Below are 144179 nucleotides of genomic sequence, written 5' to 3' on the forward strand. Positions count from 1 at the left end.
ATTTTTATAAATAAATTGTTAGCTGAAACAATTTACTTGGTATTTAAATTTATTGCTTACTGGCACCGCTGTAACTCGAAACAAAACTATTTTATCGCGAATGTGGATTTTTCACTAAAACACGTAATTCAATTCTATCGAATTATGCCTTTTTTTGCGGTTTCGAGGAAATTAATTCTGTGGGATGAAAGAAAGACCCTGTATTATTTAAAACTTTGTCTCATATTGTACACCAGGTATTAACCCGAGCTGGATTTATGTAATTTTCCAGGTAAAAGTATTAAAAAATCATTCTTTTATGAAAATTCAACGTTGTGTAAGAATTTCTAGTAAATCTACTTTTCGAGTGTTTGGTCTCTCGCAAATAAGTAGGTACCAGCTGTTTAGTTCACACTTTCGTATAGTACATTCCACGAGTATGAGAGAGTACATACATGTGTACTCATTAAGCAATATGTATAAACAAGAGTGCATGTGTTTTAGCTTCAGTACGAAATCAGGTTTTGTCCGATTTGTGTTGTGTTTTCGTTTTGAATGAAATGGAAGTATAATAAATTCTAATTTCGAGAGTTCAACATTCCCGAATTTTCCAGACTTTCTGGCGGATGAAATCCAGTTGTTGTTCACTTACGCAACATACCTTTTTAGTGAACAGAGTTATGTTTTTGGAATTGAGCATTAATCGAAGAATAGTACTTGAACATCTATCAAAGTTGATTGCTATGATTTGGTCATGGCTGATGGAAGGTCTGAAGCACGATCAATGAGTATCGGCTAAACATTTGGGTCAAGCATTAGCCTAGCAAGGCAAAGACAACCGGTCAAAAACTTACCAACATTAATCACCATCATTGTGCCATGATTGATTGATGATGGGATGATAACACTATAATGACTACTTTGTACACCTTGTAAAAAATTAATCAATTATATCTTTATCGAATACCCTATGAATGACAAAAAAACAAAGTAAGTAAACATTTAATATAAATTCGATTTACGATTTCATAATATTTAGTAATCAATATATTAATTTTATATAGCCGTCCATAACCATTATTACCCATACCCAAAGGGATAAATCAAAATGATTACATCATCTTTTGACATTCATTATTTACTTAAAGAAATTGTAATCAATTCAAAAGATGACTCTTTTTTGGTTATTATAATATGTAATATTACAACGACGCAATACCATGGTTGTGTTAAATATATAATTCGCAGAAGCTGCGTTAGCTAAGTAAATTCCCTCATAGATTGAAAAAAATTACCCTTTTTTCTTAAAATCGAATGCTGCATTTTTAATTTTTCAAAAATTTTTATTTCGAAAAATAAGCACATAAAGAAAGGCGATAAAGCACATAAAAAATCACAAGGGTCCTTTTTAGCTTACAACTGACCAAAACGTGAGTGTTTTCTTTCGATTAAATGCGATATTTACATATTTTTAAGTCGAATTTCCTCCGAAAGCTGATGATATTCGAAAAAATAGTTTGGATAAAAAATGTTAGTTTTTTTATGAGAATAAACTTTCTAATTTAAAGTACTTTTCTTTCTCTTGCCGTTTAGGATCTAAACTGTCTATTTAAGAAACCAGGAGAACTAGGTCCAATCTGAAGTCAGAACATAATGTGTCCCATCAAACTCAGCAACTTTTGTTAAGTCATTTTTTTTAATATTAACTGGAAAGTAAGGTATTTGTTTTATAGATTAAAATCACCCACCCTGCATGTACATATAAATACATATATACATATATATATATCTTAATATATATATTTCTTGTGTGCGTGTGTATGTAATTGAACTCCTCCTAGACGGCTGGACCGATTTTGATGAAATTTTTTCTGTGTGTTCGTGGAGATTCGAGAATGGTTTAGATTTACAATTTGGTCCAGTACAACTGTTTTTGAGGGCTCCGTACCAAAAAAATGAAATTTCATTAAATGGTGGGAGCGCATATAAATCATATCACATTATGTATACTATGTGTACTATGTATTTTTAATAGTATTCAGGTATTGTCAATAGGCATTTATTAGAGCCATATGCGAGCGCAGCGAGCTCTACTATCAAAGGTCAGGCCAAAGGTCGAAGGTCAGGCCACTCCAATAAATAGGAGTTAAATTGGGGTTTAGCGGGATGGGTTTAGCGGACAGGCTAAACGTAGTATAGGTATTCATGAATTGGAGTTACGTTTTTACGGGACAACGCCCGTCGGGGCCGCTAGTATATATATAAATTTTTATTTTAACGATGGTTATTTTTGACATATATTAGGTTATTTTTTCAAAATTCCGCCGTCAGTTCAAATTCAATAGCTCCATTCTATCGGAAATTCGCTAACAAGTGAGAATATTTTTTGTGTAATCATAAAATTTTAATAAATGAAAAGGTCGAGGCAATGAAACATCCACAATTACGTACAACATTAAAGCGGCTTTGTTTTGTAGAATAAATATATTTGCATATTACTTTTACTTGAAAGTTTTAAAATGAGCTTATATTAAGATGTATTTGTATGAACGATATATTGTTTTATTTTTTTATTAAGAGATGTTCAAGGTAATGATGTTCGATTTACTGAATGTAAGAGGTGCAGTTACCAATTATTAACGTGGTATCAGTTTACTTTTCGACAGATGATACTGTGTGATCAGACAAGTTTGGTAAACTTTGAATGCAATGCTAACCACTCAATTATAAAACAAGTGATTTATGTAAAACCGAAAGAATTAGTAATAAAATGATAAAGCCAAACTAAAAAAAATAATTGATCGTATTGTTTTGCTTTAAAATTATTGTTCATAGTTGATTTATTTGGTAACAGCTTCAAAATGTTTTATTAAACATGATCCCAACTGTTGCCATAATTCTTTGCAGTGGTTTCCGGTATTGATAAAAAACGTATACCTGTTACAAATGGTCATTTATTGTTGTTACACAATCACTTAGATATAATAAAAGAGGCTTATATAAGATAACAGAGGATATATTATATAACAAAGATAAGGCGTTGATAATTATTCTGTATATACCATAGTTATTCCAGGGAAAGGAAAACTACTTCAGTATATGTCTTACCGTCAAATAGGGATTTCATCAAATGATGGTGAAAATAAAGTACAGATGTAAATTTATAGTCGTTATAAATTACCTGTATAAAGAAGAACCTTTTTCTACTTTGTCCGATTCCAAATGGCTGTAACTTGGAATATACAGGTTGAACCATTTAATCTATACATCTAAATATCTAGCTTTGTAGCTGAGCGATCAAAAAATAACTTGCAGAGTGCGGTGAGGGCTACCATAATAAATAAAAATTGCAGAGTGCGGTGGGGGCTACCATGTTCTAACATCAAATTGGTTCTAGTTTTCGGGTTTTTTTAATAGCAAATTTTGATCCTAATCGGTAATAGATGAATAACACTTCACTAAGAACTATATTAGTTATCTAAAACATAAAAAATGTTCAAAATCTGTTAATTTGCAATTTAGTTAAATTCATTGTATTGGAAAACATTTTACTTTTATTTTTTTTTATTTTACTGCTAGAGTACGGTGAAAGATAATCCGTATTGTCGGAGTTCATTAAAATATTTACGATTGATTCTTCTTGGCACTGCCTAACTGTCTTCGGTTCTAGCGACATATTTTTCGCTATTTTCGAGAGTTATTATTAAATTACAGAACTACTGAACGGATTTTGATGAAATTTGAAATAGAGAAAGCTTATAACCTGGAGTAACACATAGCTTTTTATCCCGATAGTATATTCCCGTGGGACAATTATTACGGCAATGCGACTATCTGAAGTATATTATAATAGAAAGTCTTTTTATACTCTTATTCTCATAAAAAGCTAGATTCACCCCGAGGTCTTCACTGCGTGTCAAGTAAGTGGTTGTATACAGTGAATGGTCGTCATGTAAAAATATAATTTGTGTGAATATAAAATTTGGTTTCATTGGATTCAAAGACAATACTAAACATAACAATTTTTCATCATTTATTACAAAATGAAATACGATTTATATTACATTAAAATATATACAGCGTTTCAGCTTTTTTTTGGAGAGAGGGAGTATAATTTATCATTTTATTTCAGTGCATATCTAACACATGCTTTTCAAGAATACGTCAATGAAATTTTTAAAAGCCAATCATAAGAATATGTATAATTAAGGTTCGAAGATGAAAGTAATCAACGAAAAGATGAAATTATCATGTCATTTCACAAACAATTGCCTGTTATTTTAAATCTGATGAATACCACTGAACTTATTTTGGTTTCGCAAAGAACGGCTTTGGTGCAGAGCCTTCTGCTTTTTGTGGTTGACTTGCAATATAATCTAATGCACGTTGAATTGCATCGGGAATTGGTGGGGGCTGTGGTAGGTGAGCTCCAGATGGCTGGAATCCACCTTCATTTGCTATATACGTAAGTTCAATGGGTGTACCATCACTTAATTTATAACTAAATTTTCCAGTTACTTCTAGTGTTTCTGCATCTGTTCCTGGATTCTTGAGTATCCCTGAAAAAATTAAGATATTAGGAATTTCCTTCCTTTTATAATGTTAAAAATAAAACGGGCACTAAATACCTGATTCTTCAACAGCTATATCGTTAGCAGTTTCGTATGCAAAACGATAAGACCCATCAGCATTGACACCTTCAGTTTCTGATTTCAGAATTGCAATTGGCTCATCAGCTGGTCGACAAAGAATAGTCGTTATAGTACAAACGAAGAAAATGGACAAAATTATCTGAAACGAAATAAGTAAATGAATTTTAACATGTATTCTTATCGGACTGTATTTCTAAGGTATTTTGGTTATAACATGAAGTCTAAGATCTGAATTAGGATCGACCTTCACCTATCTGCTCACCGAATGAAAGTTACTTTTTTTTGAAATATAAAAGGTTAACCAATATACCTGCAATGAGTTGCCTAGAAAAATGTGTGAGAAAAAGACTACCCTAGTAAAAGTACCATGAGAAAATTTTTTTTTAAATTTTCGCCATGAGTCAAAGGCTTAAAGAATATGAGCAGCTGAATTGTCTGTCTCTTTTCGTTAACTTTTATTGCATATATACAAGTTGATAATCAAAATTACGATCATCTGTTAATATACGGTGGTGATGATTATTTGTGAAATATCAATAAAAATGACGTTCGCAGGTTTTCGAAGTTTTGGTATTCTAATTAAAAGTAGCCTTGACCGTATTTTTTTGGCTTACAGGGATATTTGTTAACATTTTACATTTTACAAAAAAAAAAAAAGAAAAAAATTTTCATCAGCAAACAAATGGTAACACAAATTAAATAGAAATTAAATGTTGACCTCCACTAGATATTTCTAGCTCATTTCAAGATCACCAAAAGAAGCACATTGAATGCTTGATAATTTTTTTGACACTTTAAAAAAAGCTTTTCTGGAGACTTATCTAGTGGTCCAGTTACTTTTTAACATTCAATATAAAGATTTCTTAAGGTTATAAAAATTTATCATAATCACAAACCAATAAATTTCGATATTGTGTAAAATAAATATTGCGTTCGTTAGTCAAAAGCATGAAAATTCATTTGCTTTATTACGGCTAGTAATCTTCCTAAGTAAAAGAAAATATTAGATAAAATTAGCCAAATGAACTAGATAGGTATATTGCCGGGTTAAAATTTCGAATTTACTCAAATAAAATAATTAAAAAATCGAATGACATACAGGGTAAAAATATTTTAGGTTGGTCAAGTCGTGGGAATAATTTTTTTTATTACATATTTCGGCGTGTTAAAACAGATTAATATCTAATATAACAATCTATTCACGTTACCCGTTCTACAGTCAGCCAATACAAAGTTTTTGAATGTAATTTCGTAAACTAGAAAATCACAAATATCATTTTATACTCTATTGCAAATTTCGAAAATGTATGTATGCATCCACAAAAATTGTGTATTTAGTAAAGATATGTTATACTTGCATAATAGTACATGCTTAAAATATATTGATATAATTATATAAATAAACAAATATTAATAGAATAAAACACCTTCGACCCTGCGATGTTTGGTCGTTCTAAGAACATACCAAACTTTTTTTTAAATAATTCATTAAAAATATTTGCAAGAAAATACTTATAAAAGAAACTGAAAACCCGTTGAAATCAATATCTTCATATAAAAGATCATTTTCTACATCAATTCGTCGAGGAGATGCTATCACAAATTTGTTTCAAATCAGTAATTCAAAAAAGTCCTACAATATTTTTTGGGCGGTTCCTAATAGCTATGCAGGCTAAATTTGGCAGCGATACAGCGGTTGCTGTTTTGAATAGTCAAAAATATGATTTGCTGACTTTCGTTACTGACTGTTCGAAAATACTTAAGATCAAATTTTCCTGAAACAAGTTGGATAAATTTTCTTACGATTAAGCAGCGGCAAGCTGTATAACTACCACTTTCATTTCAGTAATTATAAAATTCAGCCGGCTAACACCCACCATTCTTGTACAAAAGACACAGAATTTGAGTCATTGTCTATAAGTCTGAAAGTTTTTATTTTTGTCTTTAATACAGTCTAACAGTATTGAGATAAATCGTCAATTTATTCCCCATAAATTAAAAGCAAAACAATATATAGTAACAAATTAGAAAAACATTCTTTATTACCAACATTCATATAAAAAAAAAACAATTATTTCAATTATTATTGTAAGAAATGTATGAAAAACTTAAATTCGTAAATTATTTTTCTTTATAATATAGAACTGATATCAGATCTAATTAAGAATCGTGATTAAAAATTGTTTTGACTAAAATCAAGTCTTATTTGTGTCAGGTATTCCAAACTCATGGTAACTTCAATCAATGCCAAACTTCTCAGCACTTCACAGACATTGGGTATCTGACATCGCCCAAACAACAATATCATTTATTTGTATACCTTATTAATAATATGTTATAAAAACTAAATATCACGTTTTATTGTTTTTATTAAAGTTATATCTATAATAATAATTATTATTATTATGGTTAGTCATATTTCTTCTTTCAAAAATATTGTGGACTTGCGGTACTATTCTTGAAGCAAAAAAAATACATAGATATTGTTATTCATATTTTTAACATATTTATGATGATCATGTAAATAATATTAATGTTAAATATGTCGTACTTCTATGGATAAATACAGAATGGCTAACGAAAAGTGTGAATAAAACAAGATTTGATGACACTTCACACATAAAAAATTTTCTCAGATACTGAAAAATGACACATTTTTCTTAAAATCGAATATAGCATTTTTAGTTTGTCAAGAGTTTTTATTTCTAAAACTAAGCGTCTAAAGAAAAAATACTCTTTTGCTTAAAACTGATCAAAAATTTTAAAAACATTGATTTTGAAAAAAATTCAAAATTTTGTCCTCGAGGTGAGGGTGACCTCTATTTTATTTGGCGATTTTCTTGTTTACGAACTTGAACTTTCAAATAACAAAACCCTTCTTGATACCAAATTTTATTCAAATCGCTAGACAGGGATATCTATATATGAATTTTAACGATGATCATTTTTGATCTATTAGGAAAGATTTTTGAACATTTGAAGAAACTTTTACAAAATTTCATCATCAGTACAAAAGCAGTAGCGCAATTTCCTTCGTTAATTCGCTAATATGCGAATGAACGTACAAAATTCTAAACACTTATTCTGTTAATAATTTGATCCAACTTTATCAACAGAAGATTCTCGAGTAATGCTCTCAACTTTCTGTGAGGGTGGACAAAAATTTTAACGATTTATTAATTTTAGGTATCAAAAAACTATTTAGAAGAAATTAAACAACAATGTCAATAAACATGCATGCATTAGAAAAATAGTAATTTTTATTTTCTAAATATGTCCTGCCTTTTATAAAGTCAGATAGGTCTGATGTTTTGTTTAATTGATTGTCAAGATGTGAAAATTTATAGAATAATGATTTTCTACCAAACCATGCAATAATGAAACCTTTTTAGAGACCACTCTTTAATTGATTAATTTTGATATATTATTCGCAAATATATTGAAACAGTTGAGTTACATAAAATATTATGTTTGAATAATTATTGTGACTAATTTGATTGGTTATAAATTGAATAGTCTTATAATTTAGTTCCGTGAGAGAAATACATTTTGACAATATACAATATAATTTATAAAACAAATCTACATGCATTACATAATATTATAATATCAGTATATGTACTTTGACTTTAAGGGCATATTTATAGCTGTGATTAAAATCAATAAATATTATTAATGGTAACATAGAATTAATTAACGTCCACTTGTTTGCAATAATTACCAATTGTTATTTTATCAAATAGTTTATTCTTTAAAAACTGCATCAATTTCCAACAATTCGTTTAGGTTCGCTTTTTTGTATCCAAAAGAGAAAAGAAGTGCATTGGAATAAAATTCGGTAAATAATTATTTGTAATACATCTTCTCATTTTAACCGTTGAGCATTCTTTGTTCCTACTTTTTAGACAAAGTAAAGCCGTTTGCTTAGCTTCGAGAAAGATCCTTAATATTTACAGCAAATATTTACAGCTTTGAATTAAAGCAAGAAATTTCTTTAAATTAGTGCAAATATCTTTTGCAGGTTGATACTCATTAAAACTACAGTGGGCATGTTTCAAACTTGCAATTACTCACTGTTAATTAATGGTATCTAAGCTAATTTTAATGTTCAAGTTTCTGGTACTGGTGTCTCATTACTAGAAAGAAAAAAAAATGGAATACTACTGTACGAATTTAATAAAACTAATATGTTCAAATAATGAGTTTAGCATTTATCATTATTAATATTTTGGTTCATTAAATTGACCTTAGCTGTCATCACATAATAACTATCTTTTTAAATATTATCTTCCTAAAATTACCATGATAATTTTTTTTTTTTTGAGAATACTATTTTGTTTGTTTTTCGATGCTGACTTAGAGGAGAATGGGGATACTTAATATTTACAGAAGAATTAGTACACCTGATTTACAGTGAATTAAAATGTCAATATCAATAGTTTCTGTAGTTGGAATACTGACCAGATTTTACTGGCTAAACATACATTTTATTTTTGAAAAAAGGCTTCAAAAATTGATGGAAATGTGGATATAGGTTGAACCCTTCACGAAGTTAATTCAATCTGTTATTATCAACAAATTTACACAATCTGAGGAAGTTAAATTTAGAGAGTTAGGAATGTAAAACAAAAAGGGAGATGAAGTCTCCCATATCTCCCATATCTCCCATATTCAAGAGATTAATATAGACTTCCTTGTTTTTATCAAAATTCTAAATGTCATAATTAATTTGTACAAGCTTCGTTAATTATAACAAGATAAATAATTATAACGTTAAACCGCGGTAAATGCTAGAAACCTTACAAATTGTGACTAATAATAAATCTATCTAAATTCATATTTTATGCTAATTTCAAGTAGTTAAGCTACGAAATTAAAAAAAAAATTGCGTACTTAATATGTTTATTGCCCTTGAAATAACGTCAGGTGCCTTAAAACATGACAATCATATTTCACTTTAATTATACGCTGTACGATATGACAAGTTAAATATCATAACTTTGATTTAAATTAAAAAAAAAAAAATAGAAGGCATTGAATAAGTTGAAATAAAAGATCAATGGCCACGCATTTTGAAAAACGAAAACTAACTGAAGGTCAATTTCAAATCAACCAGTTATCTAAGCAACTTAGAACCATCAGAGTTATTTATCTCGCAAAGGATCTAGCAGAATTCTTATAGGAAATTGCTTTCGGGCTAATTGGTATAAGATAATTTTTTGTTTGCTGATGAAAAGTGTCGATGAACAGTTTACGCGACATTTGAGATAAAAGATCCCATCGTATAAACTATGGGTAATCATTATTTTCACGTATGAATAATATTTGTGCATGTAAAATAAAAATAATGATAAACACAGCTAGCATATATACTTATGTTAAAGTTCGATTCGGGTACCTAATTCATGCAATTAAAAACGGTTGACTAAATTAAAATAAAATAAAAATTATTCAAAATTAATGAAAATCAGTTATTTCTGGAGCCGATATTAATAGCATTAGTCCACCGTTTTTTGATATCTAGTTTTTATTACTAGTTTGAAAATCATAATTCGATTACAATTTTTAATAATAATGAATTAAACATGAATGAACCTAATGAGTTTTGATAATACTTAATTCGGAAACTTAACCGCGAACAAAGAGGGCCTTCTGTACTAGGAAATGATGAGGTAGGCGCTGTCAACAGTTAAGACCTTAAGTGGCTTCTACCAACACTACTAAAAGAATGCTTCTCCAAACTAGTGTGCTTCTTAATCCATTAATACCAGTCCTTAACTAGCTATACGTTTTCTAGGCACAAGGTATAGTTTTTTTTTTTAATCAACTCTACTAATTTTATCTTTGTTTTGTTTGTCAACATTAACTTATTTATTTATTATGTATGTTTGTTTTCTTTGTTTATTAATGTAAATAATAGACTGCTTTTTCGAAACCAAAATGGTTCGAGATTTAATATGTATGTCTACAGGTATATTGGAGTAGTTGCTGTCTTTATTTAAAGCGGATTGCAACGCTAAAACATATTGACAAATAAAGGGAATCCAATTGAATTGAAACTTACATTTTAAAAAAAGTCTTTCCATTTTTTAAGAAAATTTTCATTAGATGTATGTCCTAAATAATACATACATTTGTGGCGAAAAGATAGAAAAACTTAAAAGTTTCTGAGGACACGCCTTTTCATTATTTATTCTACAGTCTTTATATAGAAATGTTATCAAATTAATATAATTAATGATATACTTTCGTTTAAAAACAACCTTTATAAAGTAAAGCAGAATAAATTTCACTAAATATTTATTATATAACGATTCCTAATTATAATTGGAAAAAAATATAAAATCGTGCAATCTTCAACAATCATATCGTACCTAACAGTAAAGAACTATAAAATTTATTACGAATAATTTAATTAGATAAATATTGATTGTCAGTTCAAAAATATAATCTACAAGAGAAAAAATACGCAAAGATTTATTCTGGACTAAAATGGATAACTTTCTTTCCGGGATGAAATTTTGATCAATTATATTGATTGTATTTTTGTATATTTGTTTAATTTATTTCAATTTTATTTTCTTAAATTTAAATTGGTAATAATTTTATGTTTGAATACAAATATGGTAAGTATATTCATACAAATATGGTCGCAATTATTCATTTAAAGTTAACAGTTCTATGTTTTGTGTATTTATAATAATTTATGTTTAAACTTTTAAGTATTTTAAAAGAATAAAAATCTAGTTATTCTTACATCAATCGCTCATATCGATGTGATTGTGATGTTTAAGATCACCATTGCTCATCACACGCTTGCATTTAATTGTTTTATCCACGTTGATATAGCTCGGATTGAAAAATAGGTATTTATACGTGGACAAGTTATTTTACCCACTACGATGCTATAATAAAATTTTTCTTCTGCTTAACATACAAGAATATACAGGGTTGTTCCGCAAGGTTACCACTTACATATAACTACTATTCACTGGCATCAGTGTGTTAATCCAATATATTCAAATACATATGAGTGGACAATCTTACTGAACAACACTGTAGAATGTTTTAAAAGTGCAGTATTTATAGTGAAAAATAGAGAGTTCTCCAAAAAGAGTTCCTCCACTTCTTGGATGAAGGACAGTAGATTTTTTTGCTTTTGGAGTGCTTTTGGGGCGTGCAGCTAGTTAAAAAGTCGTGTTTTTTAAATCATTATTTATTTTAAGATTGAAAGGGCAGAAGTCTAATGTAGCGACATTTATGTGTAAATTATTTTTTATTTAATATGTTACCGTGTACATAGCTGAAGAAGAATATACACTTATTTTTAAAGCAATCATTCAAAGCGTTGCGAATGATATTTTAAACAAGCAGGTAGAAACTGACATCGTATTGTGTTATACTGATTTTAATAAAGTGATAATTTTTCTTCGATGTATTATGCAAATATGAATTTGATTTCCGTATATTCAAGTAATGATAATTCATTGTTCAAATCTACCGATAAGATTCTTCGCAAAGTTGAGTAAGATAAGCTAAACTATACAAGTCAACTTTTAAAATTGACCGACAAGACAAATCTTTAATACAAGATGGTCCATAATTATAAATATAAGCAGTAATTTTCAAAACTTAGAAGTACCTGAAGTACAATTTATAGATTTTCAATAAATTTCAGTTGCCAAAAAATTAAGATATAACGAATGGCTTGTTACTATTTTCTCGGAAAGTCAATCATGGATTACGGAATGAACCTCGAAGGAACCTTTGAACCTTTTCTCAGATTTCCAAGAACAATTATGTAAGGCGACAACGAAGAAGATACAACTGTGAAATGTTTTTTGTTTAAAGTTGCGATCTTGTTTCCATTTTCTAAGGCATTTTGTTGTCCATGACTTCGTCGTTTAACATATAATGCAGACATAGTAAAACGCGTCGAAAAATACGAAAATCGAAAAGATAGATTAGCATAAATTTGAAACTAGAACTACGGTTAAAAACTGAATTTCCCGATGTTTTTACAGGTAAGAAAAACTTATTTTTAGTTTTTTTAAAGACTCGCAATATATTTGGATTAAAAATAATCACATCTTTAATTTTGACTCAAAAAAAACAAACTTTTTCATTTGGACCATCCTGTCCAACAGCCTGCGAGGAAATCATCTTATTATAATTATGCAAAATCAAATTTACAAGCGTTTCTTCTTTTCATTTCTTTAAAACTGCATCGAGATAAGCAATTATATGTTAATTGTTTGTGGTGAAGATATTTTTAGCTCTTTGATCAATTATAGTAACTTTTCAAGCACTACAAGAATTAATAAATACGAATTAAAACTACTTTTAAAATCGAATATTCAATCATTTGTTTCAAGCTATACACAATTGCGCTTGCAAGAAATGAGTATAAATGTAACTGACAAGCTTTTAGAAATGACCCTTAGATTAAATTATAGAAAGCCTGTATTAATTACACTACTTATATTTAGGAACAATTACACAAATATATCAAAAATTTGAACGCACCAATTTCATTTTTAATAACAAATAATCGCACCCACAACAATAATCAATCTAATCACCACATTAACTTAAACTTTTTTTGTCTTCAATTTTATCGTTATTGTAATTGTTATTTAATTACAATCGTGAATTAACTTTAATATAATTACTGAATTTATTTATATGAAAATATAAATATTTAAAGTGAAACCCTCTCCTTAAACTTTTTGACGTTGCCTTACGTATGCTTACATTTTTTATTTTTCTATTTTGTAAATAATGTCCCTATTAGTTATTAGAAAATAAATAAATATTTAACATACTGTCTTTTGTTATTTAAGTGCTTAATGTTTTATGTTATAACTAAAGTAAATAATGAACATCAATATATTGATAAAATAATTACTTCCATATTGTAATTTAATGCTAATGCATTGTAAGATTTAAATCAGTGTTGGATTAATGTTAATCTGTTTGATGATTAAAAATTAAGGATTAAGTAGTAAATCATGATTAACGATTAAAACTGGTTAATTGCAATTATAAATTTTATGATTACTGCAATTAATTACCGTTAATCATTAATCGCCATTAATCAAATACGAGATACATTTAGGTATGCGTTAAAGTGAAATATGAATAAGCCATCTATACTACTATAACATAAGATCCAACTGTACTAACTACTGAAATATGCAATCAACTCTATGCCAATGCCTTTCCATGAGTAATAGTTCGCCAAATACAGTGAGGCATGAAGATACCTGAAAATTTGAAGATCTTACTTATAAAGTATTCCACTTACCCAGTCTCTCAGATATCCAAGTATAAATGAATATCTGTCTCACTTACAGAGGATTACATCATCAGGGTTATTTTCTTCATAAATTGCTTTAAAAATTGTAGGTACTGTTTCCTTTCTTACACCATTCCAACCAACCGAGCCTTTGCTCGGTATAGTCGAAATCTTGTAGCTTTTCTTTAATCATTGGTCCACTTACCGGAACGTTTCTGTTACGAAGTTGCTTGATCAATGTTAGCAAACATTGTTCAAATTCAGGATATTCTGATAAACGTACACGTTTTATTATTTCCTTGTCTTTCAGAACAATATGATTGAATTTTATCTTTATTTTGAATTATTCTACAAAGAGTAGATTTTGGCACATTAAATTCGACACAAACTTCATCCCGTGTCTTTCCACTTTTATAAACGGATATTAACTTCAGTTTTTCACATACTGATAACGATTTGAGCCTTCGTTTCCGAATTTTTTACATAAACATCCATATGATAGTAAAGCAAAACTAAAACTGAAGGTCATTGAAGTTCAAAATTAATTAATGTATATAAAAGTCATTCGCTGTCTCAGTTATAGAGGTAAACTATGGCAATAAAATCGAAAGAACGAATTCCAGATGTAGAGGTTTGCTTCGTCCCACTAACAGAGGTAATTCAGTACCAAAGTGTTGGGATCTCAGCATGAGGTAAATTTATGGACGTTTCTCACTTATCCATGTTCCATTTAACCAAGTTTCACTGGATATTGTGATTATCTTGACCTCAAAAAATGCTTCAGATTCGAGTTTTACCTTAGTTTTTATCACTGTGCATGGGCTAACCTAATTATTTAATTTTTTTTTAAATTTCAAAGTTTTTCGGTTCTAAGTTAGATTAAATAATACATTGCCTAGAAGTGGTTGATTTTATGTTTCACCTCTTTCAAGTAGTTCGGTTAAGATTTTTACTCATATTTCTGCTATAAATTGCGACCCACCTTGATTTCGTAATTATAACAATTTGACCACTGGCCACCAAAGTAGTTAAGTGGCTGCATTTTAAAAATCAACTGTTAATTTCAGTAATCGCGAAAGTTGATAATTAGTATAGCATCATAATCCGTATCTACGATTTGTCTATAAGCTACTACAGACAATTTAACAAAATAGTGTTCGATAAGTTGTCATATTTGCAACAATCCACTAGACACATACATACGCTCCGATTATTGGAAACAACTTGCAATTTTTTGGTAAATGTCCCCGCTACTTCTTTAAACGTTTTCTCAAAACATTCTCGAAAAATTTTATCTTGCTTGAATAGACACAAGTTGATGACAACGGAACGTGCGTTGATCACAAAACATATTTTTTCATTCAATTACTTATGTTGGATTGTTGATAGTTTAGTTGGCAGAATAAGTAGTCTGGGTATACTAAATCCTAAATTTTTCTATTCACGGAAGTTATTTGGTATTTGTTTTGTAAATATATTTTTCGATTGCAATTAAACAAATACTAAATCATATAGTATATTAATAGTCATCCATAGGTAGTTCAAGTAAGTTCAGTAAGCGTGCATACGATATGCTAAATTTATGTTGAAATCTCACCGTAGGAAAGATTTTATTTGCAATATTTATTATTTGTCAAATTACATAAATATATGAATGTAAAATCTTTAACAGAGATGGCTTTAATTATAATTTAATTAAAATAGAAATCAGTTCTACAATAAAATCACATTTTTTTAATTAAAAAAGACAATATCAAAATATAAAATGTAAAATCAAATTTTTTTATTTCTAGGTGTTCCTCTATTAAATTCTAGTAATTACTAATTATGAATTATTGCTTGTAGATTAAGTTGTTGGGCGTGCCCAACATTATATTGCCGTACGAACATACTTATCGTGCAAAATTTACGGTAAGCCTATGTTCGGGAGAGGTGGTGGGGTTTCTATTTTCAATTCCTATTTGAGCACTCTGTATACATAAAGTACATAAAGACAATTCCTGTTGTCATGGGGTCATATACGGAATAATTTGCCCTGTGCGATTAAATGTGGATATACAAGCGGAGCTTGGTGGCTTGCAGAGACATACAGAGATTCGTATACCCTTTATATTAAGGTATATTAAACTTAGTCTCAAGTTTTTAACTCTTAGAAATATTGATACTAAAACAAAAGTTTGGTATAGGTGTTCATAAAATCTGATATTTTTATAAGGTGTACAGGAGGTAAAAAATGACTTCGTTACTGAGCAGCATCTTTAAAATGGGTCTTTGGCCCCTAGAACTTTTTTATTCTACATGAATCTTTTTGATTTTTTTAAACTTCTTTTATAAAAAAAATAAAAAAACTAGCCTTGAGATTAAATACTATATATACAGAGTTATTCAACAGTTAACTTAGTCAATTGTTTATTTTCTCGTGTTTTTATTTATTATAAGACAAATTTAAAATTTTATTGTCTATCACGTTCTTAGCAGGCTTTTAAGAAATATATTAGAAAATGCTCTAACTGGTATAAATTTCTGGATAGATGTTTTTAAAATTTTTTTATTTGATCAAATTAAATTCGTCCCTACAGAATCAACAAACTTCTCAACTTGGAATGATAAGTGTCAACCTAAAATACTTTTGGTTTTCAAAAGCATAATTATGTTACTTGGAAGCCGTCCGAAGACTGACAAGTAGACAAAGTGAGTATGACAGAAAAATGGCAATTGAATTTTTAAAATAATACTTCTTTTCCATCATTAAATGTCAATTGAAATACTAATATAATCAGTTAAAAAAGTTAGCCAACTTAATCAAAAGACGTTGCACAGACAACATGAAAAGATTCTTCACCACAGGTTCTTAATGAAATGAAATTTCCCATGCAAACACTACAATAATAATTATATGATCAAACAAATCAAAAATTCTAAGAATAAAATATGTTATAATATCATTCATAACTATTATTATGTTATTTAAAATAATTAATAATTAATTAATCATAGAGTAAAGTTAAATAAAAAAGTAAAAAGTGTTGTAGTACATACAGTGCGTCACAATAAATTGTATTTTAATTGAATAAAATAAGTGATTTTTATAATCTATCTTTGTAGTCACATTATCCATATATGTATATTAGATTTACATAATAATTGATTATTGCATTGCAATATTTTGAAATGATGCAATTAATTGTATAGATTTTTCTATATTTATAAAAGCGCTTCATTTTATGCCATGTATTACAAAATTTAAGTAACGCACCTTTGCGAGTAGAATAAATGTTAGGTTGACGCTTCATTAGGGTTTTCATATAAGATCCTCATATTATTTGAATCAGAAGTTGTAAAAGGATAACTATGTAGTGACCTCTCTTTTATAAAATCGAAAAAAATCGATCCAAAAATTGCGATATCTCAGAAACGCTGCATCCAATCATTAAATTAACCTGATTTTTATACTTTTTGGATCAAAATTCCCCCATCCACCGAGTTTCACCAAATTCAAAAACAAATTTTTGTTTTCGATTTTCTCGATTTTATCAAAAAAATCGAGAAATTTTCTTTATCTCCAATTTCGATAAAACTCAGTATATAAGGTAATTTTGACCCAAAAAGTACAAATTCAGGTGTATTTGAAATCATTTTTAAAATCAGTTAAGTAGTTGATTCAAAAATGACGAATTTTCATACAAACTATCATCTCGTTTTCACCAAAGACTATAGGATAGACAAGAAGCAGAAGTATAATTATAAGTGACATCTGGAGTCTGAGGCGATCAACTATTAAGTTTGTAGGCCTTTGCGGGTATGACTATTAAGTTTGACTACTTTGCGGGGGTGACTATTAACTATTAAGTTTGAAAGCCTGACTCGGTAGAGGCGCTGAAACTCGTATACTACGATTTTACATTAGCTCATATGGGCTGCTTCTCCTCTACCCTATGCTCTTTGGTTTTCACCACCAAACTTACCTACAGAGTTTCATAGAAACTTTCATTTCCAATTTGACCATCTTAAAAAATGAATTTTTATCAAGAAAGTAAAATAAACTTTTGTCTCAAACCATGAGCTCATATATCAAGTTTTATATTTCTTACTTCAATAATGACATAGTTTCATATAAAATTTCACCCCCTTGAAGAATGATTTTTTTGAAAATAGTAACATAGAAAACTTTCGTAGTAAATCATGCTCAATGCTCATATATCATTTTTATATTTTTAACTTCAAAATTGATCAAATTTCATTCCAACACTTCTTTAGTGATTAATTTCCGTAAATCCTTTCTTAGTGCTCACTTGCTGTGCGTTGATCGATCAGTTTGCTTGAATTCTTGTATAGATAGTATATAATTAAATGTAATTTACATTGCATAATTTCAAAATTGAAATTATTATCAAATTAGATGAAACCAACCTATCGCTGTGACTTGATCTGATATTTATTATTAGGGGCATAAATATACTAAATAATAATTTGATATTCATATGATTTGCATCTCTTCTTTCAGTTTTTTTTTTTTTTTAAATATTTGTTCCCGTATAAACACTCTAGGTTATATATGCTTTGACCTGTCAAAATTTCAAGTTCATCGACTACTTTTCGAATTCACCATGCTCGCACGTGGCATACATGTTGCTGCGGAGGCCACAATTCAAAGTTAGATATAACCAAATTTGTATTTTTGACTAAGAGAAAGATAATAAAGTGTAAATAAAATTAAGACGCAATATTGTAGAATACTTTCAATATAACATAATTGCAATAAATTTGAATTTTGCAAATCATGCAGATTACACAATATTAAACACATATACATAACTTTTGGAATACCGTGTAAACTATAATTAATGATGATATGACATTATTACATGATGATAGTAGCTTGCTTTTGCTTGCTCAGTACAAAGTGAAACAAAGATAGATAGATCCACAAGATTCTAAAGCATTAAAAACAATGTTTTTGTTTTAAAGAAAAAAAAAATTACTATCCAAGTTTCTTATCTCATCTGATTAATCATATTCAATTCATTTAAATAAATAATATCTCATCGTATTTATTGTTGTCTGCATCTCACTTGAGGGGTGTTCACGGAAAGTTGTGTATTTGCACAGGCAAACTTAATTAAATTGAATCAACCGTTGCTTCTTATGCTAACCAGGTACGAAAGCAAAAACTGAACAATATCGAAAATACGCAAAAATTAGGCAAGTATCAAATGAGTGTATTAATCCCAAATTTAAGGATTTTATTCACTTGACGATGATCCTAGATTTGGAGGATTGGCTTCAATCCTTCAATCTTAATATTTAAGTAACTAGCTGCTAGTTGCCACATGGTCTTACTCCATTTTCATGTTTAAGAAATATTATTTAGTAGTAAATCTAACTCAAAAAGTTTTTCGTATTAGAGATGCAAATCGATAAATATGCGAACAAACGAATTTACTGTATAAAAAAACGCTCTCTTTCGAAGATGTGACAATTTTACCAAAACGTTATATGGATTTTATATACTCTCTCCGATTTTTTTATATTTGCTACCGTTACTCAATACATTTCAGATAAATCGAATATTTAGCAAATTGCCGAAAGAAATGGAGCTATTGCTTTTGTACTGATGGTGGAATTTTCTACAAATTGTGTCTATATGTCTGTAAACTCTCTAGCGGTCGCAATTTAAGTCCGATTTGAATCAAATTTAATATCAAGAAGGGTTTTGGTATTTGAAAGGTCAAGTTCGTTAATGCGAAAAATCGACTGATAAACAAGGGATGTGAGGATGAAAATTGTTAAATGAGGATAAAATGTTATTTTTTGAATCTCTGAGGGAATTTTCTTAGCTAACGCAGATTTTGTGCTACGAATTTTTTCCTGTTTTAAATATATATACATTATCTTCTTATTATAATCGTATTATGCTTTTTTATTTACTTTAAGTTGGTTCGAGGAGTGACGCAACAATTTAAAAGCCATTTAATATATATTACTTTAGATTTATGTTCTAGTATTCTAAGCTTTACATGCATGGTAGTATATTGATGAAACTTAAGCCATTTTTCTCACTTCCAATTTAATTTAGACGGGTGCTGCTTTATTGACCTAGAGTGTACCTTCTTACATTTGATAAATGCAATCTTTCACACTGAATATATAAAATAAAATGATGTTATTTAACGTATGTAAAACAATACATATACCTGTACCGCATAAATACGATACAAGTCGAATGTTCAATATAATCTCCATATATAGGCAATAATTTAATCAAGGAGGGAGCATAGCCAGTTATAATATATCATAAGTATCAATAAAAGAAAAATATGCGTTGATAAAGCCTTGACTTCAAAGTCCAAATGGAATATCCATGCTTCATTTGTGAAAAATAGTCAATAGTTCTAAGGTTGTAGTCTCGCCATGGGAATAATGTCAGAAAATTCGATTATAAACAGTACTTGGTACGCGATACTGTATTACAAATAGTTGCGAGATATTGAAAAGTTAAAAATAAGACATTATTTGATGAGAAGAATGACATACTCTTACCGTGCATGTAAACCACAACATTTTTACAATACTGTAAGGAGGCAATCACCTTAAACATTTGAAAAAAATAGAACTTATTTTGGCTGCTAAGAGAAATGACTATCACCCGATGAGTTCGTTGATTAGGTTGTGGATTCAATCTCACTTAGGTATCTATAATTTTATCATCTAATCCGACTGAGCATAAATCACCATTAATAATGCATTCCCTTACTTGAGAATTTTTAATTCCAAAACACCTGATTGATACCTTTTGTGGCAAATCAAATAGGTAAGCAGTTATTTAAGTAACAGTATGAATAAATTAAATCCATTTATAATTGAATACGTACCTGTTTGATGAGTATTTGAGTTATATGTTTTTGAATTTAATATTGATGGAATAGCTATTTAACAATTTAGCTTTGGACAAAAGTGTAAGAGATATTTTTGCATTAAAACTATTTGGGGAAACCGCTGTTGAAGATATCGTATTTATTCGCTAGCACCCTATAAAATCACAAACCTTAAAAATAAGATTTTGAATGTTACAATGAGTGTAAATAGATTTCTCAGAGCAATTGTTTACAATTTTCTTAAATCAAGTGTCAGTGTACTGTGTGATAACCAAGCATTCTATTTAGAGGTTGTGTGGCGTTCACTACACCAAACTGACAAAGAATTATTTTACATTATATTTTGGTTATATAATGTAATAGTTAATAATATTATGATTATTATATTAAATATTTTATTGATACGTTTTGCATAGAAAGTTTAAAATGAAAATGCTTTTTTCAAAATAATAAATATCATTTGTCAATAAATATTAATAACAATTTTACAGAGTAGGACTTTTTTATTAGATACAAAATGCATAACTAAACTGTTTAAGACACCCACCAATTTGTTGAAATGAGAATATAAAAGTGATTTTAAATGAAATGAAACTTCATTGAATCGTTAAAATCCAAATCCTTTCCTTTTGTAAAATCTAAGCTAAGACTCAAGAGTCATGTAGCCACCGCAAAAACAAGGAATCTCAAAAAACTACCTTTTCGGGGTTTAAAAACTACCAAATGAATTAAATTTTCCAGAGTATCAATTTACAGACATCCATATATACAGACATCAATCTAAAAGTTGTATTAATACATTGTCCTGGCTATGAAACGTAAAGATATGCCGAAAATTTCCATTTGGATTTTTGCACCGATTATAACTACTCTATACTGGGAACTTAAAATGTTGGAGATATAAATGTTTCAGATCCTAACATTTTTTTGGTCCTTAACATTTTTTAAATTTAATATCAAAATAAAAGTATGGTATTTTACCATTTTGGAATATTTTTAGAGAGGCTTTTCTATGCAACCATATTTTTAGAGTACCGACCACTGTTTCCACAATTTTTTAACCTTAGTCTAAGATGAAATGAGTGTGAAAATCGTCGAAAAGTGGCATTTTCAAACATATGTGTATTTTAGTTTCTTTTCATTTTAGAATGTGCTTGCTCATTCCTCCATTGTTGCAGATGTTTCGATATTAGACACACAAAACACCTTTTTTATACAAAAAGAGTTTTATAACATTGTCGTCACTACAAAACGGAAATATGCCATATATTTTGTAATAATTATTTTCAGGGAAATAACAATAGCTTAATAATTTGATAAAATTAAAATAAATTTAGCAATAAACTGAAAATCAATTAACATAAATTAATAATAATAATTTTAACTATTTTAACTTGCATAATATTTTTATGGATAAATATTTTTCTTAATATTTATTTAAAAGAAAGTAATTTTTTTCACTTGAAATTTACATTTGTGTCTATGATAATTAAAAAATATTTAGAAAAATTCATAAATCGATTTCAAAACAAATAGGCTGTACGATTTTCACGTATGTTTGTGGTTGTAGCGGCCATTCAATTGGCAGCTCTACTTTACAAAAGGACTCTGTTTGAAACATTTTGTCAAAAACTCAATAGAGTGCACAGAAGAAACACAATACAAACTTGCACGACAGCGCGCTTTTAAAAAACAAATCGCAGTAGATATTAATGAAAAATATTAAAACATCGCCCACCTGCGTTCAATGCAGGGGAGAGGGCTTGTTTACGAACTCTGTTCGCGTTTCAAGTCACAATAACATAAATAACAGGCTTTGTGTGACACAGAATGTTTTGTTTTTAAAAAACACTTCACCTTAAAATCATCCTGATCATACGCGATGAAACCGTATGTGTCCTACAACTGAAAAAGCATATCGATCGCGCTTTTAAGATATAACTTATATACTTATAAGATAGCGAATTATTAATTTTTCTTATTCTGATGTGTTTTACAGACCAAAAACGCGCTGCTTGTGCTATTTATTACAGTCTTATGTTGCATTAGTCATTTTGCATTTGCTTAATTTTTTCTTACTTATTTCCTACTAAAAATGTACCTTTGTATTAGCCATTACCTTCTCTGAGATCCTTTTAAAAATTTATAAACTTCTCAACTGATATACATATTAGACACTAATGTAATTTATAAAAATAATGCAAGCACTGATAATTAGCAAGGTTTGTATAAGGTATTTGAACAACTAACTCAGTCAACAGTTTATTTCTCTTGTTTTTATTACAAACCCGAATTTACAAATTTGGTGGAAATATTGTGGAATAAGAAAAATAATAGCAATTTTAATGGAAATTTTCAATACTCTTAAAAGAAAAAAAATACTACAGTGATTTGAAAATAAGGACTTAAAGGTAGAATGTTTGTTGAAATTTAATAAACCAAATAATAAATAAAAAACTGTCCAATATAACAGGCTTATCGAAAGCTAAGTTTGTGTATAGAAAATTATTCACAGCATCAAATTTTAATTTTTGTATCTTACTTTTGTAATTTATTTATTTATTTTTATTAAAATATTATTATAATTACTTTTGATCAACGTGTAGTTTTTATATCGCATGCGTATATGTTAAAATAATTTAATTAAATTTTTTTGGACAAAAAATGAGTTAGGTATTTATTAATTGATTGTGTATGAAATAATTAAATGTCAAAAATTTAACTTCTCTGCATGTTTGGCCTACAAAAATTATATTTAATAATTATGTAATTTCAAATACTAGTTAAAATAAGAAATATTTTTATAAATAATTTTGCCCAGAAGTGTTAAGGGCGTTTCCAATTAACCTCGGTCATTAGGTTATACATTTTTGGACGCGTGGTAAGTAATTACACTTCAATGGTATTACACATTTAATATGTAATGAACAATTAAGTCCAATATTCTCTTGAACTCCATATTTAGATTCAAAAATATTACTTTTGAGAATATCTAACACAAAGTAGTTTCGCGCTCTAAGCGCTATTTTTAATTGAAATAAACTACAAGACTAAGTCCATCGAATAATTGAAAAAGTATGCGGGGTAAACGTAATAAAGTTATTGGGTGGGTAGCTCTGAGGTCCAAGGGAACGAGTAGACTGACAAATTTTTCAAAATAGGTTCATATAATCAACTAAACGGCCTGGAACTATTTTTGAAATACTAAATAGCACAATTTATCTCCACTCATGTAAAATAAATGTCGCCCGGAAATATCCTATTGTTTATTAAAATTGTACGGCTGCTGGAACTCCTTTGGAACAAATGGAGATTTAATAAACCTTTAAACCTAAACCTAAACCCTTCTAAGAATTACTCCTAGCTCAAATCTTACCCAAACTTATATAGTTTGGCATCCGGAAAAATAATGAACAACTAACATTTTCCCTTGATTTAAGCTTAGAGCAGGCCGATACGATAGACCTATTGGACGTTGCAGTTTTTATTTCGATTCTTGATTATTATAATATCTACTTTAGACTCCTTTTGCATGGTGGCATCAAATGATATATAGCCGTACTAAGCCTAACTGCTATTAAAGATCCAAATTATGGAACGCTAGGATAACTTTACAATACCTATCCAGTCTCATCGTTATACTTTTAATTTTAAATGAAACACAATACTGAATACTTTAATGAAAGTTATGATAGGGATTTTCGAGATTGGTGAATGCAAATATGCCGAAAGTCAGAAAATGAAAATATCTCGCATTTAAATAATATGCTTTTGTTTGTGTACGGAGGTGTAAGAATGTACAAAAATTTTTTAAATTTAGTTAAAATCATATAAATACGCAATTAGAGCCTTAAACTATTTGCGTATGGGCGTATAATTACTAAAAATGTAATTTCACACCTAATATTAATAGGTTATCCTTGTAATACATTTATATTTCATCTTTGGAAAAAAATAATTATTTTTATGTTTAGTGTCATCATCAAATTTAAAAAAATTAATATACCAAATTTATGATTATATCTTATTTATTCCATTCGTATATTTTATTCTATGTTATAGCCATAGCCAAATAACTACACTTGATTGTCTATGGTTATACAAATCAATCATTAATCTTTATAATAAAGGTTAAAATATTTGGGCTGTACCTCGTTCTATGCTACAGACATCTCTTGAAAATTTCTTAAATCCGTGTGGTATTTATATTACAGGTGATGGCATGGTATTAAATTTGAATTTTAATACCATTTATTAATATTAAGTATAGTTGAAATAAAGTATGGTTTGAATCTTAGCTAAGGAAAATTTAATTATTTCAGGCAACTTGTTGTACTAAGGTACAAACTACACACTTATGTCTAAGACGATTCTTCTTTGCAATTCTTTTACTATTTGATAGTTTTATACACGCAAATTTTTAATCATTCTAGTGATGCAAGTTGCTTACTTTTATAAATATTTACAATCGTCATGGTAAAGAATAGTTGAAGATGAGATACGCTGCAGAAAAGAATTGGCATTATTGTATCTTTTTTTTGAACGAAATAATTCATATATATAACTCGAAGAGACTATTTTTCATTAATCTGTTCAGCACTGGATGCTTATTACACTTCCATACACTCCTATTAAATTCCATTTATTGTCGAATAAAAAGAAAAAAAATCATTTGCCTGATCTCTAATTAAACGGAGTATTCTTTACAGACACCTTGAAGAGAATAAATGGGTAAACAGGCTCACTTCTTTCTTATATGCCGAGCAAAATGGTTTTTCCATTTATTATCGATTATTTTCTGGTTAGGAAAAGACAAAAAAATGATCCGATACCGAGCATTTTTGAACGTAAGAAATTGTTGAACAGGACTGGAAAAACACATTTAGAAAGTCTCAACAAAGATTTAATCAGTAAGTTTTTAAGGCATCGATCTGCAGACCAATTTGATACCATTGGAAGAAATAAAAAGGACCATTTTTGTATTGCCATATTTATTGTGTAAACTTCCTTCAATATGTTCATTCATTTGAAACCTGTATTTTCCTCCGATTTTGTATTTGTTTTATTAGTCTGTGATTTTCCGTGCGGAAGATATAAGTGTTTTTGTAAGCGGTGATTAAATATCTCCTAAAAATTCGAAATATGTACGTAAAAGTTATTCAAAATTGATTTATTTGAAGATTGTAACATTCTATACTAAAAAAGATTTTCACAAAGACTTAAATTTTCTTTATCAGTTTCCTGCTGAAAATTATTATTATTCATCACCCACTAAAATATTGATTGATATCTAGATCTCGAGAAGGAAAAATCATTCCGTTATATAAGATATTCTATACGGAACGAAAAACATATCTTATCAATGTTTATAGAGGCATCCATAGGGGACCAAATTTCTGCATTGTGTAGTTGTAATGCCAAAAGATGAAAGTCTAATACAACAGTCGTTCTGTATTTACCACTTCAGCACACTTTATCTTCTAAGAAATTAATCTACCTATTTAATTTTACATACGATTTTGTTCTCGTTCATCTAATTATAGAGACAAACGACGAAATTGGAATATATGACAAAGTTATATCAGTTTTACTGCTTTACAGCGAGTGAACAAATTTTACGTGTTCTGCTGTTCCTTGTTTTTAAAACGCTTTTTTTAGCTTCATACGTATGTTAGTATGTAACGGAAACTTTGAACATGATTTTGATCCCTTTCAAAACGTGTAACTCGAAGATTAATTCGAAAGTTATACATAAATATATATATTTATTTTGTGTTTTTAGTTCTTTAGACAATTATTTATTTATCCAAAATTCAGTATAAATATGGTGGGAGCGCAAGTAAATGTATATATTTTCAGGTATGGTATATATATATATATATATATATATATATATATATATATATATATATATATATATATATTTATGTATATCTTTCGAATTAATCTTCTAGTTAAACGTTTTGAAGGGGATCAAAATCATGTTCAAAGTTTTCGTTACATACTAACATACCAACATACGCATGAAGGTAATAAAAGCGTGTTAAAAACAAGGAACAGCAGAAAACGTAAAATTCGTTCACTCGCTGTCATATATTCCAATTTCGTCGTTTGTCTCTATAATTAATAAATAAAAGTCTAAAGAACTAAAAAACACAAAATAAATAATAGTTTTAAAAAACAACATGTATGTGAGAGACTATGTTTATGTCGAATTGTGTGTGTTTAATAGCAAAAACAAGGACTATATGGACCGTTAGTTCTATATTATTTATTGACGTAGTGCTTTCACAGCAGTCCAGTCGAAAATTATTAACTGATAAAACAATTCAAAAATATTTGCATTTTAATAAAATTCAAATTTCACCGTTCTCTTCGAAAGTTCGCTAAAAATGTGATTTGTAATTTCAATTATCTCATGGTAGGCATATTAAATAATTATTTTTAACAGCTTGTGCAATAATACTTGTTATAACTTATACTGAAAGTTTTAGATATTTCTAAAGATTTTTTTTTTTTTTTTGCATGACCCAACTACCTTAACTTTAAGATCCTTGTAGCACACATGCGTATGTGCTTTTTATGCACATAACGTAACAAAAAAAAACTATTTTTAAACCATCATATGTCTCAGGAAAAAATTCGTAGTGAATTTTTTTTAAATCCGAGGAGGTTGTGTGAGTGGTTGTTGAGTTTGTATATCCGTATTATAGCCCTTTATCTTGAACTCTTTGAAGGAAATTTAATGGTTACGGAATGGTATCCCGCCACTGTATAAAAAACATAATAACCGCATGTGGGGATATTGACTTTAGTCTTTTATTATACTAAAATTTGTGAAAAGAAGGGAGCAATAGGGTTCATTTAAAAAATATTTTATATTTGTTTTAGTCATACTTTGTTTTATAAAAAAATTTTATTCCAAATTAAATAGTATAAAACAATATTTTACAAAAAAAAAAAAATGTCATCTTAAATATGTCTCAATGAAAAAAGAAGAAAAAAAATAAACAAAAACAGAAAACTTGAGAAAGAAATAAAAGAAACAGGTAATAAAAAAAAGTAAAAAAAAAAAAATTAATAGAGAGAAAAATTAAATTGTAAACAGTATTTATATTGTATGACACACAATCACAGAAAAATAAGTAAAATAGTAATTAATTTAATTAATTAATAATAGATGTATTTAATAAACAATTATTATTAATTGTTAATAACACACTAGCTCCTATCAAATTGTCACGCTTGTCTATTTTTTGTTTAGACATCAGTTCATTTTTCTATTATTTTTTAATAATTTTTTTTAGGATTTTTTTTATTTAATTTTTTATATATCCTTTATTTTATTTAAATTAATTAAATTTATTCACCACGATAAAATCCTGGATTGTTTAAGAAATCTTTTGCATTTTCTGGATTACGGGCTGCAGCTTCTTGTTGTGCTTTAATACCAGCATAAATTAAATCTAAACCTTTTTGTACTTCAGGACTGACTGGTGGTGGTGTTGGTAAATGTTGTCCAATTGGTCGGAAACCATTTTCATCGGCTGTGTATTCAACAACAATTTCTTCACCATTTGGTGCTGTATATGAATAGGAACCATGTTGTACTTGGGCATGACCAGGTTCTTTCTCATCACCACGTGCTGGAACTTCTTTCAAGAAACCTGTTTCTTCGGCAATTATGTTGTTTCCAGTTTCATATCTAAAATAAAAATTTGTATTTTTTTGTTACAAAAGCATTATATTTGCAGCAATTGTTATCTTCATAGCCAAAGAATCGTGCGGGATAGTGTGTGGCATTTTTGTCTAAGATCAGCAAAGATAGTAACGTCATAAAATGTTCATTGAGGCCACAATTTTTGCCGATTAGAGAACACTCTTTTTTTGTCTTCTTTTCACACAAAAATTTGAGTTAATTTGTAATTAAAATATAAGTTTGGCTCTCAATATTTCATGACTTGTGGAGGCGGAGGAGAGATATCTAGGTACTAACTGCTTGAATCTACTTCTGTTTACCGAGAAAAGTATTGATAAAACATTTTGTACTTACGAAGTTTTATAACTGCCATCATTTTCTTGCTCCTTGTTAAATCTAATGATTGGAATGTAGGTAGTTGTTTCTCTGTATTTTGTGTCAACATAGTTTTGTTGAGCTGATTTTTGTTGACTAGGTTGTGCTAATGGCTGATAATTATCATTATCATCATAGTTTTGTTGTTGTTGTTGTTGCTGTTGTGGTTGTTGAGGCCTTAATGGTCGTTGTGCGAATACGGTTGCGCATAGACATAATAAAATCTATAAAGTAAAGAAAATAAGAAAAATTTAAAAAAAAAATAAACCAAACACAACTTCATAGTAAATATTAGTAAATGATCAATACAGGCGAAAGCGTTATGTACTGTTGTTCCAAGTTGTATATTACACAAGCTAGTGATTAGAGTTGCTCGAATTGCTAAGATAGCTACTACCTACTTCCTAGGAGTTGTAAAGAGAAGTAAAATAAAGCAGGCTAGGCGTTTTATAAGATTACTTTGATAATTAATCTTCTAATAATAGTTTAGCTTATCTAGAAAAATAAGTTTTCCGTAATAGAAACGTGGTTAATTATATTTAAAAATATAATTGCATAAATTGACATAATCAGGCGCTTTACTTTTAGGGACCATGACAGACTTTCTATTTATTAATTTCATTCGCATCAATTTTAATATTATAGTATTTACGTAGTTGTGGTGGAAGCGTCAGGAAGTGTAGTTATGGTGGAAGCACCAATACACAAACTTAAACTTCCTCGCATATAAAAATTACTTCAACAAGTGGGAAAAAGCTTTTAAGCACCTACATAGATTTCAATAAAATGAAGCTTAGAAATTTCCGATTACACTACAATATTTTACAATATTTAAAAAACCGCTTAAATTGTTTGCTGTATCTTTAATTTTTACATATATTCAAAACAGTTTGATACGAAATAATATAGAAAAATCCAGCCTGATCTTTAATCTTCGTAACAAAAAACTATTATTGTGAAAATTATCACACTAAAGCTTTTATAAATTAAGTCTAGCCATAGTCATAGTGAACTATAACAAAGTAGTTAAAGAATTGCTATGCAAATAATAAAAGTTGTCAAACATTTTAAATCAAACTATTTCTAAACATAATTTACTGGAATCGCGTGATTTTTATTATTGAAATTTGTTAACAAAATTCTTTCATACCCACTTAATTAAAAATTGCGTGTTTCGTGATATTTCTTAACAAGCAACCGCTGGCAACATTTCTTAATAATGTATACAATTAATTGCTATTATTATTAATTAATAAAATTAAAAGTTATCAATAATATTTTAAAGTAATAACATGTTCATAATAATAAAAAATATATATAAATATTTTGTATTAAAAGTAAATGTTTACGAGGTAAATTATTTTATTCTAATAATAAAAAAAAATTACACTAGTAACCAGTAAATGTCAATAGGTCAAAAGATCAATAGACTGGTAATACAATTTGTGTAGGTGGAATAAAGATGGATGGATGATCAAGTTTGGTCAATCAAGTTTATAACCGCAATGAACTAATACAGTATTTAATCCAATCGTTGCCGCATCGTGGGTCCGCTCTGACTACATGCTGAGTTTGTATGTATATAACATTTAGTTAAAATATTAATAGTGAAAGTTTATTTTTTCATGTGGATTATTTAAATTATGAATAATGTAAAAATATAATGTCTGTTTGTTCATGTATTACGAAATTTCATTTTAAGATTAAGTAAAATTTTAAAATTTGTTTCCGTTCTTCATCATTTTTATTTTTTTATTCAAATTTTTGATTCATTTGATTGTTCTATATCGATAATTTTGAATATCTTTGTCGATATACTTGAATATTTTCATCGATACATTCTGCTTAAGCCAACAATAATTTTTTTTGTAGGTACTATAGCAAGTACTATGTGCAGTTTAAAGAAAATGAAATCTAAAATTGTATGCTTTGCATGGTTTTAAATCGTACGAGAAACAAAATCTGTATTTGGCTTAGGTAAATAATATCTATCTGTCGAGTTACTCTAAAATTAGCGAAAGAAATTTGAGGTTGAAATACTCTTTTTAATTTAGATAAAATACAGAATTTATCATTTGATGTTTACTTTAAGTGATGCTTTTTTGAACTGATCTCATAGACTTCACACTCAAATAAGAGAAATGACAAGCTAGTCCCTTGAGTGTGATCCTTTTGATACACATCGTCAAATTTCCAAGAGAGGAAAATAATTTCCCTCAATTACCACAATGTAATATTTAGTAATTTATTATACCATGATGTGTAACGCTTTTCTTGCAAGAAGTTTCAAGCTATAATTTTATACTTCTCCTCAACGCCCTCTACGGTCCACTTTGTCCGCCTATTCAGCACAAATTGATATAATATAACCTTTAATTCACGTAAAAAAGTGAAAGAAAAAATGTCTACGAATAAAATAAAGGCGTACACTTTGACATCAATCCTAGTTGTGTTACAACACGTCCTACCTATTAAACGTAAAGAGGTGTTGAAAAAACCGATTCGGATTTTCGGATCCATTTAAATTAATTCCCTATTGATAGGAAATTGATGGGACTATCTAATACCATTGAATAAAAAAATGAAGCTCATTTTCAAGTAGGAACCACGTTTGCATATTTCAACTCAATGTTTGGAATAATTATGTAGTAGCGATTAAATATTTCCAGTAAGTTCTAAATTAACTGCAAAAATTGCTTTCACATTTAAGTCATGTCTTCGAGGATAAAACCTGGCTCTATCGCCGTCTATTTACCGTAATGTACCGTGAGTACATTAACAACAATAATTGCATTTTATACATAATTATTTACTTACTCATGTATTAAAACGATTCACGTGATAAGAACATTTAATTATTGAATAATTGATTATGCAAAAGATTTACATATTTTTTCTGATTAAATAACCAGAGAATATTTTTAAACAAATTATAACATATGTTTTTAATAATGAATACCTAGGTATGTGAAGCCAACCTTGCTTCAATGCACTTGACATTGAAGTTTTGTAAACAATTTTTAATTAAATAAAAAAATACTAATTATAAAATCAAAATAACTAATCATCGCTTATTTATTTGTTTACATTCAAAATTTACTGGAAAAATACTAGTGATTTATTATATTGAATGAGACAAGAAAAACATTTCTTCTTGGGCAATTTGGCAATTTTTTGGGCGATTGGGCGATTTGATTAATCTAAAAATGTCTATTTATATGATTACAATAATTTCTTTGAAAAAAATAATCAAAGTTTAGATCAATAATTTTTGTATCACAAATACGTATTTCGACTATAAAGTACAGTTATCACCGATATCAATTAGGAAATCGGATATACTCTTCTTTTTAGTTTTTTAATATTATTTCCTGAAAATATGTTCCTCGCTTATTTGGTGTCACAAAAATAACGTATAGTAGCAAGGTATATGTCAAGAGACTATATTCATTTATAATAAACTAACGGAATAATTACGACTACATTCCTACTGATTATGATTTACAAAAACTGATCTTAGTATTGGCGTAGATTAGACATTTCCATTCCTATGTTTGAATATAAATTTTGTAGTTTAATTGGGTAAGGTTACAGACACTTTTCTCAAAATTAAGTAATAAATCATTAAAATTAGAATTTTTATAACAAACCTAGAAAAAAAGTATATTTCTCAAAGAAATGTATCCAGAAAAATTTATTTATGTTATTAGAAAGTTTTCCAACGTTATGCATTACGAATTAAAGTGTGTTCTTAAAGTTTCTCAAATATTTACTTTCAGAAAAACACTTTTATTTTTATTTGAAAAAAAATACGCCATGGTACCTTAAAATAAAACAGTGAATTGTTTTCAATAGTATATAAATCGGCAAACATAGTTTCCGTTTCAATTATTTTTCAACAGTTTCTTACAAATTAAGATAATTGCATAATTTTTGATATTATACATGAAGATAATTTTAAATCCTAGGAAGCAATACACCAAAACAAAACAAAATTACTCTACAATATGTTATAATTAATTTTAAAATTTCTTTAAATTACTTTAATAAGACTTGATTCTTATTCAATGCGCTATTATAATTAGTGCCAGCATCATTATCTGAACACTGGTAAATTATTATATAATTATGAATTGAGCACAAATAAATATAATTTTTTTTTTATATATATTTTTGATTAGATAATATGTACATTATAAGAAAGTATTTTGTAATGTGAAAGGTGGTTATGGTAGTTATCAAAATCAAATAATGTTTTTATTTCATATGCAGTTTTTTAAATTTCTTGTCGTGGTTTTAGACTGAATTTTTTGAACAAGAATTTTTATTATTTCGGGAATGGATTTTCTTTACTTTACATCATATTTTGTTTACCCGTGCTGTATTGTTTGCCCAATAGCTGCCACCAATGATTAAATTTTAAAATTTCGTTGAATACATGACAGGAATTGATTGCTTTATTATTATATCAACTAATTTGATATTGATTATTTCCCCCAAAAAACAGAACCCACATATCAAATATTAATAGCCTAGTAAATATATTATAAATCAAAAATTTGGTATATTTTATCAAAGAAATCATGTAATAGTCTGAGTGCTCCCCAGCTTATTACGTTTTGAATATTTTCAACTTTTTACTATTTATTAAACATTAAGTGTAGAGCATTCTCTTTCATAGACCCCGAAAACTTTGCAATAAAAGCTTAAAATTTAAGAATATCTGTTTTTTTTTTAGTTTAATCAGATATGTATAATAGGTGGTTAAGATAACAAACTCAAAAAATTTATTGAGTGACAGGCACCCCATTTTTCAAAATGATTCGTGCCATTTTCTTATACGAACAAAAGTCTGAATCAATAATTATTTATCATTTTTAAGCAGGCGCTGCAGAAATACAAATTTCGGACCGCAAAAAGGAAAACGACAAGATGGAATTAGATCAAAGCAAAGAATTAGATGTGTATTTAACAATGATGTCATAATCTTATATCTTCAAAACAGGTTCAAATAAAATGCAAGCAGCTATCAATTTAGAAGCACTAAAATTCATCATTCCAGAATATACCTTTAACAAGAAATTATGCAATTTAAAACAGTGGTTAAACTTATAATAATGTAAGTCCACCCATCATAAAATATATTGCATGTAATATATTGCAAGGCACTATTGAGTACCTATATATAGTTAAAATAGAAATTTCTGGTTTTTGAAAGAGAAATTTTCACACTTAAAGACACATATGGTACTTTTTAATTGATAATTATATTGTTAATAATTACAAGAGATTTATAGATATAAAGTCAATGATCTCTTTATATTCATTAATTTGATTTGACAAGTAATAAGTATTCAATTTTATTTTTAAATCTAGTTTCATTTAAATAGTACGAAATTTGATTTTCAAGTACAATGAATCTAAAAAGCAATCGCTTTCGTTTTATTATTTTTACATACTCGGGTTTATTGATCCTAACAGTGTATAACCCTTAGAAATGTTGATATATGATCGCGATAGCTGATAAACCATAAAATAAAATTCTAAACTTAAAGCATATTTTTTTTAAAAAAAAGCAAATCATTTGCTATTAACATTTTGTCTAATTTCTATTGATTTGACAAAAATCTCAGCTCAAAGTAGAATGGAAGATAAATCTTTTATGTACACTATTTAAAATTTCTGTTTGTAACCTCCGAACCAAAAAGGCTGGTTCAGCTGATTCACTAAAGCTCTCTGGCTGTGGAACTAAAGCTTCTACGTGGATGAACCGATTTTAATTTTTTTTTTTGTTAGATAAATTGGTGGAGAGTGTTTTTGGGTATGTTTCATGAAAATCAGTTCAGCTTGGAGAAAGTTACCAAAAGAGCCGCATTTTTTTAATTTTGTAAATTTTACTTGTGTGTGATTAAACAATATCAACTGGTGATCAAAATTTATACTGAAGTATAAACGGGGTATTGAAGCAATTATCTGTTCTAGTGGTTCTTAATTGTTTGCCTGTGTTCTAAAGGGGACTCATAACTGTGCATTAAAAAAATTGCTATACCTTAAGTCACGTACACGATAAGGAGCAGGATTAATAAGCAAAGGCAATCAATATGACATTTTTTATTATTTATTAATAATGTATGTTAAAGTTTTTATTACTAAAATGCCTGTGTGGAAATAACGTCTTCTCTTAACTCAATGTTTCAGAATACACCCTAATTAAAATAATGGAAAAAAAAGTAAGATTAAAAAAGGGGTTCGACGTTATAAGAAAATTTTAATTTTAAAAAACAAAAAATTAACATATTGAACCGAAATTAAACCAGCAAACTAAATCTTCCTAGATTCTTAAAATGTACACACAATTTTCTAGAATTGCGTTTTTCAAACGTTATATGGTTTCAACAACTCTCAACGTTTCGTAACAATTATTATTAATTAAATACAATTAATATCAACCAATTTTGAGTGAAGTTTTTGTCATCCCAAAAATAATAATTGGTAAGAATTTCATTAGCATCCTTTACCATTTTTAAAAATACTACTTTTCTTAAACTGTAAACGTACAACTGAACTTTTCGAAGGTACCTAAGAAAAATTATGAATATAAAAGATATCTCACAAAGTCAAAATAAACGCTTGATGGAATATACTTAGATAAATTATATTAGAATTTCCAAAAACAAAAGTAAAATCCCAGAAGAAATAAAAGGATATTTCAATAATTAATTTTTTAATATTTAATAATATATTTGAAAAAATATTATTATTCAAAGAGACTTCTAAATATAGATAAAAAGTGATAATATATGATTTCATAATAATATTTTGTAAACTAAACGACCTTCAAATTAGAAAAAAAACACTGTTAGATGATTATATTAGAAATGGTTAGTTGTAAAGATGTTATTAAAAGAAAAAAAAATAAATAAATATACATTTTTGTCCCGAAGAAGAAAACCCGTTCAATTTATTCATATTGCCGATGGGTAACCAAGTTAATTATTATGTTGAAAAGGAAATATACTACACACGAGGACTTAAAAATGGATGTTGTAACAGAAGATGACACTTACCAAATAGTTCATGATGATTTTAAAATTTAAATGAGAGTAAAACTATTTCAAAACTTAAAAAAATATTATATTTGTGTCTGTATTGACTGAACTGTTTTCACTTTGTGATTACTTTTAAAATATACACAGCAGTATTTATACCATTTCTAGAAAGACTCTCTGATCATTGCCCATCCCAATGTGATTATCATATACATGTCTCTGTTGTATAAATTATTTTATAATATATTGATGTCTTTATTTTATTGCCCTGATTTTATTTCATGAAATAAAGATCATCTCTTAAATACAGTTTACTTATTTGAATGTAATTATATTTTTGTTTTATAAAATATATGAATCGTTTATATTGTATCACTTATATTATAAATTCATTGGAGTAATCTTTCTTAATTGCTTTTGATGTGGGTGGATACAAGATCGGACAATGTACCAGAAAATATACAAAGTCAATTTTTTCCTTTCATACTACACTAGTCATCGCAAAAATGGGTTCACTGTCTTTTAAAAAACTCAAATTTAGTCCGAAATTAGAAAAAGCGAAAAACGATCTGCTCGGTATCATTCTAAATATACCATCACGAAATTCCTTTATTATATAAAAAAAATTTCATTTCATCTATTTACAATCGTTTATTATCCATAGAAAATCGAAATTTTCGAAAGTTTGTTTCAAAAACTTCAAAATACAACTTCTGGATAGAACGTTATTGTAAATGGTACAGATACGACCGTTTTCGTCAAGACTGAGATTTCGGCCAAAATTGCATTTTCTAAGTGGCTCAGTTTTTTTGATAACAAGTGTATAATTGTTGTTATTAATTCTAGGCACTGGGTGATCAGCCATAAATCTGTCATCCTAATAAATAAATAAAAAATCAAGGAGCTTCATCACTATAAGGTTACATTTCTACCTAAAAGATGCTTTTTATTGAAATAGGATTTGTGTCTTTTCATGCTTTTGAACTCTTGAAATATTTACATCAAAGTGCGGGAAGGGGGCCGTTAATCCAACAATACAAAAGACACGCCCTGAATATTATTTTAATATTAAGACAAAATTTCAACCTTCCAACTCAATTGGATGTGGCAGCGGAAAGCATTAAAAGAACATCATATTTCAGTATAAAAGGGAGGAAAAAGGTGCTGGAAGCTTGAAATCCCCAAAAAGCACTCACCTCTTTAACACCTATTCATCCTACATACCGATTTACCCTTTAACTTGAATTTGATAGGGGCATAGTGTGCGCAAAATGTTGAACATATCAAGAATCTTAAAAATGTTAAAATCAACTGCCTGAGTAAAATACAGAGAAGCCGGGATTCGAACACGGGCCCTCCGATATCCGGTCTTGGACGTCGCTATCTCCGTCACTTCTATTCTATGTCTCACTGTCATATGTTAAGTTTTATAATGTACTGACACATCAATAGCTATTCAAAGTATTGAAAATTCTAATTCGGAATTGAAGAGCACTTTACAAAAGAAAACGTATTGAATCTGTGTCAAAATCATCACTAATGTAAGCGCCCAAAAAAAGGAGAAAGTACATGATAACTTCTATTTCAAGTATGTTTTGGGCTTATTCCAAAGCCATTGGATTCACTACACTAAGAAAAAATCAGAATAGCCATATTGTAGGTACTCGCAGGTATGCTTGAGAAGGATCATCAACTCGGATTCTTAATTTTTATACCATGTAATATATATATGAAATATACATAGTATTATAAGTTTAGTCCCAAGTTTGTAACGCCTAAAAATATTGATGCTACAAAAAAAAAATTGGTATAGGTGTTCATAAAATCACCTAATTAATCCATTTCCGGTTGTCCGTCCGTCCGTCCGGCTGTCCGGCCGTCCGTCCGTCCGTCCGTCCGTCCGTCTGTGGTCACGATTACTCAAAAACGAAAAGAGATATCAAGCTGAAATTTTTACAGCGTGCTTAGGACGTAAAAAGTGAGGTCAAGTTCGTAAATGAGCAACATGGGTCAATTGGGTCATGGGTCCGTAGTACCCATCTTGTAAACCGTTAGAGATAGAATAAAAGTTTAAATGTAAAAAATGTTCCTTACAAAAAAATAAAGAACTTTTGTTTGAAACATTTTTTTGTAAACATCACTGTTTACCCACGAGGGCGTTAATTAGGTACAAATTTTATAGTATGTATTAATTTAGGAATATCAAAGTGAATATCTTTTGTTATTTACATGACGTCAAAAAAAAAACAAACGATTGCGCATCAACACTTGCGCATTATATGAGAATATCAGTTAAATATGTCAGATATGTATGTATGTGAAATGTGACAGAATTATCAACACTGCCTATACATGGTATTTCAACAATTAACTCAGTCAATTGTTTGTTTTCACTTGTTTCCTTAGTCGTCAGGTATTTTTTCCGAGTCGTCACATTATATATAATCTTGCAGGAAGTGGCAACCTCCTTATAACTTCTGTTAAAACAATATCTTGAGATCCATTTAATTGGACCAAATCATAACGGGGAATTTCGCTTATGATTCTCTTTTTCTCTTTGATTTAGTGTTACAGGGCCTATACAACGATTTCTCTTCTACAATAACATGCGTGAGTGCTACAGTATCTATGCCTGCTACACCAACAATTGTAATGGTTACACTTTTTAAGTTGGCTGCAATAAATAAATACATTGAGGGTAAGGCTACGATTAGAGCTTTCCACCTAAAACTAGCGTTTCAGTTAATTGCAGCAAACTGCGAGAAAAACGTGGGAAAATGTAGATCTGTAATAAGTTTTAGATAAGATCTTTAGAATTGAAATTAATAATCCTTTTATTTTCTGTACCTACTTATATCAAGAGCTGCAACTTTGCATTGTTCTTTTTTTTACTTCTGCAAATCAGTGAATTTCATCCATTATAAGTGGTGTATAATTTTTATAAAAATCATGCAAAAGAAATTTTTTTAAAATAATCATAGTTATTAATAATTATTGTTTTGATAAGTGTACCAATTGATAATTTCATTCTCGATGATTTTCATCCAATTTAATTTTTGTCTAATTTGTACTTTTTTTATTGTATTGGTTTTAATTAGAATTTATAAAGCTGATTTTAAAAGTAATAAAACAAAAGTTTTGTACGAATTATTTTGAAATAAATTGACACAATTTTTTACAAAGAACAAGTTTTATAATTTTATAAATACAAATTTCGTCTTTATTTAAACACTTTTATGATTCTTTTTTTAATGTAATTTTTATTGTACTTGCAATAGAGTTAAATAAATTAGTTTTTATTTAATTAGATACAAAATTTCATTCGATGAAACTGTTATCAATTACATAGTTTTATGTCTGTTTTTCATTAAATGTGGCGTGTGTCAAGGTCAAAATATGCAAATATGTATTGAAAATCATCCTTTCTAGAACTTTTTATCACTTAATTATCGATTTATCTTTAGTATCAAAGAAAAATTCAATTAAAATTATCAAATGTCAAGGTAAATAACGGCTAAAGTACTATTTTTATCATTTTGAATAATAAAAAAAATTATGAAATATACATATTTTACCGGTTTACCGGTTTATGTTTCGTTTGCATACTTACTTCCCAACGCATGACTGAGTTGTTGTTTTCTGTTCTGTCAAGCTTGCTTTTCCCCTTACTTTAATAAATAAACGGTTAGTTTTATTTTTAGTCTCTACTGAAATAGATTAAACAATTTTTTTTATTAATTAGAAGCGCAGTAGCAACGCAGGTCCTAGCAGCCGACCGACCTTAATTTGTTTATTTTTCCTTCATCTATAAGTTTTATCATAAATTAAAACAAATTTTTATTAGAAATAATGATAACATGTAGGTCAAAATGCTAACAATATGAGCTTATCAATGAATCCCATTCAGTCCCTACACGCAAAGTCGAAAGCACCATAAACTAAAGGATAAAGTACTTGACTTTTCGTACTTAGCGTATCCCACAGCGTGATTAAAATCTACCTTCTGCTCGTTATTTTTAACCCTTATTTATATTAAAAAGGGTTTGGAATATAGTCACCCGTTGAAGTCACCATGTATTTATATACCTGTGTGTATTTATATACATATTTCAGGTTTTTTTTTGTAGTAATTTGCTATGCGCTTATGCGATTTAGGTATTCGTATCCTGGAATATTATATTTAGTTTATTGATGTCATGCAAGTATGCAGACAAAGTTTTTCTGCATATCTCATAAGATCACAATTTTACTCTATTTTTGTCTGTCCGTGAACACGATAGGATAATTTTTACGGTTGAAATAGATCTGAAGTGATTAAATTCGTAAATCAACAAATCATTTAATTGAATTAAGGGAACAAAATACCCATCTTTTAAACTGTAAGAGGTAGAAGAAAACTAAGTTCCAGAAATGTTTTATTTGAAAGAATATCTTACTTCTAGTTTTTTGTTGGTCTCTATTTCATGAACTCTATAGATATAATATTTTGTATAATCGATACTTAAGTATATGCTCAGGATTTAAACAATTAGCTCAGTTAGTTTTTAAATTGTTAACTCTTCACTTGTTATGTTCAAAATAAAATATTTACAGTATTTATTCTTTTTGTCTCCGTAATTTACGTTACAACTGATAATGGAGATATTTTGATCACACAAAATTTATGGCTTTATTTCTGTGACATTTAACATCAAGTGCACCTTCTCTTGTGCATTTTCTTGAACGTAGCGAGGTCAAAAATTTTATTATATTTCATCGAAAAACCACAAAACTTACACGTCAAATGTTTTTGAAAGAAAATCATATCACGATTTCAAAACCGATGGCGATAATTATTTATTTGCCGGTCAAGAGAGGTAATATGTGTCTACACCATATTTTGATATAGATAATTCAATTTCATATGAGTACTGATAACTGACTGAGCAGAGAAAGACCCTTTTTAATATAAAATCCGATAACATAAAACAAAAATTAAAATTTACACAATTGAGTACTATTAAAAGCAAATCGATTAAATACGAACATATTGGATAAACCATAAAACCAAGACTGATACACTACGACAGGCATGGTCGAGCTATTTTAAGTCAAAGTCACCATTGTTATAACTTTATTGAGTGCCATAAACTTTATTGAGTGTCCCTTTATGCAAGTCCGCATTGCTCATAGAGGAGGAAGCGAGGCGGGTATACGACTCTTCTACCTATCTCAGTTTCTCTAATATTAATGAGATAGGTAGAAAAAAAATGTTGTCTCTCTGTCTTACTCATATTATTGGTTGACACTAGTTAGGTTGTCGCTGTCTTGCCTGTTATTTAGTTATTGAAGTGTTAGTGACTTCTCTGAGTCACATTTGCCCATGGCTGCACTACTATATTACACATATTTCGGAGTCTCCAAAATAATATACAGAAAATAAATATAATCTCTAAAAACTTCATTCATTCATAATGCACTGATTTCAAATGATTTAGAAATAAATATTATGATTTTTGAATTTGAAATATTGTATATCGTGTTTTATGAAATTGTCTACAGGCGACAATTAAAATTTATGAAAGTAAAATAGCACCTTAAATATGGGTCAATATTTTTTTGTACATTTATCCACCGAAAAAAAAAAACTATTTCTTTTACTGATAACAAACTTTTCATTTCCATACCAGATTTCATAATCGATTCAACAAGGAACGTGTGATTTACTTAATTAATTTTATTAAAATTGATTAAATAATAAATAAAAAAAATAGATTCAATAGATTAATAATTGCATGTAATAATGTTTTCTTTATGTATGAGAAGGTATTGTAATAGGTAGGTAAGTTTTTTATTTTTTATTTATTTAAAGTTTTATAATCTAATCTAGTCACGATAAAATTAAAAACGAGATTTAAACTAATTGTTTCAATTTAAATATGCATAACAAGTGAAAACAAACAATTGACTGAGTTAATTGTTGAAATACCACGTATAGCCAGTGTTGATTAGTCTGTCACATTACACATACATACATGTCACACACATATAAGTGATATACCCATATAGTACATATTACACAAAATGCGCATAATTTGCGCTCTCACGGATAAACGGTGATGTTCACCAAAAAATGTTTCAAACAAAAGTGGTTTATTTTTTATAAGGAACATTTTTTACACTTAAACTTTTGTTCTATCTCTAACCGTTTACAAGATGGGTCCTACCCAAGACCCAATTGACCTATGGTGTTCATTTACGAACTTTACTTCACATTTTACGTCCTCAGCACGCTATAAATTTCAGTTTGATATCTGTTTTCGTTTTTGAGTAATCGTGATGACAGACGCACAGACGACAGACAGGCAGGCAACCGGAAATGGACTAATTAGGTTATGAACACCTATACCAAAATTTCGTTCTTAGCATCAATAATTTTAAGCGTTACAAACTTAGGACTAAACTTATTTTACCTTGGTAAATTTCATATACATGGTATAATAAGCATTATGTGTAATTAATAAGTAATGTTTTAAAGTTTACTTTCTCCAAAGTATGTGTGTGTGTGTGTGTAATTTTTATTTAATTTTATTACTCTGAAAACCTTGAAAATTAAATATAAAATTGTATATAATCAATGATCAGAAATATTGCCAAAAACTATCATTCAATAAGTACCATTTATTTGTTTGCTAACTGAACATTTATAAAAATATTATTTTTAAGTGACTTAGTTTTTATAACTTATATGAAACCAAAATTTACCCAGTCTGCTATAAAAGCATCACTTGCATCAAATTGGTTTTTTAGTTAGCGTTTGACACTATGAAACATCTGTCTTATGATTTCTACATCTCGATGGCTAAATCGTACTTGCAGCAGACCTTCGAGACAACTATTTTTTTTTTGGCATGGGCAACTATGTTAATTGATTCCTAACAAACAGGTTTTTCTATACAAAATAGCCAAGATATTAACCTTTGGTTTGTATTTTCACGCATATATCCGTTAGTCTCTTTTTAAACTCAATATTTGAGCCTAACACTTCACTGATATGATATAACTGACTTTCCCTTTGTATTCAACACTTAAACTTCCTTATTATATCGGATATCTATAATTGATAAAAATACTTTTATTGCAACAACAAAAACAATTTTATATAGATTATATATGGTTTTCTGAAAATCAGCCTTCCTTCTTCCTTATTTGAAAAGGAAGCCTTTCAATTGTAAGCCCCTCTTCAAGACGGAAGCAGGAAATTTTTGTCTCAGCATCTAACGTGTGTATGTGTACAATACATACCAAACACAAACCCTTTTCCATTTGAATAGTAAGGTTTGAATTCCCTTAGGAGGAGGAAAAATTAGCAACGTCTAAACAATTGTACTTCGCTGAAATTTATTAATAACTTAGAGCAATTATCACGTTTTCATACAAAAATTTCTTTTACATTAATATTCCAGTTTATTTATTTATTGACGATGATAAAAATTTTTTTCATCAAGGTCGCACAAAATATTTTACTGTTAGTAAATTAAATGACAATATAACCGCTAACTAGTTAATTATATAATACAAACTATTATGAAATGAAGTTTTATATTTACTACAAATAGTCATAATTTGTTTTTCTATTCAATTGAATGAATGGTTTTTAAGAACTATGTTTTTTATGTGACGATTGATAATCGTAGTTTGAAAAACAGTATTTCCAAAACTTGAAGACTTTTTATCGCTAATTTGTAAATTAAGAAAAGGAATCTGTAAGCAAAAGTACGTCATTTTTTTAAAGCCAACAATTTGGTTGGATTAAACTCTTTGAGGTTATTTATTCTTGAAAATATTACATACAAAATAAAGTCATGCAGAAGTCACTAAGTGATTTTGTATTTTACAAAATTCCTATGTTTTGACATTTTATTTCTTGAAAACTACAAAACCAATTAAAATGAAATTTTGTGATTATTTCATTTCTATCATAACAGCATTATCATGTTATGAATTTTCAAGAAATCAAACTACACGTACAGACACCACATTGAAACTAAGTAATCGTGTGTTCATTGATGAAAAGCCAATTTCGACTAATACTTGACGCTTGGATATTACCTACTATTTAAAAGTTTTGACCATGAGAGAATTATGGGAGCTTCAATCTATCCATTTTAATATATTATCTCAGGTAGGTATGCATTACAAAACTGTACTGTACAGAACCCATTATTTATAATTTATCTGTAACAACAATAGCATATGAATTTTCGAATGTAACAAAAATATGATGTCACTTAATCACGAAAGATTGTCAACATCAATCAATGAGAAAAAATTGCAACAAAAAATGTGTTTTTTTTTTTTAAATATACCAAGAAAAGAATAAATTGGTTACAAAAAAATGCATGCGAAAATAAAAGTTAAATTATTCATTTTAAGTAATAAGAATAGCCTTGAAATATTTAATAATATGTTAAAGAGATTGTCAAACAACATGAGTCGCTTCCTCATCTTATAATACCACTATTGGAAAAAATATCACAAAATGTAATAAATAAAGTGCTAAAAAACCTGTTGAAAAATTAACGGTTCTTTATCACAAAAATCTGTTTATTAAGAAAACGAGTCAGTAGTAATAATGATAAATCTTTGAAAGTTAAAACAGTTATTTTTGTTAAAAAATCAGCTTTGACTTAAAAGGATATTTTCATAAAATGTTTCTATCAATTATATTTTTGACAAGAAGGTCTTAATGCCTTGAAAAAGTATTTTCAAAGGTCTTCCATAAATATTCTTCCATATAGGTAATTTTTTCATATAAATTAAGGTCTTAAATTTTATAAATTTTTAATTATTTTTTTATACTCTTTGAGCTTTTAATTTTTATGTGAATTTTTAGGTTTTGAGCTTTTAGTTTTAAGTTTTCGTATACATTTTCCTACCCAGCAGATGGAGAAGGTATGAACTTCTATCTTCTGCGGAATTTATCTTAAGAACCAATCCGTCTGTTTCATTTATTTTGCCATGCCATTTCAAATAAGGTATCACAAAGTAAGGGGTGTCATTCGAAATTTCAAAGTTGGGGTGGCTAGGAGCAAAGGAATGAAACATAAAATTGTCTGAGTACCATTTTTGAACTTCCTTCTTGATATCTAAATTCACGTATTTTCACACAAAACAATAATCGCAACAGATCAAGAGTTATGAAGAGTGGATACTTTTGAAATGAACGCACTGTAAATAAAGGTTTCAAATAATATCTAGATGTGAATAATAGACGGCGTTAAATTATCATTTGACATAACAATTAACTCTGACTAACAAACATAATTTTTGCCGTTGAGTATTACCAAGCCCCCAGTCTAGAAATAAACGATAGCCTTTTTTTATTTTGCTGAATATTTACCCATATATCATAGACCATAAAAAGTGTATGAGGAAGACTATCTCACATCGGACAACAAATCTATACCATCCATTAAACGGATCGTGGAGAACATAATTATTTTAAACTAAAAATTCATAAAACATTGGTTTATGCCATGAATATTTAATGCGTTCCAATATGTGTGTGGGTTTTATCTAATATTTTGTTTGTTTTATAGCATCGAAAGTTTATTAATTAGATTCTTAGAATTTTTTTTCATAATTAGCACCTACACGTTTAAATCTGTAAAAATTGGTGAGGGGAATAAATTACGTAAGTAAGGTTTTTAAAAAATACTTAGAGCTTCCACCATTTTAACCTTGTTTTGGTTAAGTTATTTGATAATGGTTGAATACTGCCTATGATAATATAGGCTAGTCTATAACCAAATTCTAGTAAAATAACGAAGCTTGAAACTCCTTCGCATTCTAATTGGAAACGTCTTAAGAGCTTAGGGACTCGATGTCTTATTAACAAAAAAACTTTCGTTTCCTTTATATGCCAGTAAAATTATAAAGCGCGATATATGAACTGCCTTTTTGGTATGATACGAGGAAAAAATAAACTACCCACTGCTTTCTCGTGAGGGGGGAAATTAGGGAAAAATTTTGGTATCCATTTTCTACAAAAATATAAAGAATAACGAGATAAAATTTTGTTGGTAGCTTCAACTAGTGAGCCTTATGCAATGTTATGGAATTTTTGTTATGGAAAAAGTTTCATGATACGAGCGACTTCCGAACTACAATAAACCAATCAGTTAGGTCTTATATCTCGTGGAAATGATGCAAAATATACTTTTGTTGTTTAGATATTCCTAACTGAATCATTCATCCAACTTCATCCTATAACATTATCGGTGTAAAGGAGCGCCAACATTTGAAAATAATATATAAGAAATAAAAAATATTTTTGTATTGTAAAAACAATTTCCGAATAAATAAATAAAAAATTCGCTCATTTGTGGATATGATTTTTAGATTTTGAATGCTTTAAAACAATTGTAAACCAGATTTTCTGGGTTTCAATAAAATAAATAAATAAATAAATAAAATAGTAATGTGGGCATATTTTAGTCCAATAGTTAGTTATAAGAATAGTCGAATCGTAAGTAAAAAACTAATTTCAGTACATTCAAAGTGAAAATGAAATGATTTAGTGGATCCTTTTGTAGAAATTTGTTATAACGCTAGCGTATGAGTACATATCATACAAATAACGTTTTTATATTTTTGATTAAAAACCAAGATTAAAATGGTTTTAAAAAAACAAAATGGATAATGTTACATAGACCAATCATTTCATCAAGTATTTACACATAAATGTACTTCAAAAATGTACTAGTAAGGTATATTCAGACAACCTTCAATTTTATAATAATTCTTTATATCCGTTTTCATCAAGATGTAATATAATGAACAAGAACAGTCACTTACTTATTTTTAATTGACATCTTAAACATTGTTTTTAAAATAATAATAAAACATGATACATATAATTTTTTTTAATTTCGTAATTAAAGTTCATTAACTTTAGAAGATTATTTGCCTTTTTGAACAATTTTTAAAGTACTTACCATTTTTAATGTATTTGCGTTCTATTGTAAATATTACTTTCATTAATTTTTATTGAAGAAAGTCTTTGAGTATGATTTATATTGCGTGCAATATTTGACTTTTTTAAATATGCGTTTGAATTTATCTTATGACATTTTTGAGGATGTTCGTGAAATTAAAATAAAAAATTTCAAAATTTTTATGCAACGAAAAGATAACATTTTTACCCCTTTCAGAATAGATTGCCAGAGTATACATTTTTATAGTAACCTTAAAGAAGCCTTGATCTAAGTTCTTTATTCATTTAAAAAGAAATTCAAACTCTTTTGAATAGTTGTTACAAAAATACTCTCGGCTACAAACCGTTGCTAAAATTTTTCGGGCGAAATGATCCACCAGGAATCATGTTCAAAAAGATGCTTCTATATCTAAAAGTAAGTTTAAGCATCATGGCGTCAGTTTTGTGCAGGACAGGTGAGAATTTAATAACCCACCCCTGGCTGTCTCACCGTTACACCAGCAAATGTGTACGGCGTTGCTGGATACTAACTTTCTATAAGTATTATATAAGTATACTAGCCCGGTCTAGAAATAAATCACGTAAGGCTTCACGTAAGGCAAAATATTTGTTTAACTTAAGGCCATGAATTGATTTACATTTACTATTTTCTTTTTTTACAGAAATCTTTAATTTATAGTTTAAAATGCTGATCATAGATGAAGCAACAACATGTCAGCATATTTTATTTTGTCAGCTATATTGTTATACAGTTTCATTCAAATCCATTCGCTAGTTTTTGCGTGAAAGCGTAACAAACAAACAAACAAACAAACATCTTTTTTTCACATTTATAATATATATTGATAAAGTTTCTTAGTTTCTTAGTTAATACATAGAAGTAATGTCTCTCCTACGTATCTCTCTCTTTGTTTAAATAGGAGTTTAAATCTTCATATTTTGTATATTTCTAAAGATTTTCAAAAGGCTGTTTCAGGTTTGTGTCTGCAGTAAAAAAACCCAAATAGGGAGGATGACTAAAGTCAGTTTTTTCAAAAGCTATTTCAGAAATTTCAGAAAGTTAGAACGTTTAAAATAAGCCACCTGGTATATGTATACGTAAATAATAAGAAATTTTGAAAACAATCAAATTTTATTAACAGAACATTGTATTTATAATCATTTAATTTAAAGAACTATGTCAAATATTATAATATCGTATTTACGTTTGATTGTATATTAATATTAAAGAATAATTACTTCTTTCAAATATTATATAATACAAATACAATTAAAAAAATAATTTTTTAAACATTAAACAACAGTAGACAGACCTAGACGATTTATACTTTATTATTGTAAGTAAAATATGAGATTCTACGTAGGCGTAGATGTTTTACTGTTGATGATCTTAATATATTACATATCTAATTTATCATACAGTACGTTTGCATCTATATTATGCACAATTATTTAATTTTAAATGTATGAAGTTGAGTATGAAGAAACCTTCTTCGTATATGTATGAAGAAAAGCATGGGAAGTTGACAAAATTATACATCAAAAGATGCTTCACCTTGACTTCGAAACGGAGTTTCTAGTAGCTTTTGAGAACAACATTAGCTAACAAAACCAGGGTAATACTTCAGAAAACAACATTTCAAAAAATATTAATTAGTCAAGTGAGTGTCCAGTACACAAATAAAAGCGGTTTTACCAAGGCTTCAAGGTTTGCAAAATTCATTCTTTAAATAAGTTGATTTGACAGATATCAAGCATCTCATGCTCTAAATTTTACATTACATTTAAAATTTCTATCCAATTTTTAGTGTAATAAAGCGTGTTTTTTGGATTTTTTTTAACTATAATTTATTTTTATACCATGTATATATGAAATATACATAGTATATTAAGTTTCGTCCCAAGTTTGTAACGCTTAAAAATATTGATGCTACGAAAAAAATTTTGGTATAGGTGTTCATCTAATCACCTAATTAATCCATTTCCGGTTGTCTGTCCGTCCGTCCGTCCGTCTGTGGACACGATAACTCAAAAACGAAAAAAGATATCGAGCTGAAATTTTTACAGCGTACTCAGGACGTAAAAAGTGAGGTCAAGTTCGTTAATGAGCATTATAGGTCAATTGGGTCTTGGGTCCGTAGGACCCATCTTGTAAACCGTTAGAGATAGAACAAAAGTTTAAATGTAAAAAATGTTCCTTATCGTAAATTAAACAACTTTTGTTTGAAACATTTTTTCGTAAACATCACTGTTTACCCGCGAGGGCGTTAATTAGGTGCAAATTTTATAGTATGTATTAATATAGGAATATCAGTTGTGTGTGTGTGTCTATTTGAAAGTGAATATCTTTTGTTATTTACGTGACGTCAAAAAAACAAACGATTGCGCATCAACACTATGTATTATAGTACCTATGTATTAATATGGGATTATCAGTTATATATGTGTGACATGTATGTTTGTGTAATGTGATAGAGTAATCAACACTGTCTATACATGGTATTTCAACAATTAACTCAATCAATTGTTTGTTTTCACTTGTTTTAGTAAAAGTAAATTAAGTATATGAGGTAAAAAGTGTGTACTCTTTGGGAAGTAAAGTAGAACATGTGTTTACAGCCCTAACTCTCACATCTCTGTGATCTCAATTACCTGAAAAATGTCAAGATATTTTAATAATTTAATATAGTGAGTTTATTTGTTTTGATAACCATTATTTCCAACATTTATCACTGAAATTCTTATAGGAAATCGTGAAGTAAACGTATTGTATACATACAAACATCTTTTATATGATGTACACAAATGACTTTAAAATTTATAGTTTGTTCTAATTAGGTTTTCATTAGCATTTATAAATGTATATATAATTTATTTTTTTGTATCTTATTTTAAGCCATAAACCTTCTTTTTGAAGGCTTATCCGTTAGTTTTGGTTTGGATTCAAAATCTACCTCCAAAAACCATTTTCCGGAAAAGTTGTAAACAAGTTTTATAAAAATGTGATTTTATAGAAGAAGCAAATAAAAAATGACTACCATTAGTTGTTATTAGTAGTTGTTGATTTTGTTGATTTTAAAATAAAAAAAGCCCACTCTCTTCTAACACTTAAATTTAAATGAAACTAATTGTGAAATGTTCGAAATCTACACTTTTATAAAAAATTAAAACAATTAATTCAAAAACTTTGTAATGGTTATAGCTAGTTGCCGAAAATTTATTTCTTAAAAACTATGTTAAAATTATAACAAGTTTGCTTTAAGCGAAATTACATAAATATATCGATGATAACAGATTCATAATTTGTCTCGCCACGTGAACAAGAACGTATTGGTTGTGTAGCTTGGTGATGAAGACATGATTTTTATTTATGATATACATGATTTTAGTAGTTTATTCTCCTTTCTGTTCATCCACTATTTTTAACTTCTTCTCTACAGCTCTACACAAAACGTTAGTTCAAGTTTTCACATGACGAAATGCTTGAATATTGGGGCTTAGGTCTTAGATCAAGGTGCTCGCTTTGAATACAATAGGTGCCAGGTTATAAAAACTAATTTATATAATATAAGGGTGTCTTTAATATTATTGTTGTTGTGTCCGAATATAGAGAAAATATGATTATCAATACCTTGATAATACATTCTAAAGGGGAATTCCGTGTTTACATGGACCATGAGCATACACAATATGAAAAACCCAAATTCTTCCAAGGTATATCTTAGCTACTTAACTTTTAATTTTTAGGGGAACTTACTACATTGGGTTTATAAGTACAAATTGTACAAATTGTATATATTACATATATAGGTCTAGATGCCTTAATGCATAACTATTTAAATAAATCAGACTATATACAGTGGCTTCAAAAAATATTGAACCTTTTTAGATTTCCAAAATAAAGGAGATTGGAAGCAAATTAACAAAGTTGTTCTTTTTAAGACAGAAGCTTGCTAGGGTTGAATTTGATGTTGTTCTTCAAGATTGTAAAAACACACTTAAAAATTATGAAAAGTTTACATTATATTTCAATTGAAACTATTCGATTTTAATCAAAAGAATAAAAATAAGTTTAATAAAAGTAACAAAATATGTTTGTTTTTTTATAGGAAGCAATCACTTGAATTAAATAAAATTCATCCTCGTTTTATGCATTTTAGGCTTCTTTAACTACTATCTAAGTAATCAATTTACATCCATAATAATTTGTCCGAATATTTTAATCTATTTGCAACTGAAAAAATTTTCTTTTTATTTTGCTAAAACAGAACAAACTTGATAATAATAATCAAGTAAAGAAAATAAATAACTGAATGCTACCTACTTAAAAAAAAGCATAACATACGTACTCTCAGTCTTCTTGAGTAAAGTACAAAATATATATAAATCAGTGAAAGTAATCATAACACAATTATATGAAATGTTTGATTATTATATTATATTTATTATTATTTTATTATATAAAGTACATACACATACAAGAATAACACTTATTTATTTATATTTAATTATTATAAATGTGGTCTATTGATTCACTTTTATAAGTTTACTTACCTATTGTGTTTATTTTAAAATTAATATCATCCATCATAAATAAATATTGTGTGTTACCTATAATTCTATTTTACTTCCTTTAGTTTTGTATCTACAACAACAAACATACCTTTCAAATTCTTCTTGTATTTCATTTGATAATGAATGTTTTTATAGATATATTTTGAAGGCCTTGTTATTGCATTTAATATTTATTTGATTATATTATTTATTGTGAACACAATTAAAAGAGATAGAAAATTTAAAGCAATTTTTCATTTAAATGCAGATCTTGTTTTAAACTTTCAAATATACCTCTCAAAATTGACATACAGGCGGAATGCTTATTTATCAAACACTTTTCCAGAGGGACAATTTATTTCTTCAATAATCTTTTAAATAAAGAAGTTAATGTTAAAAAAAGACAACCCAACAAATTATATGCGACCCAAAGTTCTGAAATAATCTAAAAACTTTCGGACAATAACTTTCTCTGCAGTCATCTTCACAGAGCAGCTTTGTATTGCAGTAAAAAATTAATCTAAGTACACAATATTAAGTAGGTAAAAAATAAATACAATTTTATTTGATTCAAGACATTACAATCTTTTTGCAAGGCTTCCTTCATTAATTATCGAAAACAAAAATAATTAAAGTTACCCGAAACTTAGACGAAGCTTTTTAACTTGGCCAATATTTCCGACTCTATTCAACGAAAGCTCAGTTGGGCATTACAGCTAAAAAGCTTGCTTGACGTGGTTGACTCTAGTGACATCGAAAATAAGACTTCAATAATATGATGTGATATCGCAAGATTGCATAAGAACAATCTTTGATCAATTTCAAACTTTCGATGCCCTTCCAGACCGACAAACAATTTCTTTATCAATACCTTAGATACGTTTTCAATACTTTAGACTTCCACAACTTGCTATTCGGTGAGAATGCTATAGACCATATAAAAATTATTTTTTATTACCTTCGAGCCATTCTGATGATTAGATGAATCTTTTTAAATAATTAACATAATAATGCTGTAAATGTGGAAATGTTAATGCGATGAGTGTAGTTATTTTAATTGGGTCTCTAAGCTTTGATGTGTGTATCACATGTGTATATATAATGTTGTAACTGAGTTATTTATTTTTACCTCTAAGTATTTCGAATTATTTTTGTTTTCGATAATAATTAATGTAGGAATTCTTTGTAAAAAGATTGTAAAGTTTTGAATCAAATACAATTTATTTACTCAGAATGTATAGTATTTACATAGAAAAAACAGATAACCAAAGATTTTTTGCATAATATCATAACGTCGAATTCTTCTCGAAGAAAATTTTCTGTGGTGTATCTAACAATTTACAATATGCCAAGAGCAAAAACTGATAGGATTGACAGGTTCTAACGCCGCTTTAACAAAATCTCAGATTGTGTCTGTCACATCAGGTATTAAGTCCCGACTATGAAAAGCTTAAACTAAAAAAAAAATAAAGCAAGTGCTTTTGAATTGTTTTAGTTGGGTCTTGTTTATCACGAGACTATGGCTGTTGTCGCAAATACCATTTACTGATTCCCACTTGAAAATTTAATATTTGGGTTTGAATTTTCATCGCGCGTTGAAGTCACCATGTAATCATTATATTAATAAAACTGAACACACTACATGTACTTAAACCAGTTTAATCGCATGTTTCATTCACCAAATGTTTCAAGTTAATCTTGTTTATTTAAAGCGAAAAACTTATTTTAGGGTTCATCAGGAAATACAAAATAAACTTTTGATTTTCCAATGGAAAATCTAATTTTTAGCAAATTGCCGAAGGAAATCGAGCTTTTGTACTGATGATCGAATTTTGAAAATAATTCAGCAATTTACTGCTTCTTGTGACGTTGAAAACTGTTTCTACCCCAGCTGATACTTTACCAAAAATCTCGTTAATACGTTGCTACATTTCAATTTGAAAGAAGAACTAATTAATAATTTAATAAATTAAGTAGGTAAATAATAGGTAAGGAGACCAAAGGGTTTTTACTGAATGGTAAGTATAGAGCTAATATTTTGTAAGTGACTTTTTGGGATAAAACGACTTTTGCGTTTATGTTTTATGTATCTCCTTATTCGGATTTACAAAATACTAAGCTGAACTCTACTGATTTAAATATTTAAAGGAAATGATTATAAAAACATTATTTAGAACATGTAATCAAATGGCATAAAAAGGGAATTTCTAAATGAATAATTGAGTTACGAACAAGAGTTGTAAATGACATGAAATCAGTAATGTGTTCAATGGTTTTTGTTTGTTTACACCAAAATAGAGATAAATGTTTATACCCTTTTTAACCGCCAATAAAGTTCCACCTATAGTTTCTTGAAGTCGTGAATTATGGTAACAATGAAACGGATATCCGTCAAAGTGAAATTTGTTGATTAAAAAATAACCGTGGGAAAGAAGACATACTTCGTCGAAACAAAGACGCTTACGAATAATAAGCTTGATGCGAAAAAACACTTCGATCTTCTGTACCATAAACAAACACACTGGCAATACTATAGAATGAAAAGTTTTTCAATAATTATTTATTTTAAATGATAATGAAATAACACACACATGTTGTTATTTAAGCATTTGGTGGATTTGGAATAATTGGTATTGGTGTAGTGGTTGGCTTTATAGATGAATCTCCTACTCCCAAATTTGACGATGATCGTGTACTGTATGTTGATGTCTTGGGTATTGAATCACCTTCAGGTTGAAAACCATTTTGATCAGCAACATATCTTTAAAATATAAAAAATATTTATCAATTTTATGAATTCATAATCAAAATTGTTTACTTTACTCAAGGACAAATTTAGACACAATATGTGTCATAATAATAATAGAAATTCAAAGTTAACTGGTCATGATTTGTCTTAAACAAGGATTTTAAACAATGTATCCAAATGTTTTGTGGTAATAGTACATACACTATTAGTTTACTTTATACGATATAAATATCATTAACATTTGATATATTTTTTCTAAGATCCGTTAAGGGAAAGGGACAAATTTTTAAAGAGAAAAGACAACTTTTAATATATCTTAACTTTCACAATCAAGCCAAAAATAAAGATATATTCAAAAAAATTCTCTTATTCCTTTCATACGCTGGACCATTTTGCTTTGCATGATTAGTTTAAATATTTGACGTTTTCGACAATTGAACACTTAATTAAATGACTGAATTTTTTTAAGTACATTTTGTCAACTATTGATATTCAATGCCTTTCCGATGTTCTACTATTCAGATATGCATTTTATGTATAGATTTTATGATGGAAATACGGCAAAAACAGCTCGAGAATATCGCTGGAAAATCATCATAATACAAATACAAATATCTAGATGAATATACCAGAAGTCCGAGAAAAAGTCAAAAAAGAGTTACTCGAATCACTGGAACTTCTAAAAGTAATACTTTAAAACGAATTAATAATAGAATCAGAACTCTTTGATATGCTACAAAAAACTACTTACGTGATATTCACAAGAAGTCCATCGGGTGCCGTATATGAATATGCACCTTGTATTACAAGAATATCTTCTCTGTATTTACTTGAAACATTACTGTTTTGGTTTTGATCATTTGTGTAATTATTATGTTTAAAATATCCCGATTGGGCTACGTTTATTCCATTTGCTGTTTGAAAACTATAGTTAAAACTTCCATCGGGTCCAAAGTATTCTGTATTTGTTATGATTTCAATTGGTTTTACTGTTGATGTTGGTGTGGAAAAATTTTGTGGATTCAATTGTGGTAATGATTGACTTAAACAAACATTTATGGAAATAATCTGCAAGTAATTTGAAATATTTCTTTACACAATGTTCAATGCGGAAGGAACATTAAGAATTAAACATTAATTTATGACTTAAAGAAAATACGGATACATTCTCTAAAATTTCGACTGTACAAGAAATTACATGTTTGGTACTTTGTATTTTGAATTTGATCTTTCGAAGAAAGATCTATTGCAGTTTAATCTGATGTATTATATCAAACAGTTGGAGCTAAATTATATACATATTATATAGTTATTTTTAGAGATTTTAGAATTTCTGAATACATAAAAGTATAATTATTTAAATGAGCCTATATATCACATTCACGAAAAATATGTCACATTTTCCTACCTTTTTTTTTCAAGCATAATAGAGTATTTTTGTACATGGAGCGTACATATGCAACTAAATTTAATTTTAAGAAGATTTTTTTCGGTAAGGGTATATTCGAACCAAAAGTTGCGAAAAAACTTTCCACTAGAAATTTTACTGTTCTTCCCGAAAGCGATAGTAATGTGACACTCTATTATGTTATTGGTTAAAAATGTCTGCCTTAAGTATTTGTAGAAATAAACTTACTAAAAATATTTTATACATTTTAAACATTAATTGTAATTTCTTTTCATCGGAGGAACCAAAATCACTAGTTATCACTCTACACTCGTATATTCTTGACCGGCACTAATATTCAAACTACTAATAGGAAATTTACGTGATATAATATTTATATAGATACTCTAGTAAATAATATTTGCACAAAATGTGTAATATTTTTAATATTAATTAATACAAAAAGTGCTAACAAAATTAACCTCGTTTAAAAAAATAGTCTTCTTTTTATATTGATGGATTTCCAATTTAGTAATTATCCTAGTAGTTCATCAACAGCTAAGCTGTTGAATACAGAAACATAATTTCAAATGGTTTTGGGGAAAAATTTTGCATATTTTTTTTCAAAACCTCAGTCACTTAAAAAATCCTTCTATAAAATAACACAAATTTCGTTAAATCACAATTTGCGTAGAAAGTTGAAAAATGATTAAATATTAACTTGCAAACATAAGTCATAAAGTTATATTGGACCTTTGATTAAAGCTACTTCTAAGGTTGTCCTATCCCTTTTGAATGCAAGGAAGACAGATTAAATGATTTTGACAACCTGTGAACCTTTATTTGCTGAAAACACGATAAAATAAAATGAATACCCCTTCAATTTTTCCTTTTCCTTCAGTATTATCACACAAGGTATATTACAGCCAGATTGCTTGTTATGTCTAAACATGAGTGTAGCCAACCCGTTTAAAAACTGGTGCAATAATTAATAACTTCAAAATATTTTAAGATATGATTCAACTTGTAGTCTATCGGACTCTTATTCATTTCATTTCATTTATTTGATATAATAATCAATTTTACAAATTTTCTTGATAAATCAAATCAAATTATCAAGTCAAATCATCAATATATAACAAAATAATTACAAAAAACACAAATTAATTTTAAATATTATAATATATAAACATAAAAATCAAATTATTTACATTCTAACTTCTAAATAATAGAATCAAATTCTAAATGTTCTTTAAAATAAAAGAAAAAGAAAAGTAATTCATAGATCTATTCATTATATCTATTAATTCTAAATCTATTCTATATCTAAAAATCTATTCATTAAAAAAAGGAAAGGTTAGTAATACAATTTTTAAGTAACAGAGAGAAGACAAACAATTAGGGAGCAATTTTATAGGTAAGTTTGTCGCCTGGTTAAAATATGGCTTAAATAATCTACTATGACGGGAAGCTTTTTTTCGTCATACTCATTCAGAATGATCACTGCTGAAGACAAATTGAATTCGTTAACCTTGTCCTTTAAACATCCAGCTGTACCTTCGCAATCCTCCAATAAATATTCCACAACTCCACCACATAAAACACAAACACGTTCATCGTTTATCCTTAGGCTGTTCCATTTAAAACCGTATACTCTAAAATTGGCGATAATACGTCTTCCATCTCTATCTACGTTGCTCAAATATCTCGCACCTTCTTGGTAGTGCGCCAGTTTGCTATAGAGGCTTAGACTACTCTTTATATTTATGTTCATTAAAGAATTAGTTATGGATTGTTCATGTATTTTTTTTTTAATAACGTTTTTGTTTATATTATCATAAGGTTCCCTGATATTTAATTCATTCATTTTTATAGCAAATTGGTCACTCCAATCTCCGTTCATGCATAACTTTTGTAAATATTTGTCACTTTTGGTAATTCTTAAATAGTAACACAAGGCTTTTTGTATGCAGACTTCTTCAATAGATGTCACTCCTAATTCAATGTTAATGGCCGAGTTAGGGGTAGATTTTGGGACACATATAATTTCTTTATAAAAATTATAAGCTAGTGCATTGACAATTTTTAACTCGTTTTTATTGCAGTTTAGGGCCCAGATTTCACTGCCATAAGTTATTATAGGTAAGATTAACGAGTTAAACAAATTTAAAATTAATTTTAGTGGGAATTCATTGTATTTATAAATAAATTTGCGAATACTCATTAGTGCACTCTTCGCTCTATTTTTTATACGTTCTACATGTACCCCCCACTTTCCATTATGAGTCAAGATAACTCCCAAGTACTGAAAATGTTTCACATTTTCGATCGTGTGTCCATTGTATTTCCAAACCTCCTTGGACGAAATCTTCCATCCGTTACTCACTACCATTGTTTTTGTTTTTTCAACGTTCACACATAGGCTCCATTTTGAACAATAGTCTTCAATTGCCTTCAACATTTTTCCCATGCCACCAATCGTTCTTGACATTATTACTAAGTCATCTGCGTAAAGTAACGTCTTAATCTCTTTTCCGCTGATACATGGAGAGGAATTATTGACATTATTCATCCAATCATATAGATCGTTTATATAAAGTAAAAAGAGAAGTGCAGACAAATGGCAGCCTTGCCTTAAACCACGATATGTGTTGAAACTGCGAGATGCAGAATAATTATCCACCATTACGCAACAACTGTTGTTCTTGTAGATAGATTGCAGTATAGCTATAGTGTCACTCGCCATACCTATGCTGGATAGCTTTTTCCATAGTAAACCACGATCAATGCTATCAAATGCCTTTTCAAAGTCTATGAAACAAAGGTAGATTTTTGATCTTTTAATAAGTAAATTACGGTCGATAATCCTTTTTAACACCAATACGTTATCCATAACTTCATACCCCGGGCGAAATCCAGCCTGATTTTCATTAATTATGTTATTTTTCGTACACCATTGGAGTATTTGGTTAGTCAATAACTTAGTATACAATTTACTAATATTGGGTGTGAGGGTTAGCCCTCGATAGCTTCCTGGGCTACTTATTTCACCCTTACCTTTATAAATATTCACTATTAGTCCAGTGCTCCATTCTTCCGGGAATTGTTTATTCTGCATCATAGCCTTAAAGAGTTTAAGTAATAGGCTGCCAAATTTGTGGCAATACTTATGTGCAATTTTAATACACTCGTTAAGGACACCATCTATTCCTCCAGCCTTACCTGTTTTAATAGAATTTATCACCCATTCTATATCGTTGTTGTCTATCTGAATGTTGCTATCACCAACACTTATTTCCGATTCACTTATATTAAGCGCATCAGAATCCAGAAAGCTCCGTTCTCCGTATAATTTAACATAGTGATTCACCCATGTATCAGAATTTATATTACCCCTAATATTCATTTCTTTCCTTTTACAATTGTCACTATTAATAGTTCTCCATAATGCCTTCATATCGTTTTTGCTGAGAGCCTCGTTAATACTTGACACGAATTCATTTTTATAGTCTTGTTTTTTTTTGTCACATAATAGCGTATACTCACTTTTACTAGTTAAATAGAGTTGTTTGTTAAAATTATGCCTGAATCTCCTCATTGCTCTCAGATTTCTTTTAACTTCTCTCCTTTTTTCTTTACATTCTGCATCGTGCCATTTACTATGAGTTGATTTTGGAAGATATGCATTATGATGATAATTAATTTCAATTTCCTTACAAATAAAGTTCATCCATTTTTGCAATATTATGACAGCCTCGTTTATTTTACTTTCGTAAATCATATGTTCTATGCCAACAAGGTAGATATTGGATTCTAAAGAACTGATTTTATTTTTTATGCTAGATTCTGATTGGGTAGACCATCTATATTTAGTGAGGATTTTAGCATCATAGGTGTCTACAGCCTGATAATTACATTCCTCGATAACTAGTGAAATTTCTATGGGAAAATGCAGCGACTCAATCATTTCTCCCACATTCATACTCAGATTATTCCCCCACAGACCTTCAGTTACACAAACGTAGTGAACCACACTTCTACCGTTCTTTGAGACATCGGACTCTTATTCAAGTACTTTGAAATGGTTTGAATTAAAAACATAAAAAATGGTTTGAGTATAAAAACTTAATCACAATACATGGGGAAATCGATTTCAGTTCACGTTTTCCGTGAAAGACTCCAAATGTATAGAATGCGAATAGTTTTTCCCATGTATTCCTTGTTGAATAAAATCTATAAAAGTATCAAAATTAAATTTCATGAGCTTTAAAAAACAAAAACCTTCAAAGTTCTTTGTTATCCAACTGAATGTTAGCAAGTCCAAGGTTAATTTTATCATAGATAAAAAAATTATTAAAAAATTATTTAATGGTCATTTAACGGAAAATAAAATCAATAAAAGTGAATTACATAATATCTATTAAATATGATGCCAAATTAAACAGTTAGTCATACCTCTAATTAAATATTTTTTACTACGTTGTCTAGATGCAAAAAATTCATACATGACTTGTTTTTTAACAATTGATTACATTTTAAGTATTGAGCTTGGTACACACTTACCTATATCACATAAGACGATTTTTCGTGACTATTTCGGGATTTGAGGTTTTTTTACATTTTGGTACATCTCATTTAAACTAAAATCCACACCATTCTTTTTTTCAAATATCTCAACTGGTTTAGAAATTAAAACTATGTCAAATTTTCGAAAATCACCTTAAAACGCTCTTACTTTGTAAATACTTCAAGTTGTAATAGAGAACTAAAAGTGTTATCATTTCAAAGCTCTTTTTCTGTAAGAGGATAGCTACCAAAAATTCCAGTTTTTTAAATTTAAACGAAGTTAAAACAAAATTCGGTATAATAGTTGGTATTTATAAATAGGATTTTTTTGGACTTGATAAACCGACGAAATAATTTGGACAAAGTTGACTGAGTTTCGTCTTTTTCGTTTATTCGTTACTTCCCACCTTTTGAAACTTTTGAAAGTATCATAGGGGGTTTGAACTCACTGAATCTTAATTTGATAAAAACCTAGAAATTTGATATGGCATTGATATAAAGTGGTATATGGTTGGTTCATCGCCACATCGTTGTCTGTGTTTCGTGATATAATTATGATGAAGACTATGAGATCTGGATGAAAACAGCAGAGAGGCCGGTATCATAGACACTGGTATTTAAATCAAAACGAAACCATCTCAATTTATGTACATATAACAAATAAGGCATGTAGATCAGGCAATAGCTAATAAAACCAAGTATAAAAATTAAATAAATGATATTAATATCTGTCAGAATAGGCGTGTTTCTCGACTAAAACATAAATCAAATGATTTTGATGGGGTTTTTGTATGAACTTAAAAAAACACACAGAATTGTGTTATATTCGATGATCTCACAATATCAAAATACTTAATCAATATATTAGATAGGTAAATATGTTACGACCTTTTAATATTTAAATATTAATAAATAATAATAATGGTAGTAGGTAATAATAATAATAATAATAAAATAATTTAAACAAAAAATTATAATAAGTATTTGTAAACATTTAATAATAGTTAACATTAATATTTATTTAATTAATAAAATAAAATTCTAATATTTTATACTTTATTATAATTAAGTTAATCAATCGTCAATAGATTAATATTAATGATTTTATACTTATATAGGGTGCTCAATTTTCAATGATTTGACAAAAGGCTGTATCGGTCTAAGCTTAACAAAAAAATTTATCCACGTATGTAACAAAAATGTATAAGCAGTTGCAAAATCACTGCCCTTTCCTATTTACCCTTAATGTGGTAGGCCGAGGAAAAAGTACAAGCAAACAGTAGTTAGCTCGGTGTACCATCATTAGGCAAGGCAGGGTTTAATGAAAATGTAGTAAAATGAATTATGAGTTAATGCAACTGTCTTTGGCTACTACTAACCAATTTATCCAACAGTTGCAGAGTTGGCAACTCTAGATGTGTAACACATTCACAATTCGAGTTAAAATACAGTTTCTCAAGTCAGAGTTTAAAAGCTGCCCCAAAACGTAACCAAATAAATTAAGCGTATATCCTTATGTTTAATACTTTTAACTTAATTGGAAAAATTAATTCCATCCATGATATTAAATAATTGTGATAAGGATTTATCAGGAACTTGGACAGTGAATAAAAACAATTGTGAAATTGTCAAATGTTGCAACGTTTCGTTGTTATTTAAACTTCATCAGGCAATATTTGAGGTTAACATTTAGGTAAAATATACAAAAAAACTAGTCTAAAAAACTTCATCGTTAATCAAAAATAATAAATGAAGTAAAACAGATTTAAATAAAGCACATTACAAGAAATTTTAGAATAAATAATTGTAGTAACAATAAACTAATTGATTCCTAAATTATTTTTGTTTAACGATGAAGTTTTGTGACATTTTGTAATTTTGTGAATTTAGGTTCGGTAATCTAATGGCGTTAGCACTTTCAACTTTATTACAATAAACCTATAATATATATTTGTTTCTAAACTTTTTAATACATAACTTTTAATTTATAAGTTTTAATACTTTGATTAGAAATATCGATATTCATAACAAGCTGCCTTCGAACTTACAAGTACAAGAAAAGACAACGTTTAAATATTCATATTTTCTTTTTAGTGACTTAACAAGTATCACTGTACAAACTTTTTGAATTTAAAATTTTTTAATAATTTTTAATAAATATACTATTATAATTACACTCTATATAAAATATTTTAGCTGATCTTCACATAAAGCAAAATATTATTTACATTCAATAAAGGATCAAGTAACTTTGACTTTTTTCAATGTAACAATTTTTTTTTTCTAAGTATAAAAAAAATTTTTTAACACATTATTTATTTAAGTGGGAGGCAAATCAAAATATTACGTACAAAATAAACAAAACTCAAAGACTATATAAATACATTAAAATTGTTCTTGAAAATAGAATTACTCTTATAGTCGAGGAATTTAATAAAAACAAAATAAAATGAAATTCGTTATAAATTTTTTGGCATTACTTGCCATCAGTGCAGTAGTATATGGTGCAGATTCAGTGACAAAGGAGCCAGTGCCAATTATATCACAAGAATCCGAAGTGTTATTTGATGGTTCATATCATCATGCTTTTGAAGCAGGAAATGGTATTCAACAACAAGCAGAAGGAAAACTAAAGAAAATCGATGCTGAAACATCTGCTGAAGTATCACGTGGTAGCTACTCATATCCAGGTGAAGATGGTAAGCCAGTAGTAGTAGAATACATTGCTGATGAACGTGGTTTCCAACCAAGTGGTGATTCTATTCCCAAAATTCCTGAATTAATTGCACGTGCTCTTAAATGGATTGAAGACCATCCAACACCACCACCAAAACCTTGAACCCAATCTTCGGTTCATTAGATTTTGAAAATTGTATTTTTTATATAATTGTAAATAAATTTTTTTTGTTAAAAAAATTATGTTTTATCTTTTAACTTACAGACCATTATATATTTTAGTAAGGTATTTTATTAAGGGTAGAAATTTGAGAGGTTTTTGTTTATGTCAACTCCTCAACCATAAGGGTATTTTTAGTTTTGAAAAAAGAGGATCGAGTATTGAATACAGGAGCAGATATAGAGCTAAATAATAATTATGTACTAAGCATTATATGTTAACTTTTTAGTCTCACAAGCATAGTATAGCAACTAAAATTTTGGTATAAAAAAATGAGCTGCTTATCATCGATTCACCGGAATAATATTTCCAAACCATTGTCTATGAGTATAGTTCAGTAAAATATAAAATAAAAAAATAAAAAATGCGTTAAATAAAATTTGAAAAGAAAGAAACGAGTCGAGCAGTTTACATAGGGACTTTAATAGTCGGGTTCTATTATTGGGAAGATAGACTTAATTTTTCCTGTAATCCTTAGGGAGACACAGGGCCGCAACAAAGGATCTCTAGCGAGCACGATTGCTAGCCAAACTCTTGACTTCACTCCAGGTTTTGCCTTTCAGTTCTGCCTATTTTTCTACGGTTTTTCGCCAGGTGATGCGAAGTCTTCCCGGTATTCTCCTGCCTTGTAGATTCCAATCGACTGCCTGGCGGTTGATGTCTTCAGGAGGTTTTCTTAGCATATGGCCGATCCATCCAAACTTCCAATACTTGATGACGTCTTATATGGGTGTTTGATTTGTTTTCTTCCACAGATTAACATTGAATATTGTATTTAGCCAAAAGATGTTTAGTATTTTTCTAAGACAGTTGTTAATGAATGTCTGTATTTGGCTTGAGATGGTTTTAGTAACTCTCCATGTTTGGCAACCGTAGAGTAGTACTTTTGCTTTTTTAATTCTTTTAGCTACATCTTTATCGGATCCCCCTTGTTTGTTAACGATGCTGCCTAAATATTAAAACTGGTGTACTTGTTCAATTTCTTCATTGTTAAGCATTACACTTGATAGAAGCCGATAGAAGGAAGGAAGGGAAGACAAAAGCCGAGCTATATTTTAATAAAAACTCCGACTGTTAAAGTCGCTATGTAAACTACTGTACTTGTTTCTTTCTTTACAGCTTTTATTTAACGCAGTCGGGTTGATTTTTTTAATTATTTATTTAATTTAAAAATATTCTCTGGTCATTTAATCAGAAAAAATATGTAAATCTTTTGCATAATTAAATTTTCAATAATAAAATGTTCTTTCCGTTTTAATACATGAGTAAGTAATAATGTTATGTTAATGTTTTGACACTTAAAAACCTTCTTATGTTATATACTATATTAAAACTTTTAAAGTAGTTTATTATCCTTAATTAATAACATTTAAAACCATAACTTATATATGTTTGTAATTAATTCCCTTTTAATTTTTTTTATTTTGATACCCTATTCGATAGGGTTTGATTTATTTTATATACGTATTTCTAATGCGCGCCAAAAATCTGCCATTTTGATTTTTTTAAACATCTAAGGACACTTTTGTTTTTAAGAATATAACGATACCTTAACTGTCGAAAATATGTTTGTATTTCTTTCATAGAAAGTTACTTCTAATATTATTTAAGTTCTGCTAAAAATATTTTTCGAATTATACAAAACTTTGAATCCATAAAGCTAGTCAGCTTAAGTCAAATAGTGTTACGCCCAAAAATTGAAATTTGTGTTTTACAAAGGCCAATTGTATAATTCATTATTCTGTGTCTCTTCAAAAAACTATTAGAGTTTTGCAACTTCTACTCTAATTTTTTTAAATCGGAAAAATAGAACAACTTTAACAATTTAATTAATTAAATATATACTGTGAACAGTTTAATGTTTACTATGAACAAAGGTATTTGGTTTTGTCTGAAAACTGTGGATGGAGGTATTTGGTTTTCTTGAAAATATTCACTCAACATATTAACTGATTATATTTCATTGCAATAAAAATCAAGAATTTCTTCCAACCTTTAATAAATGGTTAATTTATTTCATTACTTTAAAAATAACATCATTTAGAATTAAAAATATGTACTTGAAACAATTTTTAATTTTTCAATCAATGACTTTTAAGAAAGATACATAATTAACCAACTATTTCTGGAAACTTTTCCGCAACTAAAGTTGATACTTTTAAAAATAATCAAATGATTTCCTTCATCTGTCAACTATAAAACACTACCATGGCTATATATTTGTCAAAGATGTTTTATCAAATGACATCATTTGGCCATTATATTTCAAAGCATTTTTGGTTAATCATTGATTATCTTCCTACATATTCAAAAATTTCTACTTCCATATTCGTGACGAGCATGAGTTTTCTATGTGTCGTTTTCCATGGTAACAATGTTTATATAATTATATGGATGAACATATAATTATAGGGTTTGTATATACGGCTTGCATTGAAAATTTAATATTTTCTATCAAATTTAATTAATAATACAGAGAAAGACATTTCACTTCAAAAAAATACCAAAATCCCGAAAGTCCTCATTGACCCGTATGCACTGATACAAAATTTATCCGGGGTCAGAGACACAAAAAACGATTTTTCATGAATATTTCGTTAACGGTCACTGTAAAAAAAATTGGTTATCAAATTTGTGTGTTAGGAAATTTCCTACAAATAACACATAATTAACTTTTTTTGCAAAACTAATAGCTTTTAAGAAAATACATTAAATATAGATATAAATGAAATATGCATTACAAAAAGAGTGGACTATCAACTTCAAAAATTATGAGCTAGCTAGAGAATGGAATGTGTGAAAATAAAAAATACAGATTCCGTTAAGGAGTGCCTACTGTCAGTACAATTTTTTGAATCGAATTTTCTTATAAACCGTTAGTCTTACGAAAAAAGAGTGATTTGATACTTTTTTGTAGAAAATTTCTTAATATACAACTTTGATTGCCACTATTTTTTCGATATCAATGACCGTTCGCAAAGAACGTATTTTGTGATATTTGACCCCGAGTAACTTTTGTAGCGGCATACGGACCGGGACTTTTTAAGTTTTGTTTAGACCACAAACAGAAGGTTCATGCTAAAATCTAGCTTTCCGGGAATTTTTTCGATCATATCGAATTCATAATAAACACTTTCCCTAAGTAGGTATACGAATTACTAGTGCCTTGCTTAAATCATAAAAATCGCTCATGGGCTTTCTAGAGGAAAGGCATATATACAGTTTTTGAAAAATCATGAAGTTTTTATTTGTTTAAACAAGCTTTTATTATGTAGCTTATTTAAAATAGCTTATGTAGCTATTTATCTATGTATCTTCATAACGGAAACTTTAAATGTGGCTTCCACCCACTTCAAAACGTCGAATTGAATTGAAACTTCATTCACTTATCATGTACAGATGAGGCAATAAAATAATTTAATATGTCTGCCCGATTATTCTGAAAATAATCTTCATGATTAAGGATTATCTTAAAAATAATTGATGGTGGAAGTGCAGATACCAATCTATAATTTCAATAAATGATAAATTAAATTTATGCTAAAAAAAATAGAATGATTTAGAAAAAAATTATTTTATCGTATAAAATCGTTGGGTGCTTTTTTAGATATTTTTTAAGGACTTAGGACATTACTATTTTATGGTCAATAAAATATTAACAGTAATTGAAATTATTATTTTCTACTTTTTAGTTCATTTAGTAAAAAAAGCTTATTTTTTCAGTTTTTTAAAGCTGCCTATAAACAAACACACATATAATAGGTTCGTTTTGTGATATATGAAATCGGCTAAATATAGCTAGCTGCTTCGAGTTGTATTTGGCATGTACGTCAAAAATTTAATGTTTAGTTACGTGGCCTGTAGACTCAGTTCATTATCATCGATATCAAAGCTCATGATTCGACGAAGTTTTCATTTTAAAACTATCTTTTGGTTCATTAATTTTTATACTCTGTATAAATCACCTTCAACTCCATTAAGATTTAAGTTGTTAGGTCTTGAAATCCCTTGTTGTGAGATTTTTTAAAGATATAGGGCACATATTCTAGGCGCGGGAACTTAGAACTTGGGATTAAATTGAAAGCCAAAAAAGTTTTTCAAAAACGGCAAACCAAAACGGTATTTTTATTTATTCTTCAAAGATAAATGATTTTGCTGTGATAAATATTCTTTATAATTGAAGCTAAAACTTATGGTAACTTTCAAATTTCAGGTTTTCATCAATTATTAAGATTCAAATGTTTATTTAGTGGAAGAATCCTACATTTTTTGAAGTATACACAACTTTTTGAAGAACATGGAGGTCGTTTGGCGTTTACTTTGTACTTAATTGTTTTGTTTTTAATTCTTCATGTATTCATTTATGTAGATTTTGGTTTAGTTCATCTGGCAATGACGCAATATTTATTCACAAACATTCTCGTTAACATTGTGTTTATACTTCGTGCTATAACATTGTTGGCTTGGAAAACATCTTATTAGTAACTATTTTCCATTAGAATATATTATAATAAGAAAATTTCCTTCCCCATTCTCCAATTTCTGTTGAATCTATTATGCCAAGAGTTGATTTTTAAATGAAGATCAAGCTTAGCTTTTAAATTATTCGTTTTCTCCAAATGTTTAACTTTCAAGACGAAGCGATTGTCATACTTCTGAAAATCCTGTATACAAATTTTAAGGCTGGTTATATCAGATTTTATCAACTCATATGAAAAGCAAACTAATCAATGGAGGAGCTTTTTTTGGGGGAATGAATTCTGATATATTACTATACTCCTCAGCAGAGCCATTGAACATTTGAATTATAAAATTTCTAACCATCTCAGGTGTAAACCATAACGCTGATTGGGATTTATTTGAAGATTTTTTTTTATAATATACCTTCCAACACTTTTCTTTATGCAAACTGAAAAATTTTATTGAATTTTCTGGTTGATATATTTTTATAATAGGTTTCGTAACTTTCCTTACAAGTTAAAACGTATTAAACATACTTACCAACAACACTATTCAGAATTTTGAAGATTTGTTTATTATGATATAAGGTGTTCTCGAAAACATTGTGGAAATTTACCATTTGTTTTAAATTTCTAAAGGCCGTTTGTATAGTATATTCTTAAAGAAAATGAAAAGTATTGAACTGAACGTGCTGTTTGTAACCTCATCAAATACTCCTCTCCGAAAATTGCATACATTTATCTTTTTACTTACTATTTATTGAATTACCTATACATAATCAATTTATCATTTTCTTGAATTTTTTACACATCGTTCGCATTTTACCAGATAGCGTTTAGTGCCTGGTAACATTATTTACTGGTATGAGTACATGGAAAGATAAAAATGTAAGCTAAGGACTGTTCAAAGTAAGGCTTTTATGGATGAACATAATACAAAATTGAGCTGTAAATTTAAAAATATTAAAATAACATAAAGGTATAAAATATACCCATAAAATAACATAAAAGCATTGCGTAACAATACATAAAATATTAAAATAATAATTATATTTTCATTAAAAATTCAAAATGGATACACACATGTTTTGCATGCTAAAAATTATAATTTATCTCGTTTAACTTCTTCTTTTTTATACCATACAGTCGCAGTCTTCTTGTTTATGGATGATGATATTATTACAAAGCGAAGACAATAAATAGGCTTGGTTTCTATTTGATCATCATTTTTAAAGGCGTTGGTTTTTTTAATTCATGTTTAGTAGAGTTATTTAAGATTTTTTATAAAAATTCTTTATTCATACTTATCTACAGAATGTACAATATAAAATGTTACTGTACCACTTGGGTTAGATTGTTTTTTATTGTGATATTTTTCCTATGATTATTCCCTCTTACCATTTTGAAAGGCTAAGTTAAGTGCACTTTCTTAATTTAGCATACCAGGTAAGTCATTGCACTATACAGAGCCCATTATGACTCTTTAGATTAATATTGGTTGCAATAAGAAGAACCGATCCAGTTACTCACGAAAAAGGTATCAGATTCAGAAATTCGTTGATCTGGGTTACCCACTATACTACTTAATTGTAATTCTACGCCTTTAAGAGTATAAATAATTGACTTGAGTCTTCAATTTGAAGATTTCCCTGATATACATTCGAACGCATTACGCCTGTAGCGTAGGTATTATTTCTGTTCGGATTTTATTATAGATATTATGATGAGTTAATTCAGAGATAAAACAATCCGTGGACTAAGTATCCTCAATGGAAGGAATTCATATTTAGACTCCTTGGATTATTTCAGCCTAAAAACTTCTGCTGGCTTATTTTTCAGTATTTTATATAAAATTGAGATCTACATGTGAAAATATTATGGATGATGGCACCTGTAATCCTGCAATACACTTAATGACAGTGGCCAACCGGCTAATAGCCGAGCTTGTTAAGGCGTCTTAACTTTGACTACTGGCTGGAAGGTTACGGGTTCAAATCTAGGCTGTGAGAACAAAGAAGTTATTAGGGCGTTAAATTGATCACACTGTCGTCGCTTGGATAAGAACGAAGTAATTGACTCCACCCACATCAAAAAAATTAATTGTATATATTCGGATGTAGTTTAAGAAATAAATTAAGATAAAAAATAAAGATGTAGGTGGCCTCTGTTATAGACGTGGTATGAGAAACGGAGGTTAAACCCCATGATTATTATTATTATTACTACTATTCGGCTCTGGTAAAAGTTTAATTTAAAAGTTTAAAGGAAACAAGTTTTTGTTCTTGCCATCTTTAGTATTGAATATCGCAAGCCTGTTTGGCATGCAAGAAAAATCGTATATTCCTATCATGAAAATCACAACGTTAAAAATATTTCAATGATGCCATACTTCTTTCGAAATTAACCTTTTATAAAATTCGTAGCCACCAGTATGTAGAACACTCCGTAAGTCAAGCCATATAAATTGTGTTGTTATAATATGAGTGGTTCACCAGGTCGATTCGATTGAATCATTGTAGTTATGTTGGTTGTCGCATCTCCGTATACTTAGTATTAATATAAGTATAGTTTTTTAAGATGAACCATCGTATCAATAGAATCACTTTCACTTTTACATTTTATAACTGTGGTGGCTGATGATGAGTTTTATCTTCTTATTTTACTTTATAACACATAAATTTACATTTGGCATACATATTTTTAAACATAATTTACAATTTAATTCATTTACTGTTACAACAAAGTTGATTTCCAGAATTTAATACTGGAATCTTCAAACTTTCCACGTCAAACTTTCTATTTCCATGTCAAAGTAAGACGTTTTATTTTAGCTTTTCATGTAGTTTTGCGAAAAATCGCTTAAACTTTATGTCTCGAGAATTGATCAAATTTTAATACATTGTGTTAGAAGGCTGGTAGGCTAAGTAATTCGTAATATAGGGAATGTTAATATACAAAAATACCGATGAAAAGAAGAAAACAATAAACACAATGAACTATAACTATTCCACCTACTGGACTCAAGGTCCCTAAAATTTATTTGAAAAGTTACGAAATGCGGACGAAGCGTGCACCAACTATTTTGATATATTAGATGGAATTTCAAACAAATCTATAATTTACATGAACTGAACTATAAAGCCAATTATGAGTAATTTGGAGAAAAAACCCTTTACAACTAACCTATTAAAACCGTTTTGCCAACCTTTGCTTTAGAGTGATTACTCTGATTAGAATTGAACAATAAAGCCATGCAACCACTCAAATCTAGCCCATCGTAGTTACTATTTGTTTCCCTCTCTGCATGACTTTATTAAAGCACAATAATTTTAAGTATAAAAAAATTTGTGAAAACATACCACGAACCATATCAGATATTATCAGGTGCCGGTACAGAGAAAGAGAGTGATAGAGGGCATTTATTCACACCTGGCTTATGAAAGAAGCATTTTCGTTTACCAATTTTGTAAATAAAAATGTTTTGGCTTTGTGTTTGATTCGAAATTACAGATCCAAATTACATCAAAAAGTTGTGGGATTCAAATTTTGCTTCCCGCCTCTTATGTTTTTAATTAAATTTTCCAATGATTTTTGGTATTAATGTTATTAATTTGGAAACGCATTGGTACCTTTTCATCAAAAATAATAATACTCCCCATTATTATGAAATTCGAAAAAAGGAAATTATGTATATTTATGCTACAAAAATTTTGACGATAATTTCCATTGAAATATGAACCGTTATTTACAAAATTTTTTAACGAGTTTTAGAAACTTAAATTTTAAGAGGAATCGACACATTGCATATTAAAAAGTAAAAATTAAATATAATACTCTTACCAATCGCAATGGAGACAATACAATGCTATGTAGAATATTTTATGTAAACTGAGAATGAATTAAATTATGCTGGAGTTGAGAAGAGCCGGATGATAACAATATGCTAAAAAAAATCGAGTATATAATTATTTCCACGTTAAAGAACATAGTGAGACATCTATGCAAATCTATCAAAACTATGATGAATTTTATCTGAAACATTCACCAATTTTTTAAGTTCAATAACCATAAAAATTATAAAAAGTATTTTAAAATAAAAATAAACAACTTATTTAAAAATATAAAAATTTATTTCCATTTATATATTATATTTATTTATTTTTTTTTTTTTAAGTTTTTTTTTAAATACATTTTTATTGTACTCATTTTGGGATTGTTATTTGGAAAAGAAAAAAACAAAAATAAAAATGGGTTATTGAAGAAAGACACAAATGTGTTGAATGTAAAAGAAACATAAACTTAGAACTGACTTAGAATTTTCAGAAACATGAGGATGAATGTGAACACAAAAATAAAAAAATAAAAACTATAAAAGAAAATTGACTTGTTTTGTTTTGTTTTCCGTTTGGCTCGTAATCATTATATCATTGCGTATGTGTGCATTTGGGAATCCACAAAATAAAAATAAAAATTTTTGAAAAAACAATTTGTTTATAATTTTTCTCCTCATTTAAGAGATCATCTCAACATTCTTAAGTAATAACTAATTTTTAATAAAATTATCATATCTTTTTAATTTATTTGACTATTTTTTGCCGGCACGTGGAGCTTCTGTGGTTGATGGTAATGATAATAAGTATTCCACAGCTTTGGCGATTGCTTCTGGAACTGGAGGAGGTGTTGGTAAATGATCACCAACTGGTACAAAGCCCCTTTCGTCATCGGCAGTGTATGATAAGTTAATAACGGTTCCGTCAGGTGCTGTCCATGATGCCGAACCAGAGGTAATAATCACATCAGATGTGTCTGGGCCAGTTGCCTTTTTTATTGTTCCAACTTCTTGCGCTTTAATACCATTAGCTGCTTCATAACTGTAATTTGAAACATAAAAAATATAGTTTGAAGTGTGTTGATATATAGGAATCAAAAAAATAAATTTAAGTTAAAACTTTTGAAGTTTCATAGAGCAATAAAAACATTCAGCTTTCATACGCTAGCTCTCAAGAACTTGATCCTGGTCTAAAAATTGACTTAAGGATAGTGACTCGCCGGTAATTGCAAAAAATAAATGAGATAATGATCCGATTTTTAGTGTGTTACAGTTAAGAAAACATATAAAAAAAATTTGAAAATGGTTTCTTGATAGAATGTATTCCTATCCTTAACGTGTTAAATATCGACAGACTCGAAAATTTAAAGCAGCGAATAGAGGCGATCAATGCTTCTAAGGTCAAAACGTCGTTAAAAATACCTTAAGTTAAATATCTTTAAAATCATATTCGAATTGTACATATATTATATACAAACAGACCAAATGATGCCCCTGTTATGCCCGTACAAAACTAAAGAATTCTAAGAATAATTCAAAATAAAATAGTCTTCAAGACCTTTTACTGAAAGCCATACACGAAAATGTAACGTTAAAAATTTTTTTAATTATCCTCAAATTATAACGGGCGGTGTATTAGGGGTGCTATTTTAATTTTTTGAGCATAAAATATGTTATATTGAAATAAACTCATCAAGGCTTTTGTATTAATACCAAACCCAATATACATATCGTACAAATTGTTTTTTAGTACGTAACCTTTCATGACTTTTGATTGAATACCCCCACATGATACAACGGCCGTCGCACCCTACTGAGCTCAAAAACTTATAACATACCAGTCTTCAAGAGGATCCAAAGTTTTTTTTAGCAAATGGTTATCAAATCACATGCAGCATTTTCCTATACTCATATATTGTTGAAAAAAAAATCTGCCCTAGAAAGTTATTTTCATTGATTTTAAATGAAAATTTCTCACTCAGTTATCCAATCAATGCCTTAGAAGTCTTATAAGAAAGTCAAATTTCCTACAATAATAATCTAAAAAACTAACAAAAAATGCAAGTTGCTATTTTTTTCACATGTTGAAGCCAGTAAGGTTTAGGTTTGTCTTTTTTACTTCCTTGTATAAAGTTAAGGAAGGTTAAAGTATTGTTTTCAAGAGAAAAGCGGGTACTCTGTTATATCCATTGAAGCATCTCTTTATCATTTTGACAAAAATATTAAAAATAAAAATTAGTTTTTGGGAAAAAACTTTATATACCCTATATATGAAATGTAAAAGAGTACATTGACTTAAGACCCAAGTTTGTAACGCTTAGAAATATTTATGCTACAAACAAAATTTTGATATAGATGTTCATAAAATCACCTAATTAGTCCATTTTCGTTTGTCCGTCATCACAATAATTCAAAAACAGAAGGAGATATCAAGCTGAAATTTTTTTTACCGTGTTCATAACGTAAGAAGTGAATTTGAGGACGTAAAAAGTGAACTTGAAAGTGAAATATTTCTTATCTAAAAATTAATAACTTTGTTTGAAACATTTTTTCATAAATATCCTTCTATTTCCGTGAGGCTTTAAAATAGGGCAAAACTATAGTTTTCATTTTTTCTAAAACTATTAAACATTGAGAGTTGACTTGATTGTAGATAGTTTCAAATAATGAGTAAATTGAATCTTATTTTATACTAAACCCGTCCGATAATATTAGAGAAACAAGGCGTTTGATTTTTAACGGTAAAAAGTGGCTTTTTTTCATAAATTGATAGTTTTGGTTTTTAAACTTATCCTATTTGTAAAAGTACTAATACTTAAAAATAACACATAAAAAAAAGATATTTCAAGATTCTCTATCAATTTGGGTTACCAAGTTAAGATTCGTACAAAAACGTACTTATCCAAATCTGGAAATTATAACTATTAATCATTGACGTGAAAGTTTCGTATATTTACGTATACTTCAATACTGACAATAAACTGTGTAATTTGTCTATATATAAAATAATTATTCGCATAACAAAAAATATTATATGAAGATAATAGTATTTATTTAATAAAAATAAAATAAACTTATATGATTTAATGTTTATATTATTAATTATATTATATATTGCATGTCTTTTAAATTATATTATGTAATTTGGTATTATATTGTTTAATAAAACTTTATATGTCAACAATGAATATATTCTTTTTTTTATTCAATTCTATAACAATGGGAAATTTTTGTTATTATTACTTAATTATGAACATTCATTAATATTTAATATATATTATTTATTAATTAACATTCTTTCAAGATTCTTTTCAATGATTTGCTTGTTTATTCTACGTTAGAGGTGCAAAAAGATCATATCAAACTGTTGGATTTTTTTCACATAGAATTAAATTTAAAAATAGATGGAAATATAATCAAACTAGTCCTAAGGCAATTTATTATTTGCTGCTCGCATGTTGTAACTATGAATTAAATACCATTTAAGGTGATTTGAAAATTACGATTTGTCTATTTTCCTTGAAATAACTACTGTGAAAGTTATAAAAAGTTTATCTGCGTCATGACAATGCAAACAGTTTATGTATTTTTCTTATTATCCAAAAAGGGCTATGGTTTTAATGGCTAAAACAAAAGCTTTTCTTAGAATTGAGTCTTGTAAAGAATTTTGTAGAAATTACATCAAACGGTTATTTTAAAATTGTATAGTTTTTTTAAAAATACTGCCTTTTTTTGTTTTCGTTCTACAGGTCATGGACGGTATAAGATATTTATTTAAAAGTTAAGTATTACTTCTTAAATTTAATTTTTTCCGAAATCGCGCAAAACAAATAAGCTAAATATCAATTATGAAGAGAAGAAGTTCGGATAATGTTTTGATTCTATAAAATCCAAGACCTCAGCTTCTGTAGTCATTCATCAATTTAGTTTTTACATAAATGAGTTGTTACAATTTTGGGCAAAAAACAAATATTAACGAAATCTGTTCTTCAAATAGTTTAATTTACTTAAAGTTTCAAATTATAAATGTAAGTTTATTTTATCCAAAACAAGTTCAAAACAAAAACCCAAATAATTGTTGAAAGAATCATCAAGATTTTATATCCTAGCTCTACAGTCCAATACTTAGACAACCGTAAACAATTAGGACTATTTATTTCAAGGAAGATACCGCTGAAAGACTTTCCTGAAATGAAGTTTAACTTACCTCCATTGGTATCCACCATCTGGGTCTTGATTTGATGATTGACTAATGATAGCAACTTCTTCATCCTTTTGTGGTTGTGGTCGAGCATAAACATAGGACAAACATACGGCAGCAATGACTAGTAGCTATAAACAAACAAGAAGTATATTTTTATTTAAACATAAACATAAAAAAAAACCATTGAAAATAATTAAGTTTGAGTGTACTTCTGTATTCGTATACATATTGCATATTTAATTTATCCTTGAGCATTAATGAAACATGGACTTTTTCTACAGAGATGAATACAAACGGTTGCATGAAAGAGTTAGTAAACAACGCAAAAAAGTTACTAATGATAAAGTGAGTTAGCAAAAATTTATCTGAAAATGAGTGAAAACTTTTATTATTATGTATATAAAAAAAAGTTGAATTATTTTGGATGTAAAACTAATTTAAATGCTTTATTTAAAATAAATAATATTTTATGTCTATATAATTATAATTTTCTTTATTACATACAATATATCTACCCTGAATTACATAAAATTGAGGCTTTTATCATTTAAAGAAGAACCAGAATGTTTAAAAACATAAAGCCTATTAAGTAAAGAATAAAACTATCTATCTATTAAGTAAAGTATGAAACTATATCTATAGTTTCATCCTTTCAGTTTAGATAGAACAACCATTGGCTATGACGGTTGCTATCTTTCTTTTGCCAAAACGTGGTTCAATCACCGAAGATATTCAGTTAATTGAGATCAATGATGACGATCTCTTTTTTTATCAACCATGAATTAATCATAAAAATTTTTTTAGAATTGGGTTAATTGGGAACTTTATTCATAATGCTAAGTAATTCATTTCTAAAGTACACAGCCCCCTAGGAAATTTTATGATCATTATTACCTATGTCTAGCGTCTGACTTTCCATTACAATGCAAATATCGTCCGGAGTTTAAGTTTTTTACCGGGTATAGTTAATTTTCTTTCTGGGATTATTGTCTGAGCTATCAACGCCCAATGTTTATGAGTAATAAACTTAATTTTTATTAGGTTAGAAACTAGATGAATTTAGAATGGAAATGTCCCTGCTTTCAAACGAAATTTGAATGTCATCATGCCAAGTTTTAGGATCACAATTGAATAGCACCTATCCCTACGTCTCCTTACTTCATTTTATTACCTTAAAAATTCGCGTAATTTACTTGTCCAATTAAAAAGATGTGTTTATTTTGTACAATATGATGATATAGTACTTAGTAATTAAATGCCTAAGTAAAGAGTAAATCATCAACCATAAAAAAGAACATGTATAAATAAAATGTATATTTTATAAGGTTTTTCCTCAAAAAATAATTTTGGTATAACTTGAATTGTGATTCAAGAAAGGTTCAGGTTAAATTAAGCGTGTTATGCTGTACACACACGGCAATGTTTTGAATATTTTTCTGAATTATATCTAAAACAGCAATGACGTTGTTACAAGAAACATTTTATCTTGAGATGTTTAACACTTTTTTTAAAACCCGACTAACAAAGAGAGCGGTTATTAAGTTTAAGGTGTCTATCTGTTCTATCTGTGTGGTTGTCTGTTTGTCTGTGGAATCGTAGCTCTAAACAGATTAACCGATTTTGACTTATTTTTAACCCACGAATTCAAAAATAAGTAAGACCGCTATGTGTGTGTGTGTCTGTCTGTGGCATCGTACCGCCTAAACGGATGAATAAAATTTGAAATTTTGTTTCGTTTGAAAGGTAACTTAATGGTTAGTGTTCTTAGCTATCTTTCAAGTGCGAGTTTAGGATTCCGTACACGTAAAACTAAACAATTGGCCATGATCTTCAAAATCAGTTCAATTTGGAAAACTCTTTAAGGAACAAGGTAATTTATTCACCATCGTCAAAGAAATTTATAATACTTTTTGCATTAGGAGTTTTTGAATAAGAGTTTTTCATGGTAAAAAAATGTTGTGTTTGATTAATGTGTACTGAAAATACCCTTATGCGAATCTGACTATCAAACATTTTTGCATGATCAATGTATATTAAAATGTCTTTCAATGAAACAAAATGTTTTATCAAAATACCGACAAAATCATCGAAAATATTCCGTATCTTCCTAGTGCGACTTCCTTGACGTATAATTCAATTTTTATTTTCCCAATGTTTTAAAGGTATGAGATTGCAAGTACGTACAAACAGTCTTATCCCAATCTCGAGAGCAAGAGCTACATTTGAAAACTAATTGTCAAAATAACCAATATACTAAAATTTTAAAAATATATTTTCGTCACAACCAGGTCCAGGTCAGATACATTTGGTAATATTTATTTTATATTTATTTCGATAATATTTTGATAGTTTATATTTTACAATGAAAATTTTGATTTTATTATTAAGCTACTTTAAATCAAAGACTGGTTTTGGAACAGTAAACAACCCTGCCTCTAAATATTCAGTTCAATGAATGCAATTTGATGCATAACCAAAGTATATTTAAGAAGGGATTTGCAGATGTAAGTTTAAGAGGCTTTTTCCAAACTTTGGAACAAAACTTGATGTAATAAATGAATTTTGAAAAATATTGTAAGCATGTACGAATCATGTATGTTTTGCAATATTTATAAATAGTAGTGTTTTGTTTCTCAATCGACGTCAAAGCATTGAAAAATAAAAAACAACGGATATGAGATTCTATGTTTACAACATTATCTAATTTAAACACAGTTTTAAGGAAAACTTAAGCTTTTATTCTATAACAAGTAAGTTTCAACAGGACATAATCGAAATCCCCTTGTTTTTAAATGATATTTCCAAGCGCTTCCACCAATATTGAAATAAAAAAATGCAAACAATCCTTACCAATTTCATTGTGGCAAATTTTTCTAAACTAAGAAAAGCACTAAAACACAACTTTTTTTTAATAATTAAAAGATGTTTTTCTCGCGTTTTAATCAAATGATAAGGCAATTATGATTATTATTTCTAAAAAACTCACAGTATTTATATACACAATTATAATATTACCATTATAATGAAATTACCTCCCTCTTTTCATACTTTTGTAAAAATTATGTACCTATGCATATGTATTATATGTGTATAAGTAAATGTAATATATATTATTTGAAGTATCTATTGAATCTTGAATACATCATCTTCATTTAGTGTAATAATCAAATATAAGTTATACACTTGTTGGCAAAACAACTGAGTCATTTGATTGAAACACTATGCAACTAAGTAAAGTTGTTTTTATTTCACTGGGTTCGCAGTAATTATCTTTTGCTACCTTAAAACTATATGAAATATCGAAATGAAATTGTTCTATCGCATCAAGTTTAATAGTGAAACGCATTTAATGATTTTACTTAAAATTACCTACATAATTGGTGACATTAATTGTTATTCTACATGAAAAAAAACTATTTTTTCGAACGATGGGCTTTTCTCTTATAGTCAGTAGTGGCGATATCCCTATGGAGGCTCCAACAGTAGTCTCGTATTTTTCAATTTCTTTTTCAACCTTTCACCCTGTTCATCACTTACTAAACCCATGTTATCAGAAAAGAAACTTAAATGGGAGTGTAAAAAATGAATTTTCAACGACATGGCATATTGCATCCTAGTTTTTGATACGCATCCAGCATCCGGTTAATTTTTTCATGGGTGATTTTGTGATTTGTGATAGCCGAGAAAATTGATTTTGTGTTATGTAAATACGTATTTCGACTACAATCTAGTAATCATCAATTTGAATTTACTAATCGTAATTACTCGTTGCAGTAGAGACCATCATTAAATTTTGTAGGATCGAGTGACATACACTACTTATAAGATTACGATTACCTAATTCATACTAAGCCCTAGTAGCTCAGTTGGTAGAGCGTAATCTATCCCGTCCTCGGTATGCCTAGGGTAGCGGATTTCATTACCGCCGTTACAACAACAAAATTATTTAAATTATAAATGGTTGAAATGGGCTGGTGTGGTGCTTGGTATGTGCATGAAGGAGGTGTACTCAGATTCTAAAAATAATTGAGGAGCTGATAAATGAAATTATCAGCGGAAAAGGTGGTAAAGCACATATATGGTATCACAATGGCCTCACAATATAACCTAACTATACCCTAATTCATAGAAATGATGAATGGTAGTCGAAGAACGTATTTATATAATAAAAGATTGATTTAGGAAATTTGGGAAAAAATCGAAGTGTAATACTTTAATTCGGTTTCAAAAAAAACAATAAATAGGAAATGAAATTGCTGAAAAATTAATATTTTAGGATTCACTTAATTTATTGCGAAAAATTAAATAATGATTCATGTAAAATTACCTCTTTTATACGTATTATGTTTAATCTATTTCACCTAGTAGTCGTTCAAATAGCTCAAATCGTGTTCACATAACTCAAGATCAAACATCTTTTTGGACAAAATGTCTCATAATTTTTTAACATCATACATCTCTGCGAAAACAGAAAATACGTTTTAACGCAAAATTTTATTAGCAAAAAATAAACTTAAGGGAGATAAGTGATAAAAAATTTATAATCGTATACTTATGGTTTTGCCATGCCAAACAAAGGAGCAATCTTTTACAGATAATTTTGTGACATTGAATATTTTCTTACATCGAAGTTTTGCAAAATTAAAATCGTTCCCTAATCTGGTTGGGTGTAATTCCAACATGACAAATGGTATAGGTATCCAGACTATTGTACTTCAAATGTGAGTAGAAAACTCTGTGTCGGTGCAAATGGTTTCCACTGTACTCAATATAAATAATATCGGTAGTGGTTTTTTGTTTCTTGTATATTAATTACAAGAAATAATTTTTTTATTATCAACTTTAAATACAAAATAAATACTAATAATAATGTATTGAATTGTACGTTGTGTATGTCGGTCAGTAATCACATTAAAAAAATCTTCTTTTGTAATATTTAAAAAAAAATATTATACACAAAAATTGACAGTGTATAAATTTGTTTGTTTGATTATTGAAATCTAAAAGAAATGCCGTCAATTGATTAATAATCAGCACACAAATATATGCTGCTGTTAAATGTCACATAATAAAAGTAAAGTTTTTCTAATCATAATGTCTCACGGGCATAAGGAAGACGCATTAATCGTTTTTAGGTTTTAGTGTTTCAAAATTCGAGAATTCGAAATAAAAATATGTCTTTGGAATAACGTTTTTGTGATTTAGGTGTAGATTAATAAATTTACATCTACCCTGTTTTCTGTCTCATGCTGTATCATTTAAGGCTTATCATGCGGGCTAATGACAAAAAACAGTTTAAAAAAAATATCGTTTTTAACATAAATTTTGATCAGCATATAATTTGTATATCATATCTGTATAAATTACTGTTGATACTTAAATAATATTTATATAGCCTGTTTTTGGCCACAGGTACTACACTACGAAATTCCTCACGGGTCGAGCTAATCCCTTCTTAGTTTTTTGAATAGAAATAGATTCTCTAAGATTATCCTTTGCAATGTCTGGATTTTATATATGAGATGTTCATTCTCGATATGAATTTTACATGCCGAAGGCAAGCAATTTTATTATCTCTAGTATTTACGAGAAAAGTCTTCTTATCAATTTTCATCAAGTATCACTGTTAAAATTTATGTGAATTAATGTCCTCTGAATTCATTTAATGAATATTATCGCTTGAGAAAATAATGATTCGAACTAGATCTAAATAATGAAAAATAAATTTATAGGCAATTTTTTCATTTTTATTAAATATTTACTAAAAAAAATATAAATTTAGCATATAAAATTATAATTATTACCTTGGCTAGTCAGATAGCCTAAGGTTAACAAGTGCCTTCCTCTAAATTTCCTTTCACTGTATTCTATTTTTAGCACTTTAACGACCATCTCTTTCTTTGATGGGTAAAAAATTTTACTCTAATGAATTCATTCACCGCAGTTTAGTAGTTTAGCAATTTTATTCTCTCTGAAAGCTAGTAGATTATGAAATAGAATTTTTTGATCATGTTATCGATATTCGACGTTCATTCTAATTATATAGGCTGTCCATTTCATTCTGTTAACTTTGATGTATTTTAAAAGTCTGCCAAGCTTACCTAGTTCCATTTGCGAACTGCAAGTTGCTCCTCAAGGAGGATATCTTAAAAAAGGCCAATCGTAGATGGAGGGAGGAACGAACTTGTGGTACTACAAGGCAGATATGGTCTGAGTATAATCGTAGGCGTTCCGAAGATCTTATATCACTTCTAAGGGCCTATATTAGCAAAGTTTTTCTTCTAAGTGGCGATTAGGAGGAGACAATGTCTCATCTTCTCTGTCACCGCCCAGCTCTTGTCATGAGAAGATGGGCTTACTTGAGGCAGCCTCTCTTTGACGACCTCTCCGACCTAAAGTCCGTCGACGTCAAAGCACTCCTGCTGTTAAGAACAGCTAGAAATGGTTCATGTAGTAGTGGGCTGGAATTGGGCCTACCCTAAGGTATAAGTATGTCCCACCCCAGGACAACCATTTAACCTAACCTAATCTAATTTTACCTACAAACAACCTATAATGCGGAACACTGATCGTCTTTTAATGAAAGACAACAAAACAAATGTAAAATGTCAAAACAAAATTATTGCCTTAATGAAATAAAAATTATTTTTTCTAAACAATACAATTTTTTTGTTTACATATAATTAGGCAAAAACGAAATTAAAACGACGGGATTTCATTCAGTACTAAATAAAAAAGTATACAATAAGGAATGAATTGATTTTTTTTGTGTGAATTGTATATATTTTTTCTAATTAATGTTATGAAATACACGCAATATGTATTTTGATCTAGACAGATTTTATAAATTATGACAAAAAATTGTGATATAAGATTATATCAGATTGATAAGTATATCTTGTTGATTTGTAAAAAAAAAATATACGTAATTTTTAGATCAATAGTTTTTATATCACTTTCTTAATAATGATTTATTGGGTGTGTCAAAGATATAATTCTGTTGATGACTTTTTTTTTTGTTCATGAATATGTGTCAATGAAATTAAATAACACCTAATAAAAGACATATTCATTTACATAAATGTTTTAGATGTCTTTTTTTTTAATAACTCAAAGAATAATTAAGCTTTGTTAAGCTTATAAAGTACATGAATCGCTGTGAAATATTTTGTATTGTATTAAAAGCTTCACAACAAAAATATATTGCTATAGAAGTACCTTGTGTTTGGTACCTACACTACTTACAGAAGGTAAATTATCACGTATCCAACGTATTTGGTGTGTTTGACGTGTGTTACTTAAGTAATTAACTAACAGATACCCGCCCGCTTTGCTAGGCAATTTCTCCTTTAAAAACAAAGACTATCATTAACAAAGACTATATAAATTCTCCTGATTTTTATACTTTTTGTATCAAAATTACCGATTCCACTGACAATGAGTTTCGTTAAATTCCAAACCAAATTTTTTTTTTGCTATTTTCTCGATTTTATCAAAGGGTATGTTTTGTCAGAATCCAAATCTATCCTTTGATAATCGCCACTATAATTTATAAAGCCAAAGCCGTAAATGTTTAGGTTTTATTGAATTCATATTTAGGTTCGGTTGGTTTCGGTTGGTCTTTTTTTCTGTTTCTTGAACTTTAAAGTGTGACTGATGGTTTATACGTCCATCACATCTTGCACCATCTTGGCGCAACCTATCACGAAATATTTGGTAAGTTCTGATACATCAAATATATAGTTCAAATCGGGGTTCGTAAATGACTGGCATTCGTAAGATATAGGTAAGGGTAAATTTTTATTTATCAGTAATATTTCTCATATCGACAGTGAGCTTTTGTTAGTACCGATCGGTGCAGTAGTTTTAGTGCAAATTAACAGTTTTTTTTATAAGTTTCTTGACAACAGAGCCTCGTACAAATTTGATATATTATTTATTATGGTATCACCTAATAAATAAATAAAAATTTGAATTTACAATTTTAAGTTCGGATAGCCAACTCTATCCGACTTTAACATTTACAATCAATGTTTTAATAAACAATATTATTGGTACAAGTAAGTGATATTATGGCATGGCGTTAAATAAAATAATATGAATAATAATTATACTATTTGTAGAATGTCTATCTGTCTATTCTCGCATTTACATTGAACTATAATATATTTATTTATTTTCTGCATTATTTACTATAAAATAGATAAATATTTCTATAATAAATAGAATGTTGTTATATTACTGTTGTCTTCAATAAAAGATAATGTTTATTATTATTATTATTATTATTATTATAGTTGGGTTTGACGATTATTCTGTTATTTTATTCTTGTACATAAATTTAAAATAAATAAAAAGAGTGTTCATTATACATTTATTTAGTAATGTTTGTATAATTATATGTTTTAAAAACAGCACTACTGTGAAAACAGTAGTAATATATCTGCATATGTTATAAATATGCATGAGTAGCGATCACTTATAATGTCAAAAAAACTAAAATACACGTTATTATTAATTTATATATCGTTTTTTGTGATGCAGCAAAAACTAGTGATTTGTCTTATCTCGGTTAGAACAGACGCGATACATTTGGTATTGTCCAAAATAAAGGAACGCATAAGTGAGTGTTTTGAAAAAGAGCAGAAAATATTTAAAACTTTTTTCTTTTTTATATTTAATCGCATTTCTAGGACCATTTTGGATTGAAAATTATAATATTTATGGCAAGATAATTACATTCAGCAAAGAGTAAACCGTTTTTAAGTAAATATTTGGCAATAAATGACATAAATTGTAAAAAAAGTTATTTTCTATAAACATTTCAATTAGAATAAAAAAATTTTGATATAGGTAGCACAGATATTTTTTACAATGATCCTCGCCTCACTTAGTTAGAGAATAAATATCTTTAAACACAGCGCTAAGTTGCTTATTACCTAAATTGTTATAACTCTTGGAATGAAAGCAGTAAATTCTAAAAAAATTTAAAAAAGTAGCAACCACAGTCGTGTCTACGACTGTGGTTTCTAGATCGAAATCTCCCTGTCTGTCTCATTGTTTCTCTATCTCTTTCCATCATCAAAATCTCAATACTAAAATGATATTATCTATTGAATGAGATATTGAGATTGTGAAAATAAACAAGAATTAATTGTATTATTACATTATAATATGATAATATTGTAATAATTAGATTATTTTATACTTTATTATAAAATTAAAAACAAAAATCATTATAAATTTACTGGATTATTTTTTAATTTTAATATCATTTATAATAATTTATCTAGTATCTTCTATATAATTTTTAATAAATAAATATTTTTCCTAAAATATTAAATCAAATTTAGGGGGAAGAGTTGCTTTTGCATTTGGAACAATTTGCCTTGCCTCGCCTCGATTTTTGTTACCATATACCTCGCATTGCCTCGGAACTATAGCTGTAAAATATTGAAACTGTTGCCTGTAAAAAGGAGCTGTAGCCTGTAAAATATTGACCGAACTTTGTTTCTCGCTTCTACTTCGAAAAGAACTGAATATTATAAGCGAATTACCTGGAATTAATATAATTTTCTAAAATTTGTGTAGTTAGCTCTACCATTTATACTAAATGTAGTTTATCATAGAACATAGCATTGGAAAACTATAGGCATAAGAATTTAAGTGGCAAAAGGATAACCATAAACATTTTCTATTTTTTAGAATTTTTGAAGAATTTTTGTGGTAATTGATAGTACGAAAGTGAATTAATAATAAACTATAAAAAATTAGTTATAGGAGACTACAATGACTGACTAAACGACAAAGTCATTTGGTTTGTCGTTTAGTCAAACTGGGTGTGTGTGTGTGTGTGTGTGTGTGACCAACCGTATGGTACTTTTGTGGACATTTGAGTGTTTCTGTTTGCCAAATTTTTGTCATTATATTTCTTTACTATATACACACTTTGTACACATTTGACATATACAAATTAATGTATAGTTCGCAGCCAATATTTTCAATAATATTTTTACCATACTCCAATCAAATTAGATAGAATTTTATATGATGTACTGAATTTTTGGAGGCAGCGTCATGATTTGCATTTTTTTTTAACATATTCAATAGAAAATTTGTTTACATATAAAATTTCGTGGGAGAAACCTATATATATTAACAAACTCATTTTGGAAAGAACAGGCCAAGGCTATATAGATTTCTTCCACGAAATTTTAATGTAAGAAAGTTTTCTATTCGATACATTTTGTGTAAAGAAAACATAAAAATCATGCCGCGAACACATTCGATGGGTGCGTTTCTTTGGGACGTACAAATGTTTTATATTTTAAAATAATAATTTTTCGATTTTATAAAGAAAAATAATTGGTTTTTCGTGTCGTAAATAACTGGTTTTCCGTATTGGAAAATGACTATTTTTTCATGTTGGAGGCAACTAGATTTCAAGTGTTTCTTTTACCAGTAAAAACAAATAAATATAAATAACTGTAAACTTTTATTATGCTTTGACTGTACATATTTACATAGACAATATTATTATTTAAACATCATTTAATGATTAAACAAACAGTAATTGATTGACCCCTGATCGACCTGATCAAATATCTATATACAACAAATGATCTTTTCTTATTATTACTTTATGTACTTTAAAATGTCAATTTACAATTTCTCTACGTGGGTGCATGATGTTGTAGTACCTTCTTCTATCTTTTACATTCTTCTTACTTATTATTCTCTTATTGTAGTTTTATAAAATGGTATAAAGAGATTTTTTACGAAATTTTGTCAGATACTTCTAAATATAAATAGTTAAAATTATGAGAATTTTAATTTATAAAGATTGAAATGAAGTGAATGGGGTTATTTATTACACAGATCTCATGATGAACATGTCAAGGTTGAAAGGTTATAATTAATACTTACATTGGTGTTTTATGAATTATAAGAAATACTAGATGATCTTTAATTAATATGTTTAAAAAAAACCGTTATTTGTCATTTTTTTCAATTATGCAATTATAAGCAATTAATATAAGTTATTACAACTTTTGATTTTTATAGTGATGTATGCAAATTGCTAAATGACTATTTTCTGCGTATCCTCTTATTTTATTGGAAAATAGTAATGACATTTTAGTAGGAAAAGTAAGCATGTGGCATCATTTTCAGTTTTTCATAGAAATATCCATTTTTATTATCCCTAAGATCGATTTCGTTAACTTAGAAGAGATAGAAAAAGATATTTTATTTTTACGCTATACGCTATAGTTATTTAACAATCATATTCAAAGACGCAAACCTATCTTGTGTCTAAAGACTTCCAAATAAGCGGCCATAAAATAAAATTAGTAGTAGTTCATGAGAAGTGAATAAATTTATTGGTAGGTATACGGAACCATTAGGGCTTAGACTATTTATAATTTTTTTAGACAGTCGGCAGTAATATTTCTGTACTATGACTGATATGACTGTACTTTGTGGTCGAGTATAATATGACTACATATAGTTGATGACACAACTGCGAATTTGTAATCCAATTAATAAAATTTTCCTGAAATTTTAACCCATTTTGCCTCTATTGTAACATTACATGAGTTTTCTCTCATGTAATTAACAAATTCTCGATGTTTCAACTATTTATTAGCTAGAGATAGAGAGCCTATTAAAATTTTTAATTCTTTAGTAATGATTTTGAGACAACCTCTATACGTAATTCAATAATTCACAAATGAGGCAAGAAATTCACTTGATTCAAGTTAAATTTGTTTTGAAAAATGATATAAGCTTTGAGAAATTATACGTTAAAATTGCTTCTATAATTTCAGAAAATACAGAATATTTCAAAAACCTTGTGAAGTCAAAGTGAAAAGTTAAAACAAATGTAAAGGTAAACCCTGAAGAAAAAAACCTTTATTTTGATCGTAGAACCTCAAAAAGAAATAATAAACCGGATTTTGATGCATTTGTGTTGTAATCTTCCGTGTTGTATACAGCCGTTTGTCCATAAGGCTAATGTCAATTCATCAAAAATTGATAAAAGTTTCTCAAAATTTTCCACGGTAACCAATATTGGTTTATACAATTTTCATTCAGGAGATTATTATCTACAAGGAAACATATATCATATCCCATGGCGGGACATGAAAGTTCGTCCTTTTACAACTTCACTTTTTACACTCTACATATGAAATATATCAGAGTGAATAAAGTCTAGTCCCAAGTTTTTAACACTTCAAATCACCAACTTATATCGAATTCAAATATGTATAGCATATTTAAGGCCGTAAAAAGTGAGTTAATGAGCAACATAGATCAAGTGGGTTTTCATCTTGTAAACTGTAATAGATAGAACAAAAGTTTAAATATAAAATTGCCCTTATAAAAAAATAACTTTTTGGTGGAAATATTTTCGTAAAAAGGAAACTGAAGTTTCCTTCCAGAGTTAAAAATTTGTAGATAGCCTCAAATTGTGATTTAATTGATTCTTATTTCATGTTAAACCCACCTGATAATATTAATGGAATAAAAGCGGATCAATTTGTGGGGAAATTATGTATCTTAGTATGTAGATGGCCTACATTTCATTCTATAAGAATGTTTTTGTTTTCTTTTTATAAAAATATTTTGAATAATTAACTCATTCAATTGTTTGTTTTCACTTGTTTTTATGCGAATAAGTCACCTTCAACCATATTCACGTTATTAATATTTATAGAAGGTATAGGTAAGTAAGTAAATACCATCTTTTATAAAATTCTTATTTTTATAGATTGATAGTTTAGATGATTTTAATGTTAATATATTATGTTATTGGAGGTGTGGTTCTTACCTTTTTAAACTGTTTAAAGATGATATTATTACTATTAAACTCAAAGAATACAACAACCTTCAGATAACGTTGCTTCTATCTTAAAGTAATCGTATTTATATGTGAAAAGTGAATAGCTTTCATTCGTCGTCGAGGGCTAATGCCCGTGGCACTTAACGCAAATTTCAAGTTTGGGTAGTAAATTGTAAAAGTTTATACTTTCAGAGCTTGAGTAAGGTTCTCAGTTTTTAAAATTTGCCTAGTGTTCATATAATGGACTGTAATTGAATTTTAACGACCAGATTCATTGATGTATAGTATAATTTGTAATAAAAAGAATGTTTCATTTAAATCAGTCACTTGAAAAATGATCTGAATGAAAGTTTTTTGATTGCAAGGAGGGCATATGGTAGAAACCTTAAAGTTGACGTGGATCTTTTAGGCCATGTGTAAGTCAACTCAATTTTCTAGCGATAAAAGATAGAGGTGTGTGTACATCAAATCAGTACAAAAGTAGCGCCTTGTAAAAATACAAACAATTTTGTTGGAAACATTTTTCCACAAAATTGATAAAAATTCATTTGGCAAAAAAGCATTACTTTTTTTGTACAATTTTCCCCAATATTTTAATTAGAAAGTCATTAATTTCTGGTACTCTTAAAGCTGGTACTGGTAAAATTAAAGCTTCTAAAATAGAATGATTACAATTTTAAAAAAAGTTCTTAATATCTGGTTGTTTTACAAGTGATGAACGCACATAGAAAAAAAAACTACTTTTTTGTTATATTATTGTAGAAGATATAATATATATTAGTTTGAAATATAATATCATCAAATATAAATTTATTATAAATAATTTATTTATTAGTTTTATAGATTTTAATGATTGTAACCCAAATGTTGCATACCATGTGTATACGTAATGTTATCTAAAGTACTACGCATTAGAAAATAGATTTTTGACCTGAAAGAAAATTTGTATAATTTTGATGTAAAACTGATGTGCGTTAATTACTGATTGTTCTAAATATTAATCTAATTATGTTAGTAGAAGAGTCATGTACCTTTCAGCACAGTTGGATGGTACACTTTTCAAAAAAGGGCAAACCTAGGTGAATGTTGGAAACCTCGGAAGTTGGAGGGGATAGATGACGTCATTGACCAATAGTAAATCAAGATGGCGTCGGGGGGTGTGGTGTTGGGGAATAATGGCTGCCTAAGCATTGATGACGTCATTGGCTTTGACCAATAGTAGCGCTGTAAAAATCAAGATGGCGTTGGGAGGTGTGGTGGGGTGAGGAATGGCTAAACGGGGGGGTTGGCTTTAACCAATAGTGGCGGAGAGTGAACAGGGGGCGGGACGTAAGGGCAAACCTAGGTGAATGTTGGAAACCTCGGCATTGGCCAATAGTAAATTAAGATGGCGTCGGGAGGTGTGGTGGAGGAGAATAATGGCTGCCTAAGCATTGATGACGTCATTGGCTTTGACCAATAGTGGTGCTTGACGGGGAGTGAACGGGGGGCGGGACGTTGACATTAGTTAGCAATTTTCAAGAATATGTTAATTTGACCTTGAAAAATATTGTAATTTGACACTTTAAATATACATGATAAAATTCAAGATACGTGACCGGATGTTAATATTTTTTTTTATTGAGTCAGCATTGTAATATGACACTTGAAATTTACATAATAAAAATACATGTTCAAACTTGTTTGAATGGACTTTGATCTTAAAATAATTTCACACGTGTCAGCATTTTTCAAGAATATGTTAATTTGACCTTGAAAAATATGATATCATCATCTTGTAACAAGTTCAAACTTGTTTGAAATAATTTTACATGTGTCAAAACACGTGACCGGATATTAATATTTTTTTATGATTAAGCAATGTAATATGACACTTGAAATTTACATAATAAAAATACATGTTCAAACTTGTTTGAATGGACTTTGATCTTAAAATAATTTTACACGTGTCAGCTATTCTCAAAAATATGTTAATTTGACCTTGAAAAATATGATATCATCATCCTGTTACAAGTTCAAACTTGTTTGAATAAAAATACATGTTCAAACTTGTTTGAACATGTTTAAACTTGTTTGAATCGCATTAGATCTTAAAATAATTTTACACGTGTTATGAGATTAGATAATAATTTTTGCTGGTGGGGGATTTTTGGAGTGGTGGTAATCATATAAAAAAGGCGCTCGACATTACGGTAATATCAGTTTTCATTAAATATTCATAATATTAATCAAAATGAATAGAGCAGAATTAAAATTATTAGATAGTTGTTTAGTGCGACCATGCATAAAAATGGACGACTTGCCACTGAAAAAAAAATTAAAAATACTAAAAATGGAGCGGATTCTAACGATACATGGGCCATCAATAAAAGTTTCACTGGATATAAGCCTAGATGGTACAGAAAACGAGGGGGTTTTTCTACCATCTAGGTTTGCAGTGTTGACGGACAACATGATTAAATTATTTAACACAAAACCGGGGTATTTGATGGTGGAGGAGAAAATTGGAAGAAGTCACCAATTAACGCTGCGCCTATTCGAAGATGATGTTAACGAAGATTGTGTTGACATCGAAGAAGAAAGTCAAGCATTATTTTAAAATCATTCCTATATTGAATTTTGTTACTGCAAGATATATATATTTTATTGTTATACATCAGAAATTTCCGAATAAAAAAATCATTTTATAAAATCTATGTATTTTTATTTTTAAATATTTATAATACAACACTGTTTTTTTAAATAAGAAACTTACAATAAAAATAACATTTTTACAATGTGATATTTTTTATTTTTATTTTTTTTTATAAATCACAAGTATGTGCACAAAAACGGTCCACTATAACAAATTTTTTATTGTTACAAGTATGTTCATAAAAACGTTCCACTATAAAAGGAGACTTTTTTTTATCAATATATGAATCGTGTAAAGAGTCGAACCCTAACCACCGGATTTTAACTTTGGATCCACGTTTAGCTAAGACCTTTTCCACTAAATAAATGTTTGGATCGTGAACTTTTTGTAATTCTTCGGCATAGAAACCACCCTTTATATCGTTGTTGTAATCCTTCAATAAATATGTTCTTGGGTTTGTAAGTTTCACCTCGTGAATGGTGAATATTTCTGGTAACTACTCCGATTTTATAAGTTTTTTAACAAAATTGATTTGATAACTACTTTAATACTCTGATTTTATCAATTTTTTTAGTAAAATTGTTTTTTTATCTGCTTTAATACTCTGATTTCTCAGTTCATATCTGGTTCATATCCAAATCTAACGTGACAGGAGAATTTTGATTTATTTTTATAAAACAAAGATTATTTAAGAAAATAACGTGTGTCTTTTTCTTGGGTATTGAATATGTTACTTATATGATATATAAAATAAGTAAATTATCAATCTAACTTAAATGCAGTCTTACTTATAAATCTAAAAATTTGAAATATCTCGAGAAGAGTTGATTTTATCATAAAAATAAACAAAATTTACCCTAATTACTGCTAAGAAACATAAAAATTGATCATTTTTTATTAAAATTTCGACTTAAGACTTAACAAATACATAAATTAAAATTTGGGGTACTTACTCATTTGAAGTCTAAATTAGTGTTCTAGCATACAAAGTTAACAATTTTTAAGTATTTCTGGCAAACAAAAAAGGTGTATGAAAATATATTTTCATGATTTATATTCACTGATCTATTGGTTGGTTTAATGGGGTCGAGTTTGTTAGGTCTGCGTGTTTTTAGCCCTTGCGTTTATCTCCTGTGATTATTTAAGAAAATAACATGTACCACTCTAATTTATTCAAAATTATTATGGAATGTATCTGGTGTTGTGATTTATCATACATTTATCCTCATTCTTAATTCTTAAAATCATATCATTAGATTTGTATTTAGAGTCAGTGTGGTGAAATTTTAGTTCAAAGAACAAAAAAAATATTAAAATTTATGTAAAATTAATAGTTTCTTAGACATTTTTCATCAAAAACATCAAAGTAAACCATTTTTCATGCAAATTTTATGTTTCTTCCACCTTATTGTCACTCACAAAAATAATAAGAAACAAATAATCGGGATTTACAACATAATGTATCACTGAAACACAATAGCTACTCCTTTTTTATGTGAAGTTTTTGTTTTTGAATGTTTTTTGTCATTTGAATAAATAATATGACACAAAACTAGAAAAATTATTACAACCATCAATTACTACCTGTAAAGTTGTCAATTATGTCTAAATTATTTGCACATTTACAAACTAAATTATCATTGAAACACAAAAAAATGTGGATATTTTGTGGAAAATTTGGGTTTTTCCTAACTTTTTTTGTCATTTTAAAAATACTATGAACTGAACTTATGGTAGAATATCAATTTTACCTATTAAGAGGCAATTAAATACCCAAAACACAAATTTATTTATATATTTTAATGAAATTTTGTTTTTTTCAACCTAGTATTGAAAACTTATGAAAAAAAATATTGATTCCAATAGTGATCCTAATATATTAATTGATAAATTAAGAAGGCTACATTCTACAAACATCGGAAGAGAAATACTATCTATAATCCATTACTTGAGGATTTGGCCTTGAAAAATATGATATCATCATCTTGTTACAAGTTCAAACTTGTTTGAAATAATTTTACACGTGACCGGATGTTAATATTTTTTTATTGAGCGATGTAATATGACACTTGAAATTTACATAATAAAAATACATGTTCAAACTTGTTTGAATGGACTTTGATCTTAAAATAATTTTGCACGTGTCAGCAATTTCAAGAATATGTTAATTTGACCTTGAAAAATATGATATCATCATCCTGTTACAAGTTCAAACTTGTTTGAAATAATTTTACACGTGACCGGATGTTAATATTTTTTTATGATTAAGCAATGTAATATGACACTTGAACGTGTTAGATAATAATTTGCAAGTCTGAATTCCAAGAAAAGAATATTATGAGTCTACAATTTTCAAGAATATGTCGAAATAGATATCATCTAACCTTGAAAAATATTGTAATTTGACACTTTAAGTATACATGATAAAATTCAAGATACGTGACCGGATGTTAATATTTTTTTATTGAATCAGCAATATAATATGACACTTGAAATTTACATAATAAAAATACATGTTTAAACTTGTTTGAACTTGTTTAAACTTGTCTGAATTCCAAGAAAAAATAATTATTTTGAATTACGATTATAAAAATATCAAATTACAACTTTTTTAGTGGTGGGGTTGTTTGAAATAATTTTACATGTGTCAAAACACGTGACCGGATGTTAATATTTTTTTATGATTAAGCGATGTAATATGACACTTGAAATTTACATAATAAAAATACATGTTCAAACTTGTTTAAATGGACTTTGATCTTAAAATAATTTTACACGTGTCAGCTATTCTCAAAAATATGTTGAAATAGATTTGACTTTGAAAAATATGATATCATCATCCTGTTACAAGTTCAAACTTGTTTGAATAAAAATACATGTTCAAACTTGTTTGAACATGTTTAAACTTGTTTGAATCGCATTAGATCTTAAAATAATTTTACACGTGTTATGAGATTAGAATAAAGGTTTTATTTAATAAAAATCTTATAAATATTTTTTTTTTTATTTATTAATGATTAAAATTTACATTTTAAAAAAAATTTACAGAAAAAAATTATTATTATGAATCTGAAAAAACACACAAAGTATTGGTGACACTACAGTATGGGATTAAAAAAGAAAAAGACGAAAAAGGCAAAGAAAACTATAAACTTTATAGCATCAGTGCGAAAGGCACGAAATGCCTTGTTTCTAAACAGACCAGTATTAAACTGGTCAAAACCAGTATTAAACAGACCTGTTTCTAAACAGACCAGTATTAAACCGGTCAAAACCAGTATTAAACAGACCTGTTTCTAAACAGACCTATTATTTCAAGTTACTCCATCAGTCAGTTCACAACCGATACAGTTTTTTTTTGATAAACATGTTTAAATGTGAATATTGTGATCTCATATTTTCTCGGAAATTTAATAAAAATAGACACATTCAGCGTTGTCACGCCTCTGATTTCAACAATGCTATTCAAAATATACATAATGATAAAGATTGTTCTATTGCTGAATCTAGTAAAAGAAAACGAACATTGAGCAATTCTTCAAAGAGTTCGGAATCTATCGTTGCTAAAACTTCAAAGTTAAAACCAAATGATGATGAATCATATGATGATATTTCATTTAATGAATCAGAGAGTAGCAATCAAAGGTTTAATCTGGAAATGAGTAGTGATAGAAGCAAATTGGATAATTCACAAACTAAACAATACAAGGAATATGAATCAGCTATGAATAGTAAGAGTGTCCTAGAGGTTGATGAAAATATTTCTTATTATAATGTTGATCCCAATGTATTAATTGATACATTAAGAAGTCTATATTCTACAGATGTTGGAAAAGAAATACTGTCTATAATTCATCACTTGCGAAAAACAAATATAATTAAATAACAAGTTGATATTAACTTTTAACATAAAATTAGTAATTTCTTATTAAAAATCATTTATGTATTTTGTTTTAATCTAAAATTGTAATTTTTTTTTAAATAAAATTTTTTTTTATCTAATCTGTAGTACAAGTTGATTTATTATTATTCCTTATAAAGAGCTTATTATCTAGGTTGATTGCTGATGCTTGTTAGGTTATTAAGCGCTGTTTATCAACTGTATAGGTCATTTAATTTGTGATCTTTCATGTGATAACATGCTTCAGACAACGAAACAGATAGCTAAGTTGAGAGATATTATACAGAAAAAGTATAACGCACTCAAAGCTGATGAACAAACAGCGACCATTTCATTAGAAAAAGCATTTAAGCCCATCACTGATCCGTTGAATAAGCTAGTAGAAAAACAAGAGAACAAAAATGATTTTACTCGAATTAATATAAAACGCAAGATGGAAGATGATACATTAGAAGACAATAAAGATGAACTATTAAATTATACGCCAATGAAGGCTCGAAAATTATTTGAAGATACTCCAGTAGTCACAAAACAAAATCTATCAGACACCTATGAGGATGATGCATTACACACTCCTGATGTTGTATTTAGGGAGATTATAAAATCACCAGAGAATAATCAGCATGCACTTCAGCATTTTACAAAGACTTATGGAGATATGGCCGGTAAATACATTTATTTTATATTATCGAATAAAGATGATAAGCTTATCGATAATATTTACGGATTACGTTATGATAATGCTGCTGATAGATTATATGTAGGTAATTCAGTGGTTCACATTAAGCATAACGATATACAAGTCAACGAAAAATGGTACGACGGGACATCAGGTTTATATGAGCTTTTAGTAAAACAGATACCAAAACATTATTCAGAGCAAGACATGCGTAACTATTTAGAAATTGTAACATCAACAAACGCTTATAGACGGAATTATGACTCTCGGGGTCAAATTCAAGGAACTAGAGGTTTAAAGTATAAAAAAATCATTAAGAAACATCTATACCCATCGGCTCCTGCTTCTGGTAGCGGTCTAACATTATCACGAGTAACTAATAATCCCATAGATTATGTGTACTGGAATACAATCGACGAACTTTGCGACAGATTACGGCTGTTATGCGCATCACGTGACGCGGGAAATTTCAGCCACCAAAATGAGATAAATAGTTTGATACAAGAGTTAAGGGAAGAAAACATAATATACTGAAAACCGGACCTGTTTCTAAACAGACCAGTATTAAACCGATCAAAACCAGTATTAAACCGGTCAAAAACAGTATTAAACAGACCTGTTTAGATACAGACCTGTTTAGATGCAGATCTGTTTAGATACTGACCTGTTTAGTTACAGACCTGTTTAGATACAGACCTGTTTAGAAACAGACCTGTTAAGATACAGACCTGTTTAGATACAGACCTGTTTAGTATTATCGGAGTAATTTGGAGTAATTTGGAGTAATATCGGAGTAATTTGGAGTAATATCGGAGTAATATCGGAGTAATTTGGAGTAATATCGGAGTAATTTGGAGTAATTTTTCCCAACCCCAGGTATTAGTGTAGAAGATGTTTGTGAATCAATATGAATTCTGATTCAAAATAATGATAATTTACCTTAAATGATGATGGATCCAAAGTTAAAGTCCGGTGGTTAGGGTTCGACTCTTTACATGATTCATATATTGATAAAAAAAGTCTTATTTCATAGTGGACCGCTTTTGTGAACATATTTGTGTTTTATAAAAAAAAAAAATAAAAATAAAAAATATCACATTGTAAAAATATTTTTTTTATTGTAAAATTTTATCTATAACATATAAAAACAGAGTTGTATTATAATAATATTTAAAAAATATATATTTATAAATTATCGAAAATACATTATAATTATTATTCTGAAAAGTGTCCATTGTCATCATCATCATCATCATCATCATCATTATCTTTTTTCATAAGATAATTTTCAATTATTTCTTTCACTTGAACATAGTCGGATAACTCGTCTGATGTAAATACACTGTAGTAAGATTGTTCAAAAATGGATAGTCCTACAATTCCATCTTTTTGTCCAGAGTGGATATTTTTTAAAATCCAGTTCCAAATTTGTTTGTCTTCATCGTCTGACGATGGGGAAAATTTCACTTCTAAGTCCATTTGTTCTACCTTATCAATAAGGTAGTTTAAAGTTTCCGGTCGACCACATTTAATTGCCATATTAACCGATGTTTTAAAATACTTTGTTAACACATTGTTTATAGTACTTAAACTACAATTATCTTTAATCATATTAACAATACAGTTGTTATCACTATTATGATTACCAAAGTCTTGCATTTTGTATGTTTAAACTAACACTAAATTGTTTTCTATAATAATTCAACCTAACTATCAATTTTTTGACACCCCCACCACTACTCTATCAATTGTTCATGCGCACTACTCTATCAATTGTTTGTACACCTATCACAATACCGAACCACTTTGAGGATCATCACAACAACAGCAGGACACATTTCTGAAACAACAGCAAAAATTAGCTAAATATTAAAAACATAAAATATAAAATACTTACACTCAACAAATAATGCTATAGTGGCCCCATGGTTTTGTTTCACATGAATTGTGAGTAATGTGTCGTTTTTGGTCAAATGGTGATAAGCCCACTTTCTGCTGTTTGATGGTATGTAAGCGGTGTCGCTTGGATTGGATGCTTTGCTGAACACGGTAAAAGTTACGGTTCTCAAGCAAACACCGCTTATAGTCCTCAAAAGTAAGTTTTCGGATAGCTGACTTCTTGAGACCCTTGGATCGTTTAGTCTCTTTTTTATTTTGCACCCGAATAGCATACATTTTGCTACGTAATCCGACAAATTCTAACATAACATCACCATTATTTTCATCGGACATTAAACCCTTGACTTTCTTATTACGTAGTGGTATACCATAGACGTTGTCGGGTGCATAGTCAGCCGTATCAAAACGATTAATATCCTGTTTCATGACCTCATAGACGTCAGTATTTCTCACGCTATAAATTAGACTATCGGTGTCTGTGTATAATAACCTGACATTTGTGGGGTTGTACCGTTGGTACATGTAGTTGTAGTGGAAGTCATACACAAACGTTTTCGATATGTCTAAAATTGTGAAGCCTATGTAGATGGGTTTGTTGAAACGTATCTGTGATTTTTTCATTTCAACAATACTGACGTCATTGTCGAGCACCATCATACTGTGAAAATTGGGTTTGGCAATTAATTTCTTCACACCATGTTTTCCATCCCAATTTTTTCGTATGTACACAACCCGATGTTTCCTCACATTCTCCATGGTTTTACCGAAGATGGCATTAATCATGAGTTTGAATAATGCTTTTTCAAACTCATTTGAGGCGTTCTTGCGCATCTCGGTATTGAACTCAATATATGGTTTCAACCATGCAGATTGATCGAATTGTAACACACGGTGGTATTTTGTTACCTTAACACCGAGTTGTGTATACAGTTTTAAATTCCTGTAGTGCACGACATAGTTGGTCTTATTGTAAAGGGTTGACAGAAGATATTTTTGTTTTGATCCAGGTGGTTTCGTTGTCTCCGGACATGGCGGTAAATCGCTAAAGTTATCATGTAGATGTTGGGGTATTTCAAGGTCTACTTCTAAAATGTACCCGACTGGTGAATCATCTGCAACATCCTCGATGTTTGGTGTGTCGACCCACTTAAAATTTCCTGTTGGTAGGTATCCACACATTGCTGCACCATATAGGTTCACCACATCATAATACATAAGGTAGACATCTTCTTGAGTTTTATCATACCCCTCTTCCATGTACTTATTGTTTGCCTTAGCATAGCGATTAGAACATTGACTTACACCGCCTCTGATTCCTTTCTCGATAAACAACAAGTCATCAATATCCGTGAACAATTCCAATTTGATATTGGTGTATTTCAACATGGCGCTCCACGTATAGCCAGGAAGTGTGTAATAGTGACTAGGATCGAGATTATAGCTATGAATACAAGTGTTACGGAAATTTTCAAAAATATCCGCAAGTAGTAACACATCAGTTTTCATATACAGGTCTGAATAATCACCTAGTGTATGTAAATTGAATGTGTTCCATACCTGTATCGCATGGTTATAATCCTCATCCGTTATGTGTTCATCTGTTAACACACTGTAGAACGCCTCCTTTGGTGGTAATTTTGTCTCTTGGAGACGTCCCCAGCTACTCATGTATTCATATGGAAATACACCTTTTCTCGTTAGCAATTGAAATTGTTCATCATTACTGACCTATAAAAAATTAAAAAACAAATTACAACCCTGTATTAAAAATTAATTATTTTTTATCATTTACCTCTTTATGTAAAATGGATTTTTTATCATTATCTAAATATGAGGCCAGATTTTCCAACTTGTCTGCGAGAAATCGGAAGGAATCAATGAATCTTAATTGAATGTCCGAGACGTGCTTTGTGAAACTGATGTACTTTTCTTTGTTGATGGGCAACACATCAACTTGACCGTCGATTTCCGTCAGCAGAGCTTCAATAATAAAATGCGAATCGTATCCACTTAAGTTGTGCATCACAACAGGTATCACCCTTGAATCTTGATAATGCAGATTACAAAATTGGTGTGCTGCTCCACGGTAGATACCTAAAATAGATTAATATAAAATTAGATGAAATTAAAAAATAATAAATAACCTGCATTACCTGTGCGATGTGAATGGTCGCGAACACGTATGGAATTGGATACGAAATCTTTACCACAAATGTGACACTTCTCTGCTGACATAAAATCCAGTTCTTGTTCGACGGTGAGCGGATACATTGGTTTAACGTGTTTTATTTTTTGCTCTAATGAGTACGCTACTTGTTCCAGTTCATGAACAAACCACTTGACACAATCAGCACCACGGTATGCCTTATAAAACGATTGGTTGGGATCATGGGTACAATGAACATAGTAACCTACACTGTAGGGTACATGTTTTTGAATATTTTTTGTATAAGACCCATGATCCATTTCCATGTCTTCATGATGTTGTGGTACCAATAGTGCCTCAAAGTCAGCGTACACCATATACTCAACACGTTCCTTGCTGTTGAAATCTTTGAACTCAACGAACCGCTCGTCATCAGTTTCAGGCATTCGTACCCGCACCGCTTCTTTTTCACCACAATTTACTGAATGCTGTTGGAGTTTGACTTCTGTAGCAAAATAGTTGAGACATCGATCACATAAATAAATTTTACCTACGTGTTTTGTTACACCCGATCGACTCAACTTTGCTAAATTTTTTATCCAGCAAAAGTGGTGACTGTTCCCATTCTCCACAGCCAATAGATGAATTTTCTTCCCCGCAGTGTTCGAACTAACGCGTACAGGGAAAATTTCTAAATCACGTAGAAACGTAACTTTGTAGCCGTACACGTTAATCGATAGCTGCGGGTTCATCTTTTCAAATTTATTAATTTGATCCAGAGACATGGGAAACTTTAATCCATCATATTTTAAATGATATTTATAGTGCGGGTACTTAGTTAAACGATGAGGATGCTTTTCAACCGGGTAAAGTGCTGACATTATCGACCATAGAAAACAATGCTGGTCTTTATTCTGGACATTGATCACAGCTTTTCTACATTTAATTGCAGATGGTAGTTCGCAAAATGTTCCAGCTGTGATCGGAGAGTACTTATTCATGTGGACTCGAATATTTATGATCATGTCAAGAGCCCAACCGCTATCGCGTTCCTGGAATTCTTCCAATTTTTTCAGCAAATAGTTTTTGACATGATCATTGTACCACTCCTGCATGTCCGTTGTCAGATACATTTCCTTGGCCGACGTTATAAAAGTTTTCAAATCCTCCTCTTTGGTGGTGGGCTTAATAAAATTGCCCGTGAACATAATATACACCTGAAAAAAATTCAAGATCTCATTAGACTATTTAAATTATAAATCTTAAATTTTACTTACCTTGAGGGGATGCTTCACTAGCTCACGCCGAACGTGTCTTCTAAACATTGGAAATGCCCGGTTGAAAAATATATTTGGATCTTTATAATCCAAATTTGTAATCATACCAGTCTTCACCCTACCCTGATGGTGGGTTTCAATTGTCTCCCAGATTAGATGTCGATTTTGTTTTTGGGTGACTCCACCACCTTGCTTAACTAAATCTAATCGCAGTCGGTTAAGTTGCCGCTGGTATGATTTACAAAGTCCAATATTAGCTTCAAGACGCAGAGGATTTTCTTTCTTTAACATCAACATCTTTTTGAATAAGCGGATGTTCTGCTTATTAAGTATCATCCATCGCTCAGCTTCCTCCACCGTCTTGATGAGCCTCAACGCTCTCTCCACTTTCTTCATCATATCAGTGCTACCACCTCGAGGTACCGCGTTTAGCGTTTGCATAACATTTTGTTCGTAGGTGTCCATCTTTCAAAAAAATTATATTTAAGTTTCACAATATTATTTAAAAAATTTATACACTTACCGTTATATTTTCAAATACTAAGCAAAATATACGTTACCGAACCGTTCAACACTAGAGTTAACTGGCAAATGAGTAATATTTGTTTTTTTTATAAAATATATAGACTAAGTTTAGAATAATAAATATATCAAAAACAAAATAATAATAATAATAATAATAATAATAATAATAATAATAATAATAAAAATAACGTAAAAAATATATGCGGAAAAAACTAACTGAAGCAAAGGTGAATTTCAAAAGAGATACTTCAACAGCTACGTACATCACTTTTTATAGCATTATCCCCACCACTAAAAAAGTTGTAATTTGATATTTTTATAATCGTAATTCAAACTAATTATTTTTTCTTGGAATTCAGACAAGTTTAAACAAGTTCAAACAAGTTTAAACATGTATTTTTATTATGTAAATTTCAAGTGTCATATTATATTGCTTAATCATAAAAAAATATTAACATCCGGTCACGTATCTTGAATTTTATCATGTCTACTTAAAGTGTCAAATTACAATATTTTTCAAGGTTAGATGATATCTATTTCAACATATTCTTGAAAATTGCAGACTCATAATATTCTTTTCTTGGAATTCAGATTTGCAAATTATTATCTAACACGTTCAAGTGTCATATTACATTGCTTAATCATAAAAAAATATTAGCATCCGGTCACGTGTTTTGACACATGTAAAATTATTTCAAACAAGTTTGAACTTGTTACAAGATGATGATATCATATTTTTCAAGGTCAAATTAACATATTCTTGAAAATTGCTGACACGTGTGAAATTATTTTAAGATCAAAGTCCATTCAAACAAGTTTGAACATGTATTTTTATTATGTAAATTTCAAGTGTCATATTACATTGCTTAATCATAAAAAAATATTAACATCCGGTCACGTGTAAAATTATTTCAAACAAGTTTGAACTTGTAACAGGATTATGATATCATATTTTTCAAGGTCAAATTAACATATTCTTGAAAATTGCTGACTAATGTCAACGTCCCGCCCCCCGTTCACTCTCCGCCACTATTGGTCAAAGCCAATGACGTCACCCCCCCGTTTATGCTTAGGCAGCCATTCCTCCCCACCAATTCAACCACACCTCCCGATGCCATCTTGATTTTTACAGCGCTACTATTGGTCAAAGCCAATGACGTCATCAATGCTTAGGCAGCCATTATCCCCCAACACCACACCTCCCGACGCCATCTTGATTTACTATTGAAAGTGGGCTCGATTATCTCATCTAACGTCCAATTCCCGCCCCCTTTAAGCCCCACTTCCAAGAAACACACTCCTGTCAACCACGCCCATCACTATTGGTCAAGCCCCGTTTATGTCATTCCTCACCCCCACCACACCTCCCAACGCCATCTTGATTTTTACAGCGCTACTATTGGTCAATGACGTCATCTATCCCCTCCAACTTCCGAGGTTTCCAACATTCACCTAGGTTTGCCCTTTTTTGAAAAGTGTACCATCAAAACGGGGTTACTTGAGGTCAAACTGGCCCAGAACATACATGACTCTTCTACTTATGTTATGTGTTCCAACAAGTGATTGGATGAAGAAGATTTGAATTTCCGCTCAAATATTTGATTTAAGCTAAAACTGCGGATACAAATTTTTAATTTCAAGTACGAAGTTAAAATTTAGAATTGAGGCAAATACCACATGCATATTATGTACCTACACTTGTGTATTCAAGTACCGCCTGCTCTTTCTTGAACTACAGTAGATCTGCGACCACCCATGACCAACAGATCTCTAGAATTTCTTAAAATCTGCCTATCTAGGCCCAAAATCCCTGACCATATCATTTAGTGCGTTCTTTAACCAAAAGTGTATAGAAGTTTTAAGCTGTTTACAGAAGCATATTAATAAAACCGACCACAGTGATCCATCGTCTTGAATGTCTAAAAATGGTAGTATTTGATAACTACGTGTGAGAGCTAAATTGGTATTACAATATTATGTCTTTTAAAATGTTTATTTATCTGCGAAACAAGTTTGTTTTGTAAACACGATCAATCTTTGTTTGGAAAGAATGTTAAATAACCTCAATAGATTTCAGCATATACATGGTATTGAAATAATTGGCAATGTCAATTGTTATAAATATCCTTTTTCATACTAAAATGTGTTCACTCACGAAAATAGCGGTTTTTTTTCAGAAAAGGTAGAAAGAATACATTATCTCACAGGTTACTGTAAAATTATTATCTTATTTTTTTCTAAATTATTATGCACTGCCCACGGTTATAACTGAACTTGGAAATAATTAATTTAAATGCTTTAAAATAAATTAAAATTCTATAAATAAAAATGATTTCTTTTAATTTGAAGCTTAAAGATGCATTAATTTTCCAAGAATTTAACTAACCTTCATTATAGAAATAGATAAATGTTACGTAAATATATGCATTTTGTGGTAATGAATTATCTCTTAAATTGCATATGAATATATAATTATAATAATTGTCGTAATATTAATATCAAAAATAGCTGTATTTTAGCAATTGATATTTAAACTGGTTGAGTCTATGAATTATTAAATAAGTGATAATGAATATAGATAGCCATGAAAATAGGAAAATTCCTTGATAATGATCGCATCCAATGCCGTGAAGATAGTGGGAAGATTTATGAAAGCCGTGTTCAACTAGGTCACGTAGGTAATCTCTGATTACAATATTGTATTGTTGTCAGACAATTGGGGTATTCTAAGATTAAACGAAATTTGGCGACCAGTTGTTAATAGGTAAACAATAAGTGCGGAATCCTTTAATATGGTAATATGTGATGGTAATCAATATGTCGCTGGTTCAAATCCCACTAGAAGAAATCGAATTTTTTTTAATAAACCTAATAAACCTGCTCATAAGGTTGTGACAATCACATAAGCATTTTGTTATAATATTTATAAGTGGTAGAATCTTTCAAATAAGATTGTTTTAAACTATGCTGTATTTCAAAACAACAATATTTGAAAGTTGTTTGACAGTATATTACTTTAATGCAAACTACTCATGCGTTTGTGTCAACTTCACCACTTGACTCCGAATGGTGGTTCGCATGATTACTAGCATAAATACCTTAGTATTTAAACTAGGATGACTTAACTGATCTCAAGGTCCTATGTGTTATTTTGATTGACCTACAAATTTTCAACGGAATCCTTTGAAATAATTGGAAATTTTTTCTAACTGTATACAAAAATATATTTTCATTTGCATTTAAATATAAAAAGTTGAAGATGATACTAAATAATTGCAGTTTTTAATTCCGTTAAGTGAAAATCCTTGACTTTTCTGGAATATCACATAAATTAAATAATTATTGCTTTTACTTTTTATTTAAATCATTCAGTTAATGATTGAATAATTAAATAATTAAATAATTAATCATAACATTATTATAAATGATTGTGAATATTCAATTTTAATAGATGAATCTACAATTTATTTGATTGATCATGATTGAAAACATAATTATCTTTAAATACGTACTATATTTTTTGGCAATTATTTCAAGGTTGTTAATTCATATGTTAAAATTATAAATTGGAAATTTATTCTTTCTTATTGATTGAATTTATTTCAATAATTTCCGGTTTTTTGAAAAGTAAATCACTTCAGAAATTGCCTTAATAATATTTAAATCCCATTTTCAATTATTAATGAACACATATATAAACTATTTAATAACCAGTACGATTCTTGAAGTTATCTTTTGGATAATTACTATTGATTCAATTTATCGCGAGGTTTCTCAAAAAAAAATTAACTTTGTAATTACATTATATTGAGTAGGTAACGAACTTTTATGTAAATTCATAGCCTGTACTAAACATACCTACGAAATAATGGATCAGAAATTAGGATAACTATGAATAATCAAAAAATATAACATTTATATTATTATTTAACCTGTGAGTGTATTGATATAAAATAATTAATATTTGATATTATATTTATTATAATATCAAAATAGAGTTTTCTTTTGGCTGTGTCGACTAGCCACTCTCTCATCACGCCTTTTAGAACATGCATTCAAAAACAACTTTAAAAAAAACTTGTTAATTTGAAATGATATTACAAATACATGGAAGAGGGCTACAATTTATTTAGAAATAAAAGAGATATTTTGAACTGAAATTTTCCTTTTAGGTAATGGAGGATTTGTGATGAGAAAGTCATAGTTTTTCGATTTTTCCATAAGTTTCAAGTTTATCCTCGTCGGAAAACAACAATTACTCATCTAGCATACGCTATAATATTATGACACTAGTAAATAGCAAGACGGGCTATATCATATACTAGATGATTAATTAATAGCATATTAAAGTATAGCCCTATATAAGTCCAAAGTTTTTGCGACATATTCTATAATTATGTATCGCTTTTAATTACTGAAGCAGTGTTTCTTGTTCTCTCTTGAAAATCACTTCTTTTTTCTTTCTTTTCGATTATTAGCATTAAAAACTAGTGGCTTAGAATACGGTAAGAAAGTGTGCATGCCATGATTTTTCGGTGTAAACAAAATATTGAAAACTGCACTAAAGGAAAACTGCATTAACAATAGTTATGGAGGCAATGCAGCATGGGCGTCAGACCCATACTGCTTGGCAATACCCACTTCAGGTGGATAGACCTATTCGATACTGTAATAATACTTATACTAAAATATAAACTATAGCATCTCTCACTATACCATACCAGCATTGTAATAGACACCATGCATTTCTCACCGTGTAGTTGGGGTAGCCTTTTACGTAATCTTAGTACCTATTACGCTTTATTCTTCTTCAAAGGAAAAAAAATCACTATGCTATGCCTGCGATGAAAATTGTTACAAATTAATCTAGGAAAATAATCCAATACACAAATAATTGAAGGCGAGATATCACGAAACCAAGCCCTGCCTGCATTATACAAAATATTCGCACGTAATTTAAAATAAATTTTAATACTAAATATGATTATAAACATTGTATCGGTGATAGATATTACAAAATCGTGACTTCATTATTCTAATTGAATTAATTAAGATGCTGTTATATTCAGGTATAACAAATGGTACAGTACAAAAGGTTGAACAAAACTAATACGTTCTAAAGTTAACTCCATCATCTCACGTTAGATTGAGCTGGGCACTAATCACTCGTATGTATCGTAAGGAAATACATCATTTATAAACTTTTTTTAAGTGTTTTCATTACAAATGCTTGAAATTTGACAACGAATAACGGCATATGGTCAAAGCTAGAGTTTTTAAATTTCTTTGTTCTAAATTATTATGGAAATTTACACCGTTCAGGAATAGAGGTAACAAAAATGGAGCTTGGATTTATTGCCTAAATTGAATCAAATAAACGTCTACGAGATGCACATGGCACAATATTTTGTTAAACAATTAATAATTAATTAATAAAAACAATTAATAAAAAATTCCCCTCCCCAAAAATGGCCCCCAAAAAGTAACAATTATTTTAATTCGGTAGAGTCGGAGTGATGCCAAAGCCTAACCTCACCTTGTGTCTCATGAAACATTAAGTTTATATAAGTCACGTTAATGCAATTAAAAACTCTACTCAACTTTTAGGAGGAATAGAACACTCTATTAAGTCAATGAATCAGTGGTTCAATTCAACTTAGTTTGAATTAATTCCCTTTCCTTTGTAAAGCTCTCTACAGATGTTTCTGAGTTTAATAGACCCAACGTTCCCACTGCTGCTTAAGAATCCACTAGAATTAACGTATACTTCCATATAAGAATGCAAATCTTTGAATTAAACATATAATTCGCATACCTTATATCATTGTAGTATATTAGCATAGTGCATTAGCATTCATAGCGTTTATAAAAATATAATTCAACATATTTGCCAACTTAAAAATTAATTCCACTCTAATAAAAATTTCAATAATTCAATTCAATGCAAATGGACTGGCTAGTGTTTTAATTATATCGTTCATGTCCGATGTACAATGTAATAAAATCCACAAAATTTATTTTCACTTTCTTATAAAAATTAAAATAGGCGTTTAGCGTGATAAAACTAGAAATAATTCAAAATCAATTGTATTTCAATATTTTTTCAGGATAACGGATAATGAAAACCAGCGTACTTTCAGCAGGTCATGAATATTATCTCTTTTTAGGTTACGTCATTAAAGATGAAAAATGAAACCCTTATAAGTTTGTCATATCCATCAAGACAAACACAAACACCAAATTTTAAACATATTTAAAAAAACTTAATGTATATGTTTAGAATCCTAAAACCTAAAAAAAATTTCTCGATAGTTGTCGACAGTAATACCTTACTTAAAGGCTATTAACGAAAATTATTGGGTGTAAAGTGAAAACTTTTTTAGCCGCGTTGGGCGATTTTATTTTAATAGTTTTTTAGTAGAGGGTAAAATTCTAGTTTGAGGACGTCATCGTGAATTCATACCACGTGACGTCATACAACATACCACCTTGAAAATACCGGTTCTCGATCGACCATTGGAGGTAAGCAACATTGGGCACAGTCACATATGGCTGAGAATTCGCTTAAAACTATTGTGTGCTGGTACCTCTTTATTATTTAAAGTAACCCTTTGAAACGTAGGTACTACACGCACTTGTGTCCATTTTGTAATATGTGGACGAAGAAGTACAAATATCATTCGTATGGTATTATTAAAAAGCCTGGGTTACGTAATCTCTACATGCATGTTAAAAATTAGACATTATATCATTTTTTACTTTTTAGTTCACATTTTAACAAAAAACAATGCTTTCTTAGAGTTATTAAGCTAAATTAATTTAAAACGATAAACCGTAGTTCACACAAGCTAAATATTTATCTCTCGTCCACTATTCAAACTTGTGTCCCATATCTAGTCCACTTCCATGGAGATATCAGGTAGATGGTGCCGTATTTTTGTACTGTCTTCGGTTTTTAATATCTCTGAAAAATTACCAATCATTCAAATGTATAGAAATAGATGCAAGTTTAATTGAAACTTACAAAAATTTTTGGTTTTCTGAATGCTAAAAATCTCGTTGGATGCTAACAATTTGTATAAAAACTAATACATTTTTTAACGGGTTTTCATTTGAATAATATAAAATTAAATATAATTATTATTATTAGTAATTTGTTTAGGATATAACAAGATGCAAAAACGATCCAATCATCACTCTTTTCAAAGTGTAAAAAAAAAAAAGTGAAAAAACAAATGTACTTCAAATATATTAGTATATCACGTTTATCAATTTTATAAATATTAAGGTCAAAGTTACTAAACAACATGCAATTTTCTCCAATTATCTTACATAAATTAAGGATTGTCTTGTCTCTAATGCATACAGTCATAAGCTAACAATATAATAATTATATGTAAGAGTGTTATGCATAAAACGCAGCAGAACCATTGTTTTCTAAATATACGACTTGTGAGATATAAGAACATATAAAATGAATTTTTTTTTAATTTTGTAATATTCACGATTTAATAAATCATTCAATTTAAGCGATTTTGTAGACGAGAAATGAGAACCTCTATGGGGAAGTATGCATTTTTAAAGCCTTAAACTGATCTGTATAAAGCTCTAATTAGACTAGTTGCAGTTTGTCAAGTTATAGAAAAAAATTATTTAAAAAAATATATATAAAACACGACTGCCCTGCCAAACGAAGTGAAAAATAAAAAGAATTTAATTATTGTATTTTTGGAATTTTTTGAAAATTCGGATCGACCCTTTAAAAAATTTGTTTTGAGCTGTACTTCGGAGGGGGCTTATAAAACATGATAAACTAACATATTTTCATAGGAGACTTCAAAAAAAAAGTAATCGTTTTTTGGGGACACCCTAGTGTATATATTGAATAAACATAATATTCAAAAAATCATTTCGTTTTATAATAAATAACCATAAACCTATTATTTGTCTATTTTCAATATTAAAAATGAATTTACAATTTTATGCAAATTTTGGATAGTAATTAATATTTTAGTGGACTATTAAAAAAAAATTTCAAGGTAGTCAATCTTCTAAAAGAATAACGTTAAGTTATCTAAATTACTTATAATTGTTTAATTTCGTAATAATTGAATACATATTTTTATATATGGATAGAAGTTAATATTGATTGGAAGTTAAATTTATGTTTAAAAAATGGTTCTATTTGTGGTTAATTTTCTATTGATTATATTATTAGATTATTTAAAATTATGATGCGGTTAAAAAACCATACATAGAGAATTAATTTACTAAGCTATTTTAATAAATTATGCATTTTAAAAATATTTTAATTTTTAGTGGTTAATTTTTATGAATAAATTTTTTAAACACTAACGAAATAAATATATAATAAAATTAAACACTTATTCTGTGTAGTAAAATAAACTAAATAATTCAAAAATTCAAAAACCCGACTGCGTTAAATAAAATCTAAAAAAAGAAACAAATCCAATACTTAACATAGTGAATTTAACAGTCGGGTCACTTATTGGGAAAATTTGAGCTGGTCTGGATTTTAATGGGTCCCGGCTGTTTAAATCGCTATGTTAACTACTCGACTTGTTTCTTTTTCTTCAGATTTTATTTAACGATTAAAAAACAAGGTCTATAGTTTATATAGCGACTGTAACAGTCGGGACCCATTATTGGGAAGATTTGAGCCGGTCTATATATTAAAAAGCTCCACTGTAAAATTCGCTGTTTAAACTACTGTGTTTGTTTTTTTCGTTTTTAGTTTTTACGCTTTTGAATTAGGATTTTGAAATAATTATTGATACCCCATTCAACATAGTTGGACGACTTTCATTTTCATTGATGTACGTATACTCTGTGTCACAAAATGTACACGTGTTTTACCATTCTAAGTAATAATATCTGGATGACCGAGCTTCGCTCGGTTATTCGCCAATAGATGTCAGCAAGAGTCATATTTTTCACTTTAGACTACTCAAACGCCTCCTTTTTGTTATGTTATAATTTGCATTGTATTTCATTAACTACGTTATACACCAATAGATGTCTGATGAATTTTTCTCGAAAAGACGGATAAAACGACATTTCTGATAAATGAAACCTAGCTAGATCGACTTATCGCCCCAAAAAACCCCTACTTACTCATTTTCATGAAAATCGTTGGAGCCATTTCCAAGATCGTTGATATATATATATATATTTATATATATACAAGAATTGCTCGTTTAAATATATAAGATAAGATAACTATATGATATGTTATAGCTATATCACATAGTATGTGTTTGGTCCTTGGGCCAATTTTAATGACTCTAATTTTACCCTATTTTAAGTAGTGCATCGACTTTCATTATTTTCTTTTTCACAGTATGGCGTTTGAAAAGATCATCAAAATCGACCACCGTGTTTAGTCTCTAGAGTGTCGCAAAAAACAAAAATTCATACATATATACATACATACATACCCATCTGCAGGAAATAAACTACATCTTCGAAGAGACCTTTTCAATAATTCGCAGATGGATAGATTCAGCTGGCTTGAATCTAGCAACACATAAAACCAAGGCTATGCATATTACGGGTTGAAAACTAGTAAAAAAGACTACGTTTCAACTGGGAGCCTACGATCTGACCACTCAATCCTATATTCGCTCTCTGAAAGCTTCAGGCAAAACGTAGAATATTCAACTACCAAAGCTTCTACAGTCAGAGCTAAACTGTCCCGACTAATGCCCAACGTTGGAGGTTCGAAACAAAGAAGAAGGAAGTTGCTGGTGTCAGTGATAACATCTGCATTCACTCATGGAATCGCTATCTGAAGGAACATTGTATAACTAGAAGGAATATTAGCACTGGTTAACCCTTCGCGATGTAATACCTAGCTTTTGAACCACAGGAAGGTAGAGTTAAAAGGAAAGAGGCTCGGGCTTTTTTCGATAGGGGCCACTTGGCTAATCCATCACGAGTAGGGCATGAAGCCCTTTCCAAAATAAAAAACCAAAAAGGAACGTACATACATATATACAAACATACAGACAAACATACAAACACTCATAAATACATGCATCCAAACATATACTCTGTGTCAAAAAACAACGCACGGATTTACATATATACTCTATGTAAATTCCTATACATACATGCATACGTACATAGTCTAATAAACCACTCCTTTACATCGCACAGTCAGGAGAAATTCGCTTGCATGGACGAAACTATAGTAGCGTCCAGCGGAAGGGATTGGGTTCAAAAATATAAAAAATTTCTTCATTTATGACGCAGGCCTCTCGGCCAATTTCTTTAAACACTACTGACTACACAAACTTTGTATGGAAGTACAATACAAGAAAAAAATTTAACAAAATTACGAATTGTGTTACTTTGTTTAGGTTAAAAAGGGAAAGTAACCAAGTATTTAACGTCTAAAATATTATTGTTATAGAGCTGAGGTATAATATTTGATTATTATACAAAAAATATGAGAAAATAAATATTAAATGCCACAAGATAAACAGCGTATATAAGATGTACATGATGTACACTTGTATTCAAAAAATAATGAACGAAGACGCGGATCAAAATATTATACAAAATATTAACTTTAAAAACAAAGATAATGAACTAAATAAAAGCTTTAATTATTAGGTACCTCATATGTAAAAATACAGTTATGGTTCGAATATCGTGTTAAAAAAAAAACAACAAGTCCTGTACTATACATAGCGACTTTAATGGTCTGGGTCCATTAAATTCAAGACCGACTCAAGTCTTCCCAATTTTGGGCCCCGATTGTTGAAGCTGCTATGTAACTAGAAACTTGTTTCTTCTTTTTTAGATTTTAATTTACGCATTAGGGTTTTTTTCATTTTTTAAATTATTTAATTTATTTGCTTACTTTGTACTTACTCTCTGGTGGAGACAAATGACAACTAAACAAATTCGTTTATTTGTATATTTTTAATTGAAGTCCACCATCACCTTTAATTATATGAAAGGCGACACAAATGCAAAAAGGAGTTTCTACTTTTTATTGCAGTTAAAACTAATATTTTTAACTGAATTTCAAAAAATTATATTTTCTTAGTTATTAAAACTTTTAAGATCACTGAATCATTGCAAGGAAACTTAAAAAAACTCATCTCGTTCTGTTCAGTAGTTTTTACGTGATGCACATAAGCACAAAATACCTATGCTACCTACGATTTTCTTTATATTGAAAATGTACTGGCTAACGTTCAGCAGCTCATTTAGCTGTGTTTCTCTTTTATTAAATCAAGTTGTAATAAAGTTGTTCATTCGTAAGGTAAACCTAATCGCATGTAATTTAAGATATATAAATATGGTATTTTTATTATTGTAAAAATGTTTGTATTATTAGTACATTACATATGTAATCATTTTCAAATGTGAAGGTTAAAACTATCTTTTTATCGTCTTTTTTCTTTTATTTTTTATGTAATAGGTGAATTTTTATTTTATTGTTTTTAAATTAAAAAGGTAAATAAATATACATACAATTGTTAAGCTTCATTTTCTTTTTACAATTATTATTACATGTGTTATAAAAAAAAGAAATAATTTTTTATTTCATTTGAAGTGTAATGAAACGTTTAACACATATTAAATGGTATTTTACATTTTAATGACTACCTTCTAGAGATCGGATTATACGAAATTATAAAAAAGATTCTTCCGTTGACGTTGTATTGGAATATTTTTTACTATAATTACTTTTTTGCTTGTTTAGTGCTTCCTTGTATGTATGCAAATTTAGGTTACAAAGTAGCTTGCAACTCTCCGTGGCCATCGTGGTCATTTGCATTCATTACAATTTTTTTTTTTTTTTTGAAAATTATGACTGGCAAATTCTAATAAAGTAATTGGCAACTAGTGACAACTAGTTGCAATTTATCTTAAAAGTAACATCTCTCTGGGAAGCCTCCTATTAGAAATATTATAAGAAGATTTTAAAGAATACCAACCTATATCAACAGCACTCTCTTAGAATCGCAATGGATCGATACTACTCCTCGTTTGTATTTTATAGGCCAAAAATGTTTCCACTAACGATGTCTAAGGGTTAGATATTTCTAATATCTAATTGGCTATTCCTAATGGCTACCAGGTTCAATAATAGACAAATGGCACCACGGTGTATTTCAGCGACTAAAAAAGACAAAAACTAAAAAGGGAGACGAAATATGATGATATTGGGTATGCAACAACTTTTCTAGTTTATCGACAAATTCCTAAATCCTGCTAATTCGGTAGACCTTCATATCCAGTAACTTTTCACTATTGTATGTGACTTTCAACAACAAAAATCTATCAATAAATACATGTATCGATTATTTTGTTTCGTTTTTTCAACAAAATAATAATTTTTCAATATTCCCAATACAGCCATGTTCCCATTTGGCTGTTATAATTGAGATCACCATACTTATGCACGGAATATAGTCTCCAATAACTCTTCATTTTTTGATTTCACGATGCCGCTTGGTATAATTATCCTATGAACTCAAGCATTAGTTTTCGGAGAGGGGTGACACGATGTCACCTCCTTCAAGAATGGGTTAAATCTTCAATATTATCTTCAAAAGATAGGGTTAAATAAAAATAAGTTTAAAATAAAAGATCGATTTTTGTGTTTCAATTTATCGATTTTATTATTTTTTTCTCTTATCTTTAATTAAGATTTAGCTCGACAAGTTATTTGTTTTTTTAGTTTATAATAATAATCGAAAATCAATTTTGCTGTCTGAATTTATATACAAAATTTAGTAAAAAAAAAACCAAAATAAAAATTCATTGAGTTGTACATTATACCTAGAGCAAATTTGGTACAACTGTTTAAAGCGCTTGATATGAATCCAAGATATCCAGGTTCGATTCTTTGTATATGAGTGTTTTTTTTTTTAAATCCTCTTTGATTATAAATCAATTATTAGGTTATTAAAAATCAATGTTTTTTAAAATCGGCTTTCTTCACATTCCTAGAGAAAATGGAGACAAGTCATATTCTTGTAAATGGATTAACGTTAATTGTCTATATACGCTATGAATATATAATTATTCATAAATGGTAAAATAATTAAATAATTTGCACTACTGTATGTAAGTTTTTATTGTACAAATGAGTAAGAAAAAGATTCTTTCAATCACATGATATTATGTTAACGAAGTAATGCCTATTTTAATGTGTCATTTAACTGACATTGTATTAGAATTAAGAAAACTCTTTATTTGATTCATCTGACCTAGTTAATTCAGTATTATACATATTTAATAAATAATATGGACAAATTACTTTCTTTATATTTAAAAAATTGTTTCATGAATTAATAAAACACAACAAAAAATGGGCGATGCTCAACTGCATCAAAGTTCTGAATCCAAAATTTCAACATTCGACAGTTAATCAATCGTTTTGATACTTGATTCAAGGATACTAAAAATGGATAGAAACCCTGAATTTTTTTGTGATTGTAATACGTGGTTTTCCAATCTTGTTGGCTAAGTTAGCTCACCATTCCTAAGAAAGCAGGTCCATCACTACTTAATTAATTTAATCAGTTTTAATGAGATGGCGGGTGTAAGTTTAAACGAAGAGGTGTACTCAGTCTCTCAAAAGAATTGAGGAGCTGAAATAATCAGCGAAAATGTGGCTGGGTATCACAATGGGGTTCAGGTCTCCCAGTGAGTGTTGACACTGCCTGCACTAAAACCTGCCTATTTACTTGCAATAACATATTAGCCAATATCTTTTTTATCTTTCTAAGATAACCCTTTGAAAAAATCGAGAAAAACGCAAAAAAAATTTTGTTTTGGAATTAGGGTAATCTGGATCCATTAATTTAATTTAATGATTGGATGCAGAGTTTCTGAGATATGGCAATATTTGGATCGATTTGAGTCCGTATCTCAAAATTTATTCTGCCAGTCATCAAATGAACCCGATTTTTGTACTTCTTGGGTCAAAATAACCTTATTTACTGAGTTTTATCGAAATTGGAGATAAAAAAAAATTCTCGATTTTTTTGCAATTTTTTTAAGGGGTACGTACCTTTGAAAAAATTGAAAAAAATGAAAAAAAAATTTTGTTTTGGAATTTGATGAAACTCGATGGATGGGGTAATTTTGATCCAAAAAGTATAAAAATTAGGTTAATTTAATGATTGGATGCAGAGTTTTTGAGACATCGCAATACTTGGCCTAGCTATCACTTATGTGCTTAATTCCAGGACACAAATACTCCAAATTCTTGAAACTTATTCTAGCTAAGTTAATTTTGATCACAAATTTGAAAAGTATGACCCAAGTATAGTAGAATAACATACTTGGTTTATCAAAATTGGATAAAATTTAAATGTGATAGAGCAAAATTAAATTTTTTGAATTCTAATGACGTCATTAAGTTAAAAAATTCGAATTTTTTGATAACACAGGCAAATTTGATCCGAACTCAGCTGATTTCAATATATATAAGGCGCAACCTAAATACTTGCCACCCTCCACTTGCTATGTACCCTCGTTGCGCCCCTGTTTAGAGAGTAATTAAATTTTTGAGATATATGATTTAATAAATTTTATTAATATTCCACACTAACTTTATTACAGTCTATTTATAATATAACGCTTATCTCCATGAACGGAAATTGTATAAAATTATATTAAACATACACTCAGAATTTAAAGTCATACAAACACCATCTATTTTATTTCTCAAGATATTACAAGTGGTACAGCATCTTCATTCAATACATTTTACGTGGTACTGTATAAATTGTGATAAACACAGATGGCTCTCTTATCTTCAAATTGTCTTTGGTTTCAAAATAAAATATAATAATGGAAATTCATTCAGTAGACTGCCAGTCCGATCACCGATTTTCAAGAATAATCTCCGCATTTTTGTCACTTTTATGAGAAAAAATTAATCCCTTATAAATAAAAATATGTTTTAGTTATATGTAAAACAAGTGGAAACAAACAATTGACTTAGTTAATTGTTGAAATACCATATATACACAATGTTAATGACTCTTATCACATTACACATACATTCGTGTCACACATACATAACTGATATTCCCATATAATACATACTATACAATTTGCGCCTAATTTGCACACTAACGGGTACACAGTGATGTTTACGGAAAAATGTTTCAAACAAAAGTTGTTAATTTTTTTATAAGAAACATTTTTTTACATTTGAACTTTTGTTCTATCTCTAACGGTTAACAAAGTTACGGACCCAAGACTCATTTGACATATGTTGCCTATTTACGAACTCGACCTCCCTGTTTATGTCTTGAGCAAGCTGTAAAAATTTTAGCTTGATATCATTTTCCGTTTTTAGTTATCGAGTTGAAAGACGGACGGACGGACGGACAACCGGAAATGGACTAATGAGATGATTCTATGAACACCTATACCAGAATTTTTTTTGTAGCATCAATATTTTTAAGCGTTACAAACTTGGGACTAAACTTAGTATACCTTGTGTATTACATATATACATGGTATAAAAATTAATATTTATATTGTTCACACCATTACATAATATTATTTAATACTGTGATGATTTTTTATTTTGTATTGTTGGCCCTGAAAAGGATATATTTTAATAAAATGCATAAAACAGCCCATAGAAATGCTCACCATAATTTCAGTGATAATATTAGTAATTTGTCAAGTATACTAAATGTAAGAATAAACATTTATTATTTTATACCCATCACAATCTAATGAAGTTTTTAGGAAATCCCCTTTAGGAAGTCCCCATACAATAAAAGGGTTCCAAATAAATTTAAAAAAGCTGCAAAAAAATTTTTCTTTTTAATCGTAGCGCATGAGCTGCGTTAGTAAATTCCCCCAGAGATTGAAAAAATAACACAATTTTTCTAAAATCGAATATTGCATTTTAATTTTTCAAGAATTTTATTTTAAAAACTAAGCACCTGGAGAAAAAAACACCAGAGTACTTTTTTGCTTAAAACTGATCAAAAAATACAAAAATATTTTATACTTTTTTCCTTCGTATTTGCTAAAACCAGATAATCTACGGATTTATTGGAATGAACTGCGTATCTTTTCTGAAATTTTAATTTGACAACCCTATTATTCAGCAAGCCATTTGATATGAATGATATTACAAAGCTCATTGTTATGTATGCACAATAAATCTTTCTAAGAAACAAGGTCTCTTTGTTCAAAATACTTGAGGACAAACAAACTATCGAAGTTTCAGAGAAAACTTATTTAAATATAAAATTAAATTTGACTATGTAAATATGTCATTGCAACAAATAAATAAATTTTAAAATTTATTTTGACATTATTTACTAATATTGTTATTATTTATTACAATTTTTCAAGGCAAGGTTGTTAATACCTATTTGTATTAGAGCTAGTGTTACATACTCTAAAAATCCAAAAGTTATTGGACCAAACCGTCACATAAAAGCAGTAAATCAAAAACAGACATGCGATTCCAATGTCGAAAAAACCATTACAGGGGTTGGTAATGTCGATGTAACAAACAATAGCACATTGAAGAGATGTAATGAAAATGGGTTTTTTCAACACTTTTATTTTTATCCCCGAAATAAAGAAGTAGTGTTATAAGACCGCTATTTGTGTGTGTCTGTATGTGTGTATGTCTGTCTGTCTGTCAAAGCGCCTAAACGGATGAACCGATTTTAATTTTTTTGGTTTTATTTGAAGGTAATTTAACAGAGAGTATTCTTAGTTTAAAGTGCGAGCTTAAGATTACGTACCCGAAAAATTTGTCGCAGGTTTTTTAAATTTTGAAAATTTTACTTGTTTTTATAGCAGGAAGTATTTCATTAATATAACAAGTTTCAATCAAAACAATTTTTACAAGCCTCGTTAGGAGCAGAGATAATAGCAGAGCACTTTACCCGCTTTCCTTTGAGACTATACGGTATGCAATTTTTTGTAGATATTACTTTGTCAATATCGGTATGATCACCATAATGTATCGGTGTGAACGCCATGCTGTGTATTGTATGGAAGGAATAGTAACTTTAGCAATATTTATGACGAACGAGTCAATGCCACATGGGCGTCAGGCTCATACCGGTTGGTGATACCCACAATATTTCTGGTGGATAGTCCTAACCAATACTGTAATATTACTTATGCTGATATAGGGCACTATAGTATCTGTCTCTTTACCGTACCAGCATTTTAGTAACCGACATACACTTCATATTGTTTAGAAGGGAAAAATTTGAATCCTCAATTTAAATTAGGAAAAAAAATTACCCAAGTGCATGAGTTGCGAGGCACCTGAGTGCAAGGTTTGCGAGGCACCCGAGTACGATGCACCCGAGTGCTATACGAATAGATTTGGGTCATACTTTTCAAATTTGTGAGCAAAATTAACATAGCTCTTATAGGTTTTAAGAATGTGAAGTCCTGGTCCCGATATTATGCACGTAAGTGATAGCTAGCAAAAAATTTACATCGCAGCTTAAAAACCTGACCCAAAATTAATGGGTTTCAAAATAAATTCCAGTAAGATCGGATCAAATTTGCCTGTATTGTCCAAAAAAAATCGGTTTTTTTAAGTTAATGACATCATCGGAATCTGAAAAATTTTTTTTTCTATCACATCTAAATTTTATCCTATTTTGATAATCCAAGTATGTAATCCTACTAATTTTGGGTCATACTTTTCAAATTTGTGATCAAAATTAACCTATCTCTATTTGGTTTCAAGAATGTGGTATCCTGGTCTCGGAATTAAGAACATTAATGAGAGTGAATAGTCACAGGCGACAAAATGTTTTCAACAAGCATCGTCAGTTTCTTATATAAACACCACGTATCTTAGTTAAGACTTCAATCAATAGCTTTTACATAATTGCATAAAAAATTCTACTTTCACGTATCTATAGATTTTGTAACCAATATTTACCGAATCTTGTTAACCTTTGCAAAGGTGGAAATCTCAAAATATTTTGTTTAATTTTCTTTATTAGATATATGTTACAATATATTGACACCCTTGATTTAAAACCATACTAAATAAGGCAAGAGTTTCACTCTTCGATCACGTTGGCTGTAACAAATATGAAAATTTGGGTAAAATCCCTTTTCATGTTTTGCTCATTTTTTGATAACTTTTTTTCTAAAATTTTGTGTTCCACTTACTTAGCAGGTGTGTGTTAATTTTTAGTGGATTCTATTTATGTTATTTGTGGATTCTACTCACAAATTTTTTTTGCTTGTTTGGTTTTATTTTTATTCAATTGATTTTTCTTTTTTGATACGTGAAAGGTCAAAACGGAAATTTTCTCTAATTTACGCAAAAAGTATATTAATTTTATTTTCCCTAATTCAATAGTTTTTCTGTCAATTTTCTAAGTAAAATCTTTTTTTATTATATGTGCAAAATATGAAAATAATCCAAATACCTAAAAAGTAAAAGTGAAAAAAATAATATCATAATTTTTTTAATATATTTTTTATTAAAAAAAATAAGAGCCGATAACTTAATTTCGATTCTTTCGTCGGAAAAATTTATTTACAACATAAAAACAAAGAAAAAATTTTTAAAACAAATATAAAAACAAAAAACTTTTAAATATTTTTGAAGAAAAAAAAAAACAACGAAATTTCACATTATTTCCAAAAAATTAAATTCGTAAAAATTATTTTTAATTTAAAAAAAAAATCGAATTAATTAAATTTAGTAGCGTCTTTGTGGTTGGAGTGGTTCTGGATGTGTACGAATCCATTCTAAAGCTCTTAAAATTGGTTCTGGAATTGGTGGAGGTTTTGGAATGTGATCACCTCTTGGTTGATAACCATTTTCATTAGCTTCATATTGTTCGACAATTGGAATACCTTCGGGTGAAACGTATTGGAATGCACCAACAATATCTAATGCATCTTCATCTTTGGAAATTTGACGAAGAGTTCCAGATGCTCCAGCTGAGATTCCATTTTCAGTTTCATAGCTGAAATAAAGTAACGGCATGTTTATTAATTACTTTTTTTACTTATTCCGATGAACGTGATATCTTTAGAACCTCCTAGTATCGAAAGTCCTAAGGAATAAAGCTAAAATTCTTAATTTCTACCTAATCGACTTTCAAACTTAGAAATCCGAAATTAGAAACTAATTTGTATCATAGAAAATCATAATTTACTAGTATTTTAAAATATACTGGTCTCAGAATATTGGTCCACATAAAATCACTTTCGAATAACAAATTTTTTCTCTCCTTTATTAAGTTTTTGCTGCAAAATTACTGTTAGCGTAAAGTTCAATTTAACAATCAACAAAGCCATAAAAGTTTTTTGTCTTATATCATGTACTTTTTTCCTGTAACAGACATTAAACCGTATCCACTCAAAAGGCGTTAACACACGATGCGATGGTCAAGTATTCGACGCTATTTTATCTAGTTAAAACACATTATAGTTTCATCATCGTAACAAATGACTGACTACTTTTAAATTTTAATTTAACAAAAATTTATAGAACTTTGCAATTTATTTCACTTTTGTTGAGACGAAGACGATTCTAATTGTCCCCCATGATACTTAGAAGTATACTCTTCTTTTTTTCGATGGATCAAAAATCATACAAATACGCTTACCTATATTGGAATGAATTTCCATCTGAGCTAATATCTTGAGTTTGTTTCAATATTCTTGCATTAGCTTCAGCACTACGATAAAGTGGTTGTTGAGGTTGGTAAATTGGTTGGACTGGTTGTGGCGGTAAAGTTGGTCGAGCTGTTACTGGCACAATTGGACGTGAATATGATGGACGTCTATATTGTGGTTGTAATCCAAATGGACGTGGTGTTGAAAATGGACTAAGTAAATTCGTGGATGGTCGTACTTGTGCATAGGCACAAGCCAGTAATGCAAATCCAATAACCTACAAATAAAATCAAAAAATAAAATATTTTGACATTACAAAACAGCATTTTGAAAATATATGGCTATTTAAACACATAAAATTGTGCAAGAAAGAATTTAAAACTTGATGGTATTTTGCATATGAAAGTATTTCAACAATCGTATTAATAAATCGACAACAGACTGGTTCTTCATTTTACATTTAGAGACCAAAACTTACCAATTTCATAATGATGATGTGTGTTATAAGATGAACCGATCTAAATCGAATCTTGATCAAATCAAATAAAATTTGCTTCTTATATATACTATGACCTCTACATTGTGTATTTAATTGGAAGATCTTCTTTCAATAAAATCAACATCCTACCACCCCATATCATCAAATTCATAATCTTGTACTTAGGATACCTTACCGATTTTATATATAAGACAAAAAAATACACCGTGACACATCACTTAAACTTCAATAATGACGAAAATTTAATAGTTAAGACGGCCATTTTATTAAATTAATTAAAATGGTATGTTACGTACTTCCAAACAATGTTACGAATTACTAATTAAGCCGCAATAATGCTTCACCTCTGAGAAGACCGCAACTATACCAAATAATGCATGATAATAATAAGATTCCTAAAAAGTAGTACACTTACGTCCAAATTTCAAATGTTTTAGAAAATAAATAGGTTTCCAAACTGTATATTATTATTTTAATAAAGTATTTGCAGTCTCGTATAATATATAGAATCTTATCATTGGATTTGTGATTTGTTGAATTACCAGGTACTCTTTTGTAAAAAATTCCAGGCTAAAGGGGGTCTTAGGCCTTTTCTGAAATTTTGATTTGGCAACCCTATTATTCAGCAAGCCTTTGGAGTCCTTCGGTGAAAAATTAAACTGTCAACACTCAATCAAATTTTTATTTAGGAGAATTTCTTTTAATTTTTTTATCAAAATTTTGATTTTTTGTATTGAGATAAGGCTAATTGACATTTGCACATAGTGCACATTTGCACTTTATATCAATGGGAAGTACGAAGTGAAAAGTAATGTTTAAACAAATGTATATTCTTATGAAACTTCAGAAAACTCTTCTATTTTCTAAGTTTTATTAAAATTTATTTATGCAAACTAATAAATTGCATTTATCAAATATTCATCATTCATATTTGATATGAATGATAATCCATAATCCGACAAATTCGATAGTCTGACACTGCCCTGCATAACGTTTGCCTGATTACCAGGAATTCTCTGTATATGTCTGTGTACATATTTATGCACAAAAAAATACACTCTTTCTCCATCAGGCTCATTTCAGTTTGAACGATCTATAATTTATTCCACTTAAGGACGTACATGCGCCAACGAAACTGCTAGAAAAATGAAAAAATATGATAATACAAAAGTTTAAATGATTTTTAATTAATTTCGTTATATTTAATAATTTAATTTAAAGTTTAAAAGGTGCGAAAAACAAGGCTATATATGGTACTAAATAGACAATATAAACAATATTTCTAAAAAATATCATCAATAACTACACTTGAAACTTTTACAAGTAATAATTATCATGTAAATTTTTAGAATTTCGCAAAATTTTCAATTTTCTGTTCGTTTAAATTTATTTAAAGTTTTCATACTATTTTCCTGTGTACGTATATACATAAAACAAGAAAAATTTCTAAAATTTAAAAATTCCCGATAAATTTTTTGGGTACCGAACCCTACACTTGCACTTAAAACGTATCTAAGAACACTCTCCATTAAATTACCATTTTCCTAAGATCCTTCTCCAAACTGAACCGATTTTGAGAATCATCGCCTATTTTCCAGTTTTTCCGCGTAAGAAACTCTAAATTGACACTTAGCTAGGAAAGATCCTTATTAAATTACCTTACAAACGAAATAAAAAAAATGCAAATTGGTTCATCCGTTCAGGCGGTACGATGCCACAGAGAGACATACAGACCGGCACACACCCTTTTTTTGTTCGGGGGTTAAAAACACGGTGACACTGCATAATGAACGTCCTTTCCCGAAGATATGTTTAATGTGATTATATATAAATGGTACACAATATTTTTTAATTAAATTAATTTTAATCAATTTTTCCATAAACGGTTATTTGCATGCAAGGCTAAACCATTATTTTGGTAATTAAATTAATTATCTAAGATCTAATTATCTAGATCTGGAACAAATTTATTAAAATTAATTTAATTAAAAATATCCATGAACACTTTTCCCACCAAAATTATGATAAGCGTTGTTATAAATCAATTAAATTTACCAAAAAGAAAAAAAAAATCTCATCTGGTGGGTGAAGATCGACCTTATACCATGTCTCAGACCACTACTCGTCCAAAAAATAAATAATTCTAAAAGTAACAGGATCTCCGAAAACAGCATAATTACATTTATCCACAAGTTATCCCAACATCAACAAAAAAAACATACACAAAATGATTAGTACAGCTCGATGTTCGCAGATGGGAAATAGATAGAAAAATAATATAATTTTTTTATTACCTGACTGTCTTTATTACCCCGTATTTTCCAAACGGCTCAATGGATTTCAACATTTTAGGTATCGTTATATTTGTCTCAAAAACCCAAATGTTCTTAGATAGGTGTTTGAGACAACAAAACAAAATGACGAATTTTCAGAGCGAAATAGACATAAAAAAAGAAAAAGAAAGTTATTTTTTTTAATTAGGAATTATAAATTGGTTTAAAAGTTTTAATATAGTATAATAATAACTTCTGGGACACTAAAAAGTCTTACTTAACGCAGCCGGTTTTTTTAAAATTATTTTTTTGTATGTGATATTTTCTTAATTTTCAGTAATAAAAACATTTGAGATTAATCATGTAAATGTAATATTTTATACATACTGAACCAATTTCTATTTAAACTGATCCCACACTTGTTATATATTTTTGATATCTAAAATATAGACAATTTTTTTGAATTTAATAACAATAAATTTACATCGTAATATCTATATTAAGAGTATTAATAAAATTGGTGGTCAGGTAATTGACAGATTAAATTAAACTAATCTGAAATTTTAATCAGATTAATGGGCAATATTTTGCAATTGTATTAACGATAATGCACTTTATACTTAATTATATTTAAATGTTCATTTATTCTTATTTATTGTTTCCGTTCAACTACAAGTTTTATGCAAAATATAAAACATACATAGCAAATTTGTTAAATGTTTATTATCCTGTCGTAGGTATTATTGATTAGTTTCTTATTGGTGAGGTTTCATTTTCGCAATAGATATGCATTTAGTTGTAAATTATTGATTAATTTGATTTGTAAATTCTTTGTTCATACCTATAAGTAGGAATAAAGCTTTTATTTGCAGGATCGCTGGTGTTAGATTAGAAGAAGTCGTCTTTGATATTTTTCAAGTTCAATATATTATAATTTAGACATGTATTACATTAAGAAAAAAATTCGTAGCGCAGGAGCTGCATTAGAAATGCGAATTTCCTCAAGGATTGAAAAGAATAACATATTTTTATTAAATCTAATATTGCATTTTTAATTTTTCAATAATTTTTATTTCGAAAACTAAGCGTTTAAACATCTAAATCGGACTTAAATTGCGAGCGGTAGAGAGGATACAGAGAAGGACACAGACACATACTTATTTACTGAATCGTCATTATAACGATGGACATTTTTACATCTATTAGGTAGGATCGATGAACATTTGAAGAAATTTTTCAAAATTCCATCATCAGTATAAAAGCAATAACTTCATTTCTTACGGAAATTCGCTTATAGGGTTATCAAAGTTTTAGAAATGGAATAGATTTCTTGATTCCATTTTACCGAAAATATTATGGTGTATTTTTTCCTGCAGCAGCATTCTGCGAACATGAATTTAAATGTTCATGTTGATCTAGAATTATTGTAATATATTTTTTACCACAAAAAATACTTCACCTTTTTGAAAATGTTTCGAAGAACTTTGAGGGTGGTACAAAAATCTTCTGCCTGCTTTTTGAAAGGCATAATTGTCTTTTTTAACATAAAAAATAACAATAAATTTTACCATTGAATGTTCGATCAAATGAAATATATTGTTAGCAATCGATATGTATTGCATCCCCCACACTCTCGCAGAAGTAGCACAATGTCGGAGGAACAAGAATGTGTAGGAGCAGCTTGTGATGCCTTGCCTGTCCTCGCTAATTTCACAAGACATCCAGATTAGTACAGGCGAGCTTCATCTCCATATTATTGTGATTATGGGTATAATTCATTCTCTATTGTGTTTGTGGCTTAAACATTGTTGCATTATTAAATCTTTCCTTCACGTTAAATACCTATTGGTATACTTTGCCTCTTTCATTTTAATAAATTCAACAATCAATTCATTCGTGTATGCTTTCATGCTTCCTTGTATCTTATATTGTCGAATTTTGCTTCTTGCAAGATTATTCAAATTTAATCCAAATTGATTTAATCGAAAGAAAGGATCGAAAAATCTTCCCACCAGTGATGTAATGATTCGCATATAAATCATTCATAAAGTCATGAATACATTATTAATGATGAATGGACCAGGAATTAGCTTAGGTGACTAAAATGAAAGGAGGCGCGCCTATTATGTAAAACTACCCAAAAGCAATGAAAAATATTATAAGTGAACAAAAATTTTCAAAAGAGAATGGTCTGATCTCATAATAATCTAAATTTTGATGACAATTTCAAGGATATTTAAAGATCGATCACTTAATAATTTTCAATTTTATAAACCAATATATTTGCTTAGCATGTGAATTATTTTCACAACTGTCTACTAGATTGATTATTTAAGCACAAATAAATTTAGATTCCTATATGAAACAAGTTTTCGAAACGTGTTTTTATATGTAGAAAAATTACTATTAAGGTATTAAAATATTTCTAGTTCCCATAATTAGACTAATTGACGTATTGTACCTAGGTACACATGTAGCTGGAAGATAGCATTAAAATTTAATCCGTTATCAGAATATGGCTTTAATTATACAAAGCGATTAAATATACCTATACCTTGGGTAACAATTTTCCTACAATGTCAAAAAAAAAGAGGTGTTTGACCGCTATGTGTATGTGTCTGTGTATTTGTCTGTCTGTGGCATCGTAGCGTCTGAACCGGTTTTAATTTTTTTGGTTTCTTTTGAAAGTTAATTTAACGGAGAGTGTTCTTAGCTATGTTTTGTGAGCTTAGGTTTCCGTTAACCGAAAAAAACTAAAAAATTGGTAATGATTTTCAAAATCGATTCGGTTTGGAAAAGGCATGACATATAAATAATTACTATGGAAATGAATGGTCAAATAAACCTGGTTCAATTCATTTCGAAATTGAAATGGTAAAATAATTGGGTAATTTGAATTAAAATATTTCCAAAAATTTGTCCCAAAAAATGATAGTTCCCTAAGTATCCTTTTCATCTCATCTGATGTCCTTCACCATCACTTTGACATTGATTTAAGAAGGAGTGGTATAAGTTTAAAGTGTTTATCTGTGCGTCTGTGTGTTTCTCAGTGGCATCGTTGCCAAAACGGTCGAACCGACTCGTTTGAGAACATTTTATAGCAAAGTTTTCAAAAATCGGTTTACAAGGAATAAATCGCATTTGACGGGGGTTTTTTAAATTTTGTAAATTTCACTTGTCGTAAAGTTTCAACTAACTGAAAAATAAAGTATTATACAAATTATCTAAATAATTTTGTTTTCACTTTTCCTTATAAAAATATTGATTAATTATGTATTAAATACTTCATGATTAACGAACTAAATTATGGCGGATAAAAATTGATTGATTAGTATGTATATCAAAAATATTTTTTAACTAGAAAATTTATTTACACCGCTATAAATCATTTATTAAAATTTATATACTTTGTCAAGCACACCAATTTAAGCAAAGTTGAAGGGAATATTGAAGGTCACTTTTATAACTTATTAACATTTTATAATTATAATGGAATGTTTATAATCTTCTTCTAAACATCATAATGGTAAAATATTTAGATATACTATTTATTAAATTTTATTAGAACACTCCTATATACAATTTATATTATATCCTGCGGAGATGTTATCTGTAAAAAAAAAAAACAACGAAGAAAAAATATGATGTGAAGAAAACGACATTCAAAACATTGAATCACAGAAAATTATTTAAAAAAATTGTTGTTATTTCCTATAAATGGTGTTTATGATGACGATTTTTGCATTTAAATGTATAGGAAATGAGAATTAAAAAATTTATTTTTGACAAATTTTATAACTAATTTTCTATTAAAAATTTAAATGTTTAATGTCATTCAAGTATTACTATAAATAAACTGAAATTAAATGCAACTGCGTATGCAATAATTTATTAAATCTAATTATTCTATTGCATTCCTGAAGGTGGTTTGCCTGGAATTTACGACTGATGTTTTCCCTAATAATGCTTACAATTATTTACATTAATCGATAACCTAAAACATAAAATGGTCTATATGAAGATGTAAATCACGTTAAAAATCATTAATATATCTTAAAATCTTATCTGCAGTAGAGTCTCGATATAATTAGATAATCTATACGTCCAGTAATCCGAAAACTTTTCGTCCATCTTTTTTAAATGCCTTTTTTTACTTATAGGTAATGAATTCTAAATTTCATAGTGATTTCTATCCAATATCTATGAACATTGTACCTGCTTTTAATAATACTGAGTTATTTTTTTAAAAAAATTCCAGTTTTTTTGTCAAAAACCGATTGTAATATGAAAAAACCATAAGATACTGGAAGAAGTAGCCGAAATGAATTTTTAACGAATCAAAAAGTTTTTTATTTAGTGTATATCTCTTATCGTCACCTCCACCAATCAGATTTCTTTATCGTAAATAGTACCGTATTATGATTGTGTTATCGGTTCTTATTACGTGCTTCACAAAGCACATTCAATCGAAAAGTTCCATTACAATCTTACTTATACACAAACATACGAGTAAAGCTAATAAAAGCATTTTAAAAATATACAAAATTACATCTTTTACAATTTCTTACATGTCAATTGTTGGTATGGACTAAAAGTTTGAATTTAGGACCTGAAAATTTGATGATCTTTGTAAATGATCTTCGATCAACTATAAAACTTTTATTTCCATTAGCAAACAATGATGTACAAAATGATTTAAGTTAAAGGTGAAAAAAAAGGTTTCTTCCTTTACTCAAAAACGATACTTTCGAAACGTACTCGATAGACTGAAGACGTTTTCAATAGCATACATTAAACATTTACATACAGATAATTTGTGTGTAAATGTCACTTATCACATTTTTTTCAAAAGTTGCAAGACCAATTACGATACTCATTTACTTAAGATTACTGTACCAATAATTAACACTGCATAGCATTAGCGGTTAATTCACTTCTCAATACAGAAAAGCCCCTACTAGGGGAAAGTGGTCTACAATGATCCCTCAGAATGATCTTTTATGATGAAATTCAAATATATCGTTACGGGTAAAATGATCCCCTTTATATAGGCTAAAATGATCCTTATTTTGTGTGTAAAATTATAATACATAAAATAATCTCCCATCATGTAACGGGTCTTGAATGTGTTGATTTAGATGAATTTACCAGTGATTTTTGTTTTCATACTAATCCTTGATGCAATGTTAAAGAACAGTTAATATTTTATGTGAACTGTTTGATAAAAAATGCAATGAGATCATTTTACCCACTATCCTTACAAGGTCGGTCAAAACGATCCCTTTTGAGAAATATTGAATAGTACTAAAAATTTCAAAACTAAACAACAGATCAAAAGAAATTTACATACCAATATTGTAACATTTGAATAAAGAACTCGAAAATATTTCGACGTTGTACATATGTCGAATAGTTTGGCTATAAATTACATTTTTCTTAGAGGGATCATTTTAGACCACCTTCCCCTACCTTCTTCAGAAAGCAACAAAAAAAGTACTTCAAAAATTAAAAAAAATTATTCTGAAATTTAATAATATACAAAATATTAATTTATGATCTAATGAAATAAATAAAAATATTTTCTAAAATTGAAAAGTGTAAGTAATGAATATTCTTCTATGGCATTTTGTTATGATTTACATAAAGATCAAATTAAAACAGCATCATGTAAGTAAGTTTAACGTGTAGGTATTTTTAATCTTACACATATATTGATGAGAAAAGGTAATGAAACGGTCAGTTTTGTAGGCACGACATCATATACCTAATCTAAACTGGCCTTGTTAACTTTTAATATTATATAAAATTTATAACTAATCACATTACTTTGTAACTAATTATATTCAAATACGGAATGGTTGTATACCAAATACTATAATAATGTAATACTATACACACAAGTATATAGCAGCTATAAATTTTAATAAACATATTTCACGCGGGAGGAGTTAATAAACAGGTAGTAGGTATAATTATTGCATCAATGCGACATTATTATACCAGTTTAATTTTATTGATGTGCATTGCAATATTTATTGCAATTTATTTAATGCCAGGATTTAGTAAAAAAAAAATGAATTTATATAATACATATTTATTGCACAATAATATTATTTACTGATTGATGTCGGCATTCGAATGAGTTCCCTTTAATCAAATTCCAAAAAAAACCTATCCATATTTTTTTATACAAAATTAATTTTAACTTCCCAGAAGAAGTTAATTTAATGGGGCGGATTTTAAAAATTTCCAATTTTACATATTTCCCGGTTTCAAGGTCGCAATATCCGAATAAAACCTTTTCAATGTCATGTCTGTGTGGGTGCGTGTGTACGTATGTGCGTATGTTCGAATGTTCGTTCGGATTCTTTCGCCTCGATTATCTCGCAAAACAGTTATGACATTAACACGTCACTGGAATTATTCGACGCGTAATCGCGTATATAAGAACTGAAAGCAGAATTAGCTTATTTGAGCCGTTTTTTAATAGTAATAAAAAAACTGGAAATAATAATAATAAACAGAATCTGAAGAGAGGAGATAATGATCGTTCCAGCATAAGCTGCAGTACATGTTCGAAGAATACTCTATAAAGACCTTTTTTTAATGTTTTTCCCCCTCTGGAAAGTTAGTCGTGTGGACTACAGGGGTCGCACTCACACGACTTCAGTACCACACCGACTATGTACTGCCAATTTATTGCATTTGTATTCCAAATTTGAAAAAAAGGCACAAGAACCTACTGAACGGTCGAATTCGTTCAAGTTATTCTTATGAAACTTAGCAAATTTATAACGGGCTTAGTAGATCCCAAAAAAACTTAATAATTCAGAAAAATTTCAAAATCAAGGACACATTGATAAAATTTTAACTTGATTTTCTTACGTATATATGTATATATACATACGGAATAATATACAAATAATCATAATGTTTGCCACCCGAAAATTCAATGATGAGAAATAACGAATCTTTATGTTTCTTTACGTAAGATCGTTAGCCACTTTGATGCTCAAGTCAAATAAGTTATTTTCATTTCGAGGATCCTCAGTACAAGAAAATTGACGCATTTTTATGGAAAAAATTAATATGGATTACTAATCGATGCACCTTAAGCAATTAAAATCTCTAATTAACAAAAATTGTTGTAATTTGAAGATGATATTCTGTCTGATTCCTCAATTAAATTAATGGTTGAACATTAGTTTTTGTTATCATAAAAACTAGTCAATTAAAATCGTATCAAAATTTAATTTTATTAATTGACATATGTGTAAAAAAAACTTTTGTAACAGTTTAAATTAGTGAACAGGTTTTTGTTGTGGGAAGTGAAAATATACAAATTTGTGTGTCTTTTATTATCGCAACATCTTCTAATGACAAAATTTTTTTTCAAAGTATGTAATATGATAATTATAATATTATTAATACCAATACACAATACTAAAATTTATGATTATGCAAGTTTTAATCATATCCATAAAAATCTTATTATCTTATATAATACAACATCTGGTGTGCATGTCACACAACCTCTATATACGATAAAGTGCGGTTGGAGTTTCAAAGAAATGAAAATGATAATAACCTTGGGAACGCCGCTGCCGCAGAAACTCTTTCTATATGGTTATGAATTTGAAAAGTCGTTCAGAAATTGTCGTTCAGAAATTTTTCGTATTTTTAAATTTTCCAGTTTTTAGTGTTTTTTTGTATACATTAAACCTGAAACATATCGGCACTCAAATAATTTCCTTGCCTTAACTCCATTTATTTCTCAACTATTGCTAAAATTGTTTCTTTCGTGAAAAGAAACCAAAATTTCAAAAACAAAAAGAAATTCAAAACATTCCTAGAACCATGAAACTGTATACAGAGGTATTAACATTATCAAATTCAATTATCATATTATCTTCTTCTTTTTTAAGCCTAATTTGGTAATCAATTACACCTGCCTGAATATAAATTAGAGAATCATGTTACCTACATTTATGTATTTGGAATAGTGGAATAGAAACAGTTTTGTCTAGTATTTGAAAGATTACACCAATCCCCACCTTTTATTAGTATCGTTCTGCAAATCTATTAATCTATAAATAAACTCACTTTTTAACACACACAAAAAAGTATTTAGTAGTTTTAATTTGCGGTTGGAAAACAAACACTAGTTCATAATTATACGAAATAATCAAGATTTATTTATCATTCCAAATCCCAAAAAAAGAAGGATTACAATCGATTTTGGGAAAAGAAAACAGTATTAACGCGAAAAACGTTAGTCCTCATGACTAAACAAGATAGCAACTGTCCTCTATCTTATTCTATGAAAATTTAATGCTTTTAGCTGCTTTTCGGGTGATAGATACGTATAATTCGCTATAAGTGCATACTGCATAGTTTTTAAGGACTATGGTAAACAACTTACCTCACTTCTACCCTAGTTAGATTGGATCCCAAAGCCGCCTGTATTACTAGTTCAGTTGGTTTTGCTGGCTGAGAGCAATTATTTTGACCGCATATAATTAAAGGGAATGGTTATTATAAGCCTTGATGAGTATTGGTATCTATACAATGGTATCCTAAAATCCCATTTTAAAATTTTAGGATACCACTGTATTCTTCAAAATTCTAAGTTTATAGAATTTAGGATTTAAAAAAAATAAAAATTATAATTTTCTTTCGACAATTTTTCCAGATTTCTAAAAATCACATGGTTTAAAAAGTTAGAGAGAGAAGGGCAAAATTTTTTTGGAGTTTCAAAAATTATAAAGATTGTAATATTTTTTAAATTTAACTTTCGTAACAAAAGCGGACATAGCGAAATTAAAAGAGTTACGAAACTGTGATGGGAAAAACCAAATACTAAGGATTCAATATTAGCGGTATTGCTAATCGAGTAATATTCCTTTATAGTGAGTCGCGTATTTACTTAAATTAGAATAACATAATGAATGTGGAAATTAGGTCTAAAGGATAACTTCAACCATAACTGCTAAAATCAAAAAATCAAACTGCTAAAAGGTAGATTGGTTGATTATAAAAATTGAATAAGTTGAAAATAATTTATTTTATAAATCTTGATTTAATGTTTTATTCGACTTTTATGAGTAAAAGTATATTTATAATTTTTATTATTCATGCACTTTAAATAATGAAAATAAAAATGATTTTTAATAAATCTGACACACCGTATCTAATAAATTAATTAAAATTAATTTGTAATTAATTTTGTTTTTATTAAATAAATTATTGCGACAATATATCTATTAATAAAATTCATTTTAAAAATTAATTTAAAAAATCTTCTAAATGTTATTTTACAAATCATATAAATAAGAATTAATATTAAATTTCACTTCCATTATACAAGTATTAATTAACATAAACAAAATTGTATAAAAATTAAGATGTTGATAACAACTTGTATACTCAATTAATAATTTATTTATACATTAGTGTAAATTGTCTGAAAATCTGTTGGAAGGTGTTCTTAATATTAGTACCTACATTTTATAAGCCGGAAACCATACCATCAAATGTGGAAAAGTGGTGGAACAGCTCCGATTTTCAAAAATTGTTTGTGTACGTGTTCCTTAAACCTTCATTAACATTCAGCCGCAAAAACCTGGGCATTACAAAGAAAATTAGTGTAGTTTTCCCTTCCACAAAGCACTCCGAATAGTAAGAGTGAAAACAAATAAAAATTTCACCTCGAAACTCGTCTCCCGAGGGATTTTGAAGTCGCTGATCTTGAATTCAAGGTTAAAAACGAACTGAATATGGTTGAAACCCCATAAACTACCCTTGAAAGTGATAGAGGTAAAAAAAAAATTAAATTTAAAATTTTTCTTCGGATATCGTCTATCGGGGATTTTTGCAGCCGCATTAAAACTACCCTTAGTAGTGTCAATGATAAAAAATTTAGAAAATTCTGAATTTAACCTCAGAAATTGTCTCTCTGTGGTTTTCAGAGTCGCTTATCATGAATTTGAGACCAAATAGCACACCAAATGATAGAAACATATACATAGAGTAAAATATCCCAACGAATCATTCTCAAAAATAGAGAACACCCCAGTCAAAAAAATGAAGAGATGGATTAACCTCAAAACTATAATCTCATGTATTCCCCATTTGCTTTTCTCGAAAAACATAAGTTGATTTTTTTTTCTTTGAAAAAAATGTTTTAAGAACTACCTTCCGAAAAATTTTCTGCCAATTTGACCTAAAGCCGTTTCCCATAAGAATTTTACAGTCTCCCTTGAACACTCTACAGTGGTGTATGCTTGTGAGCAAAACGACCTGTGACACTCAAGCACAAAGCAAAACTTCTTGATTATTTCTTTGGTGTCTACAGGAAGGAACGTCAAGTTGGAATTATGGGGATCAAGAGAGCAAGGAGGTATATTGTATGCTTTTTTATGTAAATGTTGGAATTGTCATAAATTAATATTCAAAACCCATGGAAAAAAGACATTGTGTTGGAAACGTGTCTTTAACTTATAATTTCTTCTTTGACTCACAGTCGTAAAATTTCAAAATTTATAAATGTTAGATGTATAGTAATTCTAGATCGTATCTCCTTAGAATAATGTAAGAGTTGGTAAGTTTTAATATATCTTCCTTGACTTGAACTATCTATAGCGCCCCAAATCAATAGCTAGATTGCGGTCGTAGCGCCCCTCGTTGGAAATAAACTTCCTTACGAAGCTGTACAGAAACAAATGTAAACCTTAAATAAATAGATATACACAACCTATTCAATCTGTAGTGCCAAGCAGACACGGTTCCAAGACGCACATAATTATAGTACCTACACGAATTTTGCTATTTTTGTACTATTTACATCCAAAACTAGTAATACATACGTATCCATAACTAGTTTTGGATATAAGTAAATAGAACAAAAATGCAAAATTTGTTTACTATAATAAATAAAAATAAAACAAAGTAGGATAACATATCGTGGTTACCATGGATATGGATGGCACACACACAAAGCATATCTCATTTTGTTACGTGACCGTTTTTGCCATTTTTTTCACCATGTAAAGCCGCGTTAAGGAACTTCGTTTCCAAACTTTTTACAATAGACAACGGACAAAATAATTAATTGGCAAATCATCATTGTATTGTACCTTATTAATAATACCAATAATAAGTCATAGATACCTAATTATCATTGGTTAATGAATGTAAGTCGTGTGATGTACATTAATAAAGTAACTTGTTTAATATTAATGTCTATTAAGAATATACAAAACATGTAATTAATTTAATAAAACCCATAAAACGCATAGATATTATTATTATTAAGTATTCTAAATAAATAATAAAAATTATAACGGATTGTTCTCACAGTTCTAAATGGACGACCTTTTACATAAATTATTTGTTTGTTCTAATAGACTATATGTGTTCATGTATTATTTAAAATAAATAATAAAATAATCAAGTGGGCACACAACCTAAAGTATACTGAAGATCCTTTATGAAAACTTCAGATGACCTATATGAAGTTGGTTAAGGCGTAACCAATTCCGTCTGCGGTAGGTATGCATAGGGTAACGGGTTCGATTCCCGTCGTCGTAACAAAATAATTTAATAAGGCTTTTCATTTTAAAATCACGATTCACATTTGTTTCGTACTAAATGATTTATAACCAATGTGATAAAATGAATAACAAATATCTTCTATCTTAGTCCTACTTATTACTGTCAGTACGAAAAAATAAACTCTGCACTTGCGCTTATGACATGATGAAAAGGCCTATTAATAGTTGTGATCGGCTGGTGTAGTGCATGGTATATGCATGAAGGAGGTGCACAAATGAAATCATCAGAGGTAAGGTGGTAAAACACATACATGGTATCACAATCGGCTCTAAAATCTATGTGTGTCCTTCATGGACAGCCAATATAACCTAGCCTATATGAAGTTGAATAAATTTTACAGAACGTTTAAGTATGACGTAGTATTTATAATCAGGCAAGAAATTCATTTTAGCACTGGTGTATTAGCTGTTGATTGAATAGTGTATCAATATAATCGGATTAATTAGTTTAAAATTTTTAATCTTTTCAAGGTCTAAAATAAGGTATAATTTTAATTAATTCACAAACTTCGTCTTCTTATCATAGTACTACCAGCCAACTATGAAAAACCAACAAAATGGGTTCCCATTCGACATTCGATTTCATGTTATGATCGCCTAAATATTACGGTGCCCTATAATTATTTGCGGAAACGAAGCACAGCAGTTCGAAAATTTTGAAAAGTAAGACGGATTTGAATGCGGTATTGTGCATTTGATTTGTTAGAGCGCCAGGAAATTTTGTGACCTAAATTGATTTATAAGAAATTAAAAATATGCAATTTGCATTTTATAATTGCATTTTAAATTGACTGTAAATAGGTACTAATTTCACAATTCGATTAATAATGATGAAAATGATTCCAAGCATTTTTAGGGTCCCTGGACACGAGTATCGCGTCCGAATTGGTTTCCGAGGTACCTGAAGTCCAGGGTGAACTTTGGTCGTTTTTAGTGGTTCGTTTCCGGGCCTACATAGGCTATATGCGAATCTAAATTTTATTAAACAAGGGAAAATAACAATTGAATTACTTTACATTAAGTATCACTGTATCAGTGTGAGAAAGAAGTTATTATGGAATTAGAAAGCTCAGCCAAGCCTTTATAATTATTGTCTGATATTTCAAGCGTAATTAACAATCAAACACATAGGTATTACTTCGAACATGACTCAAATTTACTTTGTTGGAAATTAAGGACCAAACTAGGATGTTCTAATTTACCTACAGATCAAACCACAAGCATCTGAGGAATTAGGATGTTCAATAATAATTTTAATATGTGGAATATGTATAATAAGTGTGTTGCTAGCCTTGAAAAATTATTAAAAAATAATTTTTTTTTATAAAAAGACGAATATCTATTATGTTATTTTCTTTTATAAGTGATTCAAGAAAACCCGTTCATGGGAAATTCTGAAAGCTAATTTCTATTAATTAAAACACTTTTATAATGATTATAAAATTTCTTTTAATAAATTATCAAGGACTAGAGTGTAGTTAGGCTATACTATAGGTTGACTTTTTTTAATGATAAATTATATTCAATAAAATATTAAGCCGGATATTGTCATTTTTCAAATGTGAGTCTGTCCACAAAAATTTAATAGGTTTTAAAAAATAATGAAGAAAAGAAAAACTAGAATCAACGTTTACCGATTGAATTGAATCGTTTGTTTTTGTCACATAAATAAAATGATATTCCTAAATAATACTATACAATGTTTGACCCTAATTTGCGCCCTCAAGGGTAAATAGTGATGTTTTCGAATAAATGTTTCAATTATAAGTTGTTTATTTTTTTATAAAGAACATTTCTTACATTTAAACTACCTCTATCGGTTTACAAGATGGGCCCTACGGATTCAAGATCCAATTGACTAATGTTGCTCGCGAACTCGACCTCATTTTTTACGCCCTGAGTACGCTGTAAAAATTTCAACCTGATATCTTTTTTCGTTTTTGAGCTATCGTATTGTCAGACGGACAGGCAGACAGAGGAATAATAAAAATCATACTATCATTGAAAGTGTTTTGTTTATGCGCTCTACTGGAACTATGAAATCATCAAATTTAAGATTTAATATGAAAGTGGGTCCTAGAATGGACCCCTTCGAGCATACAGTCATCACAAATTTTAGCACCTTTTGGATTTTTTTTCGAATCTCTTGAGTTTCGAAAAATGTTCCGAACAATAATTATGGGCATTTTTATGAAAAACATTTTTGTTATTTAAAGTTTATCTCCAACAGTTTTCGAACAATTTGCTCTCTCCCACTCTCCCAAACAGTACACCATAATATTTAAATAAAATAAACAACTTTTGTTTGAACCATTTTTACCCGTGAGAGCGAAAATATCTTCAAAAGTGTTTCAAGCCCAATTCTTGCATTGTATATCTCCAAGAGATGAGTAATTTTAATCAACTGTCTGAACAATCCTACTCAATTTCAGAAATTTGGCTATCAGCATTATTAACGTAAGCATGCGAAGTTTGCAAATCAAGTGCGTAGCTCAACCTGGGCAATCGCAAACGCGTTAAAATGCGTTATCACACGTATATCGTACAAAACTTTATCTACGTCTTTAAAATGTAAAAAAATAAACGGTAATTATAATAATTTGGAGTTATTGAGAAAACTAGAACAGTAAAAAAGGTACTGTAGTAGGTAACTTGTTATAATTCGACAGTAATTTGGCTAATTTGGTTGATTGAAAATGAATGTTTCAATGAAAATGCGTGCGGCTATAAACTATTTACCCACACAAAATTGGTGGGCTAAGTAGTTCTTTTCTCACGGGGGTAGATAAAAGTTTATTAACATATGCAAATATCTGCAATTATTATTTTTAGTCTTTATCATTTAAAACGTATACCTAATAAACAAAGATTATAGTGTGTTGGCTACCTAGCGCTCAAACCAATGAGTGTCAGTCATATAATTTCATATGAAAATGTTTAAAATTAAATTACTACAAATATATTAACATATATAATTAATTAAAAAAATATAAAAATTAATAATTATATATTATTATATTAATTTTAAATTTTATGTTTCAAAATTAGATGTATTAGAGGGCTTTGGCATCTTCCAACAGTATCTTCTTTAGAACATAGGTTCAATTCAAGAAGCGTGTCGTTGTGTACGCAGAGTTATTAATTTATTATTTAAAAAATATGTAATAAAAATGATTAGTCATTATTAACCTCATATATTTTGAAGAAAAAAACATGTTTTCTTAATGTTTTATTTACCATTTTTATTAAATTGTGATTTCAAGGAAAATGTAAATAATGATTGAAATCTTATAACTTTTTGAGCCTAATTTAATCAATCAAATGTTAGATATAAACAAATGAAAACAAACAATTGACTGAGTTAATAGTTGAAATAGCATTTATAGTGTTGCTCTGTCTCATTACACATACATACATGCCACACACATATAACTGATATACCCATATAATACATTCTACACAATTTGCGCATAATTTGCGCTCTGACGGGTAAACAGTGATGTTTACGAAAAAATGTTTCAAACAAAAGTTGTTTAATTTTTTATAAGGAAAATTTCATACATTTAAACTTTTGTTCAATCTGTAACGGTTTACAAGGTGGGTCCTACGGACCCAATACTCAATTGACCTATATAGCTCATTTACGGACTTGACTCACTTTTTACGTCCTCAGACAGACGGACAACCGGAATTGGATTAATTACGTGATTTTATGAACACATATACCAAAATTTTGTTCACAGCATCAATATTTTTAAGCGTTACAAACTTGGGACTAAACTTAGTATACCTTGGTATATTTCATATACATGGTATAACAATACAAAAACATACACATGCAAATGACTTCTTTTTAGCTATTCCCTCCAATTTTAGTCCCAACTTCCAGTTTAAAGAAAGATAATGACCTCTGTATACAAAATAATCTGACTGAAAAAAATTGCAGGATGCTTGCGAATTAGGAAACCCTAGTTGTTGTAGTAAAATAAAAAAGTTGCTAAATAAAAAAATCTTTGATATTCCCTTATCCAAAGAACGCGTGTTTTAACCGAAGAATGCATAGGTATATATTCAATTTTAAACAAAAAACTTTACCAGAATTTTAAACAACTGTATCTCTACGAAAAATCGTCGTAATTGGAACCTCAATAACTCATTTGTAAACTTATACTTTCCAGTTTTGGAATATGTAGCTCACAAATTTTTTGCCATTAATTAGCACGTAAAATTTAAATAATTTCCCGTATTTATTTAGATAAGATCACCAATTAATTGTCCCTGAGTAAAATTAAAAGTTTCCTAAATCCGTAAAATGAATTCGTTTTTGTAATAAAATTTGAATTTTTTATAAAAATATTTAAAAATAAGTTTCAGTAAATAATTTTAAAAAATTCAATAAAAATAATCAGATCTTTTTATGTCAATACAACAGGCAATTATTATCATCATAAATTGGGCACTAAATTTTACTTTTTAAGTACAGCTAGGGTGAAGCTAAAAAGTGTGCTATTGTGGAAAAGCTCTAAAAAGATATCCCAGCAATTTTCCATACTCTAGCATTGCGTCTACGCTGTGAATGCGTTTCATCAAAACAATTTTGGAACACTGAAAGAGTGGATGTTGAGAATGTCGCGGCATGTGATAAATAACTATACGACCAACCTGCAACACTCTGTACTCCTAGGCAGGAGTCATCTTATAGAAATTAACAACATTTACTAAAGTAAATGAATCAGCTTAAAAGCACAACTAACTTTCTTCAATATTTAATTGTCTAAAATGCGTCTTTAGGTAGTTTAAAGTGGTAGAAAGATAATATTAGAAAAATGATTGTATTTGATGAAATTTGATAACTCTGTGGATGGGATAATTTTGATCCAAAAAGTATAAAAATCAGGTTAATTTAATGATTGAAGCCAGAGTTCCTGAGATATTGCAATATTTGGGTCGATTTTAGTCCGTATCTCAAAAACAATTCGACCAGTCATCAAATGCACCCGATTTTCGTTCTTTTTGGGTCAAAATTACCTTATATACTGAGTTTTATCGAAATTGGAGATACCAAAAATTTCTCGATATATTACAATTTTTTTAAGGGGTACCTCTTTGAAAAAAATCGAGAAAAAATTTTGGTTACGAATATTTTCTTACGAACACTGGCGGTAGTTTATTAAGCAAAGCGACCATCCGTTAATTTTCTACAAAAATATGTATGGCTCATTTTATGACATTTATTAATTAACAAATTATAAAATAATGCAAAAAAAAAATGTTCCTCGCTTTTTCAAATTCAAGCATTCAATTTCCTACAAAAATATGTATTAAGATTGCTGTACGTTCAATTAATGACAAGACACGAATTTGTTTATATGAAATAAAAATGGAAAACTTTGATAAGGAAGACCTTCCTATTAACATTAAGAGCTCATATTTGGAGATAGTTTTCTAGAGTTGCACTCAGAAACCAATTTTTCGACATCGGAACAAAAAAAAAGTAGATATTTCGACCCACCCTAGTGTAGATGCACGTACCTGAATGTAATACTAGCGGCGCTAGGATTACAACTTATTACAGCATATTAAATAGCTTAGCATTCAGGTATTTTAATGCCCAGATACAAATCTGAAAGTTATGGACTTAACAAACATATTTTTGTTGTTCGAATAACAGAATTACATAAGTCATTAAATAATATTTAACAAAAGTTTTTGTTAAACATTATTTTTCAGTCACTTGCAAAAAGGAGTACTTATCTCGATTCTATGTGTTAATTAATTACTCGTGGAATATTGTTTAGAAATTAAATTTAATCACCACCAGTGCAATATTTAAAAATAATTTACAAAAATGAAATTATCAAGATTTTTATCACTAATAATACTATGCAATAATTTATTTAAATTTGTAATAAATAAGGGTATTTTTAAGGAGGATGATCACCTTGAAGATGATAATGGCGACAATAATCAATTAATGCATAGTAGTCAACGATTTTTAAATGGGAATTTAATTAATGATCGTAATTTAATATTAAGTATACGAAAACCAACAAAAAATGATGACCCATCACAAAAGAATTGTGATTGTGTGCCATATTATTTATGTTTAAATAATTCAATTATAACAGATGGGGAAGGATTAATTGATATTCGGTAAGTTAACCTTATATATTAATCGTTGAATGTTAACATTTTTCAGCAAGGTTGATAAGAACGGGTAACGCAAATTACTTGATATACTTAAAATAGCCTTATGAAATTCTTATGTTTTCTTATTAGCCATAATAGAGGGAGACTTTATCAGAAAAAATGGAATGACAAAATAAGTCCACCCTTTTGGCCACTGAAAATAGAGATAATTCTTAATGAACAATGAGAAGTTTTATCAGGTCGTAGGTGTTGCATTTTCGCAAGGGCATACGATTTCATGTTCATAATTGTTAAGATTGATTCAGTCAAGACCTCGAACAAATTAGATGTAATTTGCATTTCGGTCAAACTTTTTCGGTCAAATTATGGGAAATGATAGTTGAAGTCATTCTACAGAAGAGTTCTCGTAGTCACAAGTCATGAAAATGACAGGATTTCATGTTATAGCTAAATTAAAGTTGGAAAATGTACTCATTTGTATAACATATGCCTATGTGTGTATAGGCAAATACGTATACAGATATGTATAACTATATGCATATGTATGTTTTTTAATGTAAGAGTGCTGTTTTTTTATTCTTGTTTTTTTGAAGAATATGATACGAAATTCAAAGAAGAAGCAGTGTTAAATGTTCAGTGAATCAATAATATGAAGTGTTAGGATCAATATTTTCAGCTACATATCGTATACGATTTTTTACAATTAAATTACAATAATTTTTTTATACAAATGAGTACATTTTCCAACTTTAATTTAGCGATATCTTGAAATCCTGTCATTTTCATGACTTAAGACCAAGTGAATTTTTATTCAGAATGACTAAAACTATCTAATTTGTAAAATTTTTACCGAAATGCAGATTACATCTAATTTGTGCGAGGTCTAATCATACATAAAAAAGAGTGAACCTTGCATCAAATCAGGTATTTTTGTTTTTTGATATATTGTTTGCAATGCAGAGGCAATAGTTAAACCCAAGATTTCTACCTCGTCAAACTACCGAATCATGCCAAAAAATAAGAAAAACCTCGAAAATTTTTATCTTATTTCAGTTTTTGCCGATTTTGACCCGGAAAACCTAGTTTTTATTGTGGTATTCATTTTTAAAGCAGGGTAAATTTGTAACAATTTGAGATAAGACCGGCTTTTATGGGACCGATAGTTTCGGAGATACAACTTTTCAACGATCTTACGCAAATTTTCATCTTGTTAACCGTTAGAGATAGAACAAAAGTTTAAATTTAAAAAATGTTTCTTATATACAAAATTAAAAACTTTGGTTTGGAACATATTTCATAAACATCACTAGTTTTCGAAAAATTATTTTCCAGAATGTTTCACTAGACCACTAGTTGGAGCTACCTGCAAACTTTCAACTTTCTATCTTTTATAGTGTTGGAGAAAATGGACACCAAAATTTTGTCCTAATTTGTGCCTTCACGAGTAAACAGTGATGTTTATGAAATAATGTTTCAAACAATAGTTGTTTATTTTTTTAAAAGGAACATTTTTTATATTTGAACTGTTGCTCTATCTCTAACGGTATACAAGATGAAATTTTGCAAAAATCGTAAACCTAACTTGAAAAAAAGTGAAAAGAAACAATTGACTGAGTTAATTGTTGAAATACCATGCATAGTCACTGTTGATTTCTTTATCACATAACACATACAAAAATGTATAGACAGTGTTGATGCGCAATCGTTTGTTTTTTTGACGTCACATAAATAACCCTCGTGGGTAAAAAGTGATGTTTACAAAAAAATGTTTCAAACAAAAGTTTTTTATTTTTTTTATAAGGAACATTTTTTACACTTAAACTTTTGTTCTATCTCTAACGGTTTACAAGATGGGTCCTACGGACCCAAGACCCAATTGACCTATGATGCTCATTTACGAACTTGACCTCACTTTTTACGACTTGAGTACGCTGTAAAAATTTCAGCTCGATATCTTTTTTCGTTTTTGAGTTATCGTGTCCACAGACGGACGGACAACCGGAAATGGACTAATTAGGTGATTTTATGAACAGCTATGACAAAATTTTTTTCCTAGCATCATTATTTTTAAGCGTTACAAACTTGGGACTAAACTTAATATACTATGTATATTTCATATATGCATGGTATAAAAAGACAAATGTTGGAAAGCTGAATATCTAAAATATTCAAGTAATTCGCCATGTTGTTATATATTTCGCCTTTTTTGATATTTATCTGATTCTCAAATGTACTATATTTTCAATAAAAATTGTAAATTTTTATTACATATTCTTTCAGTTTCAGAAAATAAATTTTTGCTAATATATAGCTTGGCTTTACTTTTTCACAACAAATGAATAAAATTAATTTTTAATTTTCAGGATGCAAGATGGACCATGCACAAGTTACTTAGACTTTTGCTGTAAAACAGAAAATAAAATTCCAATTCAAACAAATAAAATCGATTTTCCATTGAAAAAATCGGTAGGATGTGGAATTCGCAACCCAGAAGGTGTTGGATTTCGAATTACTGGCGATAAAAACAATGAATCACAGTATGGTG

The 144179-nt window shown here is 28.9% G+C and overlaps 8 protein-coding genes across 8 annotated transcripts in view; 2 read left to right on the forward strand and 6 right to left on the reverse strand.

The window, feature by feature from the left end:
- Positions 1–4069: 4069 nt before the first annotated feature.
- Positions 4070–13290, reverse strand: LOC123305136 (endocuticle structural glycoprotein SgAbd-8-like). The gene is made up of 3 exons (XM_044886762.1): positions 13158–13290; positions 4608–4770; positions 4070–4538 (listed from the first exon to the last, which is right to left on the reverse strand). The coding sequence occupies exons 1-3, from the start codon at positions 13164–13166 to the stop codon at positions 4285–4287; spliced, it is 426 nt and encodes a 141-aa protein (XP_044742697.1). The 5' UTR covers positions 13167–13290; the 3' UTR covers positions 4070–4284.
- Positions 13291–28118: 14828 nt separating this feature from the next.
- Positions 28119–36046, reverse strand: LOC123305429 (endocuticle structural glycoprotein SgAbd-8). The gene is made up of 3 exons (XM_044887142.1): positions 35946–36046; positions 28858–29102; positions 28119–28509 (listed from the first exon to the last, which is right to left on the reverse strand). Exons 1-3 carry the CDS (start codon positions 35955–35957, stop codon positions 28167–28169), a joined length of 600 nt encoding a protein of 199 aa, XP_044743077.1. The 5' UTR covers positions 35958–36046; the 3' UTR covers positions 28119–28166.
- Positions 36047–53997: 17951 nt separating this feature from the next.
- On the reverse strand, positions 53998–55962 carry LOC123305431 (endocuticle structural glycoprotein SgAbd-2-like). Its single transcript, XM_044887143.1, has 3 exons — positions 55845–55962; positions 54960–55276; positions 53998–54220 (listed from the first exon to the last, which is right to left on the reverse strand). Exons 1-3 carry the CDS (start codon positions 55869–55871, stop codon positions 54061–54063), a joined length of 504 nt encoding a protein of 167 aa, XP_044743078.1. The 5' UTR covers positions 55872–55962; the 3' UTR covers positions 53998–54060.
- Positions 55963–62555: 6593 nt separating this feature from the next.
- LOC123303087 (larval cuticle protein LCP-17-like) lies at positions 62556–63056 on the forward strand. Its single transcript, XM_044886190.1, has one exon. The coding sequence runs from the start codon at positions 62611–62613 to the stop codon at positions 62998–63000; it is 390 nt and encodes a 129-aa protein (XP_044742125.1). The 5' UTR covers positions 62556–62610; the 3' UTR covers positions 63001–63056.
- Positions 63057–71988: 8932 nt separating this feature from the next.
- Positions 71989–78532, reverse strand: LOC123305141 (endocuticle structural glycoprotein ABD-4-like). The gene is made up of 3 exons (XM_044886768.1): positions 78401–78532; positions 75554–75678; positions 71989–72388 (listed from the first exon to the last, which is right to left on the reverse strand). The coding sequence occupies exons 1-3, from the start codon at positions 78407–78409 to the stop codon at positions 72103–72105; spliced, it is 420 nt and encodes a 139-aa protein (XP_044742703.1). The 5' UTR covers positions 78410–78532; the 3' UTR covers positions 71989–72102.
- An 18053-nt stretch (positions 78533–96585) lies between these two features.
- On the reverse strand, positions 96586–100406 carry LOC123292110. Its single transcript, XM_044872666.1, has 4 exons — positions 99662–100406; positions 99301–99602; positions 97813–99236; positions 96586–96598 (listed from the first exon to the last, which is right to left on the reverse strand). Exons 1-4 carry the CDS (start codon positions 100404–100406, stop codon positions 96586–96588), a joined length of 2484 nt encoding a protein of 827 aa, XP_044728601.1.
- A 19735-nt stretch (positions 100407–120141) lies between these two features.
- Positions 120142–121660, reverse strand: LOC123305436 (larval cuticle protein LCP-17-like). The gene is made up of 3 exons (XM_044887150.1): positions 121579–121660; positions 121091–121377; positions 120142–120445 (listed from the first exon to the last, which is right to left on the reverse strand). The coding sequence occupies exons 1-3, from the start codon at positions 121585–121587 to the stop codon at positions 120175–120177; spliced, it is 567 nt and encodes a 188-aa protein (XP_044743085.1). The 5' UTR covers positions 121588–121660; the 3' UTR covers positions 120142–120174.
- A 19591-nt stretch (positions 121661–141251) lies between these two features.
- LOC123296595 (phenoloxidase-activating factor 2-like) overlaps positions 141252–144179 on the forward strand; it is a 3722-nt gene continuing 794 nt past the window's right edge. Inside the window, exons 1-2 of the mRNA XM_044878135.1 lie at positions 141252–141637; positions 143998–144179. The exon at positions 143998–144179 is cut by the window's right edge and continues 794 nt beyond it. Of these exons, the coding sequence (XP_044734070.1) occupies positions 141333–141637; positions 143998–144179 (487 nt within the window). The 5' untranslated portion in view covers positions 141252–141332. The remainder of the gene's footprint in view (positions 141638–143997) is intronic.

This window comes from Chrysoperla carnea, chromosome 1, assembly GCF_905475395.1.
Source record: "Chrysoperla carnea chromosome 1, inChrCarn1.1, whole genome shotgun sequence".
In the NCBI taxonomy this organism is placed as follows: Eukaryota; Metazoa; Arthropoda; class Insecta; order Neuroptera; family Chrysopidae; genus Chrysoperla; species Chrysoperla carnea.

Excerpts from the sequence above, each read along its gene's own strand:
- LOC123305436 (XM_044887150.1), bottom strand. Across the intron at positions 120,446-121,090 it reads GGAAATTCATTCCAATATAG|CTATGAAACTGAAAATGGAA; the intron begins GTAAGCGTATTT and ends ACTTTATTTCAG.
- LOC123303087 (XM_044886190.1), top strand. The coding sequence starts at position 62,611 with ATGAAATTCGTTATAAATTTTTTGGCATTACTTGCCATCAGTGCAGTA.
- LOC123305429 (XM_044887142.1), bottom strand. Across the intron at positions 28,510-28,857 it reads GATGGCAGTTATAAAACTTC|ATATGAAACTGGAAACAACA; the intron begins GTAAGTACAAAA and ends TTTTTATTTTAG.
- LOC123305141 (XM_044886768.1), bottom strand. Across the intron at positions 72,389-75,553 it reads GATGGTGGATACCAATGGAG|TTATGAAGCAGCTAATGGTA; the intron begins GTAAGTTAAACT and ends TTCAAATTACAG.
- LOC123292110 (XM_044872666.1), bottom strand. The coding sequence starts at position 100,406 with ATGAACCCGCAGCTATCGATTAACGTGTACGGCTACAAAGTTACGTTT. Across the intron at positions 99,603-99,661 it reads CGACCATTCACATCGCACAG|GTATCTACCGTGGAGCAGCA; the intron begins GTAATGCAGGTT and ends AATCTATTTTAG. Across the intron at positions 99,237-99,300 it reads AATCCATTTTACATAAAGAG|GTCAGTAATGATGAACAATT; the intron begins GTAAATGATAAA and ends AATTTTTTATAG.
- LOC123305431 (XM_044887143.1), bottom strand. The coding sequence starts at position 55,871 with ATGTTTAAAATGTATAAAATATTTTTA. Across the intron at positions 55,277-55,844 it reads AAATGTATAAAATATTTTTA|ATTATTTCCATAAATGTTTG; the intron begins GTAAGTTTATTT and ends AATTACTTGCAG. Across the intron at positions 54,221-54,959 it reads GGACTTCTTGTGAATATCAC|ATATGTTGCTGATCAAAATG; the intron begins GTAAGTAGTTTT and ends TATATTTTAAAG.
- LOC123305136 (XM_044886762.1), bottom strand. Across the intron at positions 4,539-4,607 it reads TATAGCTGTTGAAGAATCAG|GGATACTCAAGAATCCAGGA; the intron begins GTATTTAGTGCC and ends TAATTTTTTCAG.